This window comes from Monodelphis domestica, chromosome 5 (assembly GCF_027887165.1).
Source record: "Monodelphis domestica isolate mMonDom1 chromosome 5, mMonDom1.pri, whole genome shotgun sequence".
Taxonomy (NCBI): domain Eukaryota; kingdom Metazoa; phylum Chordata; class Mammalia; order Didelphimorphia; family Didelphidae; genus Monodelphis; species Monodelphis domestica.
The window spans coordinates 50544859-50689037 of NC_077231.1; positions in this window are offsets into that span (position 1 = coordinate 50544859).

The following is a 144179-nucleotide window of genomic DNA, read 5'->3' on the forward strand; positions in this document are numbered from 1 at the left end:
TCCCTCTCACCTCCCAGAGACAGCAAGTTATTAGCTATTGATTATACACATGGAATCAAACAAAACACATTTCCATATTTGTCATGTTGTGGAAGAAGATACACACATCAAAATGAAGAAAAGTAAAGTGAAGAATCATCTTCTTAAATCTTCATTCAGAGTCCATTAGTTATTTCTCTTCAAGTAGATAGAATTTTTCATCCTAAGCCCTTTGAGGTTATCTTGAATCCTTTTGTTGCTGAGAATAGCTAAGCAATTCACAGTTGTCCACTATACATTATCTTTGTTGCTTTGTTAATTTTATTTTTTTACTCAATTCATTCTGTATAATTTCCAAATATTTTTCTGAAATTCTTATAATTTTTTATAATATAATAGTATATTCCATTACAGTCATATACCACAAGTTGTTTAGCCATTCTTCAACTAAAGGGCATCCCTTCAATTTCTAATTATTTGCCAACACAAAAGTGACTGGTAGAATATTTTCATACAAAGAGGTCTTTTTCCCATTTTTTTTATCTCTATGGAATTCAGTTATTATATCATTTGGTGTGTAAAGGTGTGTATAGTAATTGATATTTGCTTTGTTGTCTACAATGCAGTTTCCTTCTGTATCTCTTTTGATTTGATATACTTTTGCATTTTCTAAAATCATTATTGGTACCCCTGATTTTTTCAAAATTTCAGCAGAAGTGAAATAGATTCTGCTCCATTCCCTTCCTTTTACTCTTCATGTGTCTACCTACTTTAAATGTGTTTCTTGCAGATGACATATTGGTTCCTGTTTTTTAATTGACTCTTCTTTCCAATTCTGTTTTATGCGTGTTGATCTCACTCATATTTACTTTATTATTAACCATACATTCTCCCTATCTTATTTCCACCATGTATACAATTCTGCTTTCAGCCTTTCACCACTCATGAATTTTTTGTTTCTGAACACCACCTTGCCCAATTCACCCTACCTTTTTCAGTTCCCTCTCTTCTCTTATTCACCTTTCCCTCTTACTTTCTTTAAAGGTAAGCTAGACTTCTATTCTCAACTGACTGGATATTATCCCCAATTTGAGCCAATTTTGTTGAAAATACAGTTAAACCATTGCTTACCATTTTCCTTCCTCTGTATTAACTCTTTCATACATTCTCATGTGAAATAACTAACTAGCCTTCTTTCTAACCTTCTGTCTTCATTTTGTCCATTCCTATTTCTCATCCTTTTTTTTTTGGTTGGATATTATCTCATCATATTCAACTTACTCCCCTTCCCTCTTTCTGTGTAATAGTGAAAATTTCTTAAAATTACTAGTATCATCTTCCTATGTAGGAATGTATAGTGATTGATCTTATTGAATTCCTTATCTTTTCTCATCCATTTACCTTTTTATGCTTCTCTTAGGTCTTGGATCTGGGCAAGGAAGTTCCCAGGACCCCTAACCCTGCCCACTGAGAGCGCTGAGCCTCCAGTGGCAGCAGGAACTTCTGGGCAGGCAAAGGTGCAGGTCTAGAGGGTGTACCTTGTGGGCAGGGCTGTGCCAAGCTCAGAGCATTGAACACAGATGGCAGGGAAGGAGATGGAGGGGGAGCATAGATCTGGCAGTCTGGCAAGAGATGTGGAGATTCTCCATATTTGCTCCAGCCTTCCAGGAGGTTTTGGCCTCAGAGCACACCCAGGCCAACCCAGCTGAATTTAATCCCATAAAAAGTCTTCAGAACTCAGGGAAGCCCAGGCTCCTCATCCTTTCATCATTGACTTCTGGATTTTAATCCAATCAAAAGCCCCCAGAGGACAGAAAAGCTCAAACCCCAACAAACCTCCCCCACAGACTGCACTGAGAGATCTTCTGTCAAATTTCAAAGAGGGGAGACTTACAGAAGCCCCCAAAACCAAAAAAATGAGAGGAGCAAGAGCACAGACAAAAATGGGGAGCAAAGAAGGGGTGAATATGAACAAACAACAGAAAAAAAAGAAAGAAATTACAATAGGCAGCTTCTATATAGTGAACGGAACAGAGGGGAAGGGATTAGGAAAAGATAAATCAGAAATCCCAGCAAATTGAATACAGGCTTTGGAAGAACTCAAAATGCAATTCAAAACACAATTAAGAGAGGCTGAAGACAATTGGGGAAATAACTTAAAAACTAAGATAAGTCATCTGGAAACAGAGGCACTTGAAATAAAAATGAGAAAATACTGTCTTGAAAGCCAAAATCAAACAGTTGGAAAATGAGGCAAAGGAGATGGAAGATGAGGCAAAGAAGATGAAAGATGAAGCAAAGGAGATGAAAGATGAGGTAAAGAGGATGAAAGATGACCTACATAGACAATCAGACCAGAAAGAGAAGGATGACCAAAAAGCCAGGGATGAAATACAGTCTTTAAGAACCTGAATACAACAACTAGAATTAAGTGGCCTCACAAGGCAGCAGGAAACTATAAAACAAAACCAAAAGAATGGAAAAATTGAGGAAAATATGAAGCATCTTATTCACAAAACAGAGGATTTAGAAAATTGTTCCAGGAGAGACAATTTAAGAATCATTAGTCTACCAGAAGACCATGACAAAAGAAAAAACCGGGACACAATACTGCAGAAAATTATTCAAGAAAATTGCCCTGATATTCTAGAACAAGAGGGAAAAGTGGAGATTGAAAGAATCCACAGATCACCTCCTGTACTTAATCCCCAACTGACAACACGCAGGAATGTTATAGCCAAATAAAAGAACTATCTATCAGACCGGAGAAAAGAATGGGGAGAACATCAATACCCTGGAAGAGTAAAGATGTTGGAGATAGGAAATATTCAACTCTTACATGTTTTGAAATTGGCCCAAAGAGGGGAGAATAATCTAATCCATTGGGGCAGAGAATAGATTCCTGCCCTATAGGAAAGTAGAAGGGTAACAAATGGACTGGTGGGGAGGGAAGCAGTACAAGGGAGGGAGAGGGTGGGGGTAATTTTAGAAAGACTACAGGGAAAATAAGGTGGGGAACAAGAAGGAAGGGGTTAGAAAGGTAAATAAAATAATGATGGGAACTAGGGGGACTGATTAAAAACAAACACTGGTATAGAAGGAAATAGTGAAAGAAGAAAAGGAAGGAACAGGAGTAGAAATAAAAATGCTGGGAAATACACAGCTAGTAATCATAACTCTGAATGTGAATGGAATGTACTCACTCATAAAACACAAGTGAATAGCAGAGTGGATTAGAATCCAAAACCCTACCATATGCTGTTTACAAGAAACACACATGAAGAAGGTAGATACGCATAGGGTGAAAGTAAGAGGATGAAGCCAAATCTATTGGGCATCAACTGGTAAAAAGAAGGCAGGAGTCACAATCATGATATCAGACAAAGACAAAGTAAAAATAAATCTAGTTAAAAGAGATAGGGAAGGTAATTACATCCCGATAAAGGGCAGTATAGACAATGAGGAAATATCCATACTCAACATGTATGCACCAAATGGCATAGCATCCAAAATTCTAAAGGAGAAACTAGTGGAGCTCAAGGATGAAATAGATAGAAAAACTATACTAGTGGGACACCTGAACCTTCCTCTATCTGAACTAGATAAGTCAAACCAAAAAATTAATAAGAAAGAGTTAAGAGAAGTGAATGAAATCTTAGAAAAGTTAGAGTTAGTAGACATGTGGAGAAAAATAAATAGGGACCAAAAGGAATATACCTTCTTTTCAGTAGAACATGGTACATTCACAAAAATTAACCATGTACTAGAGTATAAAAACTTTGCCAACAAGTGCAAAAGAACAGAAATAATAAATGTAACCTCAGATCACAATGCAATGAAAATAATAATTAGTAAGTGTTCAAGGAGACATAAATCAACAATTAATTGGAAATTAAACAATATGATTCTCCAAAACCAGTTAGTTAAAGAACAAATCATAGAAACAATTAATAACTTCATTGAAGAAAATGACAATGATGAGACATCCTTTCAAAACCTATGGGATGCATCCAAAGCAGTACTCAGGGAGAAATTTATATCCTTGAGTTCATATATTAGCAAATTAAGTAGGGCAGAGGTCAATGACTTGTGCATGCAAATTAAAAATCTATTAAGCGAACAAATTAAAAATCCTCAGATGAAGACTAAATTAGAGGTCCTAAAAATCAAAGGAGAAATTAATAAAATTGAAAGTTAAGGAACTATTGATTTAATAAATAAGACTTGAAGTTGGTACTTAAAAAAACAAATAAAATAGACAAAATACTAGTCATTCTAATTATAAAAAGGAAATAAAAAAACCAATTTGACAGTATCCAAGATGAAAAGGGAGACCTCACCTCTTATGAAGAGGAAATGAAGGCAATCGTTAAAAACTATTATGCTCAATTATATGGCAACAAATATGGCAATCTAGGTGATATGGATGAATACTTAAAAAAATATAAATTGCCTAGACTAAGAAGAAATAAATTACCTAAACAACCTCATATCAGAAAAAGAAATTGAACAATCCATGAAAGAACTCCCTGAGAAAAAATCCCCAGGTCCAGATGTATTCTCAAAAGAATTCTATGAAACATTCAGAGAACAACTAATCTCAATATTATACACACTATTTGACAGAATAAGCAAAGGAGTTCTACCAAATTCATTTTACAACAAAAACATGGTACTGGTCCCAAATCCATGCAGGTCAAAAACAGAGAAAGAAAACTATAGACCAATCTCCTTAATGAATACAGATGCAAAAATCTTAAATAGGATACTAGCAAAAAGGCTCCAGCAAGTCATCACAAGGGTTATTTACTACGACCAGGTAGGATTCATACCAGGAATGCAAGGATGGTTCAATGTTAGGAATATCATCCACATAATTGACCATATTAACAAGCAAACCAACAAAAATCACAGGATTATGTCAAAAGATGCAGAAAAAGGCTTTAAAAAAACACCCATTCCTATTGAAAACACTAGAAAGTATAGGAATAGGAGGGCCTTTCCTAAAAATAATAAACAGCATATATCTGAAACCATCAGCAAACATTATCTGCAATGGGGATAAACTAGAAGAGTTCCCAATAAGATCAGGATTGAAAGAAGGATGTCCATTATCACCTCTATTATTTAACATTGGACTAGAAACACTAGCAGTAGCAATTAGAGAAGAAAAAGAAATTGAAGGCATTAAAACTGGCAATGAGGAAACCAAGCTATCACTCTTTGTGGACGATATGATGGTCTACTTAAAGAATCCTAGAGAATCAACCAAAAAGCTAGTCGAAACAATCAACAATTTTAGCAAAGTTGGAGGATACAAAATAAACCCGTATAAGTCATCAGCATTTCTATATATCTCAAACCCATTTCAGCAGCGAGAATTAGAAAGAAAAATTACATTTAAAATCACCCTAGACAATATAAAATACTTAGGAATCAATCGGCAGAGACAAACACAGGAACTATATGAACACAACTACAAAACACTTTCCACACAATTAAAAATAGTTCGAAACAATTGGAAAAACATTGATTGCTCATGGGTGGGATGAGCTAACATAATGAAAATGACAATCCTACCCAAATTAATTTACTTATTTAGTGCCATTCCCATTGAACTACCAAAAATTTTTACTGAATTAGAAAAAAACATAACAAATTTCATTTGGAAGAACAAAAAATCAAGGATATCCAGGGAAATCATGAAAAAAATGAAAAGGAAGGAGGACTTGTAGTACCAGATCTCAAACTATACTATAGAACAGCGATCATCAAAACAATTTGGTACTGGCTAAGAGACAGAAAGGAGGATCAGTGGAATAGACTTGGGGTAAATGACCTCAGCAAGACAGTCTATGATAAACCCCCAAATCCCAGTTTTGGGGATGAAAACCCACTATTTGATAAAAATTGCTGGGAAAATTGGAAGACAGTATGGGAGAGATTAGGTTTGGATCAACATCTCACACCCTACACCAAGATAAACTCAGAATGGGTGAATGACTTGAATATAAAGAAGAAAACTATAAGCAAATTAGCCAAACACAGAATAGTATACTTGTCAGATCTTTGGGAAAGGAAAGACTTCAAAACCAAGCAAGAGGTAGAAAAAAATCACAAAATGTAAAATAAATAATTTTGATTACATAAAATTAAAAACTTTTTATACAAACAAAACTAATTCTTCCAAAATTAGAAGGGAAGCAACAAATTGGGAATCAATCTTCATTACAAAAAGCTCTGACAAAGGTCTAATTACTCAAATTTATAAAGAGCCAAACCAGTTGTATAAAAAATCAAGCCATTCTCCAATTGATAAATGAGCAAGGGACATGAATAGGCTATTTTCTGTTAAAGAAATCAAAACCATTAATAAGCACATGAAAAAGTTTTCTAAATCTCTTATAATCAGAGAAATACAAATCAAAACAACTCTGAGGTATCACCTCACATCTAGCAGATCGGCTAACATGACAGCAAAGGAAAGTAATGAATGCTGGAGTGGATGTTGCAAAGTTGGGACATTAATGCATTGCTGGTGGAGTTGTGAATTGATCTAACCATTCTGGAGGGCAATTTGGAACTCTGCCCAAAGGGCAATACAAGACTGTCCTTTGATCCAGCCATAGCACTGCTGGGTTTGTACCCCAAAGAGATAATAGGGAAAAAGACATTACAAGAATATTCATAGATGTGTCCATTGTGCTGGCCAAAAATTGGAAAATGAGGGGATGCCCTTCAGTTGGGGAATGGCTGAACAAATTGTGGTATATGTTGGTGATGGAATACTATTGTACTTAAAGGAATAATAAAGTGGAGGAATTCCAAGGGGACTCGAACAACCTCCAGGAATTGATGCAGAGTGAGAGGAACAGAACCAGGAAAACACTGTACAGAGAGACTGATATACTGTGGTACAATTGAATGTAATGGACTTCTCCATTAGTGGTAATGCAGTGTTTCTAAACAACTTGGAGGAATCTATGAGGAAAACCACTATCCACATCCAGAGGAAACACAGTGGGAGTAAAAACACCAAAGAAAAACAACTGCTTGAATATATGGATTGAAGGGATATGGTTCAGGATGTAGACTCTAAATGAATATCCTAGTGCAAACAACAACATGGAAATAGGTTCTGAACAAGGATACAAGTAATACCCAATGAAGTTGTGCTTTGGTTGCAGGAAGAGTGGTTGGAGGGGAAAGAGGGAAATAATGTGATTATTGTAACAAAGGAATAATGTTCTAAATTGACTAAATAAATTAATTCAAATGGAAAAAAAGAAATAGTTTTCTTCATTGAGCTTTTATATTTCTTTTTGATTTGGAAAATTCAACTTTTTCAAGACTGCATGTAGCCATCAAAGACCACACTGACACTGTCACACATGGAAACCTGGAACTACAAATCAGCCCCCAGGAAGGATGGAAAAACCCCACTGAAACTCCCGCAAGTGACTTTCCTTATTCACATCGCCTTATTATTGGAATTGCTATGATTATTATTCTTACTTAGCCCCAGGAAAAATAGATGAGAGCAACATGTTTTCAGGGTTAATATAGATGTCCCACTCTTTCCCGCCAGAATATTACCAGAGATCCCACTAACACATTTAAATCTAAGGATTCTTATATACCCATTTAGATAGGGCCCTCTTTTCTAGACATAAAAACTTCTGCCAAATCTGTGCTCTGAATTCCCCAAGTTATATCTGGGTCATGTTGATTCTACTCTCTGACTCTGCACTTAGCAACAATGTTTTGTTTACTATCTGCTTAGGCTTCACGTCTGTTGTTATGTTCTATGGAAAAATGTATGTTGAGAATGAAATTGTGTGCCAAGTAGATGTGTGATTGTGAAGGTATAAAAGCCAAACCTCAGTCAAAGGGGGAGCAGTTTATCCTGTGAAACCTGTGCTATGGGTTGAATAGAAAGCTGTGTCCCATTCATCATTCTGTGGACAGTGTCCCACCTCCAAGACCCGATCTCTTGTGGGAGGCTGGCCCACCCCACAGCAAAAGACTATTTTTTTTCCTTTTTTGGTGTGTCTTTTTTTCCACTTGGCAATATTTACTTTTTTATAGTTATTTTCTTCATTTTTTTTACTTCCTTTTCCATTTGGCCAATTCTAGTTCTGTAGGAGTTATTTTCTTCAGTGACCTTGTGTATATTGACTCTTTTTTCATAATATTATAGCATAATTGGTGTATGCTACATGTAGCTATGTTGTATGCTAAATGTAGCAAGCTGTTGACTCTTTTTTCATATTATTATAGCATAATTCTCATTTCATTATTCAATTTTCTTTATATTTTATGATTTTAAAAAATTATTTTTGAGCTTCTTCAAGAGCTCTTTTTGAGTCTGAGAGCATTTCTAATTTCCCTTTGAAACTTCACATGTAGCAGTTTTGGCACTGCTGTCCTTTTCTGCCTTTGTATTTTGATCTTCCTTGTAACTAAAGAAACTTTCTATAGACAGATTTTTTTTTCTATTTTGCTCATATTTCTAGCCTCTTTCTTGACCTTGCCTGAACATTAAAGTTTAGCTTTGTTCCTGGGGTAGAGGGAATCATGTCCTGAGCTTGTTTTGATTTCTACTCTCATGTTTGAAGATGACCTAGTAGCCTTTGTGTCCTGTGTTGTGAACTGCATTTGGGTCCTGGGACATGTGCAGGGGTAGTCTGGATGACTTTGGGTCTTATTATGTATATAGGGAGGAGACTGGATATCTTTTAGGTCTGTAGTATTGGATGTATAGTGTATGCCTGGCTGTCTTTTGAACCTGCAGTGTGTAGTTCCCACAGAAGACCCAGCTGGATTGCTTGCTGTAGGGACACTTACAGCTGTTTTATCCAGATGCTGCCTATGCTGGATTAAACCAGATTCTACTCCCACCCACTGCCAGGTTTCCCTAGATAAAGCCTGCCTGGATTATTCTTCCCCTTTACCCCTATTAGATAGGTCTTTCCTGTCCATGCTTCTGTGTTGTCTTGGGAGAGACTACTGTTTTATACTATGTTTTGTTGATTATCTCCAGAATTCCTTATTTAGGAAATTTTAGCATTTCTTTGGGGAGGTGGGATTTGGGTGAATTCAGAGTATACTTTCCTTACTTTCCATCATGGCTCCTAGAAGCCTCCCTGATAGAGTAATATCTTGAAACATATACATAATCTTGTATTTGTCACAGTTTGATATGTTTCTGTGTGTATTAATGCATATTTATACTATATATATTATATATAAGATGATGCATATTATGTATATCCCCATAACCAGTGCTTGAGGTCTAAAATTCCACTGACTTTTCTTCCTCTCTACTAAAACACAATTTATCAAAAGTCATTAATGTCTTTTTTGGCATATGCATCCTAATTTTCCCTGATTTCTCTATAGCATTTGCTAGTCACTCGGATCTAAATATCCTTTCCTCTTTTGACATGTTAGCACTTTGCTCATATTGGTGTCTTCATAACTTTCTTTCCCCTCTTTCTCTTTTTCTGGCTACAACTAAGATTGAAAGACATTGTATGTTTTCTTTGATGAAATTTAAAGGCATGTCTAGCATCAGAGAAGAAAACCTGGAGTGCATCTAGAGGAGGGTGATCAGGAGTATGAAGGGAGGTACTTGAAACCATGTCATACAATAGCCATTGGTTTGAAAGATCTGGGGATACTAAACCTAGAGAAGATGAGTCTTGCAGGGGATGTCCTTCACACTGAAGAGAGATTTGTTTTGTATTACCTTCTGTCTGTGTCTAGATGGGCAGGCCACAACCTCTTTTAGCTTCAGTTTCCTAATCTTTAAAGTAAGGATAATAATAACTTCTACCTCAATGGTTTTTAAATGTAAATTTATTTTTTGTTTTATTTATTACATTAAAAGCTCCTCACTAGGTTTTTGTGAGGATCAAATTAGATAATATATTAATCATACTGGAAAACTTAAAGTGAGACATAAATGTAAATTATTATTACTCTGGTGAGTAGGGATTATTTATATTTTTTTTCTGTGTATACAAAATACCTAGCACAGTACCTGGCACAATGTAGACAACTAATAAAAAATGCTTGTTGACAAAAATGGGAAGAATTAGGTGTATTTCTTAAAGTTGTGGAGAGGCAATGAGTTGCTTGATATAAGGAAAAATATTGCTTTTATTATATATATATATATATATATATATATATATATATATTAGAACTTCAATTTTATTCATTTTATTAATCTTAGAACTCCAGGGTGAGGAAACTCCCTCTAATAATCCAGGTCAGCAGTTTATTTGCTTAGAGCACTAAGGTGCTAAATGACTTGCCCTTTGTCACACTGCTAGTATATGTCAGAGGAAGGATTTGATCATAAGTTTTTTCTGGATTTAAGGTCATCTCTTCATCAACTACAGCACTGCATCTCTGACCTCAGGCAGCCTGAGTTTTTGTTGCTCCCTATCCTCAGAGTAAATGAGAATATGCTGAACATTCCTTAGCTAGAAAGTGATATGGTTACTTAAAACATACTTTAAAAAATATTTTTTTTTTGCTATAATGAACTGGAAAGAACAGTATAGACTTGCTTTGTTTAGAAAAGTAAAAAGTGCATCATGGTTTACAAAATATTCATTTTTCAAGCCTTGAATTCAGCAATTCCTGGGTTCTTGGTCATCTCTATATACTCTGCACCATGTTATATCCATATCCATATATATAAAATCATTGCCTAAAAATTAAGCAAGCTTCCTTAGGAAGCTCAATGACCATTTGCTTTTAATGTTATAGAAAGAAACTGAGGCAATGTGGTACAGTGGAAGGATCAAGGTCCAAATCCTAACATTTTTATTTATTTTATTTATTTATTTGTTACTAGCTGGATAGCAGAATGGATAGAGTGCAGGGCCTCAAGTTGGGAAGACCTACATCCAAATCCAGTCTCAGACACTGAGAAAGCAACTTAACCTTCTTTATCTCAGTTTCCCCATTTGTCAAATGAGTGGGAGAAGGAAATGGCAAACCACTTCAGAACTTTACCAAGAAAACCCCAAATATGGTTATGAAATGTTTGAACAACAGAAAATAATTTTCACAGCTAAGTGGTGAAGTGGAGAGTACCAAACCTGAAGTCAGGAAGACTCATTTTCCTGAGATCAAATGTGACTTCAGTCTCTTACTAGCTTGTTTACTCTAGATCATTCATTTAACTTGGTTTGCCTTAGCTCCCTCCTCTGTAAAATGAGATGGAGAAGGAAATGGGAAATCATTATAATTTTCCAAGAAAATCCCAAATGGGGGCACAAAGAGTCAAGACCAGTTGAAAACTATCGAAAAACAAGAAATTTTACCCCTTGTAAACTCAGGTTTACCACCTGTAAAATAATGGGGTTGAATTACCTGGTCTCTAAGGTGCCTTTCAGATCTATAATTATGATCCTCTGAATATTATTCCAATGTGGAACAGAATAAAATATCTTTTGAATTGCCTCCCAAATGAAAACTCCTTAAATTGTGATTAAATTGTGATTCAGGCTTCTCATCTTCTTTAAGACCATTTTTCCTATTCATAGTATCTCATTTGATCATCACAACAGCCTTGTGAGATAGATATTGTTATGATTGTCATGTTATAGTTGAGGAAAATGAAGCAAACAGGCTTATTTCTCCAGGATCACGTGTTTGAGACCAGATATGAACATGTTCTATCTACTGTGTTCCCTGTCTGCCATCACAGTGACATTAAAGACTACATAATCTGAATGCACCTCTTTTCAACCTTACCTACAGGAGGGGATATTAAATATAATCATTTTTCTAGCCAACATGATTCTTTTCCATTACCTTGAGGCAGTAGAAACCACTGATCTTGGATACATAGAATCTGTGTTTGTCTCCTCTCTCTGTTATTGACTAGTTGGAAATTTTGGCATGTGACAACTTTTCTGGATTTGAGTTTCTTCCTCTATCTAAACAATTTAGATTAGGTAACCTCAGAGGTTTCTTTTATTTCTAAATCTGTGATCTCATAATTCTCCATTCCTTTACATTGTAACTCATTTGTCTACTTTGTTCATAAATACTTTCTTTGATATCTTCAGGTAAAAGTGAATAATAAGTAGATACAATTAAAAAAATTTAAATGATGTCTCCTTTCTTAAATTTCTCATAAAAATTGTTCTTTACCTACATTCCTTGTTTATCTCCATTGAGTACCATTGATGTTTGTATAAAAACCCCACACTCCACTGCCAGTCCTTTAATGAATGTTAAGATTATTGAGAGTAGGATCTGTTACATTTTTCTTTGTACCCTGAGCCTATTCATGTTTCATGTTTAAATACCTCCTTCTCTCATTGGAGTATTTTCTCTTTATTGAAAGTAGGAATTGTCTCTTATTGAGATTTTTAATTCCAGAGGTTAGCAAGGTTTTTGATACATGGTAAGTACTTAAGAAATGTTTTTTTAATTCACTTATTTGCATTTTGAACTTAAGGAATGTTGGTCTAAAATCATTAGACCAATTCTTAACAATATTCCAAGAAAGTAGTAGAGTGGTTCTATTTTTCTCTTAGGGGGTGAAAATTAATCTCCAAAAAGTTGAGTCATTTGTTAGCATCCACAAGAATTCAGAGTGGAGGTTAAGGTTTGGATGCATATCCTTGCAACCTTACCCACCAAAGGAAAAATTAAATACAATCATTTTTAGCTAATTTTTTTTGCTAATTCTATTTTGAGGAAATAGAAAGCATTGACTTTGGATTGATAGAACCTCTGCACATGATCCAGGATTCATATACTGGAATCAAAGTTTTCTTACTTAAAAAGTTGAGTATTCTTTCAAAGATGGCCTACTCCCTGAGAACTAGATATAGACACTTAAACCTTATAATTTTTAAAAAGGAATTTCTTTCTTTAAAAATATTGGGATTCACTTTAAAAGCCTAGTTATTCATCCTAAGAGCCCCAATCCTGCTCTCATGAATAATTCATTGACTTTGCACCAAAGAATGAAGGAAATATTTTCAAATAATTGATTAGTCAATCTATAGAAATGTATTCAACTTTGAAAACAGATTTGTTGCCATTATATAAATTATAATGACCAAACTTATAGTCCATGACCTATAACATTCCTAAATACAGTCTAAAATATAATTAGAGAATATTTAACAAAATGAAAAAAATATATAATCACTATTAAAAACTAAGTCAGTATGGATTTTTCATGGGTCCATATGCATTAGAGACCTTTGTTTCTATTTGAGTTTTTCACCAGTGATCTAAATAGATGCTGAAAATTACTGGCCCAAATCATGCAATCAATGGTACCATGTTAAGGTAGTCTAGAACTTTCTTTTTTCTATTTTTGAGCCCAAATCCTGAATTTCCATACCATCACCAAAGAATTATGATTCAGATACATTTAAAAGCAAGTAAACACATAAGCAACATCATGTGGAATGGAGAAGTTGTCATAAACTTTTAGGAAGAACCTGATTATGTATCAGTTTCTGAGGAAATACTCAGTAGTATTCAAATTTAATTGATAGCCTTGTCCTTTGGCAGGCAGAAGTAGCAGTCAGTTGTGTAAGTGTATGGCAACAAGTTGTATAGATAGCTCAAGGCATGTGATAACTTATGGCCCATTTTATTTGGTTGAGAATATATTATGTAGGTTGTGTAGTGGGATTTTTGCAACAGATTTACCTTACTAATTATATTTTTGCTTAAGCTAACATTAGCCTCAATTTATATTCCATCTTCACACACCAACTGGCAGGAGGTGGCTGCCCAGTAAGATGCTTGGTAGAAGCTGGGAAACCAGTATGGGATTAGAAATTGCCACATATAATACACAACATGACACAAATTCATGACAATTCAAAAACTCACAGTTCTGCCTTTTAAACCTTAGTATATCCTTGTCCCAAAATGCTGTGAGATGTTTGAGAATTTTTATAAGGTCCCTGGTTAGTTTTATTTCCATTTTATTTGAAAGACCTCCCTGTCAACCTGGACACTTTTTCTTTAGCACTTATAAGTATCATTTTAATACAAATTTCACTTCAATATTAAATGCATATCCTGTCTTTTCTCCTGCTTCTCCTGTTGATTGTAAGCTCCTTAGAGGCTGGAATTATGCTAATTATATCTTCATGGGTATACCATGAAGTGGGAATGCCATCAGTATTGTCAATTCAATTTTAAATATTAGTGTTTGTGTGTGTGTGTAATTCCATACACTGAGAGATGTATATATTTTGAAAATATAAATTGAATGGAGTTTCTGATTATTCAAATATATAAAATGAAAAAACACATAACTATTTCAGAATTAAATATGTATATATATATGCATATCCAAAAGATTTTATTTATTTGATCTTTTAAATATATTTACAGTAATATAGAAGTATGTTTCAGTAGTGTAAGAAACTAGCAAGAGGGAAGCTCCTTTTACCAAGATATAGTACAGGGAACTGTTTTTTACAAAAGTAGAACATAAGTCTGTAATAAGTATGTGTATGACAATAATTAAGAATCAAAGAATTGCCAAAGACAGAGAGAGGCTAAATGACTTTTCCAGGTGATATTAGTAACCAGGTAACTCTAGAAAATGTTAAAACCCTTTGAAATATCAGGAGTGATGTGGCATATTCGAAAAATCCTGGATTTGTTGACAGACATTTAACTACATGGTATTTAATTTTCATGTGATATTTTAGGGAAATTTTAGCTTAGGTACATACACATATCATCTCATATTTCTTCTTCCTCTAAGACATGAAAAGACAAAATATATCACTATTTTCCCTGAGAGATAAGAGTTGTTGATCCCCTAAGTAAACTATGTCAGATCTTTGTCTTACCTGACTAGGCAAGTGACAGTCTATGTTTATGTAGCTGTAGCTATTTTTGCATTCTCAAACAGAACAAAACAAAACAAAATATTGATACGGCCATATCCCAAACCTCTTAAATGATTGCATCTCCTACCTTGTCAATGACCTTCATCTTTGTTTTAAATGAAAATCTTTGTCTCTGACTCATGCAATAAGTGGATTTTTCTGTTATCACTTATCACTTGGGTAATTCTTTCTCTCCAACTTTACATTACAACTTAGTTAAAAACCATAAAATTTTAGGGCTAGTACTTAGGACTCAGCCTCTTGCCATCCCATTATGGATTAAATGGAGTGAAATTTATATAAATTTGAAAACATCATGTGTGTTAAATTATTTGTATGTTATCCTCCCACCTCTGCCCATTAAAATAGGAGTTCTTTGAGAGCCAGGGTTATCTTCTCTCTTCCTTAGTATCTGCTGCACTTAGCACAGTGCCAGGCACATCACAGGTATCATGAATGCTAACTTATCCTTCATGTGCTTTTTGGAGGCAGCTACTCAGGCTTATTCCCTTTGGAGGAAGTTGTCACAAAGAGGCTTTACTCACCTTACCCACCACAACCAGTTTCTGAAATTCTCTAGATGTGTATCTCATTCCTATAGCACACAAGGAATTCCCTAAACTGATGACTTAATTTGGACCAACTTATCAATGAGAAAAGATTAAAATAGATCTGGGACCCAGAGAAGGCAAGGCAGCCAAGTATATATTTAAGCTTGGTGGTGGTGGTGATAGGACAGGCAAAAATGTCTTAATAATGTTGAAACCCTCAGTTACTATACATATGTGTATAGTATATATACATATATATAGTATAGTATATAGTACATATATATAGTATAGTATATATGTTCATCAAAAGCATCCTCCAATATCATACTAGATTTTTTCATAAAGTATAATGAGCACATGAGTTCTGTTTGGATGAGGATGGCTAAAAAATTTTTAAAAACCTACTTTTAAACACTCTGGTCTCTTGATTATGAAACACCTTAGTCAAAATTATAGGTAATAGAAATATGCATAATGGTCATACATATTCTATAGTATTATATCAGTGATGACATGAATCCATGAGGGCAGCTAACGTTAGAAGCTTCTCCATGACAGTGTGGGTAGAATGCCAGGCTTGAGGTCAGAAGATCTGAGTTCATCTCTAGCCTTAGACACTTAACGATTTGTGTAACCCCAAGTGAGTCACTGTTTGAATCAGTTTTCTTATCTTTAAAATGGTAATAATAAAAGTTTATATCACAGAATTTTTGTGAAGATCAAATGAGACATTGTAAAGTGCTCAGCAGAGTGCATTCCTTCCTTCCTCTCTCACGACTCCCTCCCTTTCTGCCTTTCTAATTTTAAGAAATTTTATAAGGATATGTCTACATGTATCATCTAGGAGGAAAAGGACATATAAATGTCATCTTGTTAGGGAAAACACAGATCAATGGAATAAGACATATTTATATTTGTATAAATGTGTCTATAGATACAAATACCTATATAACAGACATGTCATAAATATATACATATTATATGCATATCTTTAGTAGCTGAATATTCCACTCTGCATTTATGTGTATATGTGTGTATTCATATATAACCAATAGCAAAACCCAATCTGTCATCATGATATTTGCATTGTGAAAAGTTAAATCATGAATATTAAAATGGACTCTCAAAGCCTAAACAAAGATACGTTACCAAAAAGAGGAAAAATAAAGTGAAAAAATTATACTTCAATCTGTACTGTACTCATATCTTTCTCTGGAAATTCATAGCATTTTTCATAATGGTTCTTTTGGAATTATCATGGCTTATGTAGCTGTCTTTCACAAGGGGCCATCCTTACAATACTGATGTTACTGTGTATAGCATTCTCCTGTTTCTACTCATTTTACTTTGCATTGGTTCATGTCTTCACAGGTTTCACCATACGTTTCTTCATGTCTTATAGCATATTAGTATTCCTTCACAATCATTTACCAGAACTTGATCAGCCATTCCCCAATTGATGAGAATCCCTTCAAATTACAATTCTTTGCTTCCACAAAAAGGGTTTCCATGAATATTTCTGTATATATAGGTTCTTTTCCCTTTTCCTATTTTTAAATCAAATTAGTGTTATAAATGTTAAGTTTTAAGTAGAAACATCCTCAAGCAAGAAGTAACTATTTTTATTGTCCAAAGAATTTAAGAAGCAATGCTATTTTGGAGTATGAGCTACTAAGGCACATGGGTACCAGGGCAGTTCCCAGTTATGTATTGTAGAAGGAGGCAGGAAATTTTTATTTTTTATTTTCATTTTTGGAATTATAGTACAAAGCATGGTTGATTTTGATTTCTACCACATGAACAATCTCTCCACCTGTTTAGACTGCAACTTTTCTATTTGGTCTCTAAGACTTTGTGACTAAAAATATCCCCCTTTAGCCATTTTAGTGATGCATCTTTCTGACCCTAATTACACTGGTTCCAAGTAGTTCTAGTTTGGCAGAATTTATCAAAGCTTATTCTTTCCTGATATTGCTTTCAACAGCCCATGTTCACTTCCACATCACAGAGAGGATGGCATTAGTGGAAGAATGATTCTTTAAAGGTGAGAAGTTTAATTCTCTTAAGAAATGATGAGAGGGGGCATCTGGTGGCTCAGTGGATTGAGAGTTAGGTTTAGAGATGGGAGGATCTAGGTTCAAATCTGTCATCAGCCATTTCCTAACTGTGTGACCCTGGGTAAGTCATTAATCCCCATTGCCTACCCCTTACTGCCCTTCTATCTTGGAACCAATATATAGTATTTATTACAAGATGAAAGATAAAGGTTTACAAAAAAAAAGAAATTATGAAAGTGCTCCCTTTGGAGTGCTTATTTTAGAGAAGAAAACATTGTTGTACTCCTCAAAACATGCCACAGAAAAATATTTTTAAATTCTGTAGTCATTTATTCAATTTATTCAGCAACCATACATTATATAACTACTACTTACCAAACTTTTGGAATAAAGAAACAGAAAAGATAAACATTCTGTCCTGATTTCATGATTTGATTGAATATTGATCTGTTTTTTTTCTGTAACCAGCTAATAATTGAGAAATCAGCAACTGACAATGATTGATAGAGTTCAATTATTGAAATACTTGGAACTGGAAATTCAATGGATTTCTGAGTTATTGACTTGAATTGGTATGGCAGCTAATTCTCTTATATAATGGTAACCTAGATTATGATAGTGTATCAATTTTGTACTCAAAGAACAAGGAATTTAGGTATTCAAAATAATGAAATTATAGAAAGAATGTAAGGTTAAGACATCTAGGAAAGTTGTCTCCAACTTTTTTTGGTAGAACTAATTAGACTAAAAAAGTAAATATTTAACCCAATATGTTTGCATTTATTTGTTTATTAATTACATGGGTATACAGTTTTATAATATGTATTGCAATGTATAAATATCCAACAAATTTGTACAGTAACAAAATATGTATTAATTAATTATATTAGTCTTAATTATTTATCTATATCATAAAATATTTAAAAATAAAATTAAAATGAAATAATATTTTGTCATTGGGGTAATAGAAAACTACTGATGTGTATTAACTAGAGAGTTATCATTTGACAGATTTTTGGAGAGGATATAATAGAGGGAGAGTTTTAAGCAGGAAACTGATTATGAAGTGATTTTGATAATTCAGGCAAGAGATTATGAGGACCTGAACTATGGTCATATTTGTGTAAGTAGAAAGGAGAGGAACAATGTAAGATAGCTCAGATTCCAGAGAAGAATGGATTTTGATATGTGGAGTGAGGGAAAGTAAGGAATTAATGATGACACAGTGTTTTGAGAATCAGTGTCCTTCTAAAGATAATGGGTCTTTGTGAGTCATAGAGTAATTTGGGAGACAGGTGGGTTTTAGAGGAAAAATAGTGGAAAGATAAAGATATAAATTCATCCCATTGTGTTCACCCTATGGGACTCATTCTGTCATACCCAAAATGAAATAAGGGGAAGATAGACTCTTACTCATTGGTCACTTTGGCCCAACTTAGATGCCATACATCAAGTATAGGCACCATAGCCAAGAGGAGATCTAGTTGAGGTAGGGGAGGAAGGAATGGACCAATTTTCTCCATGACACTTTGCAGCTACTCAGTATAGTATATATTGGTTACAACTTCTCTCAAGGCATGACAGAAAGAAGTAGTGGTAGGTAGTAGAGAGAAGTTGATAGGTAGAATGGCAGGCTATTTGGGAATGTGGTAGTTGTATAGAAAAGAAGAGTCATGATTAGTTACAATATCAAGGATAGAATATAACCCATCTTTAATTCCTTGTAAATCATTTTTCATATAATTCTTGAGGCCAGATGATGACTTCCCTCACTATGGGTGAAATTAGGGTAACTAGGAGGCCTCCAAATCCACTTTTTACTTTTTTGCAATTTGTACTTAATGAATACCAAACGAAATGAACATGTGCACATATAAAATATTACTGAAGTTGTGTAATGATTATATACAACTTTCATTTCTTTTAAAGTATAAAATAAATTATATCATTTAACATTTAAATTTACTTCTGGTCTTCCTTCTCTTCTCTTCTGTGCATTATTTAATGCTTCAGTGACTTTTTTTTCTTTTCTTTTTAATTGAGGATGGGAGGAGGGGATGCTTTTTGCTAGGACACCTTTTTTTCCTACTTCCTAAAAAAAAGCAATTAAAAATCTGTAAAAAATTTCATTTGTCAAGAGAAACAATTTCCACATTGAACATATCCAAAGGTGTCTATCTCTTCATATTTAATCCATCAATATCTATAAATAGGTACATAATGGGGCTTTATTTCCCACTGGCTTGACTGCCTTCAGACTTCTTTATCATACCTCAAAAAATATCACCTTTCTACAATATCACATTGACTCTGACACTCATATTTCATCAGTAACCTTTTGCCCAATGGAGTCAAACTCTCTTATTGGAGGGTTCTTTCAAGAACCTTCATTTAAGAAGGGCATCCAAGGAAGTTCTCTATTTCCCAACTGTCATCACTGCTTTGAATTTCTTCTCCCTTTTTTGCTGTAAACCTTCTGACCACTTCTACATCTTCTTTCTTTTCTTTCTTTCTTTTTCTTTCTTTCTTTCTTTCTTTCTTTCTTTCTTTCTTTCTTTCTTTCTTTCTTTCTTTCTTTCTTTCTTTCTTTCTTTCTTTCTTTCTTTCTTTCTTCCTTCCTTCCTTCCTTCCTTCCTTCCTTCCTTCCTTCCTTCCTTCCTTCCTTCCTTCCTTCCTTCCTTCCTTCCTTCCTTCCTTCCTTCCTTCCTTCCTTCCTTCCTTCCTTCCTTCCTTCCTTCCTTCCTTCCTTCCTTCCTTCCTTCCTTTCTTTCTTTCTTTCTTTCTTTCTTTCTTTCTTTCTTTCTTTCTTTCTTTCTTTCTTTCTTTCTTCTTTCTTTCTTTCTTTCTTTGTTTTTTTTTTTGTATATAGACTTTCCCCTTTAGATTGTAAGATCTTTGAAGGCAAGGATTGTGTTTTCTTTTTTTATTTGTTTTTTTATTATGTGTGTTTACCAATGTCTAAACTAGGTGTTCAATAAATATTTATTAGTAGTTGACTTATTTACTATTCCCAGTGAAGACTAGTTCTAGGATAATCAAGTTTTACAATTGGAAAGGACTTTATAGAGAGGCAACTTGATCCAAAGATCTCATTTTACAGAAGAAGAAAATGTGGTCTAGCAGTATTAGGTAATTTTCCCTGTATCATCTAGGGAGTAAATAGGAGAGCAGGAATTCAGTCACAAGTTACATAATACATATCCACATGCAGCATGTTAACTTCTTTCATTATATCATAAAAAAACTATTAAAATTTCCAAAACTAACTCTGAGCCTCTTGCTGTCATTTAACTTCCCTATCAGAATTTCCTTATATGTAGAAAATGGAGGTTTAGATAATGACCTTCTTTAGAAGATTGTGGGAAGAATTAATTAGATAATATTTTCAAAAAGCTTTGAAGATTAAAAGCTTTAAATAAGTGCTAAGTATTATTTGTGATAAAATACAAAGCTAGAAAAGTAACATCAGAAAATACATAAATCTTTGAGAGTTGAAAGGGGTAATAGTATAATGAAGAAGATGGAAATTGGCATATTAAAATGCACAGGGAATAGGAAATTAAAATATAAATACAAAAAGAAGAATGAAATGGAGAAAATAAAAAAAAATCCTTTAAAAAGTTCATATTTTGTTGATATATTTAGGATGTAAGACTTCCAATGTTTAAAATGCATTAGATACTCTGAAGATTTTACTGGTATCAAATTCAATTTCAAGTTTCTCAGGTCTATTGAGAATCTTTACCCTTCTTCATAATTTTACTTAGCCCTCTATTCTGGCCTTCAGTATGAGCCTGGGGAAGTTAAACTAAGGCAAGATGGATGGGATTCAACGACCAGAAAGTTATTAAGTGAACTGTGAAGATGTGAAATGAGCCAAAAGATCTCCAAAAATGGAAATGCTGGACTTTGAGTTCCTAAACCCACAGCCTATAGTTCTTTTTTTTTCCTTCAGCATAATACCCCCAAGTCAAATATGAGTTTCAAAAAAAACATTTTGTCTGGTAAATTCAGATTAGGAGAATTTCTGACCATGCTTAGAGCACTGACATTTAGACTATCCCTGAAACAGAAGAGTGGGAAAAATTAGTTTTCCCAATATAAAAATTAATTTGGTTTACTTTTTAAAGTTGCATAATTAATAATTTATTTGATTATTGTTTCCTTTTTATTATGCATATATAACTTTATCATTTCCATTTTAAAATCTATTTTATTTATATGGTTATTTTTTTGCATTTTCTTAGAAATACTTCATTCTATTAATGTGTTTTATCTTTTTCTCTAACATATTTGTCATTTCTAACATGTTCCCCAAATTAATCGCTATTTTGTTTTTGTTTGTTTTCTTAAAGCCCTTACCTTCTGTCTCAGAATCAATACTGTGTATTGGTGCCAAGGCAGAAGAGTGGTAAGGGCTAGTCAATGGGGGTCAAATGACTAGCCCAGGGTCACACAGCTGGGAAGTGTCTGAGGCTAGATTTGAACCTAGGACCTCCCATCTCTAGGCCTGGCTCTCAATCCACTAGGCTACCCAGCTGCCCCCTAAGAGCTGTTTTTTTGACAAAGAAAAATAAAACCAATTAAGTAAATTGTTTGATCATTTCTTGATCACCAAATTACTAGGGCTATCTTATTCAAGCTACCTTGTATTCAACAACTTTGTATTTATTCATAATCATCCATTTCGTATGTATGAGATATGCACACACATGTATGTAGTAATATATTGACATATATAATTAAATTACAAGATAGTTGTAAAGTGCTTAGAAAAGTGTTTGGCAGGTAGTAGATGAGTAATAAATGTATTTTTTTTTCTTGCTTATATATCTACTTTTTCCCTCCACTATTTCAATGTAACCTTTGTTAGAATAAGAATTTTCATATTATTTATCATTGCATACCTATTATTTTATTTGACAAAGTGCTTAGTAAGTACTTGTTGATTGATAATTTATGTAATAATTGACCATTTATATAATAACATCTTCTACTATCTACCTCTTTTCCTTTGAAGGTATTGAATCTCTGTCTGATAAAGGAAATCTCTTCCTTTCTTTTTTATATAGTCTTGGGATACTTCAAATGTTTTTCAACTATTCAGAGATTATTATTCCTAAAGTGTTCAGAGTATATTTTGATCTCTCTGTTTTGTTTATTTAGTTGTGTGATTATTCATATTAAGTTTCAAAAATATCTCAATTCTTCCTTTATTATTGTACAGTAATATATGGTTTATTTCTGCATGCCATAAAAAGACATAGCCCAATTAAAGGCAACCACTTGGACTGTAATTATTTCCTATCACAGTGTTCTGCTACAAAAATTTTCGAATATATTGAATTTATATTTATGTCTTTGACTTTCTGGAAGTTTGTCCTCAGTAATTAGATCACTTGGTCTAGAGATTAATTAAACAAATTTTCTTGGATAAGTGAAAATTGAGTTATATAAGTACTATATCGTTTTATAATCCCAACTTCTTGTGAGAAATAGAGTTTGGTTATTTGATTATTAAAGCACTGAATTTGAAATATATTAAATTAGTATTGTCACTGTTACTATATTTACACAATTCAACCCTATATAATGACTATCTCTCCAATTAATTTTATGTTCAGTATATTCAAAATTCTGTGGGACTTTGGTCATTTAAAGCCCAGATTATTTGTACATTTTTCTCTAAAAAAATTCCCCTCTTTTGTATTAGCACTGAATGATGATATTAATAATTTTTGTAGATGTATTTTGTATCTTGCTACCTTGCTGAACTATTATTTATTTGTTTTCCTAGTGATTTATTCATCAAAAATATTATTTCCTCTGATAATGTTTATTTCTTTAATTTATTTCTTACATTAAACAAATATAGCTATCATGTCTAGACCTAGGCCAAATGACAGTGAGCAAAGAGAATTTTTTGCTTTAACTGGGATTATATTGGGAAGATATTTAGTGTTCACTTCCATTTTTTATGATATCTCCCCCAATTCTAGCCAACCTCATAACCTCATGATGCCTAGTGGTTGCAGAGAAGCTCCAAAGGCCATTTCCATATTCAAGAAAGTTCTAAATTATCTTCATCATTCTCTTCTCTTTATCATTCTCTTCTTCTTCCCCCTACACTAATACCCTCTTCGTTCTCCTTCTTCTTGTTTTTCTTCTCTATGTATATAGATTAAATATGTGTATATATGAATCACCTTCCTAAAATCTTTTGTGATCTAAAGTAATTTGTATGAAATAATGGCTAATTATAATAATATATTGGCTTAAAATATATTTTAATTTTTAAAATAGGATAAAAATAAATGAACTTTTCCTAAAGGCCAATTGCAGATATCAATTCATATAATATATACAATGAATAGGACTGTCCTCCATATGGTCAGCTTTTAAAGAAACAATTTACTAGAAAGGTAGAATGTTTCTGACCTAACAAAATTTGTTTTCTGACCTTTTTGTATAAAAGTATTTTGTTGGAATAAAAATAAATTCTTCTTTAGTACTAGAAGGAAAATTGCATGATATCAAAATCATGTTTTTAATTTAACATTTAAGGGAATTATGACTCCAAAAAGTAAAATGACCATTCCTTGAACATAGTAGATGCTTAAGAGGTATGTATTGAACTGAACTCAATTGCCAATAATAAATATATGAATGTTTTCTTTTTTTTCAAGCTTATCTAACTTTGTGACCCCATTTGGGATTTTCTCGACTAGATACTAGATCTTGAAAGATACTAGAGTAGCTTGGCATTTCCCTCTCCAGCTCATTTTACAGATGAGGAAATAGGAAAACAGGCTTAAAAAAACTTGCCCAGAATGACACATTTAATAAATGTATGAAACCAAATTTCAATTCAAGTCTTGCTGACTCTGGGCACACTATCCATTAAGCCACTTAGCCACCTCTATACTAAATATTGGACTTCCTTCTGGGGGTGAAGCCAAGATGGCAGAGTAAGGCAGAGCACCTCAAGGTTACCATCAGAATGCCCTTCAATCATTATTTTTAAAATATATACAGGAGTGAAATAACCAAACAGGAGGAAGATAGAAACAACTTTCAAGAAAAGAAAGACTTAAAAGGTACGCAGAAAATATCTGGGGCACTGGGGAGAGAGGGGAGCACAGTGAACAAGACTATAGCAAGAAGTGAAGAGCAAGTCAAAAGCAAGCCATACACCCTCCCCCAATATCTGCTGTCCCAGGTTTGAAATGTAAGCACCAGCCAGTATTCAGACCTTGAGACCCTTCCTAGGCAAATTGATCCAAGCCTACTCACACTGCTTGAGGTTTCAAACCTATGATGAAATTTGAAAATCAAAGCCCAGGACAGTCTATATTAAAGTTGACTCATCTGTGTGTACTCAAAGGAAGTCAGGGGTCCCAGCCTGAGTCTGTGGTGAGGACATAGACCCCAGATTGGGGAAATTGGTTGACCCAAATGGTATCTGAATCTTTTTGCCAGGATCTCAGGGTCTAATTCTAGGACAGAGCAATCAACAGTGTGCATGATTGGGTCAATTATTCAGTGAGAACAAAAACTTATATCTCAGGTTGGGGCTAGAATTTGATCAGCATCTGACCTGATCAAATTCAGGATGAGATAAAAAAAAAAAACTTATACCTGAGCCTGAGGTAAGTCTTTAAGCTATCAACATCTCAAGGGTTAATTGAATCAGTAGTGGGAGGAGGCACTCTGAGCTTCTAGCCCTCAGGCTATCATACCTCCTTAAAAGAACTAAAACTGACAGAAACCCCCAAAATATACTAAGGGTAGAATCAATGAAGGACTGAAGTTTAAGAGGGTAACCTCCAAGAAAATAGAGCCTACCTACAAAAAGTTAGGAAAATTGAGCAAACAACCAAAAAAAAAAATCACCTAACTACAGAATTTTTATGGAGACAAAGAGCAAAGGTACAGATACAGAAGGGCACAGTAAAAGCAAAGCAACATGAAAAATCCCAAAGAAAAATATGAATTAGACAAAGATTCTTGAAGAACTCAAAAAAGACTTCAAAAAGAGGCAGAGTAAAAGTGAGGAAGAGAAATGAAAGTAATACAAAAAGAAATGGGCCAATTGGAAAAGGAGAACCAAAAACAGACAGAGGAAAATCAGGTCTTAACAATCAGAATTGACCAATTAGAAACTAATTATTTCATGAGAAATCAAGAAACAATTCAAAATCACCCGAGACAATATAAAATACTTAGGAATCTATCTTCTGAGACAAACACAGGATCTATAAGAAAACAACTACAAAACACTTTCCACACAATAAAAACCAGATCTGAGCAATTGGAATAAACATTAACTGCTCATGGGTAGGATGAGCAAAAATGACCATCCTACACAAAATTATCTATTTATTTAGTGTCATACCCATTAAACTTCTGAAAAACTTTTTTACTGAATTAGAAAAAAATATAACAAAGTTCATTTGGAAGAACAAAAGATCAAGGATACCCAGGGAAATAATGAAAATAATGCAAAGGAAGGTGGTCCTGAAGTCTCAGATCTCAAACTATACTATAAAGCAGTGGTCATCAAAACAGTTTGGTACTGGCTAAGAGACAGAAAGGAGGATCAGTGGAATAGACTTGGGGGAAGAGACCTCAGCAAAATAGTCTATGACAAATCCAAAGATCTCAGCTTTTGGGACAAAAATCCACTATTCAATAAAAACTGATGGAAAAACTGGAAGACAGTATGGAATAGATTAGGCTTGGACCAGCACCTCACACCCTACACCAAGATAAACTCAGAATGGGTGAATGACCCATTTTCAATCAAACTATAAGTAAATTAGGTAAACACAGAATAGTATACATGTCAGATCTTTTGGAAGGGAAATAACAAACTGGGAAACAGTCTCCATAACAAAAACCTCTGACAAAGGTCTAATTACTCAAATTTATAAGGAACTAAATCAATTGTACAAAAAAAAATCATGCCATTCTCCAATTGATAAATGGGCAAGGGATGTGAATAGGCAATTCTCAGTCAAAGAAATGAAAACTATTAATAAACACATGAAAAAGTTCTAACTCTCTTATAATCAGAGAAATACAAATCAAAACAACTCTGAGGTATCACCTCACACCTAGCAGATTGGCTAACATGACAGCTATGGAAAGTAATGAATGCTGGAGGGGATGTGGCAAAGTAGGGACATTAATTCATTGCTGGTGGAGTTGTGAACTGATCCAACCATTCTGGGAGGGCAATTTGGAACTATGCCCAATGGGCGATAAAAGACTGTCTGTCCTTTAATCCAGCCATAGCACTGTTGGGTTTGTACCTCCAAAGTGATTATAAGGAAAAAGACTTTTAAAAAATATTCATAGCTGCGCTCTTTGTGGTGGCAAAAAATTGGAAAAGGAGGGAATGCCCTTCAATTGGGGAATGGCTGATCAAAATGTGGTATATGTTAGTGATTGAATATCACTGTGCTCAAAGGAATAATAAAGTGGAGGAATTCCATGGGAACTGGAAAAACCTCCAGGAATTGATGCAGAGTGAGAGGAGCTGTACCAGGAAAACATTGTACACAGAGACTGATACGCTGTGGTACAATTGAATGTAATGAACTTCTCCATTAGTGATAATGTAGTGATCCTGAACAACCCAGAGGATTACAGGAGAAAAAACACTATCCACAGTCAGAGGAAAAACTGTGGGAGTAAAAACACTAAAGAAAAGCAACTGCTTAATGACATGGATTGAAGGGGATATAATTGGGGATATAGACTCTAAATGAACATCCTAGTGCAAATGCCAACAACACAGAAGTGGATTCTGATCAAGAACACATGTGATACCCAGTGGAACTGCTTGTTGGCTATATGAGGGGTGGAGGTGGGGTGGAGGGAAGAATAGAAAGTGATTTTTGTAACCAAAGAATAATGTTTGAAATTGGCCAAATTAAAAAAAAAATCAAGAAACAACTAAGAATCAAAGGAATGAAAGAAAAAAAAACAACAGAGGAAAACATGAAATATCTTATTGAAAAATAAAATAACTAACCTGGAAAATTGATCCAGGAGAGAAAATTTGAGAATTATTGAACTAACTGAAAGCCATGATCATGAAAAAAGCTTGGAAATCAGATTAAAAGAAATTATCAAAGAAAACTGCCCAGATATCCTCAAATAAGAAAATAAAATTGAAATAAAAAGAATTCACAGATCACCTTCAGAAAGAAATCCTTAAATGATGACTTCCAAGAAAGTAATTGTTAAATTCAAGAGTGACCAATCCAAGGATAAAATACTTTAAGCAGCCAGAAAGAAACAATTCAAATACCATAGAGCTCCAATCAAGATCACACAGGATCTAGTGGTTTCTATGTTAAAGGATCAGAAGGCATGGAATATGATTGAATATGATTACAACCCAGAAAAATGGAGTATATTCTTTCAGGAGAAAAAATGGACATTCAATAAGACAGAAGATATCCAAGCATTCCTGAGAAATAAGTCAGACCTAAACAAAAAAAATTGAAGTCCAAACACAAGACCCAAGAAAATCCTGAAAAGTGTTATAAGAAAAGTGTGTAAGTTTACAGAGAGAAGTGGCATGAGACCAGCAGGAAGATTCTGGAACTTGGTAGGAAGGGCTAGGCAGGGACTAAGGCTGTTAGCTGTCTCTATGGAGAATCTCTGGAGGTGGTGACTGCTAATTTCCTTGGTGGGTAATCCTGTCTATCCCTGCTTGCTGTTTTGTTTGCTGTATTTCATCAAGGCAGTTCCTGATGAACCTGAACCATCTGCAGTGATTGTGAAATCAGGTCTAGATCTTTTTGGATCTAAGACCTTCCCTGGCCCTAGAAAAAGCTTACACAGAAACTTTCCTTAAATCTATCTAAGGGGGGTTTAGTTGTAGGTTTAGTTAAGATCAGGGACTGGGAGTTTAGGCAGTTAGGGAGTATTAGAGTAGGAAATTCACTCAGAAGAAATCTCCGTGAAGAAATATTTAGCCTGGTGAGTTTAGGTAGATTGACCTTAATTTAGATTATCCCAAATCCCCTTTTCACATTCCCTTATTTATTAAATACAACAATCTGTCCCTATTATATAATGGTCTGTGTTTATTATATCAGGACAGGCTCAGCCTAAACTGGGCCTGTCAGCCATAGATAGCCTTCCAAAAGTTTATTCTTCTGACATTTGTCCTACATTGTAACATCTAATCCCATCCTTTCAACCCCCACCATTCTTTCAAAAGGTAAATGAGAAAGAGAAAATTAAGAGACTGCTTACATTTCTACATGGAAAGAGGCTATCTGTAGTTCTCAAAAATTACTCTTAGTAGTAGAGAAGATAGAAGAAATATATACTTAGAAAAAGGGTGGAGAAGTAAGGTGATTAAGATAATATTATGTATATGACAATATATGATCATATGATGTGCATGTAAATGCAATGATATGAAGCAATATGTATGTATGATATGATATGTATGCATAGGATATGATATGTAAAAAAATCAAGGGGTGCAAGGGAGAATTGCACTGAAAAAAGAGAAGGGAGAGAAAGAATGGGTTAAATTATGCTCTAAATATAAAGCAGATCAAATATATAGTGGGAAAGTTATATCCTGCTGGGAGCATACCACCCTTGTGTTTCACCATTGATCCTACTCCCACTCCAGGCTGCTTAATGGCAGATCTTTGTTCATATCTCACTGACTCCCCAGGAAAGGGCACTATGAAATTTTTATGGTTACTTTGCATATTATCACCTGTTTCTTCATTGAACACATTCTCTATTCAGATAACTCCTGTACATTCCTCTGAGAATATCCCTGAATGTGAACACATCTCTAACAAACTTTGGTATCAAATTGATAATAGATATGGATTCCCTCCTCGGAGAGAATGTGGATTCTCCAAGAAGGGTGTCCACTACTCCATTATTAATGGTTCCTTCTTTGTTTATGACCGGTCTATTTACAGTTTAGATTATGACTTCAGAGGATTTCAAGAATTTGCAGCTAGTTTCTCCAATCTTAATTGGACTAAAATTAATTACATTTTTCACACTGAAGAACCAAACTCTCCTTGGTATGGATCTGGTTGGCTTTCACCTTTTCTGGTCATTTTTGAAAACTCCTCATCTTTTATTATGTATTTTTCTCTGTAGAGACTTACTGTTTCTTTCTGCCCTGCTGTAATACTGTTCCCTAGTGTTAAAAAAAGATTTCAAACCCATTCAAGCTTGTATTATATCCCCTTATGCATTACTTATCCAACCACCTAAGCGTTCTTTATCTCTACAATATATTTCCCCCACAACTTTAAGAATTTATTGTTCAGGATACATTCTAACAAATTGTCTTAATCCCTCAATTCCTGCTACTACTGTATATGTTGTTAAACAACCACCCTTTATTATGCTTCCTGTTAATATGACAACTGACTGGTTTGATGATCCAGGCATTTATGCCCTACAGTTAATTTCCAGTAGTTCAAGCCATTATAAGTACTTAATTGCCTCCCTAATCCTGGGCATTACTGCACTTATCTCCATCATTGCATCCCTATATGCATCCACAACAGCTCTTGCCCAAACTGTCCACACTGCACAACATGTAGATAATTTTTCAAAGATTGTTTCCCTTGCTCTTTTAACTCAAGAACATATTGATAAAGGATTGGAAGTTCATGTAAATGTCCTTGAAGATGCTATTCTTTATATTAGAAAACAGTTACAAAATATAAAAGTAAGGTTTAAGTCAAAATGGAATGCTGACTTCAAATGGATTTGTGTTTATCCCCTCCCTTATAATCCATCAGATGTTCCTTGGGAGAACATACATACAACAACATATTTTTGGTATTTGGAATCATTCAGAGTTTTCTGTTGGTCTTAAAAATTATATAAACTAATCATGGATATTAGTCATTCTGGCACTTCCTTTTATTCAGCCTCCTCCATTTTCTTTTATGATAGTGTTTCTTCCTTTATTTCCAATAAACTTTTGGCTCATACCTTTCTTGCTTGTGGGTTTGCTCTTGTCTTATTTTTCTTATTCTTTTTTGTTTTCCAGTCCTCATTCAATACCTAGGTTCTACCATTCATCAAGTTCAAATTGAACTGAGGTCACTCCAACTAAAAAATTAAAAAAAAAGGGGGGGAGATGCTGGGAGCTGTCGAGCCATGCTGTCTTGGCATGGTCACTTATAGAGGCCAGGAGGTCACAAAGTGATGCCTTGTCAGGATGGAGACATCCACTTAGTTCCCCTCTCTGTGACTTCTCTCACTAACATCCCCTATTACTGGAATCACAATTATTGTTCTTTCCCCAGCTTCAGGAAAAATAATATAAGAGAAAACATTTGAATATTATTCCCCCAGAATACCACCAAAAGATCATACCCACAAAACCAAACCCAAAAGACAATCATGGGTTAACTTCTGGTTATGCATGTAACTCAATAAAGCTATGCTTAGAGATTCCCCACTCCCGTGCATAGAACAAATTCTCCAAAGCCAGCACATCAATCATCATAGGGAGAGGCTTGTACACTCTGCTTTAGCACATCATGCCTCAGTGACTTGATTTACCAACTGAAATCCATCTTGGAAACTGTTATGATGGGATTTTGGGTGAGGAAAGAACAAGAGGGAACATTTAAATAAATTCAAATTTACTGTTTGAGAAGGGTAGGAAGGAACAAGGGTTTAGGAGTAAGCTATACTTGAGCAGAACCTAAGTCTCTACATTGTCTTCATAAAACTGACAAAGGCGTTTGACACAGTGAACAGGGATGCATTGTTGGTGATCTTAGCAAGCTTGGTTGCCCAGCAAAATTCGTCAAACTGATCCAGCTCTTTCATGTCGACATGATAGGGGAAGTCCTATCTGGTGGAGAGACTTCTGATCGCTTCAACATCTCCAATGGCATGAAACAAGGCTGTGTCCTTGCTCCGGTACTATTCAACCTATACTTCACCCAAGTATTACGACATGCTGTGATGGATCTAGACCTGGGTGTCTACATCAAATACCGACTGGATGGCTCACTATTCAACCTTCGCTGCCTGACTGCAAAAACAAAGATAACAGAGAGACTCATCCTGGAAGCTCTCTTCGCAGATGACTGTGCTCTCATGGCCCACCAAGAAAATCATCTCCAAACCATTGTGGACAGGTTCTCCACCGCAACAAAGCTGTTTGGCCTGACTATCAGCCTCAGCAAAACAGAGGTGCTGTTCCAACCCGCACCAGGGAGGCCAATGAACCAGCCGTGCATTACAATCAACAGCACGCAGCTTTCTAACGCCAACACTTTCAAGTACCTGGGCAGCACCATCGCCAACGACGGGTTCCTAGACCACAAGATTAATGCCAGGATCCAACAGGCCAGCCAGGCACTCGGGCGGCTGCGCTGCAAAGTCCTCCAACACAGCGGTGTAAGCACTGCGACGAAGCTCAAAGTGTACAATGCAGTGGTCCTCAGCTCGCTCCTGTACAGTTGCGAGACATGGACGCTGTACCGGAAGCACATGAAACAGCTGGAGCAATTCCACCAATGATCTCTCCAGTCAATCATGAGGATCCGATGGCAGGACCGAATCACCAACCAGGAAGTCCTCGACAGAGCCAACTCCACCAGCATCGAAGTCCTGGTCCTCCAAACCCAGCTACAATGGTCTGGACACGTCATCCGCATGGACCCACAGTGAATACCAAGACAGGTATTCTACGGTGAACTGTCAGCTGGACTCAGGAAACAAGGCCGGCCAAAGACAAGATTCAAGGATCAGCTAAAGTCCAACTTGAAGTGGGCTGGCATTACACCAAAGCAACTAGAACGCGCTGCCTCTGACAGAAGCAGCTGGCGAACCCACATTCACCATGCCGCCGCCACCTTTGAAGATGAGCGACGTCGACGTCTTGCCGCTGCTCATGAACGCCGACACCAGGCCACAACCACACCTCCCGCAGCAACTGGCGTCCCATGCCCCATGTGCCACAAACTGTGCGCCTCAGCCTTTGGACTCCAAAGCCACATGAGGGTACATCAATAGATGATAATGCACAAAGACAATTGTCATTCTCGGTAACCGAGAGACTACCACTATACTTATACTTAACTTAAAAGCTAATATCTATAAATTAACTAAACTATCTTATTATTATAAGCATTAACTTTCCAAGTCTCACACCAGGAGTCCAATCAAATGGGCCAGAATCTTCAGTTGGCCGATAACCAAGCAGGTCCAGAGATCTTCTTACTGATGCTGTCAGCAGCCAGATCCAAAAACCTCTTTCCTCTGATGGTCTCAAGAGAAAAATCTTCAAGCCTTAAACTCAGGTCCTTCCAGGAGAGAAGACTATGAGATGAAGGACCTTTGGGCATATAATTTTCCCAGATCTCAAGGCTCAGGCTCCCATGTGGCCCTTAGTCACATGCTCCTGTCAATCATTCTCTGAAGTTTGCATCTCTCAGTTTTTGCAAACCTTTCATCCTTTATCACAAACCTCCCCAATGAAACTCTGAAAAATAATTAGTTAATATTAAAACTGAATTGGGTTTCTATTACCCCTTTGATCTATCAACTTGGCCACAATGTTTGTTGATTGTCTTCACAGAATGTTAATCAGACAATTTGTTAAAAGTAAATCTATCACTTATCTGATTACTTGCATTTGAGCATGTACATTGAATATGTATCCATTGAGATATAAAAATAAAGGCTAAACATGAGTCTGGTATAAGCAGTTCCATGCCAAACTCTGCCCAGTCTGACACACATCACTGTCTTCCATCACTCATTTATGCCTTGCCACCACACCTGACTGAAGATCCTTGAAAACCTGAGCAAGGCTAGCCCTGAGCTTGCATCAATATCCCAAAAGAATAATGAGATCGATGTTCAATTCTGACAATATATGTGGTATTTATCTACATGTATATTTATATATTCCTTGATTAGTCTTGAATTTTAGTCATGTGACATTTTTTTAGGCTTTAACCTCATTAATTAAGTAAACCTGGACAATTCAGCTCAATTCAACAAATACTTGAACTTGGGTTCCTGATTCCAACTGAGCCAGACTTTTTCTTTACCATAGTATGCTTCCTTATAGACAGATAGTAAATCTTGTTTGTGTCATACTTTGTGTTATTTTGTTGTCCTTATATAGCCATAATCTAAAACTAAGGATTTTGTGAAATAAGATGAAAGGTACTATTAGGCTAGAGATAATGCAATGAACTAGAAGAAGCAAATTTAATTTTAGAAAAAAATTTTATTAAAATTTGTTTATTATCTTGGTATTTGAGAGATCTAGAAGTGATTTTTAAAAAGAGCTTGAATAAAGGTGCAACCACAAAGGAAATGACTGTACAGTTAAAATAAACAGAAATAAACATCCAATTAGTATATTCAAATAGTTATTTTTATTTTTGTTTTTACAGATGGAAAAAGCACCTTATTAATTTAAGTATGCCATACTTCTAACTGAATGCTCAGCATTGTGACTAATAGGGTCACCTAAAAGATCAACTAAAATTTGGAGTTTAATTTTTTTTGAAAATTTTATTTAATTAGTCAATTTAGAACATTATTCCTTGGTTACAAGAGTCATATTCTTTCCCTCCTCTCCCCCTCCCCCTTCCTATAGCTGATGTGCAATTCCACTAGGTTTTACATATGTCCTTACCTTGATCAAAAGCTTTTTTCATGTTGTTGATGTTTGCACTAGGATGATCATTTAGAATCTATATCCCTAGTCATATCCCCCTCGTCCCATTTAATCAAGCAGTTGATTTTCTTCTGTGTTTCTGCTCCCACAGTTTTTTCCTGTGAATGTGGATAGTGTTCTTTCTCATAAATCCCTCCAAGTTATTCAGGATCACTGCATTGCCACTAATGGAAAAGTCCATTGCATTCAATTGTACCACATTGTATCAGTCTCGGTGTATAATGTTCTCCTGGTTCTGCTCCTCTCACTCTGCATCAGTTCCTAGAGGCCATTCCAGTTCACATGGAATTTCTCCAGTTCATTATTCATTTGAGCACAATAGTATGCCATCACCAACATATACCACAATTTGTTCAGCCATTCCCCAATTGGAGGGCATCCCCTCATTTTCCAATTTTTTGCTACCACAAAGAGTGCAGCTATAAATCATCTTGTACAAGTCTTTTTCCTTATTATCTCCTTGGGGTACAAACCCAGCAGTGCTATGGGTGAATCAAAGGGCAGATAGTCTTTTAGTGTACTTATGGCATAGCTCCAAATTGCCCTCCAGAATGGATGAATCAATTCACAACTCCACCAGCGATGCATTAATATCCCTACTTTGCCACATCCCTTCCTGCATTCATTACTTTGGAAAATTGTATTATTTGATTTCCAATTAATTTTTTATTTCCCTCTCTATTTACCCTTACTAACTATTATTTTCATTGCATTGTGATCTGAGAAGGTTGCATTTATTATTTCAGCTCTTTTGAACTTGTTTGCAATGTGTTTATTCCCTTGTACATGGTCAATCTTTGTGAATGTACCATGTGCTGCTGAAAAGATGGTGTATTCATTTTTGTCCCTATTTATTTTTCTCCACATGTCTACTAACTCTAATTTTTCTAAGATTTCATTCATTTCTCTTACCTCTTTCTTATTTATTTTCTTGGTTTGATATATCTAGTTCCAATAGAGGAAGGTTCAAGTCTCTAACTAGAATATTTTTTCTATGTATTTCATCCTTGAGCTCCACTAGTTTCTCCTTTAGAAATTTGGAGGCTATGCCATTTGATGCATACATGTTGAGTACTGATATTTCCTCATTGTCTATACTGCCTGTTATCAAGATGTAATTAACTTCCCTATCTCTTTTGAATAGATCTATTTTTACTTTGGCTTTGTCAGATATCATGATTGAGACTCCTGCCTTCTTTTTCTCAGTTGATGCCCAATAGATTTTGCTCCATTGGCTTACCTTTACCTCATGTGTATCTACCTTCCTCAGGTATGTTTCTTGTAGACAACATATGGTAGGATCTTAGTTTTTAATACACTCTGTTATTTGCTTGTGTTTTATGGGTGAATTTATTCCATTCACATTTGGAGTTATGATTGCCACCTGAGTATTTCCCAACATTTTGATTTCCACTCCAGCCCTGCCATTTCCTCTTTCACTATCTCCTTCTACATCAGTGTTTTTAATCAGTCCCCCTAATTCCCACCCTTATTTTACTTCCCTTTCTAGCCCCTCCCTTCTTATTCCCCTCTTATTTTCTTTACAGTCTTTTTAAACTACCACCCCCTTCCCACTCTTTCCCTTGTATTGCTTCCCTCCCCACCAGTACATTTATTACCCTTCTACTTCTCTATAGGGCTCATATCAAATTTCTGCCCCAATGGATTTGATTGTTCCTCCCTCTTTGGGTCAATTTCAATGAACATAGGAATTAAGTATTCCCTGTCTCCAGCCTCTACCCTTCCAGTGTATTGGTGTTCTCCCCCACTCGTGCTATGTGCTTCTTTATGACATATAAATTTACCACATTTGGTTTCTTTTCCCATTTCTCTTAGTACTAACCTCTTTTTTACCTCAAATTATATATATATATATGTACATATATATTTATGCACACATATATCTATATACATATTTATGTCTTGGCATTTTATCCTATACAGTTTGTCACTGTTCCCTCTAAGTATAATTCTTCTAGCAATCCAGGTGATAATAACAATTTTTAAGAGTTACCAATGACCTCTTTTCTAATAGGGATATATCTCATTTTACCTTACTGAGTCCCTTAAAAAAAGTTGTTGTTATTTTTTCCCTTTCATAATTACCTTTTTATGATTATCTTGAGTTCTGAGTTTGGGCATCAGATTTTCTGTTCAGATTTGTTCTTTTCTTTATGAATGTTTGGAAGTCTTCTATTCTATTAAATGACCATACTTTCCCCTGCAAGAATATAGTCAGTTTTGGGGGGATAGTTGATTCTTGGTTGTAAACCTAGTTTCCTTGCTTTCCAGAATATCATATTCCATGACTTTTGGTCCTTCAGTGTGGATACAGCCAGATCTGTGTTATCCTAATTGTAGTTCTATGGTATATGAATGACTTCTTAGCAGTTTGTAATATTTTTCCTTGGTCTGTTAGTTCTTGAATTTAGCTATAACATTCCTGGGTGTTGTCAGATGGGGATTAAGTACAATAGGTGATCTGTGGATTTTTTCAATCTTCACTTTTCCTTCTTGTTCTAGAATGTCAGGGCAGTTTTGTTGCATAATTTCCTATAGAATGATGTCCAGGCTTTTTCTTTTGTCATGATCTTCTGGTAGACCAATGATTCTTAAGTTGTCTCTTCTGGACCTGTTTTCTAAATCTTCCTTTTTGTGCATGAGGTGTTTCATATTTTCCTCAATTTTTTCATTCTTTTGATTTTGTTTTATAGTTTCCTGCTGCCTTGTGAGGTCACTTAATTCTAGTTGTTCTATTCTAGTTTTTAAACAATAAATTTCATCCCTGGATTTTTGGTCATTCTTCTCCTTTTGGTATGATCTTCTTTGCCTCATCTTTCATCTCCTTTGCCTCATTTTCAAGCTGATTAATTTTGGCTTTCAAGACACTATTTTCTCCTTTTAGTTCAAGTGCCTCTGTTTCCAGATGACGTATATTGCTTAAGTTCTTTTCCCAGTTGTCTTCATCCTCTCTTAATTGTGTTTTGAATTATATTTTGAGTTCTTCCAAAGCCTATGTCCAAGTCACTGGAGTTGCTATGTTTTTGCTTGGTGTTCCTTGATCCTCCTTTGATCTTTATTCATTGCCTGGATAGAAGCTGACTATTTTTCTTTTTTTTTCTTTTTCTGTTGTTTACTCATATTATTCCCTTCTTTCCCCCCTGTAGTTTCCTGTAGTCTTGCTCCTCTCATTTTGTGCTGGGTCTGTGGGTTTGGGCTGTTATGTCCTGAAGGGGCTTTTTCTCTGTTCTGTTGTTTGATTAGGTAGTTTGATCTTCCCCACCTGACAGCAGAAGCTGAGATGGAGCTAGAATTCCTGCTCTGTGGTCAAGGTTGTTGTCTGAAGTTTATTGCAGCATTTTCCCCTTGAAGCCCAGGCAGTGAGGCTCTCAGATCAGTCTGTGGGGGATGGATGTTGAAGCTTGAGTTTCTCTGCCCTCTGAAAGCTTTTTATCTGCCCTTTTTGATGAGACTGCGCCAGGGTTTAGTTGATCTGCAACAGTTGCTGTGCCCTGAGGCCAAAACCTCCAGAAGGGGGGGAGGAAGATGGAGCATTTCTGCTGGGACTGGGCTGCCTGCTCTACACTTCTCCTCCAGCTACCTCTATGCCACCTGTGTTCTAAGCCCTGAACCTGGAACAGCTTTGCCAGCAAGGTTCTCCATCTGGACTAGCTCCCTTGCCAGCCCAGAGATTCCAGCCATAGCTGGAGGCTCAGAACTGTAGGTAGGGGAGGGGTTCTGGGACCTTCCTTCTTCCTTCCCCTAAAACCCATGTGTTCTAGAGTTCAGGCTTTTTGTGGGGGCATACCTTTTAATTTGGGTCCAGGAGGAGGGTTCCGTAGCTCTGTCCTGTTGTTAGATTTGTTTTTCAGCCCCCTGGAAGCATTGTGGTTTTTGACTGGTGAGGAAGGGTTTATGGAGGTCTGAATTTTTGCTGCCTGTAAGCCACCATCTTGACTCTGCCTCAAAAAATTTGGAGTTTATTAAAGAAAAATTTTTAATGTATGCAACTTAAGGACCTTCAGCTGTGAGGACAATTCATTGAGAAAATTAGTGTGATATGTTAAAATAAGTTATTAGTTCATACCAATAATAGTTGAATTCAGGCTGAAGAAATTGCAGCAAGTTCCAGGAAGCAGTCAGTCAGAAAGCTGATACTTTCCTGGTAGCAAGGAAACTCTACATGATGGGAGGGATGTTGTCATTTTTTTTGCTTCTGTATCCATCTCTCTGGTTTTGGGGGCAACACTCATCTATTTAATTTAATAATCACCTATTTAATCCCTCCCTCCCTGTTTCCTTGGCAGAATCACCAATCTAGAACTTTAATTGTTCCTCAGGATTTAGTGCTAGGTCCTGTTATCATCTGCCTCGAAACTATTTCACTTGATAATCTCATTAAATTAAGTTTATTAAATATTTTGGATTTAATTATGATCTCTATGTTACCTATTCTGCTCAAAACCCTCAAGGCTCACATCTTCAACTACCTTTCAGACAGCTCAAACTGTATATCCAATAAACATCTTAAACTAATTGGTCTGAAACAGAACATTCTTTAAAATTCTTTAAAATCTCACTCCCTGTATTCAATCTATTGCTAAGACCTGTCAATTTCATTGTTGTAATGTAGCACAAATACACTTCCTTTTATTCTCTGACACTGACATTACTCTAATAGAGACTCTCATCATTTTGTGCCTTGAATATTCTGCTTGGATATGTGTATGCCTCAAATCTCTCTGCACTTCAAATACTTCTCCATTCAGTCACTAAAATGCTTTCCCTAAAGTTCAGGTCTGATAATGCCACTCTCCTACTCAATAAACTTTAATGGTTCCCTCTTGCCTCTAGAATCAGATGCAAAATGCTTTTTCTGACATCAAAGAAATCATAACCTAGGCCAGTGATGGCCAAATTTTTAGAGACCAAGTACCCAAACTGCAACCTTCCTGTGGAGTGTGAGGTAGAGACTATTCATTATTTCAAGGTTTCAAGGTTAAGTTTCTTATATGTTGTTATATAGCTACTAAGTATCCGAGGGAATGATTTAAATTAATAGTTTCCTGAACTCTAGTTCAAGGTTTTGTCCACTATGACATCTGACTACCTCTCAGAAGAGAGAACATTTCTTCTAAGAACTCTACTTTAGAGTTCCATTTTTTTAAAATTGAGAGTATTCAAGTTATGTTAAGTGCTAGAAAAATGAGGTACAGGAAAGTTGGCTTTGGAGATTTTTTTTAAATTAAAGCTTTCCACTGAAGTGATCAGAAATTATTTCATCAACATATGCTGATATCTTCCTTTGGTACTGTTCAGTACCTATTGCTGATGAACCTATTACTTTGTCAATGGCAAGAACAAATTATGTATGACACTTAAGGAAATTCAAAACTTCAGCAAGATGAGAGCCATAGGGATTTTTATGAAGGAGATTAGGTTCAAGGAAGGGGTGACTCTAGAGTCTTTGAAATATGAATTAGCAAATAAAACAGCCATTTTGCATATTTTACACATTTCTCTTAAGAAAAAGAAAAATGTACATCTGCATTATGATGCTGAGAATATCTCTCCCATTTCCCCTTTGAAATATCTCAAAGATTTAAGAAATTAATGAAATAAATGGGGGAGGGATAATCTTGTTTAAGCAAAAACTAAAATGAAAATGAAGAAAGAATTCGTAGGGGCAGGAATCTTTGATCAAGAATAGCCCTAGTCTTTTTGACTGTAAGTCAAGCTATTTATCCATTTTACCATATTCTCTCTGTAGAAGACCAATAATAGCTCATATTTGTTGAGCATATCTCAAAGATATAGAGATGAAAACACCTCAGAAGACATCAAAGATACCCCTCGTTTTAAAAATCAGGAAACTGATTGTCAGGGATGTGGCTACTTGCTTAAAATAACACAAGTAGAGATCATTAGAAGTAGGATTTGAACACATACTGTAATTATAGAACCGTTCCAGTCCAAGCCTTCCACCATATCCACAATATCTACTCTTTTGCTGCAATGTCATCATTTGTTATACGTTGTCATATTTTACTCATAAAACAACAAACGTACCAGGTAGGAAATATAAGTATTATTGTTCCAATTTTAGAATACCTGAGCAAGTATGCTTATTAAAATATTCGTTGTTCTTTATTATGAAATAGTGGACAATTCACAACTGTATGGTATTTTATTGAACCTGTCTTCTCACAGACCCTGTAACATTTACCTTTCCTTCTTTTATTCTCACTGAGAACAAACATGAAACTTCAAAATTGTTGCAATTTATATTTCTCTTATTATTAATAATTTAGAGCATTCTTTAATATGGTTGTTTGTAGATAATTCTTTTGAACCTGAGGCTCAGAGAGATTGATTGAATGGATTGTTCAAGGTAATATATGTGCTCATTTGAGAGATGATAACTAGCAAGTGACAATTCTATTATAATTCCAAACTTTCTTCCTAAATAGGTACAAAATTTATTACCTTTCATTGTGTTACTTACCCTGTCTTCCAACAGCTCCTCTAACATTTGTAAATATATGTATATTTTCTCCATCTTCCAATCTGATAGCTGTTAGGTGAAATTTCAGAGTTGTTTCATCTGACATTTCTTTTATAATAATAATAATGTTCATTATTATTAGCTTTGCAGCATTGATAGATAACATCTCTCCTTTTGAAAAAAATGACTTAATATTCTGGGATGACTTATCTATTGGGAGGAGCTCTTATTCTTATATATTTGTATTCCTTGTATGTCTTCAATATTAGATATCATTAGAGCTATTTGATGTGAAGATATTTTCCCAATTAACTTTTTACCTTTTAATTTTATTTGTTTTGCTTTTATTCATGTAACAGTCTTTTAGTTTGACATAATTAAACTATCCACTCCATCCTTTGTGATTTTTAGTTAAGAATACTCAACTTGGACATCATTTTATATGACCCCTTCTTCCTTTCTTATTTAAAATTGATGAAAACCTTCATATTTATATCCTCTGTCTCTTTGGAGCTTGTTATGATGCCAGTGTTGGTATTAGTAGATGGTTAAAATAAAATTCTGTGCAATCTACTTTATATTTTACCCAGAAGTTCCTGTTAGGCAGTTTTTCTCCCAGTTGATAGCATCTTCTTTTGTAAATACTAAATTGCTTTACTGGTAGCTTTTTGGTCTTCCTTATGTAATCTGTTTCATTAATCAACTTTTATAAAGATTACTGTGAATCTAGGGAAGTCTTGTCTGGGAGATACAATATATAAATTAGAAGATACTACCTCACGCAAGGCAGGTACATTTCAACCTTGAAGCTAAAGTCAAGTATGAAATGAAAAAAATGCATATCTAATGAATCTCTTTCCCTTGATGTTGTTACAAAATATCTATAGTTCACTCAAGCCCCCCCACTGCTTTCAGCAATCAGGAGGAACAAAGGATCAGGGAGTACAGTAGTAAGGTTTTAATCAGAGCTCTATGATGTGACCCTACTCTGTATATTGAAACTGCAATTTAGTTTGATTTCAGGGTTTGCTAATATTACATAGTTAATCATGTAAACCAAAATGTAACAATGCCCTGTTCTCCCCCACTTTCATTCTTCCTGATGCCTAGGATCATTTAAAAAATCTTCAGAAATGTTCAGAACTGATTATTACTTCTTCCCGTTTTTTTTTTAAAGTTAGAATACCTGCAAAGTTTTAAAGTTTCCATATATATTCCATCACACATAAAAGTAGATTTAAATTAAGATAATAAGAGTATATCATCTTTCTGAAGCTTGCCTGTTGAATGTGGCTAATGTTTTAAGCAGAGAGTTTTAAAGCACAGGGAAGGGTATTATCAAAGGAGAAATCCTACTTTGGGGCCTTCCTTTGGGATTTGATTAGACAGAAACTAAGATCTTTCATTCTCTGAAGCAGCCAGTTTTAGATAAGGGAGGGAAAAACGCATCCTTTTAGTATTTTAGAACATGAAATAAAGTCTGGTCAAAAGTGAACTCCTTGGAAATGTAACATATTCCCTCTCCTCTTAAACAGTTGAATTTTGATTCTTCCTCCTTAGAGAGCTGGTTTGCCATGCTTGCATGAGAATGCCTAGAAGTAAGTGCCAGGCTACCTTCAGCTTTGGTCCTTATTGCAGAACTGCTCTGATTTCTTTAGGATAACAGTTGATGACTGACAGCTAATCCTAATGGAAAAGCAATCCCAAATTTGCTAATCCTAATGGTGAAGCTAAACCATTTTTATTTTCAATCTGAAAACCCCACATCACATGTGTTGCTAAAAAAGTGAATGCTCCTCTCAACTCTATTCCCAATATACTATGATTATGCATGGTAATTTCCAACCATAAATATTTTAAATGTCTCAATCAAATTGTTTAACAATGCATTTGAATCAGAGAGCTTTCTGGGAGTTAATAGAGAAAGAAAAAAAAAGTATTTTCAGGTTTTTTTTTTGCATTTTTCTTTAAGTTTATTCCTTAAATTTTAAAATTTCAAAGAATTAAAGAAAAATATAAGGTTAGAAATAACAAAAGCTTCCCTCATTTCTCCAACCATATGCTATATTTTACCATTTGACTGAATGTATGATCCCCCACTAAGCTAAATGACCCTATAACTACCCTCTATCTAATGAATAAAAATGGTACTAAAGGATGAATCCTCTAGAACTGTAAGGGGGAATTTTGTGCCTAGAGCAAATGTTGCACACTGTTTTGAGGGGATGGCAAATAGCATAAAGCATCACCTCAGTTAAACTGAAAAGAAAAGAGGAAGAGATTGCTGAGTATTAGCACAAGGCTTAGGAGGAAGAAGACAGGGCAAGGAAAGAATACAACAAAGAGGCTGGGTAGTCTAGTGCATGAAGCACTAGACTTGGTTTGGCATCAGTAAACTGGATTTAAATCCTCTGCTCAGATACTTGGTAGAATCATGATCCTGAGCAAGTAATTTAACTTCTTTTTTACATCAGTTATTTCATCTGTTGTAAGAGGAGGTTGGAACTGAAGATCTCTGAAATCCCTTCTAACTCTAAGTCCACATAAACTAGTTGAGCCCTATTTTAATTTATTATCCTTCTTAACTAGGCACTAATTTCTGTTGTTTCTATGCAACTGAAAGACACATCTTTTCAGCTACATTTAAAATCAGGTGTGCTTGGACAAAACTCCCGTTGTCTCAGTTTGGTACATCTCTGGAAATCTTACCAACTTTGGGGATTCAGAAAGTTCCCAGAACATAATTACAATTCTACAAACACTTATTCTTTTGTTCAGAGCATTGTTCTAAGTGAAATACGAAGTTTAGATGTGTTATCAAACTCAAAAAGAAAGGGAGGGCGACTAAATTGTTTGTGTGGATCCCCACTGGCAAATTATCTTTGTATTTTTTCTTTGTATTTTTGTTTATTTTTAAAATATTTCTCAATTATATTGAATCTAGTTTGGGCTACACTCAGGAATGTTATATGCACAGATATACTTACTGAGTCAAGAAAAATCATTTCCTGAATCAGAGAGGAGGTGCCAGTATCTGTGTTGAGATTTTAGGTATGGCTAGAAATGTGAGGAAAACTATTGCATTTCATTAATAGAGAACAGTTATGAGCAAAAATATGGAGGAGGGAAGGGAGGCATATGACAAACAGACTCCCTGGAGTATCAAGTGCTTGGAGGGAAGAAGTATGAGATTAAGCTAGAAACAAAGGATGGGGCCAGATTGAGTATGGCCTTCAATTTCTATGGAAAAGAATTTGAAACCTGTTCAACACTCAAGAGGGATTCAATAAAGGACTGGGAGATAAATGATATCACTGTACCAGTAATGTGAATCTTGTGGCATTAAAAAAGGTGATGTATAGGAGAAGGAGAATAGAAAGAGCAAGGTGGTTTAGGAATCCATTCCATTAATCTGGATGGGTGGTAATGATAACAACCAGAGTGATAAGAAAGAGGAAAGAGGAACGTGGATCAACTTGAGCAATATGATAGTAGTACGTAAGAATGTAAAGAAATATCAAGGAGTAAATGGAGTAAAAACTCATACAACCTAAGGAGATAAGATGATGGTGTTTAAGTCATAATGCGGTTAATTTGCATTACTTGATATTATTGAATATGCCACTTGCAAAAATAAGTAATGATTCCAAAAGACAAGATGAAAGTAATGATATAAAGAATTCTTAAAATAAAATAAAAGATAATGAATTCAAAGACTGAATTTTGGGGAAGTCTTGATTGCTAGTTTAAAGACTGAATATAGTAATTTTATCTCATCTTTTGGAATCATTATTTACTACATTATTTTGAGACCTTGTGATTATATCATATTAGATTAGTATATAACTCTTCAAGGGCAGAAAATAGTTTCATTTTTGTTTTTGTTTAAAGAAAACCTGAAGTTTGGTATTTGATTAGATACTTAGTGAATGCTGGTTGAATTGAACTCAGATATGATAGTATGTATATTTTCTCTACTATCCATGTATCCATGTACATTCTTTATTTGAAAAGAAATTATTTTTGAGAGTTTTCATGCATGGCTAAATAATTCAGCATCTTCAGTCAACTTGAAGAACCCCTCGGTACTTTGCTAGACTTTCCTAAAGTGGAGGTTAATATATACACTTTCAGTGAGATCATATCTTTTTCTTTACAGTTGGGTCTATACTTAGTTTCTGCTAAACTGTTTTCCAACTTAATTACCTACCTTAATTAGCTATCTATCTGTCTATATGTCTGTCTGTCTGTCTCTCTCTCTCTCTATCTATCTATCTATCTTGTTAAATATTTCATTTTTATCCCAAAAGTTCAGAACTTTGGCGAAAAAAAAAAAGGTACTATGCTTATTTGTTTTTATATGTTTTACATTTAATTGTTCATATTTTTAATTATGAATTATTGAATAATTATGAATCATAATTCATATTATTAGGCTCTATTTCTCATCCAAAACCAAATCACTTTAATGATTACTATTTTGTAATTATTTTGGATTATTTTGTACTATTTTGAACTTTAGTTCTGTTAGGACCCCTTCCTTCCCATTTTTTCATAATTTTCCTTGAGGTTCTTCACCTTTTATTCCTCCTGATGATACATAATATTTTCTTTCTAAATCAAAAAAAAGTAAATATTGGTAATTGGATTGAATAAACACATTAAATTAGATAATGTTATTTTTAAATGGCTTGGTGTATACTTGAGCAAGCAATATTTTTCCAGTTATTTAAATGTGTATTCATTAATATAAAGAAGGTTTTATAAATGTATTGATGATTTCTCTGTGCACAGTGAGAGGTAGAATTCCCATTATTTCATATATTCTGTACTATTTTAAATGAAATGGCTCTTTCTATCTCTTTGTGCTGGGTCTGTTGATAATGTATAGAAATGCTTGTGATTTATGTGGCTATATTTTATATCCTACAACTCTGCTGAAGTTGTTTATTGTTTCAATTAATTTTAGATGACATTCTATTATTCTTTAAGTAAACCATCATGTCATCTACAAAAGTAATAATTTTATTTCCTGTTTGCCTAAGCTTATTCCATCAATTTCTTTTTCATATTTTATCATGATAGCTAGCCTTTCTGTCACTTTATCAAAAAAGCAGTGGTACTACTGGACATCCTTGATTTACTCCTGATTTTATTGAAAAGTCTCTAGTTTAAACATATTATATCTAACACATTTGGTTTTAGATATCTGGTAAAGCATAAAAATGAGATGCATATACTTGCTAAACATGTCTGTCATTGTTAGAGGAAATCCAGTGTGGAGTCCAAGTTTAAGAGAGATACTTTGGAAATGATGAGGTGCTCCAGAAATTCCTGTTGATGTGTTGACTGCAGTAAGCACAGAAACATTGCAGATCTTAAAAAGAAATTATACATACTTGGAAGAGTAAGGCCTGATCATCCATGCAAAGCAAAAAGTCAAGCAGATGAAAAATATGTTTCCAAAATTATAAGATACTTTTGAAAGGGCAAAATATTTTGAAAGAGCTTATCCATCAGTATGTGTGCCTGGGATTGAGAACAGAGACTGACAATAAGACCCACAAGAAGAAAGGAGGAAAAAGTAGGCTGTATTATTTATAGGAACCAGCAAAACAGAGCAAAACAAAAAATCCCTTTAATGACTCCATCTTTTCTTTGTAAACAAAGACCCATATTTTTTTGTAGCAAGCTTCTGCTGATCATGAGGCATGTCAGCAGAACATGAAATGCAAATCATTGTAAAATAAAAATGAATATTAAAAGAACACATTAGAGAAGTGGAGAGTAGACATGAGGAAATGACAACAAATTGCAAATATGGAGTTTGAAAAAAATTAAAGTCAAGGCTTTCATTAAGTAATTGTATGATAAGATAGGTTATTATGACATTGAAGGTGGGCAATAATAGGGAAGAGCCAGAAAACTCCACTTATACCTTTGAAATGTCCAGTTATATTGAAGAGGAACGCCATCATTTTGGGTGGACTCACTATTCTCAATAAATAGAGTGCTGTGTCTGGAGTTAGGAAAACCTGAGTTAGGTCCAGCCTCAGATACTTACTAGCAGTGTGACCCTAGGGAAGTCACTTATCTTCTTTTTTACCTTAGTTTTCTCTTCCAAAGTGGGAATAATAATGGTACCCATGTCATAGGGTCACTGGGAGGTTCAGATAAGATGATGTTCATAAAGCACTTAGCACAGTGCCTAGAACATTGTAGGTACAATATAAATGCCATCTATTTTTAGTATTAGTATTGCTATTATTGAAGGACAAGGACACAAAAGTGGTAAAATATAGACAGGTATGAATGAGTTGTAGTATGAATTTTTGGAGGAAATTAAAAAATCAGTGAGATCAAAGATCTCGTTGAACTGGAACACTAAAAAATGGGCTTCTTGGAAGGTAAAAGAAGTCTGAATTATCTCTTAGATATGTTGTGAAGACTATTCCTTTTCAGTTTCAGATTGAACTACATGGCTTGTGAAGTGTCCATCCAAATCTGACATCCTGTGATTCTGTCATATTAAAAAAAATCAGCATTGTTCTTGTCTCTGCCATTTTGGACTCCTCTTAGGGCCCAGTATTTTAAATTAAATATCTTAAAATTATTCTAGAGTTTTATCCATCTTGTTTGAATTCTGTATTCCAACAGTATTAATTCGACATTCAGAGAAATTTCCTTTGTACAGTTTTTTTTTGCATATTGAATGTGTGAAACTTATAAGCTTTTAATAGCATTCATTTAAAAATTTGTCTGCTATTGTGCATCTGTATGTACTGTTGAACTATATCTATGCTCCCTTGTTTCCAATGGAAAGAGAACTGACTTAACAATGGAACATATTTCACTTTCCCTTGGTGTTCTCTATGAGTGGAAATGATTTGAAGGATGGAATGGCCTAGTTATTGGATGCTACCAGATAACAGATAGCATCCAAAACTTATTTGATTGGGATTATTTTTGGGTCTGCAAAGTTCAAATCTTGATCTTCCTCATTCAACTCCAAAATGCACAGGAAATCCCCCAATGAAATTACTGTTAAAAAAATAACCATGGTCAGTCTGTTTTATGATAGAAAAGAAAAAAAAACCTTAAAGTTACCAAAAACTTCCTACTTGTAACTAAAGCAAATTGTCAGTCATCAGAGGACCTAAGTTATGGAATATTGCTTACAAACTCTTATAGAATGCTTTGGATAGGAAAGGAAAGGATTGTACACAGAGCAAAAACAGAGGTGTAAAGCTAATAGTAGTGTCATCAAGTGCCTGAAAACCAGAAATGTACACGTTTCAAAGGAAAAGAAGGGAAGGGAAGAATCTTCTTTCTGAACTTTTCTACTTTTATCAACCAAAGTTTTAAAACTTTTTTTCTATGTATCTGATATCTAGGTTTCTTTAAAAAAAAAAACAAGAAAGGGGGAAGCTGGGTTGCTCAGTGGATTGAGAGCCAGGCCTAGAGATGGGAGGTCCTAGGTTCAAATCTGACCTCAGACACTTCCCAGCTGTGTGACCCTGGGCAAGTCACTTGACCCCCATTGCCTAGCCCTTACCATTCTTCTGCCTTGGAGCCAATGCACAGTATTGACTCTAAGACAGAAGGTAAGGGTTATAATAAAAAAAAAAAACAAGAAAATAAAATTATTGGCAAATGACTAAATTTACTACTATAATGACTACAAAATCAAACTTAAAAAATATAGAATTAATGAATGAACTTTAAAGATATCCAAAACATGGAGATAAAGTATTATACACACACACACACACACAAACATGAACACATGCATGATCACATCTCTTCTATAATTACTGCTTAGCTCTAGCCATGGAGGTGTGTTAGAAAATGAGAAGTGTAGGCACCTACTGCTATGTTTCCTCAGGCTACCCTCTGTTATGTTATCCTTACTCCCATGTCTTGTGCCACAATTCACTTTTGAATTCTTAGTCAGATTCCCTGGTTGTTTTATCATATGATTTGACTCTGTAAGAGTAGCTTTTTTGAAGGTTTTTCAACAAGGTGCTAAGTTCTGCAGATGAAAGTAGCCAACCTTTGGTAATGGGTAGTAACTGAAAGTTTACAGGATTTCCTTTGGACAACGTTTTGACAAACCAGAACCATTAAGCAAGGCCAAATTGGCAATAAAGTTAACCAACATGGGTAAAATTATATGTCAAAAGACATGAATTATTAAAAAATTTGAAAATCTTAAACTATAAAATCATGATGATGGAGATGATATTTTTAGTATCATGACACAAAAGAATGTACACTCAACAAGGGCAAAGGCATTCTTTTTTGCTTCCTTGAAACCTGGAACAATTTCTTGCAAATGATAGGTGTATACAAGGTAATTCTTTTTTTATATATGTATTTAGAATATTTTTCCATGGTTATATGATTCATAATCTCCCCTCCTGTGCTCTTCCTCACCCTCAAAGCCGACAAGGAGTTCCACTGGGTTATACATGTATCATTGTTCAAAATCTATTTCTATGTTATTCATATTTGCAGTAGAATTACCTTTTAACACCAAAACCCTAATCACATTCCTGTCACACTACATTTTGAGATTGAGATTGAGAATATATTCTTCTAATGTATTTCTTGTTCCACAGTTCTTTCTCTGGATGTGGATAGTGTTCTTTCTCATAAGTCCCTCAGAATTGTTCTGGATCATTGCCTTGAGACTAATGGAGAAGTCCATTACGTTCGATTGTACCACAGTGTATCAGTCTCTGTGTACAATGTTTTCCTGGTTCTGCTCCTTTCACTCTGCATCACTTCCTGGAGGTTGTTCCAGTCTCCATGGAATTCCTCCACTTTATTATTCCTTTGAGCACAATAGTATTCCATCACCAACATATACCACAGTTTGTTCAGCCATTCCCCAATTGATGGGCATCCCCTCGTTTTCCAATTTTTTGCCACCACAAAGAGCGCAGCTTTGAATATTTGTTAAAAGGTTTTTTTTCCCTTATAATCCCTTTAGGATACAAACCCATCAGTGCTATGGCTAGGTCAAAGTGCAGACAGTCATTTAAAGCCCTTTGGGCATAGTTCCAAATTGCCCTCCAGAATAGCTGGACCAATTCACAACTCTACCAGCAAGGCAATAATGTCCCAATTTTGCCACATCCCCTCTGACATTTATCACTTTCCTTTGCTGTCATGTTAGCTAATCTGCTAGGTGTGAGGTGGCACCTCAGAGTTTTATAAAAGGTAATTCTTGAATTGAATTATTCATTCTTAGCATTCCTATCCAGCCTCGATTGTCCAGTGAGCAAACCTTATCATGGAAGATTGGGAAAAACTCTCCATCACTGATTCAGGAATTAAGGAAAGGGGATTCAAGAAAATTCAAGAACTTTGAATTTTCATCTATGCAAGGAAATTAAAGTCAAGAATCTGGGTCATGAGCCAGACTTATATTAGCCAGACTACATATGCTAGTCAATAGATAAGTTCTTATTTTGTTAACTTTGTCATCCTCAAAATGTATAAACTTTCCCAGTTACCATCAAATTGTAAAGCTTTCAAATATGTTCTTAAATTTGGTCTCTGAGTCCATCATCCAAGAACCAGGTAAACAAATTTAAGAGAAATGAATCCCCATGAGTTGAATTATTTTGACTATAATAATTCATGAAGATAATTTACTTATTTGTGGAAGATGTGTGATATGCATTAATGGAGTCGATTCTTCCTTAAGCCTGAATCATTCTAAATGAGGAAGGAGTTAGCACTTAGATGTAAGTGTATGAAGAGCATCAAAAGGCAAAATTTAGCACACATTTTATCATCTTGCACAATTTATTAATGATCTCTACTGTTATTTCAAATTAAAAAGTAGGTCTCATATATAAGATGGTGAACCACATCATATCACTAGAATTGGAGTCCATGTAAATGTTGTTGTTGTTGTTTAGTTGTTTTTTTTTTTTATTATATCTTACCATTTGTGATTTTAGTTGAGCTTTTCTTAGAAAAATGCTGGACCAATTTGTTATTTCCTTCTCCAATTCATTTTTTACAGACGAGAGAACTGAAGCAAACAGAATTAGGTGACTTTCCCGGGGTCACACAACTAGTGTCTGACATCAGATTTTAACTTAGAAAGATGAATCTTCCTGATGCATATCCTGGCACTTACAATGATTGCATGGGCTTCTGAGAGTTTTTGGTTTTGTTTTTTCCATTGTTTAGAAAGAGGATGGACTGTCATGTGATCCAGATAGAATAAGGAAGCTCCAGGAGCCTCCAAATATTTTAAGAAATCATTTCAATGTGCCAGGAATGGGTGTGGTGTAAAAAATAGACTTGAACCCAGGACTTCAAACCCCAGAAGCCCTTGCTCCATTTCCCCAGAGTGCTTTGTAATCTCACTGAAAACCTCACCTGGGCCGAGAATGAGATGGGGTATTTAACCTGATTGCAAAGGCTTTTGTGCCTCTTTTCTTCCCTGTTTTCCGCTTGCAAGCAGACGTGGCTCTTTTGATAATGTAGGTGAGGTTGTATCTAGGCCTCTCTGTGGGCCTAGACACGTGTTTTCTTATTCTGTAATTTCTTTAATCCTCAATCTTTAATAAACCTCTAAAAAAATAATACTCCTTGCAGAGAGAAACTAATTTCTACCTGCCTCAGTTTCCTAAATTTTAACTGTTATAGTTGGCTTGCCACTTCAGGAAAACAAAATATCTCAATCTTCTGATTCTTTTCTTTACTGATCTTAAGTTCATGCCTAGAAATTTTTTTGATTCACGTTTCTCTGGCTGAGGTTTTTTACCCTTGCAAAGCTGCTGCTCGTTCCAGCCATTAGATAGCTCACATGCTCACTCCAGACCTGTTGCGTTTGCCTCCTACCTGGCCCCTGGCTGCTAAGTCCTTCCTGGCTGCCTGGCTGCCTGCCTGGCTGCCTGCCTGCCTCCACCATCTGCTTCTCCCTGCCTGCGTGCATCCTTGTCTGCAGCCCCCACTCCAGGCTCTAGACCTGTTTGCAGATTGCAGCTCACCTGCCTACCCTGGCTGCCCGCTCCAGCTCCCGGCCCTGCTTGCCTACATTCCTGTAGTTCCTGGCCTACCCTGGTGCTCTCTCTAGCTCACCTGATCCTTGTTCAACCCAGATCCTTGAAGAAGATCGCTCAGGACTCATTTTCTACCAGCTGGTAACTATTGGCCACGTGGGCAGAAAGACTGTAGGAGAGGAGAGACAAAAGGGAGAGACAAAAGGGAAAGAAGAAAGGTTTTTACAAGCAGGAACTTAAAAGCAATGGCTATTTTACAAGGATGTCTTTTAATTGCATTGATCATTTTATTGACTTCGCCTGATTTCCTTTTAGCTAACTTTGGGGAAAAAACTCTGCTTCTCAGAGAACTGAGAGCCAGACCTAAAGATATGAGGTCTTGGGTTAAAATCTGGCCTCAGATACTTCCCAGCAGTGGGGCCCTGAATGAGTCCCTTAACCTCCATTGCCTAGCCCTTACCACTCTGCCTTCTGACAATAGGCATCTCAATGGATAATTAATAATTAAAAACACACACACACACACACACACACACACCTAAAGAACTTCAAAGAGACTGGAGGTTATATATTCTAAGGCATTTCAGACTCCAATGATTTATTAAAAAAATGTCTGTATTTTATTGCATTTTACTGATTGTTTTGTTTAAGATATAACTTTGTGATTTTAAGTTAATATATTACTGCATTCAATATTATTCTGTTATACTGTTCTTTTTAATGTACTGGGTTAACTACTGTTAAATTCTGTTGTTTTCCCCCTATAACTGTGATGAACAAATATTATTGAATAAGCCCATATATGAAAAAAACAAAAACAGACTTTCTATTTTTGCCTTTGTAAATTGTCACATAGAGGATAGATGGACTTCATCAGAACTGGTTACAATTGCTATAACAACCTTTGGAAAATTTAATGTGGAGGGACTTCCGGTTAAGATGGCGGCTTAGAGAAAGCTAAAGTTCAGATCTCCGGAAAACCCTTCCCGACCGATCTCAAACTATAAGCTCCTAAGGCGCCGAAATTCAAAACGATCAACAGCACAAACCCTGGGAACCCTCCTCCTGGACCTGGACCCGGTTCAAAAGGTACGGCTCCCCTCAAAAGCCAGAACCCGAGATCACTCGGACCTCAGGGGTAGGAGCGCAGAGTCCAAGGCTCCCGGAAGCCGCAGCCCGGCCGGGCTCAGAGAGCAGGGTCCTCGGAACAACAACCCTCAGGGCCTTCTACCCGAGTCCCAGTGAAAGTTACTGCCTGGGGCTTCCGCTGCAGAGAGCTGGTCGAAACAACAGCAACCCTCAGGGCGGGCAAGACAGCCTCACGGGCTGGATCCTGCTATCCAAGTCTCAGTGAAAGTCCTTGCCCTCAGAGCTTGGGAAAGCTGCAGCCCATCCCCCTGCAGGCCAATGAAACAGCCTCACAGCCAGCGATTCTGAAGGCAACTTCCGGAAAGCGAGCCGGGGGGAGAGTGTGGCCTCGTGGTCCGACCCTTCCATTCCAGTTCCAGTGAGGCATATTCAGTTTAACCCAGGGAAAGCTCACAGACAATCTGCCCAGGACTAAAGCCTCTGATCACCAGACAGAGATAAGAAAAGCTAATCCTCCACATTCAGAGATGACAAACTGCACAGAAGCACAGAAGCCCCAAAATACCAAGAAAAATAAGAAGAAAGGGGCGACTTTGGACACATTCTATGGAGCCAAAATACAAAATACAGAGTAGATAGAAGAAGATATACAAGAAAATTCTCCAAAATCTTCCAAAGGAAATAGAAACTCTCCACAAACCCATGAAGAATTTGAATCAGAAATGACCAAAAAGATGGAAGCCTTCTGGGAGGAAAAGTGGGAAATAATGCAACAGAAATTCACGCATCTAAAAAACCAGTTTGACCAAACTGTAAAAGAAAACCAGGCTTTAAAGCAAGAACTAATAAAGCAAAGCCAAAACACCAAGAAATTAGAAGAGAACATAAAATATCTCACCGACAAGGTGATAGATCTGGAAAATAGAGGGAGAAGAGAAAATTAAAGAATAATTGGACTCCCAGAAAAGCCAGAAATAAACAACAAACTGGACATGGTGATACAAGATATAATCAAAGAAAATTGCCCAGAGATTCTAGAACAAGGGGGCAATACAGCCACTGACAGAGCTCACAGAACACCTTCTACACTAAACCCCCAAAAGACAACTCCCAGGAATGTAATTGCCAAATTCCAAAGCTATCAAACTAAAGAAAACATCCTACAAGAAGCCAGAAAAAGACAATTTAGATATAAAGGAATGCCAATCAGGGTCACACAAGACCTTGCAAGTTCTACTCTGAATGATCGTAAGGCATGGAACATGATCTTCAGAAAGGCAAGAGAGCTGGGTCTCCAACCAAGAATCAGCTACCCAGCAAAACTGACTATATACTTCCAAGGGAAAGTATGGGCATTCAACAAAATAGAAGACTTCCAACTTTTTGCAAAGAAAAGACCAGAGCTCTGTGGAAAGTTTGATACCGAAAATCAAAGAGCAAGGAATACCTGAAAAGGTAAATATTAAGGAAAGGGGAAAAATGTTATCTTCTTCTTGTACTCAAACTCTCTTCTATAAGGACTACATTTATATCAATCTATGTATACTAACATGTGGGGAAAATGTAATGTATAAATAGGGGGTAAAGAAAGACCAAATAGAATAATGGTTCTCTCACAAAGATTCACATGGGAAGGGGAGGGGAAGAAAACTCCTATAAGAAGGAGAGGAAGAGAGGGGGGGGTTACTTAAACCTCAATCTCAGGGAAATCAACTCTGAGAGGGAAAAACATCCAGATCCATTGGGATCTTGAATTCTATCTTACCCAACAAGGGTAAGGAGAAGGGAAAACCAAGGGGGGGGTGGGGGAGAGGGAGAACAAAAAGGGAGGGAAAGAGAGGGGGGAGGGGGAGGGAAGAAAAAGAGAGGGACTAAAAAGGGAAACATCAAGGGAGGGGACAAGGGGGACTGATTCAAAGTAAATCATTGGACTAAAAGGTAGAGCCGAAGAAGAAAAGGTTAGAATTAGGGAAGGCAATCAAAATGCCAGGGAGTCCACAAATGACAATCATAACTTTGAACATGAATGGGATGAACTCACCCATAAAACGTAGACAAATAGCAGAATGGATTAGAATCCAAAACCCTACCATATGTTGTCTTCAAGAAACACACATGAGGCGGGTTGACACCCACAAGGTCAGAATTAAAGGATGGAGTAAGACCTTCTGGGCCTCAACTGATAGAAAGAAGGCAGGAGTGGTAATCATGATATCTGATAAAGCCAATGCAAAAATAGACCTGATCAAAAGGGATAGGGAAGGTAATTATATTTTGTTAAAAGGGACTCTAGACAACGAGGAAATATCATTAATCAACATGTATGCACCAAATAATATAGCACCCAAATTTCTAATGGAGAAACTAGGAGAATTGAAGGAAGAAATAGACAATAAAACCATACTAGTGGGAGACTTAAACCAACCATTATCAAATTTAGATAAATCAAATCAAAAAATAAATAAGAAAGAGGTAAAAGAAGTGAATGAAATCTTAGAAAAATTAGAATGAATAGACATATGGAGAAAAATAAATAGGGATAAAAAGGAATACATCTTCTTCTCAGCACCACATGGCACATTCACAAAAATTGACCATACATTAGGTCACAGAAACATAGCACACAAATGCAAAAAAGCAGAAATAATGAATGCAGCCTTCTCAGATCACAAGGCAATAAAAATAATGATTAGTAATGGTACATGGAAAACCAAATCTAAAACCAATTGGAAATTAAACAATATGATACTCCAAAACCGTTTAGTTAAAGAAGAAATCATAGAAACAATTAATAATTTCATCAAGGAAAATGACAATGGCGAAACATCCTTTCAAACCTTTTGGGATGCAGCCAAAGCGGTAATCAGCGGCAAATTCATATCCCTGAAAGCTTATATTAACAAACAAGGGAGAGCAGAGATCAATCAATTGGAAATGCAATTGAAAAAACTCGAAAGCGATCAAATTAAAACCCCCCAGCAGAAAACCAAATTAGAAATCCTAAAAATTAAGGGAGAAATTAATAAAATCGAAAGTGATAGAACTATTGATTTCATAAATAAGACAAGAAGCTGGTACTTTGAAAAAACAAACAAAATAGACAAAGTACTGGTCAACCTAATTAAAAAAAGGAAGGAAGAAAAGCAAATTCACAGCATTAAAGATGAAAAGGGGGAGAGCACCTCCAATGAGGAGGAAATTAAGGCAATCATTAGAAATTACTTTGCCCAATTATATGGCAATAAATACACCAATTTAGGAGAAATGGATGAATATATACAAAAATACAAACTGCCTAGACTAACAGAAGAGGAAATAGAATTCTTAAATAATCCCATATCAGAAATTGAAATCCATCAAGCCATCAAAGAACTTCCTAAGAAAAAATCCCCAGGGCCTGATGGATTCACCTGTGAATTCTATCAAACATTCAGAGTACAGTTAATCCCAATACTATACAAACTATTTGACATAATAAGCAAAGAGGAAGTTCTACCAAACTCCTTTTATGACACAAACATGGTACTGATTCCAAAACCAGGCAGGTCAAAAACAGAGAAAGAAAACTATAGGCCAATCTCCCTAATGAATATAGATGCAAAAATCTTAAATAGGATACTAGCAAAAAGACTCCAGCAAGTGATTAGAAGGATCATTCACCATGATCAAGTAGGATTCATACCAGGGATGCAGGGCAGGTTCAACATTAGGAAAACTATCCACATAATTGACCACATCAACAAGCAAACCAGCAAGAACCACATGATTATCTCAATAGATGCAGAAAAAGCCTTTGATAAAATACAACACCCATTCCTATTAAAAACACTAGAAAGCATAGGAATAGAAGGGTCATTCCTAAAAATAATAAACAGTATATATCTAAAACCAACAGCTAATATCATCTGCAATGGGGATAAACTAGATGCATTCCCAATAAGATCAGGAGTGAAACAAGGATGCCCATTATCACCTCTACTATTTGACATTGTACTAGAAACACTAGCAGTAGCAATTAGAGAAGATAAAGGAATTGAAGGCATCAAAATAGGCAAGGAGGAGACCAAGTTATCACTCTTTGCGGATGACATGATAGTCTACTTAAAGAATCCTAGAGATTCAACCAAAAAGCTAATTGAAATAATCAACAACTTTAGCAAAGTTGCAGGATACAAAATAAACCCACATAAATCATCAGCTTTTCTATATATCTCCAACACAGCTCAGCAGCAAGAACTAGAAAGAGAAATCCCATTCAAAATCACCTTAGACAAAATAAAATACCTAGGAATCTATCTCCCAAGACAAACACAGGAACTATATGAACACAACCACAAAACACTCGCCACACAACTAAAACTAGACCTGAACAAATGGAAAAACATTAACTGCTCATGGATAGGACGAGCCAATATAATAAAAATGACCATCCTACCCAAACTTATTTATCTATTTAGTGCCATACCCATTGAACTACCAAAATACTTCTTCACTGATTTAGAAAAAACCATAACAAAGTTCATTTGGAAGAACAAAAGATCAAGGATATCCAGGGAAATAATGAAAAAAAAAACAGATACGATGGGGGCCTTGCAGTCCCTGACCTAAAACTATATTACAAAGCAGCAGTCATCAAAACAATTTGGTACTGGCTAAGAGACAGAAAGGAAGATCAGTGGAATAGACTGGGGGAAAGCGACCTCAGCAAGACAGTATACGATAAACCCAAAGATCCCAACTTTTGGGACAAAAATCCACTATTCGATAAAAACTGCTGGGAAAATTGGAAGACAGTGTGGGAGAGACTAGGAATAGATCAACACCTCACACCCTACACCAAGATAAATTCAAAATGGGTGAGTGAATTAAACATAAAGAAGGAAACCATAAGTAAATTGGGTAAACACAGAATAGTATACATGTCAGACCTTTGGGAGGGGAAAGGCTTTAAAACCAAGCAAGATATAGAAAGAATCACAAAATGTAAAATAAATAATTTTGACTACATCAAACTAAAAAGCTTTTGTACAAACAAAACCAATATAACTAAAATCAGAAGGGAAACAACAAATTGGGAAAAAATCTTCATAGAAACCTCTGACAAAGGTTTAATTACTCATATTTATAATGAGCTAAATCAATTGTACAAAAAATCAAGCCATTCTCCAATTGATAAATGGGCAAGGGAAATGGATAGGCAGTTCTCAGATAAAGAAATCAAAACTATTAACAAGCACATGAAGAAGTGTTCTACATCTCTTATAATCAGAGAGATGCAAATCAAAACAACTCTGAGGTATCACCTCACACCTAGCAGATTGGCTAACATTACAGCAAAGGGAAGTAATGAATGCTGGAGGGGATGTGGCAAAGTAGGGACATTAATTCATTCCTGGTGGAGTTGTGAATTGATCCAACCATTCTGGAGGGCAATTTGGAACTATGCCCAAAGGGCGACAAAAGAATATCTACCCTTTGACCCAGCCATAGCACTGCTGGGTCTGTACCCCAAAGAGATAATGGACACAAAGACTTGTACAAAAATATTCATAGCTGCGCTCTTTGTGGTGGCCCAAAACTGGAAAACGAGGGGATGCCCATCAATTGGGGAATGGCTGAACAAACTGTGGTATATGTTGGTGATGGAGTACTATTGTGCTAAAAGGAATAATAAAGTGGAGAAGTTCCATGGAGACTGGAACAACCTCCAGGAAGTGATGCAGAGCGAGAGGAGCAGAACCAGGAGAACATTGTACACAGAGACTAATACACTGTGGTATAATCGAACGTAATGGACTTCTCCATTAGTGGCAGTGTAATGTCCCTGAACAACTTGCAGGGATCCAGGAGAAAAAAACGCCATTCATAAGCAAAGGATAAACTATGGGAGTGGAAACACCGAGGAAAAGCAACTGCCTGAATACAGAGGTTGAGGGGACATGACAGAGGATAGACTCTAAATGAACACTCTAATGCAAATACTATCAACAAAGCAATGGGTTCAAATCAAGAAAACATCTAATGCCCAGTGGACTTACGCGTCGCCTATGGGAGGTGGGGGGGAGGAAAAGAAAATGATCTTTAACGAATAATGCTTGGAAATGATCAAATCAAATATATTTTTAAAAAAAAAGAAAAGAAAAAAGGAAAATTTAATGTGCTAAATATCTCAAATGATATTAAGGGGTTTTTAAATATGATTTTTGCAATTTTTTTAACAATCTCTGGTTAATTTTTGCCTGCCCCTATCACGAGGTAAGGCCCATAGCTGAAGTGAAAAACAATTATAACCCCCATCCTTCCTGCATTTCTAAATATGTGAATGGAATATTACTGAAAAATCAAAAGGTTAAATAAAATCTTAATACTGGTGACATGTGCTTGAAATATAAAAAAGAGAGAAAAAAATACTGAAAAGTATATTGCACATGCAAGAAAAATATAATAAAAGTCTTTTAAAATTTCAAAAATGTAGCTTATAATCATTGACACACTGTGTCAGCTAAGAAAATATAAAATGCAAGGCTTTCTCAACAAAAATGAGATCCATTTCCTCTTTATATCTACTTGGAATTTTTACACAAAAGACTTTGATAGTCTATATTTTCATCCAGAAATTTTTTATTTGGATTTTTCTGATGTCTTTTTAATTTCTCTTACCAATTGATTCATATACTTCATACCTCAGACATGTATCCCTAAGTGATCCTGTATTTTTCAATCACCCACAACATGGGGAAATGTAAAAAAAAAAAACATTATTTAAATTACAAAGTTTAAATTCCTTTTTAGAAGAATTTTAGGTAAAGAAAGATGATATCTCTCTGAATCCAGAAACTGAACTGTTGAAGTACCATGAAGAAGCCTCCAGACCACAAGTGCAAAAAATGAACTTTAGTTGTAGTTGATTGAACATTTATTTGTATGTATACTTTCATGCCAAAGGGGACCGCCCCCTAACTGACTTTTTGTCAATGAGACCAGCAATTATTGGTTTTGTTTTTTTCCCTCTTATCCTCACATTATTGTAATCTTTAAGTTGATTATGTTTTCATGATCCTTTTGGGGAAAAAATTAAATTTTTTTTCCAAAAAATGATCACACGGAGAAATGTAAAAAATACACTTGAATCCAGGACTTCAAACCCCAGAAGCCCTTGCTCCACTTCCCCAGAATGCTTTGTAATCTCACTGAAAATCTCACCTGGGCTGAGAACGAGATGGGGTATTTAACCTGTTTGCAAAGGCTTTTGCGCCTCTTTTCTTCCCTGTTTTCTGCTTGCAAGTAGATGTGGCTCTCTTGATAATGTAGGTGAGGTTGTGTCTAGGCCTTAGACACGTGTTTTCTTATTCTGTAATTTCTTTAATCCTCAACCTTTAATAAAACTCTAAAAAAATAATTCTCCTTGCAGAGAAAAACTAATTTCTACCTGCCTCAGTTTCCTAAATTTTTAACTGTTACACTGGTATGACTTAACTGAAGGAACAGGAGCTCCTGGACCACAAATGCCAAACACTATCTATACCTTGTAACTGGCCACATGGAAGAACATCTCTAGCCTTTTCTGTTTGTTGGTTCTCATGTAAAAAAAGCATGTATATATTTGTATGCATGTATTTCACATATATACATACAGAGTGAAATATATATGTATACACATATATATATTTCAACATAATTGCTTTTTTATAATTTTAAGTATTTTACTTAATTCATTTAAATATGTTATTCCGAGAAGTCCATAGGTTTTCCCAGATACAGGGAGCATGATACACACACACACACACACACACACACACACACACACACACACACACACACATTCAGAACCTTTGAAGTAAAGAATATGGGTATGGGAAATACCAGTGATAATTTGATGGAAAATTTAACTATTCTGGAAATCTGGTCACAAAGATCAACTAGGGGTGGTTCACAGATTGAACATATTTTGAGATTAACATTTTGTATTAATAACATCCCCAAATATAGCAGGGGAATAGAACTATGTTAACCGAAAGGACAGAACTCTATACATAAACTATATTTTTATATCTTTTCTTCTAGCAGATTTGGGTACTTTGAATGACTGGATCAACAATTTCTAGTCTGCCCCAATGCTTCCATATATATATATATACATATACACACACAAGGAAAGAAAAGAAGAGAAGAAAGGACAATCACCTGAAAGGAAAGATTTGAAGGAAAGTCAAATCCATTATCAGAAAGTCTTGGTTTTAGAGATTCAATCTCCTTTTTGTTGTTGTTAATAGAGGCAGATCACTCCTCCAACAAACAATAGCCATCCACAGCACCATATGTTAGCTACCCAAACAACAAGAATACAATTTTTGCATATTATCTTAGAGATGTCTATGAGCTAAGGAGTAGAAATCATGAAGACTTTCATTCTAACCCTCTCTATTCTCAGTGTCTGGGAATGTTAAGTTGCAGAGTAAGTGCGGGACTACAATGGTACTGTGAGTCCCCTATATAGATGAGTCCCCCAAAAATATTTTCTAAGAGATTAAAGTTTGCTTCCATGATATTTATGAGCTGAATCAACATCAACTTTGAACAATTTGAAGTTGAATACTTTAAAGACTGTGCAAGGAATTTATATAAAGATCCCAAATTTGGAAATGCAATAAAATCAGTGTTTCAGGAAGAGCTGGTAAGACAGTTATTTTTGTCAATCTGGTTACTACTTATTTTTGTAAAAAATGGTAATAGGCCTTGCTTTTTAAAATAATTTCTACTATTTATACTTTAGAGAGTATGGCACCATATATGTTCCAAGTTTGGTCCTCTTCAACTTGAAAGTTCTTCAGGAACTTTGTGGATCGGGCAGGAAAAATTACCATTGAAACATATTTGGAATCCACAGTTTGAATTATTCAAATAATTTCACCATTTTTCATTGATTCTGGAGATATCATATCCATATATCATGGATTTTATTGTATTTTTGCTTTAATTCCTGTTTCTAAAGTTGTTTAAAACTCAACAGAAATTGAAAAATGACAAAAATGTTAGTAAAACGAATTTAAGCCAAACTTTCCTGCCACCCCCAAATAGGACTTAATTTGGAGCCTGCACATCATGGCATCACCTGCTGCTTTGAGACACCAGAAAAAGTGATGAATTGTCAAATGTGTTACTTATTTCTAGAGTATGACTTTTTTTTTTTAGATCAGCCAGAATTTTTTCCTCTACCTTCCTGAACAAATCTATTCTGTTCTTAAATTTTCTTCTTCTTTCCCCCTCCCCCTTTTTGGTAATTGATGCTGATGTGACTCTGTCTTCCCTCCTGCTGGGCTTAGTGAGAAGAAAGGGAAATCATTATCATACTCTGGTTTCCATAGAAACAGACATTGCCCACATTTTGGCTACTTGTGAAAGTTGATGATATATTTGCTTGTCAAATAACTTCTGTATATTCATAAGGTTACCTCAGGACATATACATCTTTTTTGCAGTGATCACTTCTGAAGATCTTATCAGAAGTAGCACCCAGTCTTTAAATGTTCAGAAAAGGAGTAGGTGTTAGTTTTCCCAGTATATAAATGAGGTTTATACTATATAGATGATAGATAAATAGATGCTAAATAAATAGTATTTATTGAGTGGTAACATGGCAGGGTATAGAGATTTAAATTTGGAAGCAGAATTTCTGGGTTTGAATTCTGATTCTAGCTCTGGTACTTCCAAGCTATATGACTTTGGGAAAGTGGCAGCATTTACTAGAGAAAGGAGATTGGGTTGGAATCCCTTCTCTATCACCTATGAGGCATTAAGCAAATTGTTTGACCTCTTAAGGCCCCATTTCTTCATGAATAAAATGAGGGAGTTGAACTAATTCAACCTCAGGCTCCTTTCCAGGTGAGTCTGAGAGCCTTGACCTGAAGAGTAATATAACACTACAAGTTCAAGTTAGGAGAAAATTTGGTAAGTCTTGTTTACTGGATGTTTACTGAAATGAACTGAAATGATGTCCTTAATTAGGCTAAATTTGTACATATGTTAACAGATTTTTTTTTCACTTAGCTCAAACTGGAACATTCCTAATATGATAGATAATCAAGAAAACAAAGACCTGTAGGTTGTTCATGGCAACAGAAAACTGATATTCCGAGCTAGCAGGGCAGCACTCAGAGATATTCATTCTCTTGGGAAAGCTTTTTAAGTATATAAAATGAAGGTACTATGAGGTACTTTCACTAAAAAAAGGAAAGAAAAGGAACCAAGTGAAACTTACAACATTTCTTTGTCACAGGGAATAGTATAGTCTCTCTACTTGTGCCTCTGTTCTCTCTGTCTATTTCTGACCCAATCCAAGATCATTCCTTGCCATTAAAAATCCATGTACAATATGACCATCATTATTACATGACCAAAGTGAAGATAATTTGAATGCATGATTTTCAATAGTGATCTTTAAGGAAATCATATTTTATGCCTTAGTCTTCTTCTTTTAAATTAGCTTTCTTTCTTTCTTTCTTCTTATAGAATTCACTAATACTTATTTTAAAAAAAGCAAAAAAGAAAACCAAACCCAAACAAAATAAAATTTCCATCTTTGAATACTTTTGAAAATCCACTGGGCAGAAATAAGACCTTTTGGAAAGCAAACCATAAAGTGTAAAACAGAGCTGGTACTATTTATCTTTGTGGTTAGGAAATTCTTAATTAAAAAGATAGAGAAGGCAAAGATGATTATAAAAAGATAAAATAGGTAATTGTGATTACGTATAATTTTAAAAACTTCATATATAAAAAAGTACTGTGACTACAATAGGAATGTAAGCTGTAAATTATTTCTAATATGGGGTTTCTATTCAAGATAAAGGGGGAACTAAAACAAATATGCAAATAGGAGACATTCCTCAATAGATAAATGGCCAGAAGCTATGAACAAATACTTTTAAAAGAATTGAAAACTGTAAACAATCATATGAAAGATTATTCCAAATCATTAACAACAAGAAGAATATAAATTTGGACAACTGTGAAGTTTCACTTCATACTGAGCAAATGGGAAAAGATGGTAGAATAATCCATTTTCAATGGGTAGAGAAAGACAGGCACTGCTAATGCCTTGTTGGTGGAACTGTGAATGTCTAAACACCTAGAAGGGCAATTTTGAAATATTCCATGACAATCTCTGGCATTCTTTTGCTGGAAATAAGTTACAATGAGAACAAGGATAGAAAATAAGGTCTCATATGTCATAATGATAACAATAGCAGATCAGTTATTATTTAATAGTTGATACAATATTATTTTATTATTATAGAAATAAGCTGGAAGCTAAGTAGATACCCATTGCCTGGGAAAAGTAGTATAGCAATATTACTTTGCTATAAGAAAGCATGCATGTGAATATTAAGGAGAAGCATGTTAATACTTATTTGAGTTGATGCATAATTAAGTAAACACAACCATGGCAGGGACGGAAGTGGTTTGGCACATATATAATGAGTATAACCCCGCTAGTGGAAGAACACGAACAACCACAATCTGAACTTCATGAAGTTAAAATGATCAGTTTTTGCCCCAAAGAAGAGAAGAGATGATGTGTAGCGAACTCAGAGGGTTAATTCCCCTTTGACATGTTCTCCTCCCTCTCTGGCATTCCTGAGGAGGTCAGGAGAGGAGTACAACTACAGAGAAGAGCACTTTTGAGACAAGGCGGCTGAGATAGGGAAGGTCTTTGTTCCAGATTTCCTTCTACTGGTTACTGGGGTGTGGGGTGGGGGTGGAGGCAATTCTCAGAATCTTAAGAAGAAAACACTTCCCAGAATCCATTTTTGCTTTTCCATTTGATTTCTCGTGCTCGCTAGGTTGGAGTTCTCTCGAACCAGAAATATTTCTCAGTGGGCAAGAGTGTGGGGATTAAAGCACGATGAACAGAACTTTGCTTTGTTGGTCCTTTCTTTACCCTTTGCCATATCCTGCCTCCATCCCTCATTGGGACTCCTCTCCTGCCATGAAGCCCAATAATGGGTTGGGCTGGATGTGCCCATAGGCCAAAACCTCCTTGAAGGCTGAAGTAATATGGTGGGTTTTGGTAGGTCTATCCAACCTGCCAGCTCTGTGCTCCCTCTCCAGCTCCTTCCCCTCTACCTGTGTTCTACACTCTGAGCCTGGTACAGCCCTGCCTGCAAGGTACACCCTCCAAACCAGCGCCTTTGCCTGCCCAGAGGTTCCTGCTGCTCCTGGAGGCTCAGCGCTCTAGGTGGGCAGTGGGAGGGGGTCCCGGGACCTTCCTTCTGCCTTCCTCTTAAACCCGAGTGTTCTCGGATTCTGGTTTTTGGGGGTGTACCTTTTGAATTGAGTCCAGTAGGAGGGTTCCCTTGCTCTATCTTGTTGTTAGGTTTGATTTTCAGACCCCTAAGAGCAGTCAATTTGTGATTGGCTAGGAAGGGTATTCATTCAGATGTCTGAACTTCTCCTGCTTCTAAGCCACCATCTTGACTCTGCCCCTCTTCTGGGTATTTCTATGGGCTGCTTTTTTGTGCCTTTCTCAGTAGTAATTTTTTAGGGTACAGGAAAATCCCTTTTGCTCTGGTAGTCCTCCATGTACCATTCAATGAGTGCTGACTCCCAAGTTGTCGATAGCTATTTTTGATGGCAGAATAGAAATATAAAGTTTTTTTTTTCTCTCTCAATGGTGTTTGGTAATCTAAAAAAAAAAAAAGAAAATAAAGAAAAACCAAACAAATGAAAAGATTAGTTAATGCTTATCAGATATATATATATATATATATATATATAATCAAAATGAAAATTTCCTTAAACTTTAAACAAACATTTAGAAACAATTGATCAAGCAGCATTTACTAGGTACCTAGACATTTTTAAATACTTGAGATGCCAAGAAAGGCAAAAACCAGCCCTGCCGTTTAAGGATCTCACATTTTAATGAGGGAGCTATCACATGGAAATATTGGTATATATAAAATAAATAGAGACTAGGCTAAGTATAGAGTAGTTGGTTAGAGGAGAAGGCACTAGGAGCTGAGAGGAAAAATCAATGAAGGCTTGTTTCAGACCAAAAATAATTATTTCTTCTTTTTAGGTAGCCATGGCCATTGCGTGTGCAGGGTGCCACAGAAACCAGAATTCACTACCCTAGTTATATGCTCCATTTTGGAAAAGATGGGAAATTTTTTTTCTTCCTTCTTTCAAGAATCAGTGGGAATGAAAAATAATTTGACTAAGGAAATGTTCCCTGAGAGGGTCTTAATATTACTTTGCCTTCCATGAATATCATCTGCAAGCATTTATTAACTAACTGCAGGTGGAAAAATGCAGGCAGGCACTGAATGATGAAGCTCCCAACATTACATATTATTCCAAGTCCTCAGAGCAACTTATTGATAATAACATGATATTACACTATATTTAATAAAATGTTCTCTTTACAAATAAGAACATTTCATTTCTCCTGCATATACTAGCTTCTTGATATTCTTGTGGTTGGACATCAAATTAAAGTAAAGTATATATAAACAATGTTTGGGAAATCCTTTCACTAACATAGATTACTATCAGTTTATAACTTAACAGATTTATTTTAGGCACCTGATTGTTCCTCAAAGTGACTTGTCTGGTTTCATAGATAGTATGAGGATTTGAATTTGAATCTTCCTAGTTCCAAAAGTCTACATTTTTTCCACTATACTACCATAAGAATGATACAAATATGAAAGATCATAAACAAGAAATTGGAATGGAAATGTCATTTTTCAAAGTTATGCAAGTTAATTAAAAGTTAGATATTCTCATTCATTTTTTGAATTTGAATCACTAAGCTATGTTTGGGGTCACAAATTATATCTTTTCAAGGTATGAGTTTTAGAATACTAAGCTTAAGCCAGAAATTTATGTAGGAAACATATGAGTAAATAAACTTAATGCCAAAGAGAAATGGGAAGGAGAGAAAGGCCACAAGTATATGTTTACATAGCATGTCCAAAATATTTTAAAGTAAAAATTAAAGGTCATCCCAATGATTGGCTATTGTTAAAATACTTAAAATAATTTTGCTATAAAGGAAACATGTGTAAATCATTTGTGTAAGTGAGGTCTCAGATTCCTTTTAGAAAAAGGAAATTGTTGAATTGGATCACTGTTAATGTCCCTTCCATTTCTAACTTAAATTCAGGCACATTGAAAATTAAACAAAATTGAAGAAATATTTGCCTTATATGCTGGCTCTTGCTATTTTGTATATTTTTCATCATAGTTTTATAACTGAAAGGAAACTAAAAGAGTACTGTGAATCTTAAAATTTATCAGACCCTACTTCAGAACACTTGGTTTAGACCATTCCCCATTTTTAAGAATGAAGGTACTTGATCAGGAATGTGAGACCTCTACTCCACCCATACTTAAGCATACTTTGGGGGAAGATAAAGTTGTAAATTCTTTACTGAACAATGAAAAAGTACTTAACTCATACTTATAATGAAGCAAAAGCCTTAAGCTAAGTCTATTTTTAGGAAGGTGCTAAGTACCTATGAAGGTCAGGCAACTTGCAAACTAGCAAGGGACAAGCTTAACAAAAGAGGTGTGAGGTTTTAGTCTACTCAGGTGTGAATTACTCAAAAGTTTAGTCTACTCAGGTATGAATTAAGAATGGTCTGTCCTTTGGAAAACGTCTACTGTGATTGGTAGATGTGAGAACTTAAGGGAGGTGACATAGGAGAAAATTCTCTTTAAAAGGAGGTCAGAAGCTGAGAGCAAGGGTCTCTCTCTCTGAGACCTCTCTCTGAGGAGGGCAGCTTGCCAAAGCTGGATGCAGCCTTGGAAGCTGAAGTGGAGCTCAGAAGCTGAACTGGTGGGTCTCTCTGAACACTAGAATCTTGCTTGGGACAAATCTTGTGGTGAGTGGATTAAAGACTGACTGATCTCTCTCTTAGGACTTGGGCCTAGGCTGGCCTAGGCTGGCCTGGGCTGGCCTAGCCCTTTTCTCATTGTTTCCTCTTACTCTCTCTCTCTTTTTCATTAATTCCTTATTTGTATTAATTAAAATCTCCATAAAAACCCAGCTGACTTGGGTATATCTCATATTTGGGAATTTTTCCCTGGCGACCACTTTATATTTGATTTAACTCAAGACAATGTCTTGAAACCATATTTCTATGGTCACAGTTTAAGTCAACCACTCTTTTAAATGTCACAGTACCTAATTTAATCTACTCCCATTTTACATATGAGGAAATTGATACATAGAGTGATTAACCTCATTTACCCAAAGTCACACAGCTGGTATCACATCTAAAGTTCAAATTCAGATCTTCTCCCTCTATAATCCCAGTATTCTTACCACCAAAGGGCAGTCTTTTGTTGTTTAAAGCCCACTTGTGCAACTTTTCATAAAGATAATTTAGAATTATGATTCTATTGTCTTTAATATTCATCATAACAGCAGTTGTTCTTTAAAGCTCCATGACTTGATCTAATGCCAGAATCACTGGAACAGTCAATCCAAGCCTAGAAATGATGGTAGAGTAGCAGTAAGCAACTTAACACAAGTATCTCCCACAATTACCAACACACACACACACACACACACACACACACACACACACACACTCACACGCACAAACCCAAACCCAGAGGAATCAGGAAAAGAACCAGATTAAGTAATGATTAGGTTAATTCAAATAGAAAACAACCATAGTAAGCCATTCCCCTCAATTCAAGAATTCAGGCCAAAGACAAGTGATGAGACAAGGAACTTGGAAAGAAATTTGGTCCTTCAACACTGTCTCTATTGTCTCTAGCCTGAATCTTTAATTTTTTTCAAATTACATGTCAATAAATACTATTTTAATATTCATTTTCTAACATTTTGCAATGCATGTTCTCTCTCCTCCCTGAAAAGACAGTCTGTACATATAGTAACACATAATATTTCTATGTTCATCGTTTTAGAATATTAAACACATATTGCTTACACTGGAGAAACAATTCATGAAAGAAATAAGTAAAGAATGGTATGCTTCAATATATATTTGGACTCTCTCTGTTCTTTTAAGGTGGTGTATATCATTTGTCACCAGTAGTCTATTTTCAATATCCTGGATTCCTTGCCTTGTTGATAATAGTTAAGTCATTCACAGTTCATCATCATACATTATTGTTGATATGACATACAATGTTCTCTTGGTTCTGTAACTGTGAAAATATGGTTTGCCAAGACTGAATTGCCAGAACTGTAAAAGTTTTGGCCAAACTGTAATTTTTAGTGTCTTGATTTATATTAAAAATAAGTGGTCGCCATGGGAAAAATTCCCAAATATGAAAATATCCAAGTCATCTTGGTTTTATGGAGATTTTAATTAATACAAATGAAGGAATTAAGGGGAGAGAGAGAGAGAGAGAGAGAGAGAGAGAGAGAGAGAGAGAGAGAGAGAGAGAGAGAGAGAGAATAGTAGAAAGGGCCTAGGCCAGAGCCTTAAGAGAGAGAGAGTCAGTCTTTATCACTCTCCACAAGATTGTCCCAAGCAAGCTCCAGAACTCCTGAACCCCTCAAATGAGTTCAGAGACCCTCCTCTGAACTCCTGAACTTTTTGAACTCAGTTCAGAGAGCTCCTTTTAAAGAGAATTTTCTCATATGTCACCTCCTGTAAATTTTCACATCTACCAATTATAGTAGACACTTTTTCCCAGGACTGCCCATTCTTAGTTCTCATCACTCTTTAGTTCTTACCTTCTCTGGGGATATTATATCTTCTGAGTATTTCACATCTCTTTTGCTAAGCTTGCCTTTTGTAAGTTGCTTGACCTTTTAGTGATTGATTTAACCTTTATAGGTACTTAGCACACTTTTGTATTAGATCTAAAAATAGACCACCTAGCTTAGGATTTTTGCTTCACTATAAGTATGAGTTGGGGACTTTTCATTGTTCCATCAGGAGTTTACAACTTTATCTTCCCCTAAGTCACTATCTGAGTAGGGTGGAGTAATTTTTAAGTTTTCAATACATTCCTGACCAAGTACCTCCATTTTTAAAAATGGGGAATAGCTTGACAAAATCTTCTAAGGTACAGTCTGAGGAGTTTTAAGATTCACAGTTCTCACTTCATTTTGCATCATTTCATGTAAATCTTTAGAAGTTTTTTGTGATCATTTTGTTTGTAATTTCTTATGGCACAATAGTTAGTGTCCCATTAAAATCATATACCACAACTTGACCAGTCTTTCCCCAATTGATGAACATCACTTCAGTTTTTAGTTCCTTGACACAGTAAAAAGAGTTTTTATAAATATTTTTGTATAGATATGTTTTCCTTTATCTTTAATGTCTCTCTCTTTTTTTTTGGTATACAGACCTAGTTGTGATATTACTGTAACAAAGGGTAAACACTTTTTGGTGGCCCTTTAGGGTTGGTTCCAGATTGCTTTACAGAATGGTTGTATCAGTTCATAGAACCTCCACCAATTTATTAGTGTCCCAATTTTCCACATCCCTTCTAATATTTGTCATTTTTCACTTTTGTTATGTTAGCCAATCTGAGAAATGAGGAGACACCTCAGAGTTGTTTTGATTTATATTTCTCTAATTAATAATGATTTGGAACATTTCTTAGTGAGTTTCCATAAGAGTTTTATTTTCCTCATTTGAGAATTAACCATTCATATCCTTTGACAATTTGTCAATTGGAGAATGCTTTGCATTCTTTAAACTTTGATTTGGTTCTCTGTGTTTGAGAAATGAAACCTACATCAGAGAGACTTACTATGAAGACATTTTTCCAGTTTATTATTTGTCTTTTAATCTTGGTTGCCTTGATTTTGTTTGTGCAATAAATTAATTTAATGTAATCAAAGTTGTCTGTTTTATATCTCACAATGTCCTCAAAATCTTTTTTTTTACCTCAATTCTTCTCTTAACCATAGGTCTGATGGGTAAACTATTTTTTGCTGCCCTAATTTATTTATGGTATTACCCTTTATTTTTAAATAATGTATCCATTATGATTTTACCTTGATAATTGGTACAAGTTATTGGTCTATGCCTAATTTTTTCCTCATTATTTTCCAAATTTCCCAGCAGTTTGAGTTTTTCTTCCAAAAGCTTAGCTCTTTGGGTTTGTGAAACACTAGGTCCCTATGATCATTTGCTATTGTGAACTGAGTGCCATAGTCCTCCCCTCACTTTCTTAGCAAGTATTAGAAATTTTGATGGTTTCCAATTTATAATATACTTTGAGATTTGGTTTAGCTAAGCTACTTTCCTTCTTTTTTCCCCTTAATTAATTCCCTTGATATCCAGGTCTTTTGTTCTTCCATATGTATTTTGTTCTTAATTTTTCTAGGTCCATGAAATAATTTTTGGGTAGTTTGATTGGTATGGCATTAAATAGGTAAGGAAGAATTGCCATTTTTATTATATTGTCTTGGCCTACCCATGGATAATTAATGGTTTTTTTTTTCAATTGCTTAGATCTGATTTTATTTGTGTGAAAAGTATTTTTTGTGGTCATTTAGTTCCTGGGTTTGTCTTGGCAGGTAGACTCCCAGTTCTGTAGCTAGATTTCAAATTCACTTTTTATTTTTTTCTTCTCTTTTTTGTTCTCTTTTTGGATTGATTTAAAAGAAAAACTCTTTCCAATGTAGCAGAAGTAACCTTGTCTTTTGAAGGTTTGACATGGGTAAAAGTGACTATCAACTCTACCCCCCATTACCATAGCATAATTACTGCCCCCCAACAACTCTTCTAGAAAAGCAGAGTTTAATTTTGATTTTAGAGCAAAATTTGATTCAACTTTTCTTATTTGAACTATTATTTAAAATATATTTAATAATAATTAAAATACATTGATTCCTTTGTTCATCAAATTGTTGCAGCTTTGTTCCTGTTTTTATTATTATTTTTTATTTTGTTTTGTTTTCTAGCCTCTCATGGATAGTTCCCAACTGATGTTCTAAATTTATATTACTATGTCAAATAGAAATAGAAAATTCTATTATTCAGGTCTGCTGAACATGCCAGTATGTGTTATTTTTTTTCATCTCTTGTTATGTACAAATAGGATGAAGTTACTATCCTATTGGCATTAATTTGCCTATTTCATCAACTGTTAATTTTATGTCACTTGATTAAAGAATTGCTTAATATAATCATTGTGGTATAATACTTTTTGTCTATTTTACATCCATTGTGATTTGTTGAATGCTGCCAGTACAGATCAATCTATTAAAAAGTGAGTATGTTCCTGGCATATGTTAAGAACCATCTCAAGAGAATACCAAATCCTCTTCAAGAATGACCATCAGAAAAATAGTTTTTCTTTCTCTTAGAAGTATTGAAAAATTGAAAAATATCTGATATAGCTTTGGTGAAGTTATGAAGTGATCCAACTGTACTGATTACTTATTGGGACTTAGAAAATTGACTAAACCTTTTAAAAAAGTTTTTATTTTTTTAATTGACTATACTTTTTGACCTAGCAATCCCACTATTTAGCATATAACTGAAGAGGCTAAGAAGCAGGGACAGGAAATCTTGTACATTAGTCAAATGTAGCAATGCATTTCATAGTAACAACCAATAAGAAACAAAGTGGTACAATCTATTGGGTAATGGTTGAAAAAACATGGTAAGTTAACATAATATTATACAGTTAAAATGTGAATATGAGGAATTCAGAGAAACATGGGAAGTTTTGAACAAAAACTGATGCAGAATCAAGTAAATTATAATCACATTTTATTTAATGATATGTGAACAGATCACTAAAAGTGTTCAAGAGAAACTGAAATAGTAACGAATTTCATGGAGCCAAAAAATGAAAACTATCTTCTCACATAAAGGTAAAGATCTTTTGAGGGTAAAATATCATGTACATTACTAAATATTTTGATATATTTGGTGATTTTGATTAATTCTTTGTTTCACAGAAAGATTCACTATGGGGATAGTTTTAAAGTGGTGCATATAAAGACAAAAGGCATCAATAAAATATAAGAAAAACCAATAAAATAAATATGTGGGTTTTTAGTTACTGGTTTCTTATTGATTTGTCTTTTTCTCCAGTGGTTCTTTACTTGCAGTATTTTCAGTTCTCCTGAAATGTTCTCCCTTTTGTAATAGCTTGATATTTAATCTATGGATGCTTTTAAAATATTTTATCCTCCTTTTCTATTTATTCAGGTACAGTTGCTTTCTAAGTCCTACTATTACCTTCTTGTATAGTAAACTGGATACTGCATCCAAATTGGGTGGGGTTTTTTTTTTTTTGGTTGCTTGTTTGTTTATTTCTGGTCTAGATAGACATACAGGAAGTGTTTATTCCAAATACTATTGCAACTGTGGTAAATTTTATTGCAAAACTAAATAGAATGCATAGATAATGACATCAAATGGTAAGGCACTATATACTTTAATATTCCCAACCATACAGGAGGAAGAAAACCCATGAGGAAGCTTCAGAATGACAGTTCAAATCTGAATGGCAAATCTTTTTCTAGGTCAGAACAGAATTATATAAAGACAGTATGATGGAAAAAAAAAAGTGGTTTTAACTCTTTATTGACTTGAATTTGGATTTCTCAGTAAAGTAAAGATCTCTCCATTCTTGTATTCTTCTTCTTTATTTGGACCTTTGCCAAGATTTTCCTCCCCTTATTCTATGCAGAGTGTGAGTATATCCTTTTAGAAAGGTGGAGGTAATAGTTACTTAGAACAATAATAGGTTTCATGTAAAACTGGTATTCCCAAGACAAGAATATAAATACATTACATTCTTCCACAATTGTCCTTTAGAAGATTTTTCTGTCCTTTTATACCAGAAAAGCAAAGTACATTAAAATGATATATTGCCTTCATTATGAAATTCAATTGGTCAAGAAGCACATTTGAGTTATTCTGTTCATGTATAACATGTGGATATTTTCTGGAGACAGATAATGAGCTGATTCCAGAATGAAAAAGGAAAATATACTAAAATGGAATACCTTTTGGGGATTATGGAACATTTTCAACAATTCTTAACTGTTTCATGATACAAAATTCCATATCATACAAAAGGCAGGTAAGTCAACATAACTGAAGTAGCATGTACTTGAGGGAGAAACAAGAGGCAGTATATGAGAGGCCAATCAAACCACCATCTTGGCCATCATTCTTCAGAAACTGATGGGAATGCTCCAAGATCCTGATTACAAGAGTTTTAGAAATAGTAGTTCCACCACTCAAGACTAGCCATACTTTCAGTTAGGTTCCCGTCAATGAGGAGAGAAATCATTATCATCATCATTATAGCAACTAACCAATTGCCATCAATGGGCTTGAAAGAAGCAGCACTCCTCAGCATATCCTCCTGGTTCAGCAACAACAAAAAATCCTCCCTTTAGAGGATGTTCCCTTTAGAGAAGATTCAAATGCCATTCATCTCTTCATTTGTTGTGCTTTGTTTCAACTCCACCATATGTGCCCACTTGCCATACTTTCAGGGACCACATCCCTTTAGCTTCCTGTTATGCATTATCATCCTCATTTAGCTGGTAAGCTCCTTAAGGACAAGAAATTTTTAAAAAGGTATTATAATAATTTCTTTAAAAGACTCAAATTTTTATACAAAACCTTTTATGTACTTAATTTTATATGATCCTCAAAACAAGTGGTGAGGGAAGTAGGTGCTATTATGTTCCCTAATTATATTATTATAAATAGCAAGTGTCAGAATTAATATAGCATTTTTGGTGGTTTATAAAGAATATATCACAGGTATGATCTCATATGATCCTCAGAGCAACCTTGTGAGGCTGCTACTACTATTATTATTCCTGTTTCATAGAAAAGGAATTTGAGAACAAGAGGTTTAGTACTTTCTTTTAAGAAAACTAGTATCAATTTGGAGCTGAATTTAAATTCAGTTATTTCTGATCTCAAGTATAGTGTTTTATACTACCCGTGTGGTAGGCCATAGCTAGGACTATGCACATTTTCCAAGTTTAAGTAGGCAAATGACTCCAGTAGAATTTCAAGGGAAAAAGTCCCTATGCTATGAAGCATAGAAGATTACAGGGACTTAGAGGATGCTACTGCCAACTAGCCCTTGCTACAGAGAGATAGAGCCCAAAAAAGACTTTTCTTCATGAATAACAAACTTAATGGCATTAGAGACATGGCCTGGAACATCCAAAGGACCCTATAAAAATTCCCATTAAGGAGAATTTGCTGCCTCCTCAGCTTTAGTGTATCCTTCCTGCTTCCTATCCATCACTGCTCTGGAATGTGCCCCCCTAAAGGGACAAAAAGGCAGGATACTCAACCAGCATTAATATGTATGCTCTCCCTTTATCTGATGGCTCTATCCATATAAGCTAAGTAAATCTATTATTTTATGACCAAGTATTTGAATGTAGTCAGTCATTTACATTACTCTAGTAAATGTGGTTAGTATAGCTGCTGAAAGAATCAATAACTGGAATGAAGGAAATAAAGAAAGGAAGGAAAGAAGGAAGGAAGGAAAAAAGAAAAAACAAAAAAGAGTGAACTTTTTTTTTTCAGAATTCAGAACAATTCATAAGGCCATCATGAAAGATCTTTTACTCCAGTGTGGAAATGGAGCTCAAAGCAGCATACTAAGATAGGGTCATTTAGAGCAACAGGCCCTGGAAACAACTAAATCAGAAGGAAAGACTTTCTGAACTTTCAGGCACAGATGGCAAAAGTAGTTGGACAACTGCTCAGAAGACGATTTCTGGAGTTCTTTTGCTGGCTTTGGGTGCAAGACTCTTGTTGCATTGCTTATATGCAGAGCCAAGTTGCACTCCTATCCATGGTCTCAGGGCAAGGAAGAGCCCTACTACTTACAAGAGCTTTTTGCTTCAGGGAAGCAGAAGACCCTGGTCAAAGTTCTGTTATAATTAAAAATTAACCTTTGAGACTTTATTTTAGATTTGTGTTTATTAGTAAAAAGAAAGAATGAATAGTCTACCTGGGAGGCCTCCAATCTTAGCCATGACATTATTCTCAAAGTCCCCTCATCACAGTCTAGTAGACTCTCCAATCCTTGGCTTCTAAGAGATTTAAGATTAGATAATAGTGGGATTGCCCACTAACTAGAGAGAGAGAGCTTTTAAGAGTTTATAATTGGCTAGGATTTCACTCTATTCCTCACATGTCACATCTCTTGTCTTCCACCAGTCAGGAATCTTGCCTGCCATGCTGCCAAATTAAAACATGATTCTATGACATCTTACTTAATGTGGCAAGTCTAAGGATTCATGTTCCCTAAATATTTAATTCATACAGTTACAATGTGGAAAAGAATATTTGTAATTGTTCATAGACCAGAGCACAGGCTGAGAGAGTATTAAACATACCACTCTTTAGATCCTACCACCTCAGAACAATTGAAATTTATAAATCCCCAGAGCTAGCCCTGAAGGCAGCTATACAAAGAATCTCAGGCTTGTAATAGAGCTCACTTCATCACAAGAGAAGGATCCAAATTTGATTTTTTTTAAGTTAAAAGAAAATGAGTAAACAATACAAAGAAACAACATAGAAAATGAACCAACAATAAAAAAGGAAACTCAAAATAGAAAGTTAGTAAAACACAAACTCAGAAGATAAAAAGTCAATACTGCTGCATTCAAAGCTTCCACAAATAATATAAATTGGTCTCAAGCCTCCCCTCCCCCAATAATTACTGGATGAATTTTTAAAAGGACTTCACAATTCAAATAAAAGAAATAGAAGAAAATTTGGGGAAAGAAATGAGAATGAAATGGAAAATCATGAAAAAAAAGAATCAACAGCTTGGTAAAGGAGGCACAGCAAAATATGGAATAACCCAATTGGTAAAAGAGATACAAAAATACAATAAAGAGAAGAACTTCTTAAAAGGTAGAACTGGCCATGGAAAAAGAAGTGCACAAATTTACTGAAGAAAATAACTCTTTACAAAGTAGAATTGGTCAAATAGAATAGGAAGTATGAAATATCACTAAAGAAAGCAATGTCCTAAAGATTAGAATTGGATGGGTGAAAGCTAATGACTCAATGGGACATCAAGAAACAATCAAAGTCAAAATAATTTTTTTAATATAAGAAAAGGTGAAATATCTCATTGGAAAAACAGCTGACCTGGAAAATAAATCCAGGAGAAATGATTTTGAAATTATTTGATTAGATGAAAGTGATGTTCAAAAAAAGAGATTAGACATCATTCAAGAAATCATCAAGGAAAACTGCTCTGATATTCAAGAACATAGTATAAAATAGAAATTGAAAGAATTCACCAATCATCTCTTGAAAGAGTTAAAAAAAGGAAAACTCTTAGGAATATTATAGCCAAATTCCAGAACTCCCAAGTCAAGGAGAAAGTAGTACAAGCAGCTAAAAATAAACAATTCAAATATTGTGGTTCCTTGCTACATAAGTAGATATAAACTGAAATGATTTTCCCCATGAAAAATAAACTGATTACTACTGGTGAAATATATATGTCAGGAAGACATGTTAGAATGCTATTGCAATATTCCTGATGAAATGGGATATGGGATGAGGGCCTAAAAGAGTTCTATGTCAGGGATAATGGGGAGAAAGTGATGCTATCATCAGATGTTTGACCATGGATTGGGTATGTAGGGTTATAGTTGCTGGAGATTTTGGCCTTGAAAGGAACTTAGAGGTTATCCAATCATACTCTTTCATTTAATAAGTTAGGAAACTGAGGTTCAAAAAAGTTGAATAAATTGTCCCACATCACATGGTAAACAAGTATCAAATATGTGATTCAGATCAAGACCCTAAGATTTCAGTTTCAATGGTCTTCTCCTGCAGCTCAGTGTTCAGCCAAATCTACATTGGTAGAAGGAATTCCTTCATAAGAAATTCTGATAAAGGTAGATAAAAGTTATGAGCCTGTCATCCCATCAAAAATTCCCTTTTTGGACAAGGCCTCTGAGAACACATTAGTATGCTATTTTGAATTTGTGTATCCCTAACATCTGGTCAATGTAGGTATTCATAGAAATATGTAGAATTAGACATTAGAAGTTATCGATTCCAATCTCATTATGTCTGCCAACGAGAAGAGTCTTGTACAAATGGACTTTGATCCTCAGGTTATATCTAGATAAAGAAACAAGACCAGATAAAGCTAAGGGACTTGCCCTGCATGACATAGATAGAAAATACCATAGTTAGGATTTGAAACTCTCTACTGCAGCACATTTTCTCTGAATAAATGTAATTTATTTGTATTGAGATCACAGATACCTTCTTGGACCAAAGCACTCTCTTGTTTCTAATGAATCACTAAATAGGGACTGTTCGATTACTCAGTGGATAGAGCTCTAGGCATAGAGTCTGGGAGAACTGAGTTAATTCAGACCTCAGATACTTATTAGTTGTGTGATCATGGGCAAGTCATTTTTTTTATTTGTGCCACACTTTTTTCAACTGTAAAATAAGGCTAAAATAGCACTTGTCTCCTGGGGCTGTTGTGAAGTACAAATGAGACAATATTCATCAAGCTCTTAGAACAAGGCCTGAAATATAGTAGTTGCTTAAAAATGTTTTCTTCCTTCCTCATCCCCTCTTAACCTTTCCATAGTCACTTTTATCCCTAAGAACTCTTAGGACATAGAAAATGTAGAAGCACATTATGTAATCAAAAAGGGATATAATTTCAATAAATAAATAGATAAATATGTATGTATGTAAACCCTTATGTTGTAGATACTATATATAATTATATACATAACTACATATATATGTGTCTTTATATGTATGTGTGTGTGTTTTCTCATCAGCGAGGAAGATAAAATAAACACACACACATATGATCAATCTCCTTATCAAATTCCTCAAGTTCACAGAAAGTGTCATAAATAGAGCCAGCTTTAGAAACCAGATTTTCTTAGAAATCAGTGCTCCATAGTATCATGTAAGATCATTTTCTCAAAAGCAATCCTCTTTATTTTTTTGTTACTAGTTGTGATCACTGAAATCAATATCAGAGTTGTGAAGTTGAATAGAATGTACAGGTCAGCTCATTCAGCTTTCCCTGAACCTGCAGCCTGTAGTACAGACACATCCTCATTTTTTTCATTTTACAAGGTTAATTTAAAAGTAGTTTCCCCCCTACCTCTTGAAATGTTTCCAGATGTAGTCATAATTTGAATTCCCCCAGCTTGCTGATCTTAGGTCTTCTTTCCTCTCGTAATTCAAATTTGAACACCCTTTACTAGCAATTCCTGTGTTCCATCATTGATGATCAGCATCAGATCTAGGATCATGCATATCCTATGTGTTCCCACACTTAACTGAAAATCTCATCTTTGAAAACCAAAGGTGGAATGTTTCTGCTGCTTCAGGCCCCTGGAGACCCTTTGTTTTGCCTGCCTGATACACAGACAAGGTATCACTGTGCCAAGAAAATCTAATATTTTTCCTTTAATTGATCATAATATTCTATTCACACACTTCTAACTGAATAATTTTCAAAATAGATTTTTTGAGGGCTCTTCTTTGTTCCATTCCTTGTGGAAACAAACTATCCCTTTATTATGCAGACTTTTAAAAAATCTATGCTTGTGAAAGTATCCATGAGTCAGATTTCCTTTTCAATGGGTTAATGGCTCGATTTGCTTAAATCTGTGATGAGAAACCCTAAAAAAACAGAGAGACATTTGGGACAACCAGTATTAAAATCTCCTATGAAGAGAGCATGGCTTTGCTTCTGTTCTTTGAATTTTCTCTGAGAGAGCAGCAGTGATACTTAACTTTCTCTGGCCTTTCCTAAAGGTCTTATGGAGAAATTGACTGTGAGTTTACAGAATAATGTGAAAGGCCCTCCTTGGAAGGAAGAGAAGGAATAGGATAAGCATTTATTAAGCATATATTAGGTGCCTAACAGTGTGCTAAGTTCCATGATTCATGATGTCTTCCTAGGGAAACCTCATGATCAGGAAACTGATTGTGCAGATTAAATCATCTTTCATACTCATGCCTCATGTATACCTCCAGTAGCTTATGTGCCCTCTGAATGTAGGGTTGGAGGTTGGAGCAAACATCTCTCAAAGACCCCATTTAAAGAGAGCTCAGATCTGAACCCTTTCTCAACTACAGGAGTCTTTTCTTATAGAAGATTCTTTTTGAAGATTTTCAGTTATAGGATACCCACTATCTCCAAAAGCAAGTGGTTTATTTTACTTTTGGATAGTTCTGGTCCTCAGAAATTTTTTTATATGAGGGTCATAGCAGACTATCAGAAATTCCCAGACATCGATACTAGTTTAACACCCTGAGATTAAGAAGAAAAGTTCTGTACTACCTTTCAAGTGACAGCCCTTCAAACATATAAACACAGTCTTTTTCATCCTGAAATCATAGAAGTTCAGAGTTGGAAGCAGGTACCTATACTAGTCAGGTCTAACCCATACTTGAAAACAAATCCCCAAGATCATATGCCACCAAGATGTTCATCCTGCTTCTCTTTGGAGACCTACCACATGGGGAAATCCATTAATGCACAAGGCAGACCTTTGTAGTTTTACACAGTGCTATTGGTTAGGGGCAGCTAGATTTCAAATCTGGCTTCATACTTTTACTTGAGGTCTGACTCTGAGAAAGTAATTTCATCCCATTTGCCTCAGTTTCCTCATCTGAAAAGCGAGTTGGAGAAGCCACTCCAGTATGTTTGTCAAGAAAACTCCAAATGAGGTCATGAAGAATCAGACACAACTGAAATAACTGAACACAAATCATTATTGGAGTACTCCCTTGGATCCATGTTAAATATCCCTCATTCTAATTTCTACCCACTGCCTTCATTTTTGCCCTCTAGTGTTCATCAGAATAGAATCATTGCAAATTGAATCAGAAGAGAAATGATAGACTGAGAAAAAATGTCTTCAACAGATATTGTCGTTAAAAGACTGAAGCCAAAATAAAGAGGGATTGGCAACAATGACTGTTTGATAATTGTTCTAAAACGTTTGTAATTTTTGTGGGGTATTGCCAATGGCTATGTTACCCCAAGCAGCTGTCAATATCTACTGTCACTACTATAAATGTAAGAGATACACAGAAATGTAGCAAATATGTTCCCAAGATATCCTGAGCCATCAATTTTTTGAGTCAGATAATGTCAACTTTACTTACTTGTCATTTTCATCCTGATTCATTATTCAAAATAGGGTCCTTCAAGATGCACAACTTTTTCAAATTGCTGGATTTGCTAGATGTTAATCAGTTTGTAAAAAAAAATACCGAGAAATGTTCCCTTTAACATAGTCAAAAATACGTGCAGTACTATGCCAACTTAACTTTTAATAGGCTTTCCATAAGTTAGAATTGTGGGGAAAAGTACCATGAAATTGCATTTATTTTCACAGTATGGTTCCTACATTACAGTCTCACTTCTATGTATGTCACCTACATCCTTTACAAAAGTAAAACCACAAGCTCGCTCTCTTCCATGCCATTTTTCTCTTTCCCAACTCTCTAGACAGAAGTGCTATCTATGTGACTGCTATATTCAGAGATAATTAAAACAGGAGCTCTGATGAACTTTTGGCCTCTCTGGCAAAGAAAGGTGCAAAGATGGGTTCAAGACAGCAACCTTGTCATAATTTATGCTTACAAATTGACTCAAAGATTGTAAAAAATGTTGTTTGTTGCTCAGCTTTCCTCATGCACATTACTTTTTGGGGGGATCAATTTCTACCTATCTTTTTTCCTGATTTTGCAGCTCAGTTTTTCAGTTTTTCAAATCCTTTATTCATTGCTTAGCATAAGAAATATGTTGATTCCTATCCAGTTCCCAGGACCATAGAGATAAGGAAAGGGATAGGGATAGAGTTAAGAACAATGACATGATTGGCAGTTTCACTGGCAATGGAAATTCTCAGGTGGCAAAACACCTTCTATCAATGGAGATGGCCAACTTGCCTGCAACATATTCTTAGAATTGCCTAGAACACTGATAGATGAATGATCTTTATTAGGGTCACAAAGCTAGTATCAGAGATGGGCCTTTTTTTGTGGGTTCAAAGCCAATTCTATGTTGCCCTATCAATATGTCAGAGGATTCTAGATTTTGAGCTAAAAGGCATCCTAGAGGTCCAGTAGCATTACCCGAATATTTTCCAAAAGAGGAAACTGAGTTCTCAAGTGGCTCAGTGACTCATGGAAAGCCATAAATGCAATAGGACCCCCTTATCCACAGTTTGTATTTCAGTGGTTTCATTTATCTACCATCAACCTGAAGTATTGGAGGACAGCCATTGAAGCATCAGAAATCTACCCAGAAACACTAAAAGTCTACTTGAGAAGCAGGAAGATGGTCTTTTCTGCTTAAACTTTCATTTTTTTCCAGTTTTCTGGAGGGGGAGTGAGAAGCTGAAGAGTGTCAAGTGAAGGGGCACGAGCAGGGAAGAAGAGCACATAAATATGGGAGTCAAGATTCACATATACCTTCTATGACTTCAGATGCAGGACCTGTTCTCAAATTCCTTCTTTAAACCTATAAGTAAGTATCATAAGTAGGTTTACATATCTTTTTAAATTATTTTTATCATAATAATTTTTCTAGATTACATGTCAATACAATTTTCAATATTAATTTTCTGATATTTTTCCATTTATGTTCTTTCTCTTCCATCCTCCCCCATCCCCAAGAAGGTAGGTAGTATGATGTAGATTTTGCACATATTGTCATATGATGTAATGTTCATCGTGTTGTCAAAGAAGACAACCTGTTTGCACAAGAGAAAAATACATGGAGGAAATAAAGAAATTAAGTAAGGAATACTATGTTTCAGTTTGCATTAGGATTTCATCTGTTCTTTCTACAGCAATGGATGAACTTTTTTTTCCTCACGAGTCTCTTGCAATTATTCTAGATCTTTCTCTTATTGATAATAGTTAGGTCATTTACAGTTGATCCTTATAAATTATTGTTGTACATGTATATGTGTACGACCTTCTCCTGGTTCTGCTCACTTCACTCTGTATTATTTCATATGTATTTCTAGTTTTTTTTTTTTGGTGATCATCTTGTTATTTCTTATGGTATAATAGTATTTCATTACAAGTATATTGCACAGCTTGTATTTGTATTCCTCAATTGATATATCTCTTCATTTTCCAGTCCTTTGACCCCACAAAAAGACCTATTGTCAATATTATTGTAAATGTAGATTCTTTTCCCCTATTTTTAATCTTTTGGTGTGACAGCCCTCATAATGGTCTTGCTGGGTAAAAAGTTATGAACAGCTTGATAGCCCTTTGGTCTTGACTCTAGATTGTTCTCCAGGATGGTTGTATCAATTCACAGTTCCACCAGCAGTGGTAATGTTCTGATTTTTCCACATCCCCTCCAACATTGATCATTTTCCTTTTTTGTCATGTGAGCCAGCCCAATGGATGTGAGGTGAGGCCTCAGAGTTGTTTTAATTTTCATTTTTCTAATCAATAGGTATTTGGAACATTTTTTCATATGACAAAATAGGATCATGCATCTTTAAAATATTTTTAATTAATCATTCTGGAAGTTGCTTATTTATTTCCTTGTAGTTTACCTTTCAGGAATGGTTTGTAGCCAATTTTGTGGTTTTGCCATCATTGTGTAGATTCTGATTAATGAGAATCATTGTTTATCTGTATAGTCATTGAATAACATGAGTTTTTTTTAAATTATAGTGCTAAATTCTTATGTCTAAGAAATAATACTACAGAAGAGGTAATTCTGACTAATCCCAAAGCCAACTCTCTCTCAGACTGTCAGATATTCCCTGGAGGAGTTTTATCATATCTTATATCAGAAAAGTCTGCCTTTTACAACAGGATAAGTGCCTTCCAAGTATTTGAAACTCTACCTCTATCTGCCTCTTCCTGATAATCAGATCTTAAACGAATCATAGGGTTAGAATGGATATTGAAAGGTTGTTTGATTGCTTTTATTCCCCAGTTACTTACAGCAATAAATAGACCACCAGGTCTACATTTCTCCATCTACAATTTCCATTCAAATGAGAAACAGAGCACTTAGAAATAGAACCTTTCACTTATACTGGGAAAAGAAGGTTCATAGGTCTAGAGGTTGAGAATTTTTCCCCCTCTTTGACCCCATTCTAAACAGGAAAAATATATACATAGATGCCATCAACTCACCCATTCCTAGGCATCTACTGCAACTCCTGTATTCAGACTGTATAAAAAGAAACTCTCCAGAAAAGGTGCATCTAATTTTCAGAGGCCCTTTCCCTAGATCTCATTGTCTTACTTGAGTATGAATGAAGGAATGAGCTGTCCACTTGTTATCTCTCAAATGTGCCATATCTTTTGATGTAACAATTAAAAAAAATTGTTTCTACTATGTCCCAAGTACTGAAGATATAAATACAAGGAATAAAGCTCTGTTGACAATGAGGGTGCCTTTAAATGGGGGAGACAAGTAAACATACATCTATATATTATATGTATGTGTGTATATGGCATACGTGTAACTTCAATAAACACATGAAGGGTTTATAGAGATATGCACTTCTATAAGTATACACTTTTATTTTCAAAACATAAAATGTAGTGAGAGGGAGGGTACTGGCAAGTGGAGAGATCAAAATGCTTTAGACAGAAGATGTTTGAGGTGCGTCTTAAAGGAAGAATGGGATTCTGTTAGATAGGGGTAATATTAGGAGTTCATTTCAGGAATGAGATGTTCATTGAAAAGACAGGGAGATCATAGATGGAGTTTAATGTGTGAGAAACATTTTTGACTGACTCTCAGAAGGCGTTAGATTGAAATTAAATTGTACAAAGCATTAAAAACCAAATAGAAGAATCTTTATTTTCTTCCAGGGACAATGGGAAACTACAAGAGTTGATCAGAGCAGGGAGGGAGAAATTTATTTAGCAAATGTAGAATTGAGTTAAAGGTGAAAAATCAATTCAGTTGTACCTCAAAAGTTATTTTTTAAGTATTAACCTCCTGAGTTATATATATATAATATATATATATATACATATAAAGGTAGTTAAAATTATTCCTATGACTTGCTGAAACCATTGTTAATGGATGCTTGTGAACGTCTTGTGTTGTCTTTCTTTTGTCTGAAAAGAAGGAGAAGCTATCCTAAAATGTTACCTTTTCCTACAACTACTTTACCTTACATAGTTTTTGTACTTTTACCTTTTGGGAATATTCTAATAACAAGCAGAAGTGAACTTGAAGGAATTTTCTCTGGGAATCCAGAAAGGGGTTGTGAAGAGTCAATGACTGAAGGGAAAAAAAAAGTCTGATTCCTCTTTTCAGAAGCAAGGATTCCCTGTAATTGTTCCTGGGTACACCTGATTCCTTATGGATAGAAAGACCCTTTTGGACTTAGCATTGATTTTTTTAAACACTTACCTTTTATACAATACTGTGTATTGGCTCCAAGGCAGAGAAATGGAAAGGGCTAGGCAATGGGGGTCAAGTGTCTTGCCCAGGGTCACCCAGCTGGGAAGTGTCTGAGGTCAGATTTGAACCCAGGACCTCCCATCTCTACGTCTGACTCTCAATCCACTGAGCCACCCAGCTGCCCCCCATTGATTCTATTATATATGTGTCTGTGTGTATGTATACATATAAATATAAGTACATATTGAGTGAGAACAAATATACTTTTGGTATACACATTGTCTTCCTCATTCAATTATAAGCTGAGTAATGTTTGGGACTATTGTTGCTTTGTCATTGTATCACCAATACTTAGCGTCATTCCTGGTATGTAAGAAACAATAGGTGAATATTGATTTATTGATTGACAATGAGAATGTAAATCTGCAGGAATGTTTGTATATGCCATCGTATAATAGTATGTTTTGTTAACAGACTGACTCAGAAGTTGGGGGAGGCACAGGAATCACATCCCTTCTTCCTTGTTCTTTCCTCATCAAGTTTATTATGGTAATTTTTAAATTGAAGTTATCTCATATCAAAAGTCCCAAGTGTTTTTTTTTTTCCTCACATAAGATATGAAGAGGCACTTTCAATCCTCTAAAGGTCCCTGGTCCCTGAGGGAAATGCTATATAAGTTTGGGGAGCTTTGTGAAGAACAGAATTTTACTGGTCATAGTCTTGATAAGCTTTTCCCTTTCCTTAACTGTCAAAGGAAGTCCTTTTCAAGTAACAAGAAAAGTAGTAATGTAGAACTAATTTTATAAAATATCTGCCTTTAAAAATCATTTTGGAAGTATTACCCCCAGAAATTCAAAATATATAAGGCCCTTATCTTTATGGAAAACTGTTAATCTCTGTATTATTTTTGATATGAGATAACATCAATATTGTCATCTATCCTCTAATGACTTCATTGTGAGTGTAGGAAATAGTCACAGAAGAGGAGGAAGAGAGCTGATTTCTCTCTCTTTCCCCAAGGGAAGAAATTCATCCATAAGAACAGTTATTAGAGGGGAGTAAAAGGCAGGTTTAATGAGGAGACATATCTGGTGAGGACTGAAGGGGGGAATAACCCACCTCACCTTCCTTCTCCCTTCTGGGGCATATAATATCAATTCCTTGTCCTAAACTTGGGTGGGTGGGGAACACTTCATTCTTTCTCTCTTCCACCATTACACCCAAACCAAACCCTTGAAGACATGTAGTAGTGTGGGCACTTAATAAATTCATATTACCTCCTTCCTTCTTCACACTCTCCCTTCTTTCCCTCCTCCCTCCTTTCTTTCTATCCTTTCTTCCTCTCCTTTCTCCCTTCCATTCTTCCTTCCTATTCTCTTCTCTTTTTCTGGACACACATACAAAAATAAGACAAAATCTTAGGGAGAAGAATGAAAGGCTTAGAACAAAGGGATTGAAGTTTTTCCAGAGATGAATAAAACACATAAGAAATACTATAGGTAGTTCAATGTTACCTTTTAATAAGACAAGCAGACTAACTTTAAAAAGAAAAGAAACTCAAAAAATCTTCAAGAAGAATGGGTATCCCCAAAATCAGTGTTTTAAGTCATCTGACAAACATTATTCTATGGTCCTCAAAGCCATAGGGACTTCAAGAGGATGCATGCCATAGTAAAGTATCCAGATCTTCCTTCAAACTTAAAAAAAATAATATAGATGACCTTTAAATGTGTGTTTAGGTAAATTTCTAAGCATCATTATTCTAAGGACTCTTCCTATTAGTATTTATATTCAAAATAGTTATAGTAACACAATAGATATTAATACATAAGAATTCAACCACACAAGAATTTTGTCAAAGAAATTAATCTAACTTTAAAGGAAACAAAAAAGAAAACTTACAACTTTATACTCCAAAATAAAAAAAAAAGACAAATAATTTTTCTAGGAAAAGCTTACAAATGTTGAAATATCTTTAATGGGTCCTTATGAATGATTAGAGGAAACCCCAAATATACTACATGAAGCTCAAAGACTTGTTCTACACAGTAAATCAAAACAACATCTTGGAAATGTTTTCCTTAATCCTTTAGCAATTCCACATAAGTAATTAATTACTTGAGCTATCTAGTTGTCTTCTTTCACCCCACCCCTATATTTAACCATCTTCTCTCTTTCCTCCCCCCCAGTTTCTTATGCCCTTGATTACCTTTTAACATATTTTTTCTTCCATCTTCCTCTCATACCATGTGTTCTTTTATTGGTCTTTAGGTTAACTCTAATATTAATTCTTCTGAGTTCATACTGTTCCATGATTTTCAGTAACATAGAATACTAGGGTGAAGAGAGGGAATATTTTAGGGAATAAAATATTTATTATATCTAAGCCACTATGCAATTTTCTAGATGCCAGTTAATCTAAAATAACCCTTACTATTAAGTCCTGGTCCCAAAATTTTGTCAACTTGAATACATATTTTATACCTACATATGTATATACAAAACAAGAGAGCGGACTACAGGTAACCCAACTGAACTTTCTTAATATTCCCCTTCAGAAAATTTTAAAATAATGTCTCAAACAAAATTTTGAAGCAGCAGGGTCAATAAAAGGTCAAGGTAAAACATTTCCCAGCCTAAGAAAACTTGGGAGGTTAGCAAATTAAGTTTGTGACATAGTAGAGTTTTATCAAGAGACAATTCATGTGGCAGCAGCCACAGTGGCAGCAACAGTAGCTTTGGAAGCCCTTAGCCTAGAGATAGTAAATATGTTGGACAACTGGTCAGAAATAAGATTATATGGGAGTCTTTGGTGACACTGAATATAGCTGGATTGATTGGCAACTCTATTAGCCATATGCAACTCTAGACCATAATTCCTAGGTATATAGAAGTTCTTGGGACTGGTCATAAGAGAGCCGGGACTCTGGTAACAGTTCCAAGGCAAAGAGAGTGCTCATGGATAGAGGGAATTTGGGGTGTTTCCTGGGTAAAGATCAGAGTTCAGACAAGGAAAAGAGTGACCATACCTCTTCCAGGGTCACAGCATATTGGTAGCACCCAAAACTTGCAGATGCCCAAAATTATCATTGAATAACAGTAGTATGAAAAAACCTGCATCTTGGCACAAAGTCTTCCCACCCTGAAGTGAGCACAGCCCAATAACATAAAGTTAGAAGTCAAGAAGTCAACAATATGAAAACAGTGATAAGCAAAGAGTGAAAAGAAAATGCTGATTGGACCAAAAACACATCAAGAATTCATGGAAGTGTTAAAGAAAGTTATAGGAGTGTTAGAGAAAATTTAGGAATAGAAATGAAAACTAATGTCAGAAAATTATGTAAATAGAATAAACAGCCTGGCAAATGAGGTACAAAAATGCTAAAGAAAATATCACCTGTAAGTGGCATAATGAAGCCTCAGATGATTCATAGTTGTGTGACCTTGGAAAAGTCACTTAACCTCTATTGCATAGCCTTTACGATTCTTCTGCCTTCAAACCAAAACTTAGTATTGATTCTAAAAATAAAAAGAAATAAATGTTATTTTTAATAGTAGTAGTCTCTTGGTGACCAAGAATGACTATTGTCTTTGTGCAGTTTCATCTATGGTGTACCCTCATGTGGCTTTGGAGTCCAAAGGCTGAGGCGCAGAGTTTGAGGAGGTGCGGCTGTGGCCTGGTGTCGGCGTTCACACGTAGCGGCAAGACGTCGACGTCGCTCATCTTCAAAGGTGGTGGTGGCATGGTTAATGTGGGTTCTCCAGCTGCTTCTGTCAGAGGCAGCGAGTTCTAGTTGCTTTGGTGTCATGCCAGCCCACTTCAAGTTGGACTTTAGCTGATCCTTGAATCTTTTCTTTGGTCGGCCTTGTTTCCCAAGTCCAGTTGACAGTTCACTATAGAATACCTGTCTTGGTATTCGCTGTGGGTCCATGCGGATGACGTGTCCAGACCATCGTAGCTAGGCTTTGAGGACCATGACTTCGATGCTGGTGGAGTTGGCTCTGTTGAGGACTTCCTGGTTGGTGATTCGGTCCTGCCATCAGATCCTCATCATTGACCAGAGAAAGTGTTGGTGGAATTGCTCCAACTGTTTCATGTGCTTCCGGTACAGTGTCCATGTCTCACAGCCGTACAGGAGCGAGCTGAGGACCGCTGCGTTGTACACTTTGAGCTTCGTCGCAGTGCTTACACCGCTGTGTTGGAGGACTTTGCAGTCCAGCCGCCCGAGTGCCTGGCTGGCCTTTTGGATCCTGACATTAATCTCGTGGTCTAGGGACCCATTGTTGGCGATGGTGCTGCCCAGGTACTTGAAAGTGTTGACATTGGAAAGCTGCATGCTGTCGATTATAATGCACGGCTGGTTAGTTGGCCTCCCTGGTGCAGGTTGGAACAGCACCTCTGTTTTGCTGAGGCTGATGGTCAGGCCAAACAGTTTTGTTGCGGTGGAGAACCTGTCCACAATGGTTTGGAGATGATTTTCTTGGTGGGCCATGAGAGCACAGTCATCTGCAAAGAGGGCTTCCAGGGTGAGTTTCTCTGTTGTCTTTGTTTTTGCAGTCAGGCGGCGAAGGTTGAATAGTGAGCCATCCAGTTGGTATTTGATGTAGAAGCCCAGGTCTAGATCCATCACAGCATGGCGTTATACTTGGGTGAAGAATAGGTTGAATAGCAGCAGAACAAGGATGCAGCCTTGTTTCACGCCATTCTAATGATAAAAGTGGCACCAAAAATGCAGTGAAGAAAAATATTTTCTAAAAACCAAAATTAGCTAAATGGAAAAAGTACAAATTCTATTGAAACAAATAATTTCTTGAAAATTAAATTTGGACAAGTTGAAGCTAATGACGTGAGACGTCAAGAAAAAATAAAATAAAGTCAAAAGAATGAGAAAAATATTAGGAAATGTGAACTATATCAATGGGAAAATTACTGATGGGGAAAATAGATCAAAGAAACAGAAGTTAAGGTTTACTTGACTACCTGAAAGCTGCAAATAAAAAAGAGCCTAAACATCATATTTCACAAAATTATCAAGTAAAACCACCCTAATATCATATATCCAGAGGGCAAAATAAAAATTAGAAGAATGCATTCATCTTCTAAAAAAATTTTCAAAATGAAAACTTTCAGGAATATTATAGGCTAATTTCAGAGGTACCAGGTCAAGGAGAAAATATTGCAGGCAGCCAAAAGAAAACAATTCACATATTGTGGAACCATGGTAAGGATCACCCAAGATTTAGCAACTTCTGTGTTAAATGGTCAAAAGGGCTGTAATATGATATTATAGAAGACAAATGAGTTAGTGAATAACTATGGACTTCTGAAGGGTATCTATGAATAATGAACCCAGTACAATAAGTATAGTCTTTAAGGGGTAAATGAATATTTATTGAAACAGAAAAATTGCTAAAATTCCTGATTAAAAGACTAGACCTGAATAGAAAACTTGATATTGAATATGAGTTAAACTGTTTATATTCTCATATGTGAAAAATGAGACATGTAATTCCTAAGAACTTTTATCACTATTGTGGCAGTTAGGAATAGTCTATATAGACAGACACAAGAGGTCTGACTAGACTATTTTGGAATGATCTTTAAAAAATGAAGGCATGTAAAAATATCCATGTAAAGAAGATCTTTTACCCTAGAGAGAAGGAGGGACATGATAGGCAATACTCAAACATGATTCTTATTGTAATTGGTTCAAAGAAATCTATTTTAACCAACAAGAAAATTGGAGTGGAAAAGGATGAAAAAAGAGGGAGTAAGATGATAAAAGGGAGGGCAGATTTAGGGAGGCAGTAGTAAGAAGTAAAATACTCTATGAAGAGGGTCAAGTTATAGAGAAAGAAAGATAAGCAAAAGAAAATAAGATGCAGGGAAACACAAAAGTAGCAATCATAACTGAATATTAATGAGTGAGCTCACCCATAAAAATTAGCTTTTTAAAAAGTTATATTTTGAGAGGCAATGTGTGGAAATAAAAAAACTGACATTTTGCCTTCCCCAGAAGCTCATTGCTCATTGCCTGAAATTTTATCATCATGCAGATAGCTCAGCTTTGATATTCAATGATTCATTAGCACCCTAAACCTCTTCTCTCTACTGATTGGAGGACTGGAGAGTAGAGCAATAAACTCTTCCCAATATCTTTTATTTGGCGCTCAGAAATTTCCAGGTAATTTTTCATTTTCTATAAGTTGCTCTGTTCTCTTTCAACTGTGATTATTAGCCTGTTAGTCTTCCCCACTTTCGGTTCCTTTTACTCATTATCTTCCCCCATTGGATTTTAAGCTCCTTAAAGGCAGGAACTGGACTTATTCATTATCATTTATATAAACCCTCAACTTTCCTTTTTTCATGCCTTTGCTCACTCTCTTCTCTTAAGACTAGAATGTCTTGTCTTCTCCACGTGTTTGTATGTATCTTTTTATGTTTTACATGTCAATGCAATTGTAAATAATAGTTTTCTGACATTCTGTGACCTGTTCTTTCACTTCCTCTGACCCCTTCCACCTACCCAAGAGGACAGGTAATATGATATAGCTTGTACATATGCTATAATATAATAGATATTCCTATGTTCATCATATTATGAAGAATATTTACATATATATGCATATATATATATATATATATCACTTACACCAGAGAAAAATTCATGAAGGAAATAAAGTGAAAAATGGTGTGCTTCAATCTGCATTCAGACTTGGTTAGTTCCTTCTATGCAGGTGGTTACCCATCCTTTATTTATATTATTTTTATTTTTAAAAATACTTTTCCTTATTTACATGATACATGTTCTTTCCATACTTTTTTCCCTCCCCTCTTCCTGATACAACAAGTAATTTCTCTGGGTTATATAAATGTTATAACTACTATTTCCATATTATTTATTTTTGCCATACAGCAATCGTTTGAAACCAAAACTCCAAATCATATACCCATATAAACAAGTGATAAGTCATGTTTTTCTTTTGTGTTTCTACTCCCATAGTTGTTTCTTTCAATGTGGATAACATTTTCTCTCATAAATCCTTCAAAAATGTCCTGGATAATTGCATTGCTACTAGTAATAAAGTCCCTTACATTGGATAGTTCCACAATGTTTCACTTTCAGTGCACAATATTCTTTTGGTTCTGCTCATTTTACTCTGTATCAGTTCTTGGAGTTCTTTCCAGTTCATATAAAAATCCTCCAGTTCATCACTCCTTACAGTACAATAGTATTTCATCACCCTCATATACCACAATTTGTTCAGTCATTCCCCAGTTGAGGGATATCTCTTTAATTCCCAGTTCTTTGCCACAACAAAAAGAGCAACTATAAATTTAAAAAAATATTATTGTACACATAGGTCCTATCTGATTTTTAAAAATCTCTTTGGGATGTTGACTTAGTGTTGTTATTGCTGGATCAAAGGGTATGAATTCTTTTAAAGTCCTTTGGGCATAATTACAAAATACCTTTCAGAACAACTCCATCAGAACTGTATTAGTGCCCCAATTTTGCCACATCCCCTCCAACATCTTCCTTTACTGTCATATTGCCATTCTGCTAGGTGTGAGGTAGTACCTCAAAGTTGTTTTGATTTGCATTTCTCTATTCAGGAGGGAGTTACCTATCCTTTAAACAAGAATCAAATGCTACTTGTTCATGAAAACCTCCCTAACAGTTAATAGTTACTATTTTCTTCCTTGGATCTAATAAATCATTTCTCTTATATTTCTCTCACCTATAAGCCCTATTTTGTATAATTTTTAATCAAAGATATGCATTTATTTTAGGAGATCTCTCTATATATTTACACATATATACGTGCATTCATATATTATCAATTTTTAAAAGTCATGGATCCCAAATTGAGAACACTTATTTATATTTTCTATGCCATTCTAGACTATTTCCTCTGTGAAGTCTAGTACTCTATCTTATTAAATTTATTTTTTTGTGTATCAGTATCTACAATCACACTTGAGTCTATATATACTTGGAGATTAATTGATTTTGAATGAAACATAATTCTACTCTTTTTGAAGTTACTTTAAGTTTTAATATGATGTGTTGTATACACCAACATTCTAAGAATACAATGTTCAGTCACTTGAAAAAAAAAACTGCTTTGGCTAATCTGGTCAGCATATCCATTGACTCTATAAAATATCTAGAATAGCAAATGTGCTTGTGTGGGGCTTCATTGATATATTCTCTAGCTATAAAATAAAACATTAACTTTCATCTCTTCATGTAAAGTCAATTTTCAATTATTTGCTTTATGGTTCCTCAACATCACATCTTAAAATCTGGGATTCTTTTCTTTGTCACCTATCACATTACTGGCCACTTTCTTCTACACTCAGTTTATGTTCAAAGATTGCAAATTAATTTCAAAATTAGACTTAAGGAAACCTAATCAGGATGATAACTACTGCAGATAAAACAAATCATATGATGCATTTTCAAAGTGAAATATAAATGCAATGTTAGGGGGGCTTATATATAATTGTAAGTTATATACACCAATACAATGGAACCATTTCCTAAGTTTCGTGTTTGTAATTTAAAATTTAAAAAATCTTGTAGACTTCCTTGTTTGTTTATTTGTTTGTTTGCTTTTTGGCTTTACTCTTTGCTTTCATGTATATGATATTGCTTGCCCCACATGGAAATTCCCTCTCTCTGCTGTATAACATCAAATCAACTGCAACTTAAAAGTCTTAGAGAGAGGCTTGGGACTGAGATTTTAGGTAACATGCTTAAGGGCATAAGAGAATATGTGTCAGGGGCAAGAATTGAATCCATAAGCAGAAATACATATAAGAAGAATATTCCCTGAAATTACATTGGAGGGCTTATGATTTGGCCCAAAGTTTATCTGAATTCATAAAACAGGCTGAATTGCATTAATGTTCTTCTGAATAAGGAATTATGTAGAAAAATCTCTTTCCATCCCTAGCTGAAAATAGATGTGCATTTTCCATTTGAACACCCCACTGACAGTCTTTATCAAAGAAAGTCATTGTCCAGCACATAAGGGGCTCTGGAAGAACCACTCCAATGGTTTTATTACATTATTTTGTTTTAGGGGGAAAAGTTGGTTGTGCCCTTAGAACATATATTGTAAGTTTCATATCAGAATATTTATCACCTTGAGGATGATATATTTCTAAGAAATAAAATATGTGTAGGGGTTTGAAAATACTGAATAATATAGATACCCATTTCTGGAAAATATTTGTTAATTTAATTAAAGAACTTCAGCTATGGAGGGCAGAAGAGAGTTGGAGGGAGGAGAGAGGAAGATGGAGAAGGAAAAGAAGAGGAAGAGGCAGAAGCACAGGGAGACAAACAGATGGAGATATACAGAAATAGAATCAGAGAAAGGAAGAGAAGCGGAGTGAGAGACAGATACAGCTTGGCAGAGAAGAGAAAAATAGAAAGACCGAAGTGAAAACAATTAGAGAGATAAAAAAGAGACATTGAGACAAAGACAGAAAGAGACATAGGATTTAGGGGAAAAAGGGACTGAGAAACAAAATCAGTAAAAGACAGAGAAGAAGGCTGTTGAAACTCCATCTAAAGTAATGAATAAAGCATCCTGCACCATGATGCCTATAAATGACACTTCTTTTTATTTTGCATTTCTAGAATCATTTCATTTTGTTTCCTGTCCTTAGCTTCTATATAAATCACATAGAAATATTTAATGATTTTTCCCCTTTGACTATTTCAGATATATCTGATTTTTAGCTCACTAATCTTTTAAAACCATTAAAAACTATCCAGTATATTTAATATTTTATAGTTCCATTTGTGACTTCAATAATTTACCCAAACATTTTAGAGTGAATGATAGGAAAATATAGCAGCAATACTATGTAAATGGCAAGGTTTACATAGTGTGAATAGATGATGATTATTAGCAAAGGAGTGAAAATTAAAGCTTGGAGAATAGTGCTGCTAAAATTAGTCAAGCCTTTTATGTGGTTCATAAAAGCTAACATATTAATTATTATTATGTTCCTGTTATTTGTTATACTCATGATGTATTTTGAACCTTTTTTTTCTTTCATTTTCACCTACCTCTCCATTTCTGGATAAAAGCCAAAAGCTAAAGTAGAAGTTTTCCAAATCTTATGAGTCCCTTACTTCAAGTTTATTCAGTCTATCCTAGCCAATATAATTCAAACGAGGGAATACAATACTGTAGAGAAAGAGATTTGATAAAACCTATAAATAAGAACCTCCTGCAATTTCCAGGAGCTACTGAAATAGCTGTGAACTTTCTAGATCTTCAGAAGTAAGAATGTATTTTAAGTTAAAAATTTCAGAGCCTTCAAATGAATCAAATAATCAGAATTACAGAAATGGCAAAAATATAAAATTTAAAGGAAATATATCTTGGAATTTGAAGATTACCTTTTTTCCTTAGTAATCCTGTGGTATGTATAGGTAGGGGAGAAATCCTTTCAGAACATCACTAGTACAATTTTAAAAAATGAGTTCTTTTAAAAACCCAACTTGTAAAATATTAACTTAATTGATTTGAAAGTGAGCTTCCAAATTTAATATAAGTAAACATATAGGTTAACCAAACAAATATCATGTGCCTAAAATAAGAGTTTTTTCAAAGGATTATGGGTATATGAAAATAGTTATATTATATAAAATATAATATCTAAGAGATGTGTGGAGATAAAAATGACAATTTGCAAATGAGTGGATATTTGGGATGACTGAGAGTGAGAAACTGAAGATAATATTGAGGTTGTGAAGCTGGGTTATTAGATAGATGGCAATGCCCTTAAGAGAAATAGGAAAGTTCAGAAAATTTATTCATTTGAAAGGCAATATAAGTTCTGCTTAGAACATGTTGTATTTGAAATCGCCTTAGGATATGTGAAATCTAGGATAAAATATCCAATAGGATAGAGGCCAAGGAATAGATAAGAATAGAATAGATAGAATAGGTAGATAGGAAGACATATCTCATACAATGGCTAGATAATGATATGGTGGGTGATGGATAATTAGATAATATATAATTAGATAGACAGACAGATGGATAGACATATAGACAGATATAGAAGATCTCCCCAGAAAGATGTTAATTGAACCTATGGGAATTAATGAAATCCCCAAAGAGAAAATAAATGTTTAAAAGGTAAGAAAACCCAAAAGAGAGCTTTGTGTCACACCCAATTCATGAGTTTATTATGGAAGAAAATCCATTAAAAGGAACTAATTTCTTGTTATTATATTTTTCATAATCAATTAAGTAGCACTTACAAAAGATTTATTTGCTATAACTTTAAATTTGTAAATTAACTTAGATAGTATTACCATCTTTATAATCTTAGGATGGCTCAAGTATGAGAAATAAATATACTCCTTATTATTCTTTCTTTAGTCCTCTGAAGAGTGCTTTGTAAATATATAGGTGTATATATATATATATTATATACACACATTTTGAGTGTATAAATTGACATATATTCTATGTGTATTATAGTTAATTTGAAAGGGATGTCTATTATTTACTCTGGTTATTTTTCTTTAATAAAATGCTGATAATTTTTGCATGGTTTCATTTGGTATCATAATAATTTAATGAAACTATTAATTACCTCATTTTGCTCATGTGGTGGCTCTCTGGAGCTTTTAAGTTCAATATTAAATCTTCTACAAATTGGGATAACTATTTATTCACATTTGTGCATTAAATTTCTTTCTTATGTCATTGCTATTGCAAGAATTAATAAAATAGTATTTGGGCAAAGAATCATCCTTTATTTTCCACTGTATGCTATTTTTTTTTGAGAAAAAAGTTTGTAGTAAAAAAAAAAACAAAACAAACCAAAACAAAACTGGAAAGACCTCCAGGAATTGTTGCAGACTTAAATGAACTGAACCAGGAGAACGTTGGGCACAGAAACGGATACACTGTGGTACAATTAAATGTAGTAGATTTTTCTACTAACAGCAATGCAATGATCCAGGACAATACAGAGGAGCTTGTGAGAAATAACACTATCTATATCCAGAGAAAGAACTGTGGGAACAGAAACACAGAAGAAAAACATATGATTGGTTCAATGGGGATATTATTAGGGTTTTGGTGTTAAAATATCACTCTATCATAAATCTGAATAACATGGAAATAGGTTTTGAACAATGAGACATATATAAGCCAGTGGAATTACTTGTCAGCTTGGGGAAGGGGAGGAATGAAAAGTGGTGGGAAAATCATGAATCATGTAACCATGGAAAAATATTCTAAATAAATAAATATTATTAAAGAGCAAAAGTTATAGTAAAATAAAAATAATAATAGATGTTATTTTTAACCAATTAAAAATAGCCCTTCCACACCTATTTTTTTTTTCAGCTCCACAATAATTCATTTTACTCTGAGAACTGAGAAAGAGAAAAATTCCTATTATAAATTTTTGTAGTCATGGAATACAAATTCTTTAATATCCTCTTTCTTTCTTTGTCTCTTTCTCTCTCTACATGAACACACACACACACACACACACACACACACACGTACTTTCTGAGTCTTGTCACTTCTTTATCTGATGATCCGAAACATGCTTTTTTTATGTGTCCTCTGGAATTTTTAGTCATTGTGGTGATCATAACTTTTGTCTTTAAAGTACTTTGTCTTTAAACATTGTTATTACAGAAATTTTTCTCTTTGTTCTCACTTCATTAAGAATTAATTTATAAACACCTTCCCAGGCTTTTCTGAAATTGTATTTTATCATTTCTCATAAACTAATTTCATTCTACCAATTCACATGCCAGAAGTTATTTAACCATTTACTAAATGATAGGTATCCTTAATTTTTAAAATTACCAGTACACAAAAAAAGGTGCTATAAATATTTTTAGTATAACTGTGTCTTTTTCATTCTGTTCTAGATCTCTGTAATTATAGAATTACTAGCATCACCACTAATTAAAACAATATACAGTTTAATAGCCAACACTGTACAAGTGTTTCCCCCATAACCCCTCCAACATTTATAATTTAATTTTTCTGGATAAAGATTGCCAATTTGATAGATATGAGATATAATATGAGATTTGTTTGGATTATGCTAATTAATGATGGGGCATTTTTTTTCACATGGCTATTTGTAGCTTTGATTTCTTCCTCTGAGAATTGCCAGTTCATATCCTTCAATGACTTCATACTTGGGAATGACTCTTATAGATTTAAATCAGTTTCATATATATGTATACATACATTTTATTATATATATATATATATACACATATATTGCAATATATGTATCCATACATGTATTAGAATATATGTATATACACATATATTGGGATATATGTGTATATATGTATATATATTAGAAATAAATACTTTATTATAGAAATTTATTTTTCCCTTGTCCATCTGTTTCTCTGTTAAATTGGGGTGCATTAGTTTGGTTTGTACAGACACTTTAAAAAATATTGTGATCAGAATTGTCCATTTTGTGATACATAAACCTCTTTCTTTTGTTCTTATCCTTAGTGAAAGAGAAGACAACCTCCAAAAATAGATAGTATTAATAGGAAGGACCTAGATGGGTGGGAAATGGAAAAAAAAAATGAACTAGAAACTCCCAGAGCCAGTGAAGCACAACCCTTGTAATTATAGAAAAAATAAGTTTATTGAGGTTAGGAAATGGTAGATAAGGTCCTAAATCTACATAACTCTAATTCCTCCCACCAATCTATGCTTCTCCTTGTGGGGTTGCTCTTCTGGTCTTCTTAAGCCCTTCTTTTTCACTTCCTGATCTTATCTAAATCCAAAAAGCTATTTAACTACCTATATACTACAGATTTTCTTTAAAGGGTGAAGATGAAGGACTCAGAGATGTACTGAGTCCTTACCCAAAGTTTAGGGTTGGCTTCCTAGGTGAACCCAAAGTCCCAGGTGACAAAACTCTAGGATTTACCTTAACTAAGATGTTTCTGATAGGTTGATCTCTGTACTTCAGGGAAAGGCAGGTCTCCTCCAAGGCAGTTCTACAACCCAGGAATTTCCTAATCTTTACACAAGATTAGTCTTTTCTGCCATGATAAAAAAGGGGGAGCTTTGATATCATCTTTTAAGAAATTATGAAGGACAACTGCCCTGATATTCTACAACTAGACGACAAAATAGAAATTGAAAAAAATCCAACAATAACCTCCTGAAAGAGATCTCAAAATGATAAGTCCTAGGAATATCATGGCCAAATTCCAAAACTTCCAAGTGTAAGGGTTAAAATTATGGTTGAGACTGAATGTAATAATTATATTTGCTCACCAAGGATTTATTTATAAAATCCTAATGAAACACCCAAACTCAGCTGGAAATTTTATGGTGATTTAATTGATATAGTGGAGGAGATTTAAGAAGAAGGTAGAAGGAAGGGGTAATACTGGGCGGAAAGATTAGGAGATCTAGAAAGTAAGATTTTGAGTGTGAAGGAGGGAAGAATCAGCTTGACCTCCAAAGCGGCTCAGCTAAGATGCCTGAACCTGAATCAAGTCAAGGGCAAAACTCACCACCAACACTCCAATATGTCGAAACACTTGGCATACTCTCAACCAGAGTTGCCTCTCCAGGGAAAGAGGAGAGAGGAAGTGGCGTGCCTTATATAGACAGTTTTATATCACTTTCCTGCATCTCATCTGTACCAATGATGACTTAGCTTGACTTAAGACAGCCCAGGAGTCTGTCTGCTTTTTCTACACATGTCTGTTGAAGGCCATTTCCTCAGATAATTAAATCTTGAGTTTGGTGCAGACCTTCCTAATCTTGTTAAACTAAGGATGGTGGGAAAATTCCCAAGACTTGATTCTGTTAAACCAAGTATCTCTATAGTTATTGATCAGGAAATAGCTAAATCACATCTTCTAAAGATTGGTCTGATTATGGTGGAATAGTTTTAAAATTCATAATATGTATGCATACATTTCTATATTTAACTTTTCTTCTATGATTTTCTCTTGGCTATTATTTTCATTAATTGATTTTTCCCCTCTTTTGATTACATATTGATAAGTGTTTATAGAATTTGTTATTCATTACCAAATATGAACTTTTGGTTTTCCTCATCCTTTGTGTAATATTTTAGTTTTCTATTTATGTCTATTTCTGCTCTCATCTTCAAAATATCATTTGTGACTATTCTGAGTGAGTTTATTTGTCCAATTTCTCATTTTTTATTATATACAATATTGTTAACTTATATTTTTGATTTTTCATATATATTTGGTAATATCATCTGCATCTGATTGAATTGGTATATTTTCACATCATTAGTCTCCTTTATGTTATTAATTTTTCTGTGATCTTTGAAAATACTCCTTTTTCTGAATATCTTTGTCTTCATTTATTTATTTTTGCTTACTATATTATTATTTCCAAATAATCTATAAATTTTCATTTAATAATTTTGCTTTTTTCACTTATTTAATTTTTATTAGTATACCAACAATTGTATTTATTTTTGGTAAAGGTATCTCATGATGTTGAGAAATCATAGAGTACTAAATATTTTCATTTAAAAAATGTCTTTCTACTCTAAACATAGAATACTTTATACTTTCCATTTGCTTATTGTTCTGTTTGATATCTCCCAGAACTTTCCTATTTCTTCACCAACAGACTTTTAACCCTGTGTACTCTAATTTTAAGCCTCTTTTGTTAAATCGTTGGCCTATGCCATCATTTCATGGGAAGCTAAATCATATTCACTGGAATGTGTTTACCCCTTTATTTTCTGGACTTTTTCATCTGATATACAGAAACTTTATCCCCTTCCCTACATCTTTTCAACTTTCTTTTTGTTGTTATTGTTGTTATGCTCTTCCATTAGAATGTAAGCTACTTCAGGGTAGGAACTTTTTTTTTGTTTGTTCTTCCATCATTTTCTTTACATATCTCCATTTTTTAGCACAGTGGTGGGAACTTAGAACTTAAGGAATATTTCACCTATGTGCTTATGTAAATACATACATATTCCTATCTATCTATCTATCTATCTCACCATCTATCGATATTCACATGAAGGAAGAATATTAAAGCATCTTTTTGTTTATGTTTTTTAATTTTTCAGTTAACTTTGCTGTTAAAAATGTAGTTGTATACACAGTACCAACACATTCATATATGGGTATTTATAGATTTTTAATGTATTTCTTGTTTGAAGTAGATCATTAGGTTTTGTTTTCTTATCCATTTTACAAATTTATTTCCTTTAAATTAGTGGTTCTCAACCTTTCTAATGCTGTGACCCCGCAATTCAGTTCCTCATGTTTCAGTGACCCCAAATCAAAAAATTATTTTGGTGGCTACTTCAAAACTATAAATTTGCTACAGTTATGATTTGGAATGTAAATACCTGATATGCATTATGTATCCTCATTGTTACAAATTGAGAGGTTGAGAACCACTGCTTTAAATTGATTGTTTAGTGCACTAAATTTAAGTTAGGATTTTTAGGCTTGGGTTTTCTTCTGTATCATCTTTGGATTGGTTTTTATCATCTTTGCTTTTTATAATTATGTAAAGAATATTAAAAATGTGATGTGACTTGAACAGAGTATCACTAGAGTATCATCACTTCATGAAAAAGCAGCATATAGTCACATTAACTTCTTTGGCAGATATATCACTTACATCTACATCATTTTCTTAAAATCCAGAATATTTTTTGAAAACTATATGCAAACCATGTCCCTCTCATCTTTTTCTCTTAAGGAATCAATTTTGGACTTATCAACTATTTAAATTAGTTCATCAAGTCTTTGGCCAACAATATTTTCCACATTCATAATTCTTCCTATCTAAGAGTCCATAATTCTTTAGGTCATAAATCTGTAGCTAAACCTTAGAGGAAAAGAACATTTTTTCTCCTTTGTACAATATCTAAATTTCCATTCTTCATCTTCCATTCATCAGAATTTTGTTTTTTTTTCTATATTTTCAAGTTTCATTCAGAAGAAGATTAAAACTACTTGTATCTCAAAATGCTTAAGTCTCTTGCCTAACATATTATGGTTATCTATATAGAACATGTAGATGTCCAGATTTTTATATGGAATCATTATTTCTTGCATATCAACATATTGCTATTGATCATATAATTTAATATCTCTTCAATGGCTCTACCTCAAATTCCAATTGCACAATGAAAAAAGACTTTATTCAATATCTCAATATTCAAAATCTCAATGTTTTTGAAACTTATTTTTGTGACTATAGAGTGTTTGAATCAAAAATGTTTCTCTGAATTCAATAATCCTGCAGGATTGCCAGAGATGGCTATTATGGGTTCCCCTAGATCCTGGATCTATTATAAGTGTTCATGTTTTGATGCTTCACATCTTTATCTTGTTTTGGGTCCATCCAAAACTTTTGTTTAGGGTTCCCCAAATTAGATTGAACTACTTGTTAATTTACATCTCAAACTGCCATCCTCTTGAGTCTTACCTCCTGCCTACATGAGGGCATTCAGGCAAATATCCTTATGCCCTTGTTTGAACTCTTTATAAGGTAATTTCACAAAGAGTTGGTGAGAGGGAATAATTTGTTATTCCAACTTTCTAAATTACCAAATTTACCAAGCTGTTTCATTTTTTGAACTTCTTTTTGCAAACAACACACCTTTTACTTCACTGTGAACCATACAATACTATTTCTTCCTTAGAAATTATAGATCTACCCAATATCTTACACATGTGATATGTGAGGGGTTAAATTTTCTTCCTTTCCTTTTCCCTTCTCTTTATCATGTTCTTTCACTTGCCAAACTTTTGATCTTGGGTTTGGTTACCAAGAATCTCTTCAAAGTTTTTGGTTTCTTGACTTTCATCTTAGATTATTTCTTATATCTTGACTATACCAACTATTTAGTCTTTATCAAGTAATTTAAACAACCTGGAAATTAGTTTAAAAATAGATTAGTTTTATGAGATCTTTAAGGACCCTTATAGCTCTAAATTCAGATTAGAAATGATTAAGGCACAAACCCAAACTATTTAAATTCTTTTTTGATTTATTATATGTTCCTTATCTCAGATGAGACTGCATCAAAATGTGCCCTGCTAAAAGTTTGCCAAATTGTATTTAGATTTATGTGGAAGTTTTCCTTTAAGTTAGCCTAATCACTCTTCTCTTCATTCTCATATTTTTAAAGTCATTCTAAATTTTCAGAATTGAGCAATAATCAGTTTACACTATCTTCCAAGTTAGCTCAGTATTGTAAAATCTAGCACTTATCATTTACTGTTTTTGCCTGCTCAGATATCATATAGTAGAACTTACTAACTGGATGCTCTGTTGAGATGAAAACCGTATTCCATTTCACTTGATAAACAGTTTTTTTGATAAATTAAAAACAATTGATAACAATATAAGATTATCTAATTAATCATATTATAATGTTAATAGGTGGCAACTATTGTTTCCTAAGCCAGTTAGAGTTAAATTTCTTAAGTTAGTCACTTGTAGAGATCTATTTTAAAGTTGTTGTATGTATTGTTTAGTCATTCTTAATCACATTCAACTTTGTGTGTCCTTTTTGGGGAGTTTTCTTGATAGTAAAATGGAGTGATTTGCCATTTCCTCATCCAAATCATTTTATTGAGGAGTAAACTGAGGCAAATAGGGGCAAATGACTTTCCCAGGGTTGCACAACAAATGAGTGTGTGAAGCCAGATTTAAACTCTTTGTTCCCCCTGATTCCAGACTTGGCTCTATATCAGATACACCACCTCCCAGCCATGAACAGTGTAAGAACAGTTTAATGCTGACCTGTATTGGCTGTAGGAACTTCTTTTTCAGTTAGTATCCCTTTTCCTTTGTGCTCATTAAGAAACTGTTTTAAATTATGAGAGAGCTTAATCCTTAAACAGAGGAGGCATGTTCATCCCCCCTCCTCCAAAAACACGTACTATATTCTCATTTAAGCCCTGAGGAAAGTCTGTTAAATCAGGCTTGTCTCAGATTTAGCATCTCATATGAGTGAATTAAAAAGGTACACAATGTTTTTTTGTAGATCAAATAAGGTATAAGATAGTTATTTCCTCCACTGTGTACATTACAAAAAGAAAAAAAAAATATTTTCTTGATCTAAAACTTCTAAGATATTGATACTTTCAATATAAAAAGTGAAACTTTTTTTACAAAACTACTTAAGAATCGATTCAGCTTTATTTTAGTTTTGCAATGCCCAACCAATTACTTCAAGATTCATGCTTTCTGGCAAACTAGATGTTAGTTAGGGCTCATGCTCCAGCTAGTGTTTATCTTTTCTGAGCAGTATGTAATTGTAGATAATTTCCCCTTCTGCCATTCAACTCTGATGAAGGTACTCAAGACCTATCAACCTCTTGAACTCCTAGTGTTGTCATCAAGGCATCAAACATCCATTTCAGAAATGTGATCTGGTCATGTGTTCTTAGAAAGATAAATATAAAACCAATGATGTTTCAATAAGATAAAGTCTTAAACTCACATATCACACATGTGCTTTGTGTGCTATTCCTATTGTACTTCCCCATCCCCATTGGAAATTTGAATGTTTTAAGCTTGAAACTTAAAGTTTTTAAGTTTAAATTTAAGAATTGGAATCAAGAGCAGCTGTCTCTCTTATTAAAGCCTTCTGATTGAGTAATTCCTCTTAGATTACTATCTAATCCTATTTGACATATACCTACGATCCTGCCCCTAACCTCACTGTTGCCATAGTTAAGAAAATATTTTGTGTCATCAAGAATCTTTAAGGGTTGAAAACATATATCCCTACATGTAGTCAGCAAGCACCCAAGTCATCTCAGTTCTGTGTAGGCAAAAGTATATATAAACTGTTCCTATTAGTCATTGAACACAATTATTAAAAGTTATAATAATTTAGAAGGTTTAACTAATATTATACATTTTTATCTATTACTTGCCTTTATCTAAAAAGTAAGCAAGCTATTGAGTTTATCATTTTTAACCACTGAAACATATAAAATAATAACTGAAAAATCAGGAGGTGATATTAAAGATTTATTAATATGTATGTTTCTTTCTGTCTTCTTTTATCTGTGTGTCTGTATGTGTGTGTTGAAACGTTAAGAAACTTTAAAGCCTATTGACTAGAGTTATAGATTAATTTAAACTACATCTGATGAGATAACTTTACCACTAGATATTTGTGGGACTAAACATAGATATGACTCAACCTCAAATCAAAGCATGACCCAAGACAGAAATTATATAGTAAAAACAAATAACTGGTGACCTCAATAACAAAGACATATTATTTTTCAGCTAAAATTTATGACAAAGTAAAAATTAATCTAATTTAAACAAAAGTTATCTAAGCTGATGTCTATTGTGAGATTTAGAATCTGAGATTTTAAATGCAAATGGATTTTTTTTAATGTTGGATAATGTCAGGAAATAGCATTTCATTTGACAAGCTAATTACATTGTACCTAGTGCTATGTCATGCTATAAGCAGTAGTATTTGACAAGCTCACAAAATGTTAATGATGATGCATAGTGTGTTGAAAGGTAATATCTCGCTGGTGTTCAATGCGTGTGGTACTTATTGTTTTAACAGAATTTATCTATGTGATGATAGCATGTAAATTTCAACTTTGTAAACAATTATCTGAATGCCATCCTTGAGTATACAAGTATACACCTGCCTGTGTATGATGCAGGAATTTAGAGATGAGTTATTTATGCATCTATGCATTCACTTATGTTATGAATGCACTTTAGCAACAGGTAATGAGTATACAATGATAAGAAAATTAGGATATTATGCCTATTTCAACAATATTGGTCCCAGTCTAATGCTTTTTTCCCCTTTTTAATTGATAGCTATTGTCTTCACTCTAGAGATTATCTCAAAGCATTGTTAAAGTTGGCAAAGTGGTAAATTGTGCATTTTAATTGTTTCTTTTTATTACTAAAGGACATTATTCATTAAAAATATAAAGTAAATACAGATAAATAATGAAAGCACTTCTGAAAAGTGAACACATAAAGGATAGGTACAAAAGGAAGTAGTTATGGGCATAAGCATGGTGGCATTGATACTTTAAATGTATACCCAATGTTTATTATATATATATATTATATATATATATATATATATTACAGATGGCAAGGCAATCACTTGGACATCTGGTTCTACATTAGATAAGAGTCACCTATTAGGCCCATGGTGGTTCTAGAAGCAGCATCCTTTCAAAGAGTAAGAACAAAGAAAACAGAAGCATCAGAGATCACCAATACCTATCAACATGTGTGATAGAATTGCTGCTTTTCTTACCAAACCTGGAAATTTACAGTAATTCCTGCCTTGATTGCTGCCTGAAATGAAAAAAAAATACAATAAGATTCAAAGGATGAATGTTTTAATCCTTTGGCTATACCAGTGACAGCAAGCCTTTTTAAAAACCAAGTACCTAAACTGCAACCCTTATCCTGTATATGAGCTGCCCCCTTACGCAAGACAGGGGAAGGGGGAAGCACTCCCATTGGGCTGCTGGGCAGAGGGGTGGATGATATGAGAAATGTCCTCAAACACAGTGGAGAGGGGAGGGGAGCTGTCCCCTCTGGCACAAGTGCCAGAGATTTGCCAACAGGGGGTTATATCAATTTCATCTTGGCTCAGTGTCTTTTGATGTAGCTCTCCTTATGGTTCCTCCAACACATCTACCAGAGTACCATATTATCTATCACTCATGTCCAGAAGTAGAAAGAACAATGTTGGATTGTGTCTAGACAGGGAAAAATCACACATATAGAGGGTCAATCTGAGCATATTTAAATGAAGAAACTTTCATTGGCTAAATTCCACATGATATAGTTTCATAGATATAAACAGTTTCCTTGAACTCATGTAGTAAGAGACTCAGGGTTTGAACCTGTATCTTTGGAATTCACTCCTGGCATTCTACCCAACATGATAAGTATGCCACAAAGATATTTATAAGGATGATTCTTACCTATTTTCCTGTGGGAACATATATTTGTGATTAGCTAGTATCACAGCAAGGTGTAATTCTAACTATAAGTATATTTTTATTTTATAACACATGTAATAGATTTAGAATGCGATGGCATTGACTTCTTTACCACTTATAATTTAATTGGGCTTTCCCTCTTCTTTTAGAATTTTTTGCAGATTAAAGTAGACATTGTGGTTTCAATGGAATAAAAGAGTTCTCAGAAATATGTCACTACTGCCAGGAAAAATGCTAATAAGAAGAAACTTACAAAGAGTAACTAACAGATAGCTCAGAGGAAATTCTAGTCAGAATTTCACATGAGCTTTACCACTCTTCTGCCCAACCTGTAGTCACATAAAAGGAAGAGATGGGATATATTTTTCCTTCAACCATTAAATACACTCTGCTGTAAGGAATCTTTGTTTCAATCAGTTAGGGAAAACTATATAAAGAGACTTGACACAAGGAAATAGGAATATTGAAAGATGAATGTACTTTTTAATAGGCAGAAAGAGTAATGCCTTCATCCTATTTCCTACTTACTCTTCTAGAACCATACTCTATCAATCATCCCTTTTTCTTATATATCTTCAATCATTCCTTTTCCTTTGCATTCTCTTCTCAATTTACAAGCATAGTTGTCTTCTCTACTCTAGACACATAATACAAACACAGTTGAGTATATTCCTTTGAGCCCACTAATCCCACAAGTCATCCTCCTTTCTCCTCCTTTACTGTCAAATGCTAAGATTATCTACTCTTGCTACAGCCATTGCTTTCAATTTAGTCATTTTTTGATCCCTTGTATTAGGACTTCTAGTCCTACAATATGAGGGAGAAAACAGCTTTTTTTAAGGTCATTAGTGACCATTTTATTGCTAAATCCAATGACATTTTATCTGTTTTTGTTTGTTTGTTTGATTTTTGTTTTTTTGCTTCCTGAATTTTCTGTAACATTTTACACTATTGTCCACTCCTTCCTTCTTGGCTTTTAGGTTTCCTCTTAGACTCTCAACATCTGTTCTATATTCTTTGCTGTATTCTCATCTTTCTTCCATCTGTTTAATGTAAATGTTCCCCAAACTTCTGTCTTTTGCTCTTTTTCTAATAATCTCATAAATTCTCATAACAATAATTATGTATTTTATTCATAATAATTCCAAATATAGATCACATCACCAAAGGTCTCCATTCATACATTGTTAGTTTTGCCTTGAACATTTCAACACAAGGACATCCTAATGTCACTTCAAACTTGAAATATCCAAGATTTATAATTTATTACCTCTATCCCTTCACTTTGCTACTTCCTATAGTAGTTAAAAAACAATATGTCACATTTTTACAATGTTTTATTTGCAAATTATTTTACAAATGAATTATCACTTAATCCTCACAACAACCCTTGCACATAGTAAGTGCTTAGTACTTATTGGATTGAGGAAAACATAGTCATTGTGACTTGAGCTCTGAGAGTTAAATGTAATGTTTTATATTTTGATTGATAGGTTATAAATCAGCTTTCTAAAATACAAGAGCATTGCTTTCATGTTGTCCCTGGGGTCGTGGTTATAGAACTGTATAGCCATAATAATGAAATAACTCAAATTTATATAGAAATTTATGGTTTATATGGCAAAAAGCCTGTGAAGCTAGTGGATGTAGGAATCATTTTTTCCCTATTTTATAGATAATAGCTCACATTTGTAAAATGCTTTAAGGTTCACAAAAGATTTCACATGCATTATATCATTTGATTCTCACAAAACATAAGATAAATATATATTATCATGATTTTCCAGATGAGAAAAATGGGACTCAGAGAGACCTAGTGATTTGCTCAGGGTCATATAACTACAAAAAAATCTGAGTAGAGATTTGATCTCATAACTTCCCACTCAGCTATTCATCTCGGCTTCATCATTGTCTTTAGAAGTTTATCTTCCTACAAAATTACATCAGTTTTGAAAAGGACATCTCACCACTGACATCCTACCCCTTGGGTTCTTTCCTCTCTCTGATCATAAAGGAGGGAGAATGTAATCAGATAGTTCTTTCCAGCCTTTCTATTTAAGGAGACATATACCTCATCATTATTGACCTGGCTATAGGCTTCATCATACCCAAACATTGAGTACATTACCACCCCCACACTTCATTTTCATAGTTTTCTGCATGTATGTCTCCCCACATTGTGAATTCTTTGAAGGTCAAGATGGATGTTTAAGGTTTTTTTGCCTTGCATCCCCAATACTTAGTACAGTTTTCTTATCAAGTACTTCATAAAAGTTTTCATGGCTAAAAATGAGTGATCATAAGGTTTCCCAACTTCAGTTCTAGAACTCTAACCTCTGTAGCACATGAGGTTATGAAGACCTAAAAGTTCTAATATTAAGGAATTTGATTATGGTTGAATAACTATGATCAAGTGTCAGACTATGATATGACCCTACCATTCTTATTTAAAAAATTATCCAATACCTTCTGGTAGACCCTCTACTTCAATGTATTTCAACAATAAAATCATATTTAACTGAACTCAAGGTCCTTAGAAGTAATATTATATTGTATTAGTAACAAGGTATGGTACTTTGGTGGCTACTATCTTTGGATAAAATGCTTGATACAAATATCACGTATAGGCAATTTCCACTTTGTTTTTAAAATCGAGGAGTTTTGTGATTTATTCCAAAAGATGTGGGAAACAGTGATTGCTTAAGGAGTCTTATATTTTAATCAAAATTGAATGGTATAAAATTTTAATGCCCAATGTTGCACTCAAAAAGGTAAATGAAATTCTTCTTCCCTTTGCCTTTCCCTACCTTATTTGTAGAAGGAAGAGACTATGCTAGTCAAATTCTATAATTTTTTTCCAAATTTTGGTTAATTTTCTTAAACTTATCTTATTTGTTTTTCTCTGCCTTAGATATAAAATATAGCTCTTAGGAAAAGAGGAGGAAAATGATTCACTATGATATTTAGGTGACATAAAGATGAACATACAAATACAACTTATTTTAAAATCATATTCTTCTGTTTCGTTGGGTGTAGGCATGATTTTAGCAAAGATGAGAGGTCAATGATGAAGAGACCCTTCTTATTTTTTATTTTTATTTCATTATTTATTTTTTTCATTTACAATAATCATTTTATTTCCCTCTCTCCCTCCCTCCACCCTTCTCACAGCCAACACGCAATTTCATTGGGTATTACTTGGGTCCTTGATCAGAACCTATTTCAATGTTGTTGTTTGCACTAGGATGTTAATTTAGAGTCTACATCCCCAGCCATATCCACTCGACCCATGTATTCAAGCAGTTGTTTTTTGGTGTTTTAACTCCCACAGTGTTTCTTCTGAATGTGGATAGTGGTTTTTCTCAAAGATTCCTCCAAGTTGTTCAGGATCACTGCATTGCCACTAATGGAGAAGTCCATTACATTCAATTGTTCCACAGTGTATCAGTCTCTGTATACAACATTTTCTTGGTTCTGCTCCTCTCACTCTGCATCAATTCCTGGAGGTTGTTCCAGGTCTCATGGAATACCTCGACTTTGGTATTCCTTTGAGCACAATAGTATTCCATCAGCAACATATACCACAATTTGTTCAGCAATTCCCCAATAGAAGGGCATGCCCTCCTTTATCAGTTTTTTGTGACCACAAAGAGCACATTTATGAATATTCTGGTACATGTGTTTTTCCTTATTATCATTTTGGGTACAAACACAGCAGTGCTATGGCTGTATCAAAGGGCAGACAGTCTTTTAGCGCCCTTTGGGCATAGTTCCAAATTGTCCCCCCCACCCCCAGAATGGTTGGATCAATTCACAGCTCCACCAGCAATGAATTAATGTCCCAACTTTGCCACCTGAGGTCATTTACCTCTAGTCTATTCCACTGATCCTCCTTTCTGTTTCTTAGCCAGTACAAAATTGTTTTGATGACCATAGCTTTATAGTATAGTTTTAAATGTGGAACTGCAAGGCCTCCTTCCTTTGCATTTTTTTTTCATGATTTCCCTGGATATCCTTGATTCTTTATTCTTCCAAAAGAACTTTGTTATGGTTTTCTCTAATTCAGTAAAATAGTTTTTTGGTAGTTCAATGAGTATGGCACTAAATAAGTAAATTAATTTGGGCAGGATTGTCATTTTCATTATGTTAGCTCGTCTTACCCATGAATAATCAGTGTTTTTCCAATTGTTTAGATCTAGTTTTAATTTTGTGGTGGGTGTTTTGTAGTTGTGTTCATATAGTTCCTGTGTTTGTCTTGGTAGATAGATTCCTAAGTATTTTATATTGTCCAGAATTATTTTAATGGGAATTTCTCTTTCTAATTCTTGTTGCTGAAATGGGTTGGAGATGTATAGAAATGCTGATGACTTATGCATGTTTATTTTGTATCCTTCAACTTTGCTAAAGTTGTTGATTATTTCCACTAGCTTTTTGGTTGATACTCTAGGATTCTTTAAGTAGACCATCATATCATCCCCAAAGAGTGATAGCTTGGTCTCCTCCTTGCCTATTTTGATGCCTTCAATTTCTTTTTCTTCTCTAATTGCTACTGCTAGTGTTTCTAGTACAATGTTAAATAATAGAGGTGATAATGGGCATCCTTGTTTCACTCTAGATCTTATTGGGAAGACTTCTAGTTTATCCCCACTGCAGATGATGTTTGCTGATGGTTTTAAATATATACTGTTTATTAATTTTAGGAAAGGTGCTTCTATTCCTATACTTTGTAGTGTTTTCAGTAGGAATAGGTATTGTATTTTATCAAAGGCTTTTTCTACATCTATTGAGATGATCATGTGATTTTTGTTGGTTTGCTTGTTAATATGACCAATTATGTGGATGGTTTTCGTAATATTGAACCATCTTTGCATTCCTGGTATGAATCCTACTTGGTCATAGTGAATAACCCTTGTGATGACTTGCTGGAGTCTTTTTGCTAGTATCCTATTTAAGATTTTTGCATCTATATTCATTAGGAAGATTGGTCTATAGTTTTCTTTCTCTGTTTTTGATCTGTCTGCCTTTGGGATCAGTATCATATTTGCGTTGTAAAATGAATTTGGTAGAACTCCTTCTTTGCTTATTCTGTCAAATATCCAAAAATATTGGGATTAGTTAGTTGTTCTTTGAATGTTTCATAGAATTCATTTGTGAATCCATTTGGACATGGGGATTTTTTCTTAGGGAGTATTTTGACTGCTTGTTCAATTTATTTTTCTGATGTGGGGTTGTTTAGGTATTCTATTTCTTACTCCATTAGTCTAGGCAATTTATATTTTTGTTAGTATTCATCCGTATCACCTAGATTGCCATATGTGTTGCCATATATTTGGGCATAATAGTTTTTAATGATTGCCTTAATTTCCTCTTCATTAGAGATGAGGTCTCCCTTTTCATCTATGATACTGTCAATTTGGTTTTCTTCTTTTCTTTTTTTAATAAGACTGACCAGTACTTTGTCTATTTTATTTCTTTTTTCAAAGTACCAACTTCTAGTCTTATTTATTAAATCAATAGTTCTTTGACTTTCACATTTATTAATTTGTCCTTTGATTTTTAGGATCTCTAATTTAGTCTTCATATGAGGATTTTTAATTTGTTCACTTTCTAGTTTTTTAATTTGAATGCCCAATTCATTGAACTCTTCTCTCCCTAATTTGTTAATATATAAACTCATGGATATAAATTTCCCCCTGAGTACTGCTTTGGCTGCATCCCATAGGTTTTGAAAGGATGTCTTATCATTGTCATTTTCTTCAATGAAATTATTAGTCGTTTCTATGATTTGTTGTTTGATTAACTGGTTTTGGAGAATCGTATTGTTTGATTTCCAATTAATTTCTTATTTAATTCTCCATGTTCCCTTACTAATTATTATTTTCATTGCATTGTGATCCAAAAGGTTTGGATTTATTATTTATGCTCTTTTGCACTTGTTTGCAATGTTTTTATCCCCTAACACATGGTCAATTTTTGTGAATGTACCATGTGCTTCTGAAAATAAGTTGTATTCCTTTTTGTCCCTATTTTTTTTTTGCTCCACATATCTACTAATTCTATTTTTTCTAATATTTAATTCACTTTTCTTACCTCTGTCTCATTTATTTTTTGGTTTGATTTATCTAGTTCAGATAGAGGAAGGTGCAGGTCTCTCAGTAGTATAGTTTTTCTATTTCATCCTTGAGCTCCACTAGTTTCTCCTTTAGAAATTTGGATGCTATGCCATTTGGTGCATACATGTTGAGTACTGATATTTCCTCATTGTGTATACTGCCTTTTATCAGGATGTAAATACCTTCCCTATCTCTTTTAACTAGATTTATTTTTACTTTGGCTTTGTCAGATATCATGATTGTGACTCCTGCCTTCTTTTTCTCAGTTGATGCCTAATAGATTTGGCTCCATCCTCTTACTTTCACCCTATGCATATCTACCCTCCTCATGTGTGTTTCTTTTAGACAGCATATGGTAGAATTTTGGATTCTAATCCACTCTGCTATTTGCTTTTGTTTTATGAGTGAGTTCATTCCATTCACATTCAGATTCATGATTAGCAGTTGAGTATTTCCCAGCATTTTGATTTCGTCTCCTAGTTCTGCCTTTTCTTATTTCACTCTTTCCTTCTACACCAATGTTTGTTTTTAACCAGTCACCATATTTTCCACCCTTATTTTACAACCTTTTCTATCCCCCTTCCTTCTTATTCCCCCCTTATTTTCTTTGCAGTCTTTTTAAAACTACCCCATTCACCTTCTCGCTCCTGTATACTGTTTCCCTCCCCACCAGTCCATTTGTTACCCTTCTACTCCCCTATAGGGCATGAATCTATTCCCTTCCCCAATAGATTGGATTGTTCTTCCCTCTTTGGGTCAATTTCAATGCATGTATGAGTTGAATATTTCCTATATCCAACTTCTTTAGCCTTCCAGAGTATTGATGTTCTCCCCTCTCCTGCCATGAGCTTCTTTGTGACATATAAATTTAACCCCTTTTGTTTCTTTTCCAATTCCTTTCTTTATTAACCTCTTCTTTAGCTGTAGTAGATAACAACAGTTTTTACAAGTTACCAATGACCTCTTTTCTTATAGGAATACATCTAATTTTAAATTGAGTCTCTTAAAAAAGTTGTTTTTGGTTGTTGTTGTTGTTTTGTTTTGTTTTTCTTTTTTTCCTTCTTTTAATTTACTTTTGATGATTCTCTTGATTTCTGTGCTTGGACATCAAATTTTCTGTTCAGGTCTGGTCTTTTCTTTACAAATTCTTGGAATTCTATTTTGTTGAATGACCACACTTTCCCCTGTAAGAATATAGTCAGTTTTGCTGGGTAGTTGATTTTTGGTTGTTGACCTAGTACCATTGCTTTCCAGAATATCATATTCCATGCCTTTTGATCCTTCAGTGTAGATGCAGACAGATCCTGTGTTATCCTCACTGTGGTTCCATGGTATCTGAATGACTTCTTCTTGGAAGCTTGTAATATTTTTTCCTTGGTCTGATATTTCTATTATCTATTATCTATATCTAACATTCCTAGGTGTTGCCAGTATGGGATTAAGTGCAGGAGGTGATCTGTGGATTCTTTCAATCTCCACTTTTCCTTCTTGTTCTAGAATATCGGGGCAGTTTTCTTGGATGATTTCCTGTAATATTGTGTCCAGGCTTTTTCTTTTGTCATGGTCCTCTGGTAGACCAATGATTTTTAAATTGTCTTTCCTTGAACAATTTTCCATGTCCTCTGTTTTGTGATTGAGATCTTCATATTTTCCTCAATTTTTTTCATTCTTTTGGTTTTATTTTATAGTGTCCTGCTGTCTTGTGAGGTAACTTAATTCTAGTTGTTGTATTCTGGTTCTTAAAGGCTGGATTTCATCCCTAGCTTTTTGGTCATCCTTCTCCTTCTGGTTTAATTTTCTATGGAGGTCATCTTTCATCCTCTTTACCACATCTCTCATCTTTTTTGCCTCATCTTTCATCTCCTTTGCCTTATTTTCAAGCTGGTTGATTTTGACTTTCAAGACAATAATTTCTGTTTCCAGATGACTTATCTTAGTTTTTAAGTTCTTTTCCAAATTGTCTTCAGTCTTTCTTAATTGTGTTTTGAATTGCATTTTGAGTTCTTCTAAAGCCTGTATCCAATTCACTGGAATTTCTTATTTATCTTTTGATGATCCCTCCTCCTCTGTTCTGCTCTTTGTTTGTTGCCTGTATAGAAGCTGTCTATTGTAATTTCTTTCTTCTTTTTCTGTTGTTTGCTCATATTTACCCCTTCTTTACTCCCTTTATTTGTCTGTGCTCTTGTTTCTCTCATTTTTTTTTGTTTTGCGGTTTTCTGTAAGTCTCCCCTCTTGGAGATTTGACAGAAGATCTCTTTGTTCAGTCTGTGGGGGAGGGGTGTTGGAGTTTGAGCTTCCCTGTCCTCTGGAGGCTTTTGATTGGAGTAAAGTCCATTATTTTGTGGGGAAGGGGTGTTGGAACTTGGGATTCCCTGACCTCTGAAGACTTTTGATGGGATTAAGTTCAGCTGGGTTGGGCTAGATGTGCTCTGAGGCCAATACCTCCTGGAAGACTGTAGCAATATGGAGGGTCTCTGTCACTCTGACCAGGCTGCCTTCTCTGTACTCCCTCTCCAGTTCCTTCCCCACTGCCTGTGTTCGATGCTCTGAGTCTGGCACAGTCTTGCCCACAACGTACACCCTCCAGACAAGCGTCTTTGCCCACCCACTGGTTTCTGCTTCTGTTTGAGGCTTAGCACTCTAGGTTGGGGGGAGGAGTCCTGGGACCTTCCTTCTGCCTTCTCCTTAAACTGGAGAGTTCTCAAATTCTACCTTTGAGCCTAGAAGGAGGGTTCCTTGACTCTGTCTTATTTTTAGGTCTGATTTTCAGTCCTCTAGGAGCATTTAGTTTGTAGTTGGTAAGGAAGGATATGCAGAGGTCTGAACTTTTGCTGCTTCTATGCCACCATCTTGACTCTGCCTCCAAGAGACCCTTTTAAAAAGACAGAATTTTCACTAATCTCTCTTTGTTCCTCATATGTGACACTCAATCCTCTGTCTCTGTGCATTTGTATTAGATGTATTCCCATCCTTAGAATGAACATCCTTTTTACTTCTGCCTCAAAGAGACTCTCTCTCTTTTAGTGTTGTAATTCAATCACAATTTTCTACATAAAACCTATTCTTTCTCCACCAAGGGCTATAATTCTTCATACCAAACTACACTGCTGTTTTTTATTTCGTCTCTATTCATTATATATATATAAATGTATATATATAAACACACACATATATATTTATACATATATATACATACAATCATATATATTTCTCTATACATATTTACATACATATCAGTGGCTGAAATATAGTTGCAGTTCATTCAATGCTGGTTGATTGGATGGATGGATGGATAGATGAAGTAATATTTTTTCTGATGGCATTAAAAAGGTTATTATTTGTCTAGGATCAGTCAGTATGTACCAGAGAAAAGACACAACTAACCTCCACTATCTACTACTCACACCATCAAAAACAAAAACAAACCAAAATGATCTTAAAGAATCTTTAGTAATAACTTAGTACTACTAGTAGTATTTCTAGGAAAATTGAGACTAAAACATCAAATCATAAAGCAGTTGGTGGAGAATGCTAAATTTCTGTTTCACTTCCCGCTCAATGATGTAGTTTACTTGTGGTTCTACAGTGTTTTATAAGCTAAGCCAGGGATTGGACTCATCTTCCTTTCTAGTTGTTACTCCACAAAGATACAACTAAGGTTTTTCTGTGTCATCATTAAATGATAAATCTTTAAGCTTTGGGTTATACTTATCCCTAGAATTCCTAGACATTTTCATGGAATCTTAAGCACACAGACTTAAATACTCTTGGAGGCTCATTCCTATGTGGGGTTCCTGGGGTACTATTTCTGTAATAATATATTGGGTAATGTGGTCATGTCATTGCTTTCCTAACCACCATTTAATGTTTCCTTATTGCTTACCAAGAACATAATATTTCATTTCCATTTCCATGCAATTGTACAGTTGGTTCTTTATACCTGGAATCTACTCCATCTTCCTCTGAATCTCTGAGAATTCTTGTCTTCCTTCAAGGCTTAACTCAATTTCCAACTCATCCATAAATTTTTTCTTGATCCTTCCCATTCACCTCCAGTTTTGGTTGTTATTTTTCTTTTCATTTTTTCTTACATTATAGTCAATATACTTAGATTCTATCTATTAGGAAAATGTAGGAAAGGGGCAGCTAGATGGCTGAGTGGATAAAAAACAAGGCTTAGAGACAAGAAGTCCTGGGTTTATATCTGGTCAAAGATACTTCCTACCTGTATGACCCTGGGCAAGTCACTTAACCCAACTCTTACTGTCTTCTGCCTTGGAATGGATAGAATTAATTCCAAGAAAGAAGGTAAGTGTTTTATTTTTTAAGAAATATATAAGCCCCCTGAGAGCAGAGTTGTTTTTTTATTTTATTTTTGCATCGCCAATCCTTAGCAGAATTCATAGAATATTGTCAGTACTTTATAAATATTCATTTTGAATGGAACCTTTTACTGGAATTCAGTACCGTCAATAGTATCAGAACACCATGTCATTCTGACTTTATCTTATATTACTTGTATTTAGACAGTTAAAATGTCAATTAAAATCAGATTACTCAGTCCATAACTCTTTACCTTTACATCTTGGTAATAATGTCCCTTATGTTTGAAATACTTCCCATGACTTCCCTTTCCTGATTGAATCCCTTTCTACAATTAAAAACTCTGATCAAATATCACTTCATACTTGAATTTTTATCTCTTAAAAGGTGGAATAATTTCTTCTCCCTGAGAAATAGCATAGAACTTTTTTCTTTCTCTGAATTGAAGGTTAAATATTGTTTTTTTATTATATGCACATGTATATTAACTAGCTGCTAAAATGTAAACTCTATAAAAGCAGAAACTCTTTTATTTAACTTCAGATATCTCTTACCACTCAGAAAATACTATGCAAATAATGATGAAGTACTATTTATTTAATTTAATTAACTTTATATTTTAACAGTTTTTCAAATTCACAGTTCTTGAGATTAAATTTATTTTTCACCCAAAATCTAAGCTAAAGTTTGCCTGACCTACATTAAATAAGTGTTCCTAGGCATATTTCTCCTGATTTCCTATTTTGTGTATCAGTTTATTTTAGTCTAGTATAATAATGATTTTCTGAAGAGGAAATTGATAATCCTTACTGTTGCATTGTGATGTGTTGCCCCTCTGCGTTCTCTCTCTCTCTCATTCTCTCTCTCTCTCTCTCTTTCTCTCTGTCTCTCTTTTTGCATATATATGTGTGTGTCTGTGTATGTATGTATAAATATATATGTATATAGTTACACACATATATTGACTCAAATCTGTTGTAGAAAACCTAATCTAAACCTTGAATTATCAGTATTTTGGGGAGTAATCATGTATATATGATACACAGGTATAAAGATGTGAGCATATATTCTCTGCCAGGCTTAACACAGGCTATTCCAATGATTCAGGTTCAGGATTAGAATGAAAGGCTCATGGACCATAAAATGCAATAAAAATAACTTAAGATTATATAGGACACAATCAAAATAAAATACTTCTTCATTACTGCTCAACATTCACACCATAACAATTTACATCTCAGTTCAGAAAGGCACCCCAAATTTTAGGAGTAATTTTAAAATCACTAAAAATAATACCTTTTTTCTAGGATTTTTATGCCATAGGTAGCATGAAACCCAAACCAATAATGTTCTTAAGAATGGTCTTCCTTCGCCTTTACATGGAAAACAAAGCAGTCAAAACAAATGCTTTTTTTACCATGATGTGTATGTGTGCAGATGATTCTGTTTATGTGGATTAACATACACTATATTTAATGATAACCCTGTGTTCTAGTCACATCTGTAGAAACAGTTTTGCAATTAAGGACTTTGATGCTTTGGAATAATAAAGTGTTCTACTCATTTTTTGCTATCTGTGAAGAGGTTAGGACTCAATGAACTTTCCAGGGGAAAGACCTGATCATTGCCTCTTTCACTCTCTCTCCTCTTCCTATTGGCAGTTCATGTCAAAAGTATTTGAAATTCACTCATCACTGGGGATGCTTCCTGTTCCCCTTACCTAATTATATGAAAGCTACTCTCATGTGGAAACTAGAACAGGTGCTCAGATAAGTAAGATGAACTTGGGCCTTGAGGCCTCTGACTGGCTTTCAGCTCTTGATTTTCTTCCTTGTTCATGAATGACTGATAACAATTCTAAGTCAGATCACTTATTTCAAAAAGAATAGAAATCTTTAGTCTTTTGGTGAGAACTGACTGTGAAGAAAAAGAGGAAGTTTCTAAAATCTAGAAAATGGAAACCATGAAGAGGAGTACCTATCACTGGCTAGAATTTCCAAAAGGCATGGATTTTAAAAGAATCCTTTAGATAAAAAAGAGCCCCATTGAAATATAAAAGGTCTTTTCAATAGCCCTAGAAATTTCATTTTGCCTTGATGTATATATATCTACATGTCAGGAGAATATAACATTAATTCTATATTATTACATTCTGTTTTAATGTGTATCATGAGAATCTTTTACATTTCTCATTTTCTTCGGCATGCAGCAAATAAGTAGCCACCCTACCAGATCTATGTCATACATGAGCCCTTTTCATATTTTCCCTTTTGTAGAGAACTTAGACATGACTAGAAATGTAATTTTGAATAATTCTTCTCTGGGGAACATAGGAATAAGAATAAAAAAGAAATGAGTTTGAGTACGAGAACCTGTTTCATAAGATGCAAGGATCCTCAACAATAAGCAAAGTTACCAAGCATACAGATCCAAAAAGATCTAAATTTAAAATAGGAGAGGCTGTATTGCCCTAAATCCTGAGATCAGGAAGCAATGATAATTTTTATACGTGTATATTTTTTCACTCAGAGAAATTAATTTAAAGTATGTTAAAGGGAGCTGTTACTATGAATTATACCCCCAGCTGTTTAACTTTCATCAAGGAACTGTTTGTTCTTGGTTTTGTGACATTATAGAGGGATTTACTGATCATGTGTGGGGGTAATAACATTCACCCTCATGCTTGTGTTAATAACTCGAGTCATAAAAACTTAGGGTCATGTAAAAATATAGAGATTTATCTTTACCAAAATATATCTAGAAATCTGTAATTTACTATATGTCTTGGATTAATTATGAGATTCCAGAATGTGCCATTTTTATAATTCAATTCACTTTCTTCAAACCATTCTCAAATTATTATGAAAAACAACTGGAATCATATCCAGTTGTTCCTGGTACCAATATTTTAGCCTGCCACAAAAATCCTCCTGGCCACAGAGCTTAGAAAAACAGTACACTTACTATTAACACACAGGCATCCAAGTGTTCCTGACAAGTCTCATTTCTTAGGTATAGAGAGAAGTGAGACACATTTATAAGAATACAAAGTATTCCACCAACTCATCAGACTCAAAGGATGTACAGTTAATTCTCATATGATGAGATTATAACTATCTATAATCATATGAGGAATTGCTCCAAATTACTATTGTTTAGAGAAATGAAAATTTAAACAATCCTACACATATTAGAGAGGCTAATATGACCAAAAAGAAAATTATAAATAAATGTTGGATGGAAAATAGTAAAATTAAGATACTAATGCACTATTGGTGGAACTACAAACTTATAAAACGATTCTGGAGAAGAATAGGGAACCCTGCCCAAAGGGACATTGCATACACTTTGACCCAGCAATAATCACTATTGTGTCTGCATTCCAAAGATATCAGAGATAAGGAAAAAAGAACATGCTCATACAAAAATATTGTTAGTAGCTCTTTTTTAATGGAAAGAATTGAAAACTGAGAAAGTGCCCATCATTTGGAGAATAGCTAAACAAGCTGTGTTATAAGGTTGTTAAAGGAAAACTTATTTTATGAAAAATGATGAATAGAATGAGTTCCAAAATATCTTGAAAGACTTATATGAGCTGATGCAAAGTCAAATAAGGAAATCCAAAAGGATAGTGTGTACAGTAACAGGAATATCATATGTTAATCAACTTTGAAGGAGTAAACCTTTATCAGCAAAACAATGTTCCAAGTTGTAACTTGTGATTAAAAAAAAAATGCTATCCACAGCCAAAGAAGGAATTACTATTTTAAATGATTGCAGATTAAAGTGTGACATCTTTCACTTCATTTCCTTCATGAATTTTTAATTATATATGTAACATATATCTTCAGTCATAATGTGGGGAATATGGAAATATAATATTGCATGAAAGTATTGCTATAATCTATATTAGAATATGTATTCCCTTGGAGAAGGGGAGCAAGGAGGGAAAGAAAGAATCTACACTGCAAAATGTCAGAAAACAATCATCAAAATTGTTTCTACCGGTAATTAAAAATAAAAAAAAATGTAATATTTAAAAATGCACAGACAAAAACCCTATTTTATAGAAATAGAAAAAATAACAAAATTCATCTGGAAGAACAAAAGGTCAAGAATATCAAGAGAACTAATTTTAAAAATGTGAAGGATAGTGGCCTAAAAGTATCAGATCTTAAACTATCCTGCAAAGCAGTAATCATCAAAACAATATAGTATGGGCTAAGAAAAAGAAGGAAAAATCAGTGGAATAGACTAAGGATATTTGACCTCAGCAATTTAGTGTTTGATAAACCCAAAGATCCCGGCTTTTGGTTTGACTATTTGACAAAAACTGCTGTAAAAACTGGAAAACAACAAGGCAAAAATTAGGTTTAGATTAATATCTCACATGCTATACCATGATAAGGTCCAAATAGGTATATGATATAAAAATAAAGAGTAATATTATAATTAGGGGAATGTAAAATAGTTTACCTGTCAGATATATGGAGATGGGAAGAATATATGAACAAACAAGAGATAGAGAATATTAGTAGTAGTGGTAGTCTCTCGGTGATCGAGAATGACTATTGTCTTTGTGCAGTTTCATCTACGGTGTACCCTCATATGGCTATGGAGTCCAAAGGCTGAGGCGCACAGTTTGTGGCACATGGGGCCTGGGACGCCAGTTGTTACGGGAGGGGCGGTTGTGGCCTGGTGTCGGCGTTCACGTGCAGCAGCAAGACGTCGGCGTCGCTCATCTTCAAAGGTGGTGGCGGCATGGTGAATGTGGGTTCGCCAGCTGCTTCTGTCAGAGGCAGCGAGTTCTAGTTGCTTTGGTGCAATGCCAGCCCACTTCAAGTTGGACTTTAGCTGATCCTTGAATCTTCTCTTTGGTCGGCCTTGTTTCCCGAGTCCAGCTGACAGTTCACCGTAGAATACCTGTCTTGGTATTCGTTGTGGGTCCATGCGGATGATGTGTCCAGACCATCGTAGCTGGGCTTTGAGGACCAGGACTTCGATGCTGGTGGAGTTGGCTCTGTCGAGGACTTCCTGGTTGGTGATTCGGTCCTGCCATCGGATCCTCATCATTGACCGGAGGGAGCTTTGGTGGAATTGCTCCAGCTGCTTCATGTGCTTCCGGTACAGTGTCCATGACTCACATCATACAGGAGCGAGCTGAGGACCCCTGCGTTGTACACTTTGAGCTTCGTCGCAGTGCTTACACCTCTGTTTTGGAGGACTTTGGAGTGCAGCCACCCAAGTGCCTGGCTGGCCTTTTGGATCCTGGCATTAATCTCGTGGTCTAGGGACCCGTCATTGGTGATGGTGCTGCCCAGGTAATTGAAAATGTTGACATTAGAAAGCTGCGTGCCGTCGATTGTAATGCACAGCTGGTTAGTTGGCCTCCCTGGTGCAGGTTGGAACAGTACCTCTGTTTTGCTGAGGCTGATAGTCAGGCCAAACAGTTTTGATGTGGTGGAGAACCTGTCCACAATGGTTTGGAGATGATTTTCTTGGTGGGCCATGAGAGCACAGTCATCTGCGAAGAGAGCTTCCAGGATGAGTCTCTTTGTTGTCTTTGTTTATGCAGTCAGGCAGCAAAGGTCAAATAGTGAGCCATCCAGTCCGTATTTGATGTAGATGCCCAGGTCTAGATCCATCCCAGCATATCGTAATACCTGGGTGAAGTATAGGTTGAATAGTACCGGAGCGAGGACACAGCCTTGTTTCACGCCATTGGAGATGTTGAAGGGATCAGAAGTCTCTCCACCAGATAGGACTTCCCCTGTCATGTTGACATGAAAGAGCTGGATCAGTTTGACGAATTTTGCTGGGCAACCGAGCTTGCTGAGGATTACCCACAATGCGTCCCTGTTCACTGTGTCAAATGCTTTTGTCAGGTCTATGAAGACAATGTAGAGACTCAGGTTCTGCTCAAGGCATTTTTCCTGCATTTGCCTCACTGTGAAGACCATGTCAATGGTGCTGCAATCTGGTCGGAAGCCACATTGTGATTCAGGCAGGTTCTGCTCTGAAACAGATGATAGGAGTCTGTTGAGTATAACATGGGCGAGGATCTTTCCAACAGTGGAGAGTAGTGAGATGCCTCTGTAGTTGTCACAGGCTGCTTGTGAGCTTTGTATAGGTCTACGAGGGAGGCATCTCTGAGTTCTGGGGGCATGCCTTCCTCTTCCCATATGCTGGTCAGCACTATGTGGAATGCCTGGAGCTCCTTTCCATTTAAGGCCTTGTATACCTCGGTTGGGATCCCATCTTTACCAGGTGCCTTGCCTGCACTCATTTGTTTAATGGCTTTTTGGACTTCCTCTATTGAAGGAGGGGCGTCAAGTTGTTCAATGGAGCGGTTTTGGGGGATCTGGTCAAGGGCTCTTTGGTCGACTGAAGAGGGTCGGTTAAGAAGCTGACTGACGTGTTCTTTCCACCTGTTGCTGATGCCTTTTTTTTTCTTTTATAAGAGTGTCACCGTCAGAGGATAGCAAGAGATTGGTGGTGGGTTTTAATGGCCCATAGACATTCTTGAGGGTGTGAAAAATTGTTTGTAGTTTTTCATATCAGCAAACTGCTGGATTTCTTCTGCCTTTTTTTCCCACCATCGGTCTTGCATCTTCCTGATCTCACACTGTGCCGTGGCTTGGAGAGACTTGAATCTGTCCTTTTTAGGAGCAGAGTTTGGGTTATTTTGCCACTCCATAAAGGCTTTGTTCTTTCTCGCTCAATAGGTCTTCAATAGCAGTGTTGTTCTCGTCAAACCAGTCCTGGTGGTTGCGTTGTTTTGGGCCTAGGACTGCCTTTGATGTTTCCTTCACTGCGTCTCTGAACTGTTCCATTTCTCGGTTGAGCTTCCAGTGAGTGGTCCCTTGGCAGACAGCTTGTTGTCCAGGCAGGACTGGAATGTTTGCAAATAAGATGGATCTCTAAGATGACTAACATTGTAAAATGCATGAACTGTCTGGGCGCGTTTTGGATGGCAAGGCGCAATGCACATTTGAAGAGTCGCTCTAACCAATCAGTGGTCTGTCCAGCATTCAGTTCCTCTCATGGCTCTGGTGATCTTTACATCCTGGATGTCTCACCGGCTCACAATGATGTAGTCAATGAGATGCCACTGTTTTGATCTTGGGTGCATCCACGTTGTTTTATATTTGTTTGCCATTCTGAACACAGTGTTCGTGATGATATGTTCGAACTCTGAGCATTTGCTGAGTAGCAGAAGGCCATTGTTGTTCATTTTGCCCACGCCGTGTTTGCCGAGCACTCCTTTCCATCTTTCATGGTCCTGGTCAATGTGGGCATTGAAGTCTCCCAGTAGTATCAGCTTGTCATTTGTGGGCACTGAGTGCAAGATGGCACTCAGGTCAGAATAGAACTGCTCGATGGTCTCCTCTGTGCTGGTAAGTGTTGGGGCATATGCGCTGATGATTGTGGCATACCGGTCTTTGCTGAGAGGTAAATGGATCTTCATGAGCCTCTCGCTGATGCCCACAGACAAGTCTGGCAGCTGTTTGAGCAAACTGGTCTTGATGGCCAGGCCAACACCGTGCATTCTGTCTTCATTTGAGGCTCTACCTTTCCAGAAAGAGGTGTATCCAGTGGTGGGTTCGCTGAGTGATCCCTCTTCTGGTAAGCGTGTTTTGCTTAAGGCTGCGATGTCGATATTATATCGCACCAGTTCTTTACCGATTAGAGCTGTTATTCTCTCAGGTCTTGGGGTATTCTCTCTATCAAGTAATGTCCTGATGTTCCATGCTCCTAGTAGGAGTTTCTTTGCATTTTTTCTTTGATTTAGACCACTTAAAGGGGATGACCCACCAGCCGCGGTGTGCTGACCGGGTGTTCTAGGGCAGGCAATGTTTGGGACACCTTTTCTAGTCCCCTCCCTTGATTAGGGTGAGCAGTGCTGTCCTAGAGAGGGCTGCTCAGTCACCCAGGATGCTGCCGAACATCCCTGCTGCCCACAGGGCTGAGTGACCACTGGTCCGTGGGCCGCCTACATGCAGGATCGTGACTACAACTGCCAGTGGTCATGTCCACCTGTTGCATTGTCACTCCCCCATCGCCGCAGGTCTTGAAGAGGGTAGACGGGGTTAGGATAGATAAGTGTGCACAAAGATACGTGTGCATGAAAGAGATTTAAGTGGAAAAGCCGATGCACAGAGACAGTCCCACTCTCTTGGTGTTGGAAGCCTGGATCCAGTGGCATGAAAAATTCTTACGTCTGGCGACTTCCTCAGCTGCATTGGATGGCCATGTCGTCCTTTGTGCTCCAACACACCCTGAGCACTCAACAGTGCTTTGCTGTGTCGCCCTCACCGCCTTTGAACCTTCTTGTTGGTTTCTTCCTTCTGTTCAGCCGAAGCAGTCTTCACATGCTGGGTGAGAAAAGCCCTGGTTCACCAGGGGTCTATGACCTGATGGCTACCCTCACAAGGTTTGGCTGGCCTGTCGAAGCCGTTAAATGGGGTGTGACCGCTGCCACATATTAGCAGCTACTGGGAGCCACAAGTGAGAGCTAAGTGTCAGGTCAGGTCAGGTCAGGGTCAGAGGCTGGAGAGCTTCCCTAGGAGGGCACGACAAGCCCTCCATTCCAGACATACTACCCCTCTCTGAGCACTCCATACACCCCTATTATAACATATAAAATGGTTATAAATTTTTTTAAATTTGATATAATAATAAAAATTATTCATTTTTTATTATAACATATAAAATGAATAATTTTAATTATATCAAATTAAAAAAATTTTTACAAACAAAACCAATGCAACCAATATTAGAAGAGAAGCAACAAACTAGGGGAATTTTTTTTAATTTTATAATATTTTATTTGATCATTTCCAAGTATTATTCATTAAAGACAAAGATCATTTTCTTTTTCACCCTCCCACCCCCTGTAGACGATGCGTGATTCCACTGGGTATTACATGTGTTCTTGATTCGAACCCATTGCTATGTTGTTAATATTTGCATTAGGGTTTCCTTTAGAGTCTCTCCTCTGTCATGTCCCCTCAACCGCTGTATTCAGGCAGTTGCTTTTCCTCGGTGTTCCTATTCCCATAGTTTATCCTTTGCTTATGCATAGTGTTTTTTCTCCTAGATCTCTGCAGATTGTTCAGGGACATTACACTGCTACTAATGGAGAAGTCCATTACGTTCGCTTATACCACAGTGTAATAGTTTCTGTGTACAATGTTCTCCTGGTTCTGCTCCTCTCGCTCAGCATCACTTCCTGGAGGTTGTTCCATTCTCCATGGAATTCCTCCACTTTATTATTCCTTTTGGACAATAGTATTCCATCACCAATATATACCACTATTTGCTCAGCCATTCCCCAATTGATGGGCATCCCCTCGTTTTCCAGTTTTTGGCCACCACAAAGGGCGCAGCTATGAATATTCTTGTACAAGTCTTTCTCTACATTCTTTGGGGTACAGACCCAGCAGTGCTATGGCTGGATCAAAGGGTAGATATTCTTTTGTCGCCCTTTGGGCATAGTTACAAATTGCCCCCCAGAATGGTTGGATCAGTTCACAACTCCACCAGCAATGAATTAATATCCCTACTTTGCCACATCCCCTCCAGCATTCATTACTTTCCTTTGCTATCATGTTAGCCAATCTGCTTGGTGTGAGGTGATACCTCAGAGTTGTTTTGATTTACGTCACTCTCATTTTAAGATATTTAGAACACTTCTTCATGTGCTTATTAATAGTTTTGATTTCTTTATCTGAGAACTGCCTATACATGTCACTTACCCATTTATCAGTTGGAGAATGGCTTGATTTTTTGTACAATTGATTTAGCTCTTTATAAATTTGAGTAATTAAACTTTTGTCCGAGCTTTCTATGAATTTTTTTCCCCAATTTGTTATTTTCCTTCTGATTTTAGTTACACTGGTTTTGTTTGTACTAAAGCTTTTTAATTTGATGTAGTCAAAATTATTTATTTTACATTTTGTGATTCTTTCTATGTCTTGCTTGGTTTTAAAGCCTTTCCCCTCCCAAAGGTCTGACATGTATACTATTCTGTGTTTACCCAATTTACTTATGGTTTCCTTCTTTATGTTTAAGTCATTCACCCATTTTGAATTTATGTTGGTGTAGGGTGTGAGGTGTTGACCCAAGCCTAATCTCTCCCACACTGTCTTCCAGTTTTCCTGGTAGTTTTTATCGAATAGTGAATTTTTGTCCCAAAAGCTGGGATCTTTGGGTTTATCGTATACTGTCTTGCTGAGGTTGCTTTCCCCCAGCCTATTCCACAGACCTTCCTTTCTGTCTCTTAGCCAGTACCAAATTATTTTGATGACTGCTGCTTGGTAATACAGTTTAAGGTCTGAGACTGCAAAGCCCCCATCATATGTGTTTTTTTTTTTCATTATTTCCCTGGATATCCTTGATCTTTTGTTATTCCAGATGAATTTTGTTATGTTTTTTTTCTAAATCAGTAAAGAAATATTTTAGGAGTTCAATGGGTATGGCACTAAATAGATAAATAAGTTTGGGTAGAATGGTCATTTTTATTATATTGGCTTGTCCTATCCATGAGCAATTAATGTTTTTCCAATTGCTCAAGTCTAGTTTTAGTTGTGTGGAGAGTGTTTTGTAGTTGTGTTCATATAATTCCCGTGTTTGTCTTGGGAGATAGATTCCTAGGTATTTTATTTTGTCTAAGGTGATTTTGAATGGGATTTCTCTTTCTAGTTTTTGCTGCTGAACTGTGTTGGAGATATATAGAAAAGCTGATGACTTATGTGGGTTTATTTTGTATCCTGCAACTGTGCTAAAGTTGTTGATTATTTCAATTAGTTTTTTGGTTGAATCTCTAGGATTCTTTAAGTAGACCATCATGTCATCTGCAAAGAGTGATAACTTGGTCTCCTCCTTGCCTATTTTGATGCCTTCAATTTCTTTTTCTTCTCTAATTGCTACTACTAGTGTTTCTAGTACAATGTCAAATAGTAGAGGTGATAATGGGCATCCTTGTTTCACTCCTGATCTTATTGGGAATGCATCTAGTTTATCCCCATTGCAGATGATATTAGCTGTTGGTTTTAGATATATACTGTTTATTATTTTTAGGAACAACCCTTCTATTCCTATGCTTTCTAGTGTTTTTAATAGGAATGGGTGTTGTATTTTAGCATTAGTATTTTTCTGCTTCTATTGAGATAATCATGTGGTTCTTGTTGGTTTGCTTGTTGATGTGGTCAATTATGTGGATGGTTTTCCTAATGTTGAAGCAGCCTTTCATCCCTGGTATAAATCCTACTTGATCATGGTAGATGACCCTTCTGATCACTTGCTGAAGTCTTTTTGCTAGTATCCTATTTAAGATTTTTGCATCTATATTCATTAGGGAGATTGGTCTATAGTTTTCTTTCTCTGTTTTTGACCTGCCTGGTTTTGGAATCAGTACCATGTTTGTGTCATAAAAGGATTTTGGTAGAACTCCCTCTCTGCTTATGTCAAATAGTTTGTATAGTATTGGGATTAACTGTTCTCTGAATGTTTGATAGAATTCACAGGTGAATCCATCAGGCCCTGGGGATTTTTTCTTAGGAAGTTCTTTGATGGCTTGTTGGATTTCATTTTCTGATATGGGATTATTTAAGAATTCTATTTCTTCTTCTGTTAGTATAGGCAGTTTGTATTTTTGTATATATTCATCCATATCACCTAAATTGGTGTATTTATTGCCATATAATTGGGCAAAGTAATTTTTAATGATTGCCTTAATTTCCTCTTCATCAGAGGTGATGTCCCCCTTTTCATCCTTGATGCTGTTAATTTGCTTTTCTTCCTTCCTTTTTTAAATTAGATTGACCAGTACATTGTCTATTTTGTTTGTTTTTTTTCAAAGTACCAGCTTCTTGTCTAATTTATTAAATCAATAGTTCTATCACTTTCGATTTTATTAATTTCTCCCTTAATTTTTAGGATTTCTAGTTTGGTTTTCTGCTGAGGTTTTTAATTTGATCATTTTCGAGTTTTTATTTATTTGCATTTCCAATTGATTGATCTCTGCTTTCCCTAGTTTATTAATATAAGCATTCAGGGATATGAATTTACCTCTGATTACTACTTTGGCTGCATCCCAAAAGGTTTGAAAGGATGTCTCGCCATTGTCATTTTCCTCGATGAAATTGTTAATTGTTTCTATGATTTCTTCTCTAACTAAACGATTTTGGAGTATCATATTGTTTAATTTTCAATTAGTTTTTGATTTGGTTTTCCATGTACCATTACTGAACATTATTTTTATTGCCATGTGATCTGAAAAGGCTGCATTTATTATGTCTGCTTTTCTGCATTTTGCATTTGCCATATTTATGTGACCTAATGTATGGTCAATCTTTGTGAATGTGCTATGTGGCGCTGAGAAGAAGGTGTATTCCTTTTTATCCCTATTTATTTTTCTCCATATGTCTATTAATTCTAAATTTTCTAAGATTTCATTCACTTCTTTTACCTCTTTCTTATTTATTTTTTGATTTGATTTATCTAAATTTGATAATACTTGGTTTAAGTCTCCCACTAATATTGTTTTACTCTATATTTCTTCCTTCAATTCTCCTAGTTTCTCCATGCATACATGTTGATTAGTGATATTTCCTCATTATCTAAAGTCCCTTTTAACAAAATATAATTACCTTCCCTATCCCTTTTGATCACGTCTATTTTTACTTTGGCTTTATCAGATATCATGATTACCACTCCTGCCTTCTTTCTGTCAGTTGAGGCCCAGAAGGTCTTACTCAATCCTTTAATTCTGACATTTTGGTTATCAACCCGCCTCATGTGTGTTTCTTGAAGACAACATATGGTAGGGTTTTGGAGTCTAATCCATTCTGCTATTTATCTATGTTTTATGGGTGAGTTCATCCCATTCACGTTCAAAGTTATGACTGTCATTTGTGGATTCCCTGGCATTATGATATCCTTTCCTAATTCTAACCTTTTCTTCTTCAGCTCTATCTTTTAGTCTAGTGATTTACTTTAAATCAGTCCCCCTTGTCCCCTCCCTTGATATGTTTCCTTTTTTAGTCCTTTTTGTTTCCTTTTTGTTCCCTCCTCCCCCTCTCTTTCCCTCCTCTTTTGTTTTCCCTCTCTCCCTCCCCCCCTTGGTTTTCCCTTCTCCCTACCCTTGTTGGGTAAGATAGAATTCAAGATCCCAATGGATCTGGATGTTTTTCCCTCTCAGAGGTACCATGGCTTCCTGGAGCTCTGAGGGCTGGTGATAGGATTAACCTTAGACTGAGTATGCCCTCAAGCAAGGACCTTCAGTGAGACTCAGATGGAAGGATCTGGTCAGGGGGCTACAGGCTCCTCCTTTCTCTCTTTGTTTCCCTGCTGTCTGGGTGCCCCCTTGACTGGGTCAGGTTGTTTTCAGGATTCGGCCTTCAGCTCCAAGGCCCTTTTGCCAGCCCTGAGGGTTACTGTTGTTTCAGATGACCCTGCACTCTGAGGGGGGAGGTACCTTGGCTTCCTGGAGCTCTGAGGGCTGGTGATAGGATTAACCTCAGACTGAGTATGCCCTTAGGCAGTGACCTTCAGTGAGACCCAGATGGAAGGTTCTGGTCAGGGGGCAACAGGCCACCCCCCCACCCCTGTCTCTCTCTGCCTCCCTGCTGTCTGGGTGGCCCGAGACTGGCTCAGGTCGTTTTCAGGGGGTGGCCCTCAGAACAGCCGGCTCTCGAGGCCCCCCTGCCTGCCCTGAGGTTCCTGCTGCTGCCTCGGACTCAGCACTCTGGGTTGGGGGAGATGGGTTCTGGGACCTTCCCTTTGCCTTCCCCTTTGATCAGAGTGATCTCAGGCTCTGACTCTTGGGGGGCCGTGCCTTTTGATCCAGGTCCAGGAGTAGTGTTTCTGGGGTCTATTCTGATGTTTGTTTTGAATTTCGATGCCCTAGGAGCATTCCATTTGAGATCAGTAAGGAAGGGTTTCTGGAGCTGAACTTTAGCTTTCTCTAAGCTGCCATCTTGACTGGAAGTCCGGGAAATTTTTATAACAAATTTCTCTGATAAAGGTTTCATTTTTCAAATATATAAATAACTATGCTAAATTTATAAGAATCCAAATCATTCCCCAGTAGATAAATGATCAAAGGATATGAATAGGCAATTTTCATATGAAGAAATCAAAACTATCAATTGTCATATAAAAATATTCTAAATTATTCTTGATTAGAGAAATGAAAATAAAAACAACTGTGAGGTACCACCACATACCTATTATACTGGCAAATATGACAATAAAGGAAAATAATAAATGTCAGAGGTAATGTGGCAAAATTGGGACACTAATGCATTGCAGATAAAGTTGTGAATTGATTCAACCATTCTGGAGGGCAATTTGGAATTATTACCAAAAGGCTATAAAAGAATGCATACATTTTGACCTAATAGTACTGCTACTATTCTCAAAAAGAATTTTTAAAAATGGGAAAGGACCTGTTTGTACAAAATTATTTATAGCTGTGCTTTTCTGTGGTGGCAAAGAATTGGAAACTAAAGGGTTGTCCCTCAATTGGAGAATGGCTGAACAAAATATGGTATATTATGATGATGGAATACTATTGTGCTATAATGAATGATGAACAGGGTGATTTCAGAAAGAACTAGAAAGACCTACATGACCTAATGCAGAATGAAATGAGCAGAAACAGAGGAAAATTATATAGAGTAACGGTAATATTGTGAAATGATCAAATGTGACAGACTTTACTAGTAACGACAGTACAATGATTCAAGACAATTCTGAGAGACTCATGAAAAAGACTGCTATCTACTTCCAGAGAAGGAACTGTTAGAGTATAAATGCAGATAATATATTATTTATCACTTGATTATTTGGTGATGTAATTTGGGATTTGGGCTTTATAAGATTATTCAGTTATAAAAATGAGTAATATGGAAATATGTTTTGCTTGATAATACATATATAACCCACATTGAATTTGTTGTCAACTTTGAGAGGTGGTAAGGAAGAAAGTAGAAAGACAATATGAATCATATAACTTTGGAAAACATGTTGAAATTTTTTATTAAAAATAGAAAAAATGCACAGGCATCTAAACATTATGAATAATATTGCATTGCCATATTTCCCTTACTTTGAATTCTATCTTCCTTTACTTCATAGTCAAAGCTGAAATCCTTCTCCATGTTCTTATTTCCTCCTCTCTCCTGTCCAAATGACCAGTCATTAATATATAAAGTAATGCAAATTAGGGACATAGAATCTCTCAATTTGCATAAATCAATTATGAGTCTATTTATTTGAATCTGAAATATTACTGTATCAATGTTGACTTTGTGACCATATTAGTTCCACTATGAATTATTATATCACTTCAATTCAGCATTTTAAAGTCCAATTACATATTAGGTACTTTTCTAGGTCTTGGGAATATCAACATAAAAATGAAACCATTATTTATTTCATAAAACTTGAATTCTGCTGATATAGTAGTAGAGATAATATATAAGCTGAGAAGTAAACAACATATGTTCAAAATTGATACAATGTAATTTTGAGCATAGTCCTAACATAGAATAACAAGACAAAGCTTCTTGAATGAGGTGACACTAGTCCTGAGAATTACAGGGAATTCGACATCCAATGAATGAGGATGAGAAGAGAACAAATGAAGAATGGGAGAAAATTTATGCAAAAGAATGGAGCTAAGAGATGGAAAGTATAGGGAATAGTAAATAAGTCAATTTGTTTGAAATATAGAGTACATATCAAAGAAAGAGCACTTAAATAAATCACCTTCGAATTATAGAATGGATTCATGCTGTGAAGAACTTTGAAATCCAATCCAATTTATTTGTATGCTATCATAGAGGCAATAGGGGCCCTTCTTGAGGAAAATAACATTGACTGACCTATATTTGTGCAATATCAATTCTGGATCTATGTGCAGAATATATTGGACAGAGGAGAGAGTAGAAGCATGTATGTCAAATAGGAGGCCTTAGAAATAATCCCACAAAAGGTATTGAGGATCCAAATTAAATTTACTGGGATATATGTAGAGATAAGATACTATAAAGATTTGCCAATTTTTTGGATCTGGCTAGAAAAAAGGGGGAAAGAATTAGTGTCTAAGACAGTTTGGGGTTCCATAAACAAAAGCATCATTGCCAAATTGCATTTGTAAAGACAAAATGATGGGGCATGAGATTTGTGCATGTGAGTACATAGACATTATATATTTATTTATATATACTCATTAATTTATTTCAGTTATATTTATTATTTCCTCTTTGCAGAACATTACTCAATAAAAGGGCTAGAATTTTAGCTATGATTTCATTGGTTTGGTATATGGAACTCCTAAATGTGGAAACTTCCTCTACTGTTGATACATTCTCTCCAATTTATATTCTTAGAGTTTTGTTTAGAACTGTGAAAAATTACATGCCTTCAAAAGAGTCAGACAACCACTATGTATCATAGGTAGGACTTAAACTTTCAATCTCTTTGGTTTCAAGACTGACACTCTAGACCCTTTGTCCCTCTAAAGCAAGTCCCCTTCAAAGACATGTATAAAAAAGATGAATAAATCCTAGTAAGAATGCATAATGATGTAGGTCTAATCTATACCATAGGGAGTATTCATTCACAGACTTTAGATAAATGTGATATACAAACTCCTGACTAATTGTAACCACCTAGTGTAATTACCTTTCACAGTCATCAAGGGAAATCCTAATGTTTCATAAGCATCATCTAATGGGTTCATTCATTATTTTATTCTACTTAGCTCATCAGATTTGACTTGACATTTGTTTTTCTATTGCTATCTACCCAATTTTAAAAAGTGCTTTGCTTTTAATGATATAAATTCAGAGCCAGAAGGAACCTTAGCAGGCATTGAGTACAGCCTTCTCATTTTACAAATAAGAAAACTGAGGTACAGAATGACTAAAGTACTTGCCCAATGTCATAAGGCTAGTAAGCTTATGAGACAGGAATCATGAGATCATCTGGATATCAAGGCCAACTCTATCCATTATCTAATTTAGCTAGTTTTAATGGGTGTCTAAAATTCTCCTTACTTTGATAGTGACTATTTTACCATTAGTAGATTAGCATGCTTATGCACTTATCACACTATATAATAGTCAAACTGGATTTTTTTTATTCTACACACATAACCCTTCATCTCCCACCTCTGAACCTTTGCATTGATCATCCCCCATGCCTGGTATGAACTACTTTCACACTTTTATCTCAAACATTCCCTCTTCTTTCAAGAGACAGCTCTAGTACCACTTACCCTATTGAGTTTTTCTTCATTCCTCAAATTAAGTCACTTCCCTCCATGGCTATATTGGATTTAATGAATTCCTATGTATTATGTAGGACAGCTTGATGGTAGAGCATAGACTGTTTGACTTGGAGTCAGGAATACTCATCTCCTTGAGTTCAAATTTGGGCTCAGACATTTACTAACTATGTGACCCTGGGCAAGAAACTTAACCCTATTTGCCTAAATTTACTCATTCATGCAATGAACTGGAGAAGGAAATGGTAAACCACTGCAGTACCTCTGCTAAGAAGAACCAATTGGGGTCACAAAGAGTAAGACATATGGAATAATTGACCAAAAACATAATAATTTGTTCTGTTCATACTTATATGTGGCCTTTTTTGATATGCTTGTTAGGAGAAAGGATTGATTTTATTCTTTGTATTTTTATCCCCAGCAATTAGTGAAGTGCCTAACATGTAGTAGGAATTTAACAAATGCTTGTTAATTGATTGACCTCAAACTAACTGTGTGACTTTGAACAAGTAAGCCTTAGTTTCTCCCGAGTAGCTTTTTCATCAATTGAGAGTTTCGGACTATATTTAGCAAATCTCAAAAATATCCATGGGGGTGTCTGAGACCTTTTTAGGGGGTCCATGAAGTCAAACCTATTTTCATAATAGTGTGATGTGATTTATCCTTTAAAATTCTCTTCCTCTTTCCAACTAAGTATCCAATTAGGATTTTCTTCATATACTTCAATCAAAACAATATATTATAAGAGAGTCAATATAGAAGTAGATAAGAGAATTTATCTATTAACCAAAACTTTAAAGAAATTTGTAAAAATATGTAAATCAATTCCAATCTTCTCATTAAACTTTTCAGTTGTAAATAACATAATTTGTTTAAATAAAACACATAATTTACATTAACATAAAATTTGTTGATTATTGTTAATTTAAAATGAATTAGTAAACATTTAAAATTTTATCAGTGTTGAATTCTAATATACTAATTGTAGATAGTCATAATGCATATAAAGAAATGTTTTTTTTTTCTGTCTTCAATGATTTTTTAGTTTGTAAGTAAGACCAAAAAGTGTGAGAACTTTTGGGATTGATCAATATTTTTCAACTATTGTTTTGTGTATTATTCTTTGCTTGTAACAATGTTAATCAGCTTGAAAGAAAAAAAAAACTTTTACATCAAATAGCATTTTTGTTTTCCTACCTAAAAAAAAAAATGTCTCCCTTTTTTATCTCTACATACTGTTTCTCCCAAATCTTCACTTGACCATTTTTGTTCAGATTTGGTTCCCTTTGTGATAGACAATTTAGGTATTTTACCATTTTGAATTAGACCATAGATTTAGAAATATTATTTTTCAAGCTTCCTTCCAGCTTCAAGATTTTATGTCTTATGCTTTTCAACATTAACTGCATGCTAGGGTTGACTTATAATCCTTTACACAAACCTTTTGTGACTGTTAATTGCAGTACCATTAACTACCAATTCTAAATGTCTAGTTTTAGTCATAATAGTATCCTTATTTGAGTAACTACAAAAGTCAATATGTCAATATGAACAAATAAGAAATTAAAACTAGACAATGGGAGTTACAAAGACAAAATACCAAATGACAACGGGACTGAGGTGATATATGTTTTTTTGAAGAAAAAGAATGTGTAACTAGACAAATAAATAAAAGTGACTTTGAGTAGCCTATGGTTACAACTGAGAAGATCAGAGAAGAACTCATAAAAAATAAATCTCATGCTATCTTCACAGGTTGTAAGATTTTAAGATGGAGATACAATTGGAAGAACATTTCAGATATGGTCTTTACAAAGGAATAGAAGTAGAAGATGGAATATCATGTATGGAGAATAGCTTGGAAAGTAGGTTATTTGAGAAAGACAAACAGAAGTTTTTAAATATGTGTTTGTGCCTGGTGTGATTTCTGAAGACTGATATTTTTGTTAGAAAGAATGAATGTTTGGAATAGTAATGAGGATATTCCATGTTTTCCCAGTTCTTGGAGCTAACATACAATTTTGCTAACTAAGGAAAATTTTTCTGATCTACTTTTCCAAGAGGGAAATTCAAGTTCTATTAAATTGTGACATCAACCAGGATACATTATGGAATGTTTCCAAAATACACAACATAAAACTTATTCTATATTTCATTGACTTTTGCTCCATCCCTGCTGAAACTGGAATGTCAGTTATTCTCTTTCTCCTGCCATTTGTGCTAAATTGCATCCAAGTCCTACTGAGACTTTTACAGTGCTCACTCCTCAAATTCCAGTAAAATGAGTTGTCCTTGTCTCAATGTTGTTTTGGGTCAAAGCATTACTTTATCCCTTTTTTTCTGTTGGTTTTACCACTCCAGTATTCATTTTGAGGCATTTTTGTACTCCTGTGTTTGTTGGATAATGGTTAGTAAGCGTTGAGTGTTTCTTCCTTCATCCTCTTGGCCTGATTTGCCATTGTCACAACTACTGCACTAGCAGCTGCTGCTGGCACTGTAGTTAGCTATTAAGACTAACCAACCACATGGCAAGTGGTGAATTAAAAAGAGGCATATCTTCCCCATCTGTCTGAGGTTAGCTACTAGTTTACTGAACTCCCAAGCTATAGAGGATCTTCTAGGTACACCCAACCAGCCTTCTTCTAACTCTTTCACAAGATAGCAAATTGACTAATTCCAGTGGAATAAAAAGAATGTTAGGAAAAGGAAGAAAAAAGTGATATGTAGGACATCAGCATACACTATATATCTGCAAAAGACCCAAAGGAAAGTAGAGTGGATTTTAACTAGGTTTAGTTCTGTCTACCTAGAAATAACAAAAATGTTAATTATCCAATGTTTGGAGGAGGTTGAGGTAGTTATTCAGTCATCGCAATGAATCAATCATAGAAGGAAGAGTAAGAAAGTATGTAATGGTGAGATCTAAAACATTATTGCAAATAATATGGAAATTTACAAGTTATTCCAAAGCTGTATGGATTTCTATGAAAGATCAGTGCAAAAATACCATACTACTCCAGTATTCTCTCTGTTCCATTCCATCTCTTTCTTTCTCTGTCTATATCTCTGTCTCTCTCTCCCTCTCTACCTCCTCTTTCTCTTTCTCTTTCCTCTTTGGTAGGATAATATAAGTCTAAGATATTCCATTTCTTTCTAAATAAGCAAGAGTAAAAAATAGAAAAAAAGAGTTAATCTCCTATCTTTTAATTCATTAGTTGCCTAGTCAGACTTTGCATAAGGTCAGATAGAGAGCTGGAAAAAAATACAAAGATTTTCTATACCAACTTCCTCATTGTAAAGTTAGAGACTGAAGCCCTGGGAGCTTAAATGACTTGTCCAAGGTAACCAAAGTATCAATGTTAGAGGCAAATTTTTAATTCATTTCTCTCTCTTTTTTAAACCCTTACCTTTCATTTTAGAATCAATACTGTGTATTAGTTCTAAGGTAGAAGAGTGGTAAGGACTAGGCAATGGTTTTTAATTGACTTGCTCAAGGTCACACAGCTAGGAAGTGTCTGAGGCCAGTTTTGAACCTAGGACCTCCTGTCTCTTGGCCTGGCTCTAAATCCACTGAGCCACCCAATTGCCCCCTTAAATTCATATCTCTTATTCCAAAAAATAATGCTTATTTTTTCCCACAGAACTATTGTAGCTTTTCTCTGGCTCTGAGTCTGCCTAGGCTATTTTCCCTCATTCCCTCATTCTTGATATTGACTATCTTAAATTCTTAATTATTAAAACACTAATGAGTAGTATCAGAAACAGGAATCAGAACCACGCCTCTGGATTCTAATTCCCGTGTTCTTTTTATTACAGCATCAATATGGACAAATTTAAGAATATTTCAATGACAGAATTGGGGCCTTATTTTTGATTAATAGATCAAGGCAAATGGAGTACTATTACAGGTTCTTGAATAGATGCACAATATAATGAAAGAGTTCTTTGAGAAAGATTAGTTTAGCTGAACTCAGTAAACAAAATATATTAAGAAGGACAGGGCCTATAAAAAGGAAGACTAGTAAGCAAGATATTAGACTAATATAGGTTTGGGATTTCATTCTTGGCAGTGGCAATGGAAAATAAGGGATGTATTCAAGAGAAATGGAAAAAGGAAAAAATCAATAAACTGAGGTGAAAGAATGCACATAGAAAATGATGCAGTTTTGCTAATAGTCTTTTCATCCTCATACTCATCAAGCCAATTCAGCTGAATGTCTATTTTTAAAGTGTCTAATGAGTAAATAGTATGACAATACAACTTTTGAGCTAACCCTGAATTACTGATGTGCTATTTCTATAGTTGGGTTGTTTTTGCTTGTTTTTCCCATTGCTACATCCCTGTGGAGAATTGTATTGATTACATGAGCTTCTTCTGGTACTGTTCTCCAATATTATTTCAAAATTTCATCTGAGAGTATCCACATTGCATCCTACAGAAAGAGTTCATACTTCAAAACAATCTTTATTGACCACAGAACCTCATCCTGATTCTATTGCTCCTGTTGTCACCATTTTCCAATTCATATGTAGTTGATCAGGAATTCAATTGTCTCATTCAAACAGAAAAAAGTAGCTCATTTATTTTATAAAATGTCTTCCTTCTTTCCTTCAGGGGAGTTACTTTGAGAAACAACAAAGGTCAGTGTGAACAAATAAAAAACTTAGGTATCCTTTGCCAAATGTTATAAAAATATTACTTGTGCTTCATTCTCAGTATATATGACATTGTAGCCAATATCTATCACAGGAAAAAAAATCTTTGCTTTTTTCTAATCAAAAGCTTTTATGTAATTTAATGTATTCTGCAATATTGTCTAGTGGCGGAGAAGTAAAGACTACAGATTCAAAATTTTAATGGAATTCCATAGTATAAAATGAATTTTATAACTTCTCTTTTATGAAATCCAGAAAAAAGATGATATTGATAACAAGATCAAATTCTAATAATTTGTTCATTGCAATGGGATAATATATTTTAGGGTGATTCTTCAATATGTTATAGTCAGTCAATAAATATTTATTAATCACCTAACATATGCCAAGTACTGTGTTAAACACAAGAAATTCAAATATGAATTAAAAAAAAAAACTCCTGTCTTCAAGGACTATCTAATATAGAAAGACAAGACAGAAAAAAGAAGTGCAAAGTTAATGAGAAGAGGGTTAGGAGAGTTCATCTACTTAGTTCATGTACTTAGGATTTTAAAATTAATTTTGGTTACTACAGTTTTGATTCATATTCTTTGTCCATGAACTTGTTCAGTTGGAAGAGATTTTAGAATGTGTAAGTTTTTCAATAGAAAGAACTCTTTTTTTTTGGAGATTATAGGTGATTAGTAAATGTTTTCAGATTGAAGTATGGATTGTCTATCACCATTACTTTACAGATTAAGAAAATGAAGCCCATCCAAAGAGGTAAAATGAGTTACCAAAAGTCATACAATTAGCCAGTAGCTGATCCAGAACAAAATTTCCAGATTCTAGATAATTACTAGGTCTGATTCAACTTGCTCCCTCTCATTTGTAATATGAAATTCTAATTAAAATGAAGAATATACAATCTGCACCATCCTAACATTAGGTGGGTGTTCATGTGAGGTTAGAATGTCATCCCTAAAAAGGGGTGATCAACAGCTCAAATTCTTCACAGGATTCGCACAATTACTCAGTGTTTTCCTCAGTGTTTTTAGCACTCTAAAAGGCTCATTTCTTCACCATCTGTGCAGCATGTGCAATAGATACCTTTATCATCTCACTGAAAAGTTTTCTTTGATTTATTCTTCATTGCCTATCAGAACCAATCACTGACCATTGGTGTGTTATGTACAATGGTTCCATGGGAAGGAAATCTCTGTTGTCTTCTTCATTCACATTCTCTAATGCTACTTACAATTACTTTCCTTTGACCAAGGCAGACACCATTTCATTTCAAAGCCAATGATGGTTGAACAGGATATAGCTAAAGATTATTCAGATAGAAGAAATTAAAATAACTTATTATGCCTTTATTTTTATACTAACAGAATGAGTGAGGTATAATTCTATGTGCAAGTCTTTAAAATTAATAGCTCAGAATCCCCTTCCTCCACTTCTGTGAAAACATCATGAAATATTCATGCTCAACATTGCATGAAATTTTAGACATTTTGTTTATTTTGGTTGATTTGGACATATGATTCCCCTTCCCCTTTTCCTTTTCTTTTTAATTTAAGATATAGTTTTGGGAAGAATAAAAGATATGTTAGGAAAATGGCTTATGAAAAAATAAAAAACTTTATTTTTAAAACACAAAACAGTGTGCAGCTCACAAAATAAAAAAAAACAACAACAACAACATAGGGACTTAAAGTTTGGAGGGAAAGAGCTGAACCTTTGTCCAGTTATCAGACAATGGGAAAATATTAGAGTTTAAGTGAACTCTTTGGCCTAGAATTTTCCTCCATCTCTTCCCTGATATGTTTGTTTCACAAAACCACACATACCCATCAACAAATAACTCACTAAATTGAACCTCTTGGCTATATCAGGGTCCTACCCCATTGCCAGACATGATGTCTAATGATTTTGAGCATTTTAAAGAAAAGTTTTCACTGAATTTTTCATTGTTATCTAAGCCATTTGGTCATATACCCAATTTAATTATCTGCTTAGAAACATAAAATTTTTAAATTATAAATGACCCTATGAATGTCTCAGCTAATTCTGAATAAATGGTATTGACTTGAAATCACTTAACTCAACTTTTAACTGTTTTTCTTTCTATTCCCTATCATTCTCCACATTATGCTGTCCAGAGTTTTATATTCTATTCTTCATCCCAGTTCACATATTTGACACTAGATTATCATCAATTATGGCTCTTTTTTTCTTTTCATGTCAAGGAAATATCAAAAGTTTCTATTGCTTAAGGAGAGGCTAAGAAGGAATCATGAAATAATTTCTATGAATACTTCAAAAGGAGAGAACTGCAACCAACCACTTGACATAGTGTTTTCTAATCTTTTTGGAAACTTTTAAAACCCATGTGCCAATTCCTTCATTATTGGGATTTTCATTAGGTGTCTGATTATAGTTAACCTTTTATTTGAAGACTAACATCAAATAAATAAAATATTATTTATTCCATCTTTCCTAACGTCATCTGCTATTTACCCATATTTTTTTTTATTGTTTCATCATCATGAGTGCATACTTTTCATTGCCTTTAAATTGCAGGGTGCTTTTTTTGATAAAAGGAAAAAAAATGACAAAATTTGAACACATTGCCAAAATATTTATATTTATTTTTGTTTCCATTTTTAATCCCTTAAATTTCATGATTCAATAGATAATAGAATAATGAATAATTAATATTAATAATAATAGAAAGTTTCCTTCTATCAAAGAAATTTGATCTCATAAAATCATTCAGAATATTATTAATTAGGAGAATATCCATAGCCTTGATTTTTATACTCCCTTTCCTGTCTCCTTTTTTCTGGAAAAATCCATTGTTCACCAGCTATGGGCAATTGTTAGGACATGAGGGGTGATACAATATTTGATTCAATGGATGTTTTTTTTTTTTCTTAGTGATTGATTTGGTTAGCCAGAATAAGTTGAAAATTTAATCTAAAAAGGCACTTTAAGGGGCAGCTAGGTGACTCAGTGGATTGAGAGCTAGGACAAGAGGTGGGAGGTCCTAAGTTCAAATCTGGCCTCAGAAACTTCTTAGCTGGGTGATCCTGGGCAAGTCACTTCACCCCCATTGCCTAGTCCTTACAGAGCCTTGGAACCAATATACAGTATTGATTCTAAGATGGAAGGCAAGAGTTTAAAAAAAACATAGATAAATAGATAGATAGGCAGACAGACAGATAGATAGGTAGATAGATAGATAGATAGATTGATAGATAAAATTACCCTTTAAAATCTATTGATAGACAAGGTTTTCATGAGGACTATGACTCTTCGTATTATGGAGATGAGACTGGCCTTTGATATGTCCTTCAGTGCATTTCTGATGAGACATGGAACTCAGAATTGTTTATCAGGTATAATTGGTAGAAATATAGTATTCCATTAATGGGGGGAAGGGGAAATAGTTGTAAAATTCTCCATACAAACATAATGAGTTAAATTCAGAATATTCACTGTTTGATGAATTTTCAGGAAAAAAAATGTGGTAAGGCATCCAACATAATTCAGAATCTTGTACATGAAAGATGGGGTAATGGTAGAATAGGATGGACCTTCAGGACCTATGTTGATATGGGGGACTAAGGACTGTACCATTTACATGGATTTCTTCATATCCAAAGCATAAAAAGTTAAGCCCCTGGAGAGCTATTTCAATTAAAGATTAGCAGAATTCCTATTGTTCTTCAGGGTATTTTTCTGATTCAATGTATTTAATTAATAATTGTTTCCTTTTAAGTATATTTATTTTCATTTTTCTTATATTAGTTATCTAGTTGTTGTTTTTTGTTTTTATGACCACTATCAAGAGCCTCGAGATACTGGCTCTTGCAGTACCTTTACTCTTTCTGTTACACACATCCTCATTGGGTTTTGCCATACTGAAGATTTGTTATAGGAATACATAAAAATTGTGAACCTGATTAAGTAGAAATTCATACTATTCTGTTTTACCTGGGCTTCTGTCCCTTCTCTATATTCTTGAATCTTACCAAGCTTTCTGTATTTGTTGTTTGGGATCTCCACTTTTTTCTGCCCCCAATTATAGTGCCATTCTGTCCAATTTAGTTCAAAAAATTACGTTGATTACCAACTCCACTAAGATCATTAAGGGAATTGAGCATGGCACTCCTACATGAAACTGTCAATAAATGTTCATTGAATCAAACTGATGAATTCCTGATATACTCAACCCATATATAACTGTAGCATTTTTTTTCATTTTTCCCATCCAATAAGAGATATAGAATTGATCCTTCCCATCTCATGGGCCAATTTGCTGTTCATTGGTATTCTATTTTAGATTATTGAAAACTATCCATTCCTAATTTATGAGAGAGAAGTATACAGGATAAATTAAAAAGGTCAAAGCCTGGATTTATCTAGGCAGAGACTGTGATTTTCTTTTCTCCTTCATCATGACAAATTCTTTTCATCCCAGTGCTTCTTTTCTTGCAGCTTTCTGCTATAAATGTTTCTCCAATTAAGGGGGGCGTTACTCATTT